At 43.9% G+C, this 144179-nt stretch overlaps 2 protein-coding genes across 2 annotated transcripts; one reads left to right on the top strand and one right to left on the bottom strand.

Moving 5' to 3' along the window:
• Positions 1–27934: 27934 nt before the first annotated feature.
• WNT3 (Wnt family member 3) lies at positions 27935–52758 on the top strand. Its single transcript, XM_040435936.1, has 4 exons — positions 27935–28011; positions 48310–48551; positions 50593–50858; positions 52279–52758. Exons 1-4 carry the CDS (start codon positions 27935–27937, stop codon positions 52756–52758), a joined length of 1065 nt encoding a protein of 354 aa, XP_040291870.1.
• Positions 52759–56238: 3480 nt separating this feature from the next.
• NSF (N-ethylmaleimide sensitive factor, vesicle fusing ATPase) lies at positions 56239–137350 on the bottom strand. Its single transcript, XM_040436142.1, has 21 exons — positions 137232–137350; positions 116533–116618; positions 113105–113204; positions 110804–110843; positions 91945–92111; positions 91158–91265; positions 89245–89320; positions 86316–86471; positions 67438–67637; positions 66372–66537; positions 66208–66282; positions 65918–66105; positions 63938–64033; positions 63502–63658; positions 63279–63412; positions 60940–61006; positions 60784–60863; positions 59704–59838; positions 59496–59609; positions 58614–58669; positions 56239–57345 (listed from the first exon to the last, which is right to left on the bottom strand). Exons 1-21 carry the CDS (start codon positions 137241–137243, stop codon positions 57318–57320), a joined length of 2241 nt encoding a protein of 746 aa, XP_040292076.1. The 5' UTR covers positions 137244–137350; the 3' UTR covers positions 56239–57317.
• Positions 137351–144179: the final 6829 nt, after the last annotated feature.

Raw genomic sequence — 144179 nt, 5'->3', positions numbered from 1 at the left:
GCATTTTCCAGGGGCCCTAATGTGTGGTAAGTAGGTAAATGACCTGTGAAATCCTAAAGGTGCTCTTTGGAATGTGGGCCCCTTTGCCCCCCTAGGCTGCAAAAAAGTGTCACACATGTGGTATCGCCGTATTCAGGAGAAGTTGGGCAATGTGTTTTGGGGTGTCTTTTTACATATACTCATGCTGGGTGAGAGAAATATCTCGGCAAAAGACAACTTTTCCCATTTTTTTATACAAAGTTGGCATTTGACCAAGATATTTATCTCACCCAGCATGGGTATATGTAAAATGACACCCCAAAACACATTGCCCAACTTCTCCTGAGTACGGCGATACCAGATGTGTGACACTTTTTTGCAGCCTAGATGCGCAAAGGGGCCCACATTCCTTTTATGAGGGCATTTTTAGACATTTGGATACCAGACTTCTTCTCACGCTTTAGGGCCCCTAAAATGCCAGGGCAGTATAAATACCCCACATGTGACCCCATTTTGGAAAGACGACACCCCAAGGTATTCAATGAGGGGCATGGCGAGTTCATAGAATTTTTTTTTTTTTGGCACAAGTTAGCGGAAATTGATTTTTTTTTTTTTTTTCTCACAAAGTCTCCCTTTCCGCTAACTTGGGACAAAAATTTCAATCTTTCATGGACTCAATATGCCCCTCACGGAATACCTGGGGGTGTCTTCTTTCCGAAATGGGGTCACATGTGGGGTATTTATACTGCCCTGGCATTCTAGGGGCCCTAAAGCGTGAGAAGAAGTCTGGAATATAAATGTCTAAAAATTTTTACGCATTTGGATTCCGTGAGGGGTATGGTGAGTTCATGTGAGATTTAATTTTTTGACACAAGTTAGTGGAATATGAGACTTTGTAAGAAAAAAATAATAATTTCCGCTAACTTGGGCCAAAAAAATGTCTGAATGGAGCCTTACAGGGGGGTGATCAATGACAGGGGGGTGATCAATGACAGGGGGGTGATCAGGGAGTCTATATGGGGTGATCACCCCCCTGTCATTGATCACCCCCCTATAAGGCTCCATTCAGATGTCCGTATGTGTTTTGCGGATCCGATCCATGTATCCGTGGATCCGTAAAAATCATACGGACATCTGAATGCAGCCTGACAGGGGGGGTGATCAATGACAGGGGGGGTAATCAATGACAGGGGGGTGATCAATGACAGGGGGGTGATCAGGGAGTCTATATGGGGTGATCACCACCCCCTGGAAGGCTCCAGGGAGACGCCTGTATGTGTTTTGCGGATCCGATCCATCTATCAGTGGATCCGTAAAAATCATGCGGACGTCTGAATGGAGCTTAACAGGGGGGTGATCAATGACAGAGGGGTAATCAATGACAGGGGGTGATCAGGGAGTCTATATGGGGTGATCACCACAGTCATTGATCACACCCCTGTAAGGCTCCATTCAGACGTCCGTATGCGTTTTGCGGATCCGATCCATCTATCAGTGGATCCGTAAAAATCATGCGGACGTCTGAATGGAGCTTTACAGGGGTGTGATCAATGACAGGGGGGTAATCAATGACAGGGGGGTGATCAGGGAGTCTATATGGGGTGATCACCACAGTCATTGATCACGCCCCTGTAAGGCTCCATTCAGACGTTCGTATGCGTTTTGCGGATCCGATCCATCTATCAGTGGATCCGTAAAAATCATGCGTACGTCTGAATGGAGCTTTACAGGGGGGTAATCAATGACAGGGGGTGATCACCACAGTCATTGATCACGCCCCTGTAAGGCTCCATTCAGACGTCCGTATGCGTTTTGCGGATCCGATCCATGTATCAGTGGATCCGTAAAAATCATGCGGACGTCTGAATGGAGCTTTATAGGGGGGTGATCAATGACAGGGGGGTAATCAATTACAGGGGGTGATCAGGGAGTCTACAGGGGGTGATCAGGGAGTCTATATGGGGTGATCAGGGGCTAATAAGGGGTTTATAAGTGACGGGGGGGGGTGTAGTGTAGTGTAGTGGTGTTTGGTGCTACTTTACTGAGCTACCTGTGTCCTCTGGTGGTCGATCCAAACAAAAGGGACCACCAGAGGACCAGGTAGCAGGTATATTAGACGCTGTTATCAAAACAGCGTCTAATATACCTGTTAGGGGTTAAAAAAATCACATCTCCAGCCTGCCAGCGAACGATCGCCGCTGGCAGGCTGGAGATCCACTCTCTTACCTTCCGTTCCTGTGAGCGCGCGCGCCTGTGTGCGCGCGTTCACAGGAAATCTCGGCTCACGCGAGATGACGCCAATCGGCGTTAGCATAGCCTGAGGGAGCCGCCGCGATGACGCCTTTCGGCGTTACAGTTGCGGCAAGAGGTTAAAAAAGCTTGAAGAGACATGCTATAGACACCAGAACTACTACATTTAGCTGTTGTGGTTCTGGTGACTATAATGTCCCTTAATATAGAGAAAAATATGAATCAGCACAAAAGTATCAAATAAAATGGCTGTATCATTATTCTAAAAATCAAAAAAGCACAACGTCTGAAACAAATATATAGTATTTTGCAGATTACTTTTTTTTTTTTTTTTTTACAATGTGCAGATAGTACTGTACTACTAACCCCTCCATCCACCTTCTCCATCCCTCCCCCCTTCTCCAACCACCCAGCACCCTTACTCACATAAAACAAGTAACATATATAATATAGCTTACAGTGAATTACTGTAAATACTTACAGTTCTAAAGACTCCAGCAGGCTCAAGATCAGTGCTCTGTGCAGCTGGGCTCAGGGCTGGAAGTGTGCACCGTTCTGCAGTTCAGGAAGAAGACTGGGGCTCGACTTACCCTAGCATTGCAGTGCATCCGCATGACGTCACGGCGCGCGGCGTACGCAAAGGGCAGGGGAGGTCGGGAGGAGGAGCAAGCAAGTCCTTCACTATGCGAGCAATGAATGATAGGATCGGAACGCAGAGCCGGTGGAGCAGAGGCAAGATATTTTACGACAATGTCATTGAATTTGGCATCGGCCAGCGGGGCTCAAGAGGCAGCTGCCTCTTTTGCCCTGCGTTAAAGACGGCCCTGATCATGGGTCCTAACATATCTGTAATTTTGACAGGAAAATTAGTGCTGCATGCATTTCATTGATGTGGATCTCATAACTATAATTTACTCACTGACATAAAAAATAATGAACCAAGAAGGAGTTGTTCGTATCAAATGAAACTTTCGTGCATGTAATGGTGATATATGTGATTACAATATTAGAGCAAAAGGATATGTTTATTGGGGAGAACTGTACAATTGAAAGGAGGCTTTAGGTCTCTGTTAGGCCTCCTCTAGCCTGGATACAGGATGAGATATGGTTGGGCATGGAGGCATACAGGTTCCTTATGGTATACTGTGGAACATTTGTTCACAGATGTTACAGCTGGGCCTGTGGATCCTGCACACTCGTAGGTTGCTGAAGCTGATGTCCCAGCTGGTCCCATAAATGCTCAATTGACGATAAATCTGGCAACTGGGCAGGTCAAGGAAGTGTTGTAATCTGGCTAATTCATTCCGGAAAAATGCTTGTTAGAAGCCCTGCCAGAGGGAACACAAAATGTGTCCGTTATCACCACTAGGGGTGACCAACTGTCATATGTGATGGCTTCACAGATAATCACACCAGCAGTCGGGGCAGTGTGGTGCTCCACAGCAAAGGCAGCATTGAAGAGCTTACCACCAGGCCTCCACACTCAAACTTGTTGTGGGATCTCAAACAGAACCTGGTTTGTCGCTAAAGACATTACAGTTCCAGTCCATAGCAGTCCAGGTTACTCAATCACGACACCACTGCAAATGAAGGAGACAGTGGCTGTCTGTCAATGGCAGGAGACATAATGAGTGCCATGACTTCAAATTTCCTACTCCTAAGCACCTGGAACTTGGTCCTGCCAGAGACAGGTATGTGTAAATGAAGGAACCACCTGTGTCTGAATGGTGGACAATGAAACTGTGGGAGCTGCTCTTGCTTGGTGACGGATCAAATAACCCTCTCTACTGGTGGTCTGTTCCGTGCTTGTTTAACATGTGTGCATGCCGTCAGATAACCACTGCTCCCAACACCTCCTAATAGCTAGGTGAGAACAGCCTAATGGCGGGCAATTCATCGAAACAACCATCCTGCTTCTCTCAGTCCAGTAATGTGCCCCCTGCTCAAAGCCTTCCAACTGGGAAAAATGTCTTTGAGTGCATTGTAGAGGCATGTCTAGAAGTCAACAATCTTACACCAAGAGGTACACTGCCTCTGAGAGCCTTTTTAAAGGGCATTGAGGGAAGCAATTTTACACACTCTTAAACCCGTTCTTCACCCAGGCAGCCCCTCTGAGTTGAGCTTTGAAGCATTTCATTTTGAAAATGTAACTAAAAGGCACACATAGAATGAAACCAGTAGAATTAGTGTGGGTCATGTATAAAGAATGTATGACCTATAAAATAATGAAAGGAAGCATGTAAAATGGCACAGAGATGGGCACCAGGTGAATACAGGACACTGTCCATTACTTGGACTTGTTCTGACACCATTTTAAAAGGGTTGTCTGACTAATTTCTAAAGCTTCCCAAAGCCCCTAAATGTGTTAAAATAATAAAAGAACATACTGTCACGGTCCCTCAGGTGACTGATGTCAGGAGATCAAGAAGACTGGCTTAGTGTGGAGGATTCTAACAGCCTCCTTGATTTCTCTTGATTCAGTATTGACAGGGTTAATGAGCACTTCCCTTTTCTCAGCTGTTGCTCAGTGGTCATCACTTCTACCCTTTATAATCTGACCCCTCCCTTCTGACTATGTGGTAGATAGCTTCATTTGGGTTTGGCTGAGCTGGTGTGAGGTCGTCTCTGGTGTTCCTGCTTGTCCCTCTCTTCAGAAGTTAAGTGTCGCGTTTGTTTGCATTTTGTATTATTCCCTGTTGTTTGTATCTGGGCCTGAGAAAAAGACTTCCATTCGTCCTTCTGGGGAGGAATGGGTTGTCTCTGGTCCTAACCTTATTCCAGGGCCTTATAGGGAAATTAGGGCCTAGGTATACTGCATATGAATATTCCTACCTTCAAGGTCTATTCATATTGATCAGGGTTGTTTAGGAGGTGTCCTGTTCCTCCCCTCCTGTGTTCAGTGTGGTCGTTTCTCCCCACACTGATTGTGATACATATGCACCATTTGGTATCCTGCTGTTTCCAGGGTTTGCAGGGCCACATCTGTCCTGTGCTGTGTATAGCTGAGGCCACAGATTGATTACAGTGGTTACATGCCATAAACAGCTAAGTAACCATTGCAGACTTGTAAACACAGAACACAGGTGAAGGATGGAGCAGCAGGGGAGTTAGTATATGTTCTTTTAATATTTTAACACATTTAGTGGCTTTGGAAAGCTTTTGAAATAAGTTAGACAACCCCTTTAACCCCTTAAGGACTTAGGACGTACAGGTACGGCATGGGTCCCGAATCCTTAAGGACCCATGACGAACCGGTACGTCATGGCTTTAATTCGCGATTCCGGCGCCGCGGGGGTTAATCGGAACGGGATGCCGGCTGAAATCATTCAGCCGGCATCCCGTAACAACGCGGGGGGGGGGGGGGGCATTTGACCCCCCCGTATCGACGATCGCAGAAAACCGAAGGGTTTCCGGTCCATTCGGGTGTCCTGTGACCCGATGAACCGGAAAAAGACTGCGATCGGTGGCGTGATTACACACCACCAATCGCAGTATGAAGATTTGGAGAGGCGGTGCTGGCCCTGGTGCTGAACACTGCTGTCCAGGGTGCTGATTGGTGCAGGGGAGAGAGGCACGAGATTCAAACTTCCTGCGCTCCTCTCTCCCCTCCTCTTCCTGTCCAGCACCCTCACCGTGCAGCACCGTTCAGCACCAGCTCCTGCGTCCCCCTAATCGTTATCCATCACCCTCCTGCACCCATCGCCACCCAGGTAGGTTAGGGTCAGTGAGGGAGAGGCACCGTTAGGAAGGGAAAGAAGGGAAAAGTTAGTTAGGAAAAAAAAACAAAAAACTTTTACACTAAACTTTCTTTGATCCATCTATCAGACCCCAGACCCCCCCCCTGCCACTCGCTTGTGGGACCATGCGGAAAAATCAACGCGGCCTCCCTGCCTACCCCCTCCAGGTACCTATCCCCAGGGGTGAGACCCGTGCACTTACCAGTGGAAACCTGTTGCTGGTCAGATATAAGGACAAGAGGGATGTCCTTATGCTGTCCACAATCCACGGTAACAGCACCACCCCTGTCCCTGTGCGAGGTACCGCGGCGAAGGTCCTCAAGCCCGATTGTATCGTCGACTACAATCGGTATATGGGAGGAGTTGATCTCTCTGATCAAGTCCTCAAGCCATATAATGCCATGCGCAAAACCCGGGCATGGTACAAAAAAGTTGCGGTCTACTTGGTACAGGTTGCCATGTACAACTCTTTTGTACTATCCCGAAGCGCTGGCAGCACAGGGACATTCCTCCAGTTCTATGAGGCAGTCCTCAAAGACCTGATCTTTTCGGACCGGGAAAGAGCAGGCCGGAGTACCTCGGGAACTGGAGGCGCCCGGATCGTCCCTGGCCAACACTTTCCAGGTGTGGTCCCCCATACTGGAAAGAAGGGACGAACCCAAAAAAGATGCAGAGTGTGTCACAAGAGGGGGATACGGAAGGACACCACCACTCAGTGTGACACGTGCCCCGATCATCCGGGCCTCTGCATTATCGATTGCTTCAGGGAGTATCACACTTCCATGGAGTACTAAATTTTTATAATCCCCAACAGTCCACTAGAGAACATAAAAAACTATGGCTCTCAGACTTTGGAGACACGGAAACAATTTTTTCCCCCCAAAAAATATTAGTTTTAGAGCAGGCATCCTCAAACTGCGGCCCTTCAGATGTTGTAAAACTATAACTCCCAGCATGCCCAGACAACCTACAGCCATCAGCAGGGCATGGTGGGAATTGTAGTTTTACAGCATCTGGAGGGCCGCAGTTTTTAGGATGCCTGCTTAGTATCTCCAAAGTCTGAGAGCCATACATATTGGGCATCGTCGTGTGCGTAAAAGTCGTCGCTATAAAAATAACTTTTGACCAAACGCCTCGGATGAACGGTGTTAAAAATATAAAATAAAAACGGTGCCAAAACACCCATTTTTGGGCAAAATTTCCATTTGAATCCTTTTTGCCGGTAATAAAGCAAGGGTTAACAGCCAAACAAAACTCAATATTTATGGCCCTGATTCTGTAGTTTGCAGAAACACCCCATATGTGGTCGTAAATGGCTATATAGCCGCACGGCAGGGCATAGAACGAAGGGAACTCCATATGGTTTCTGGAAGGCAGATTTTGATGGACAGTTTTTTTTTTGACACCATGTCCCATTAGAAGCCCCCCCTGATGTAGCCTAGACTAGAAACTCCAAAAAAGTGACCCCATCTAAGAAACTACACCCCTCAAGGTATTCAAAAGTTACTTTACAAACTATGTTAACCCTTTAGGTGTTCCACAAAACTAAATAGCGAATGTAGAAACAATTTTAGAATTTATTTTTTTGTTACATTGCCTCAAAAAAGAGTAATATAGAGCAACCAAAAATCATATTTACCCCTAAAATAGTCCCAAAACAACAACCACCTTATCCCGTAGTTTCCTAGATGGGGTCACTTTTATGGAGTTTCTACTCTAGGGGTGCATCAGGGGGCTTGAAAGGGTACATGGTGTAAATAAACCAGTCCAGCAAAATCTGCCTTCCAAAAACCATATGACGTTCCCCTTCTTCTATGTCCTGCCGTTTAGCCAAATAGTTTACGACCACATATGGGGTGTTTTTGCAAACTACAGAATCAGGGCAACCCATTTTGAGTTTTGTTTGGCAGTTAACCCTTGTTTTACTCCTGGAAAAAATTGATTATATTGGAAAATTTTCAAAAAAATAGAAATTTCGAAATTGTTTCTCCATCTGCCAATAACTCTTGTGGAACACCTAAAGGGTTAAAAAAGTTTGTAAACCCAGTTTTGAATACCTTGAGGGGTGTACTTTCTTAGATGGAGTCACTTTTTTGAAATTTCTATTCTAAGGATGCAACAGGGGGCTTCAAATGGGACATGGTATAAACAAAACCAGTCCTGCAAAATCTGCCTTCCAAAACCCATATGGTGTTCCCCTCCTTCTATGTGCTCCCGTTTGGCCAAACAGTAGTTTACGACCACATATGGGGTGTTTTTGCAAACTACAGAATCAGGGCAACCCATTTTGAGTTTTGTTTGGCAGTTAACCCTTGTTTTACTCCTGGAAAAAATTGATTATATTGGAAAATTTTCAAAAAAATAGAAATTTCGAAATTGTTTCTCCATCTGCCAATAACTCTTGTGGAACACCTAAAGGGTTAACAAAGTTTGTAAACCCAGTTTTGAATACCTTGAGGGGTGTACTTTCTTAGATGGAGTCACTTTTTTGAAATTTCTATTCTAGGGCTGCAACAGGGGGCTTCAAATGGGACATGGTATAAACAAAACCAGTCCTGCAAAATCTGCCTTCCAAAACCCATATGGTGTTCCCCTCCTTCTATGTGCTCCCGTTTGGCCGAACAGTAGTTTACTACCACATATGGGGTGTTTTTGCAAACTACAGAATCAGGGCAACCCATTTTGAGTTTTGTTTGGCAGTTAACCCTTGTTTTACTCCTGGAAAAAATTGATTATATTGGAAAGTTTTCCAAAAAATAGAAATTTCAAAATTGTTTCTCAATCTGCCATGAACTCTTGTGGAAGACCTAAAGGGTTAATAAAGTTTGAAAAAACTGTTTTGAATACCTTGAGGGGTGTAGTTTCTAGAATTTTTGGGAGGTTTCTATTATCTAAGCCTCACAATATGACTTCAAACCTGAACTGGTCCATAAAAAGTGGGATTTTGAAGATTTCTGAAAAATTTCAAAATTTGCTTCTAAACTTCTAAGCCTTGTAACATCCCCAAAAAATAAAATATCATTCCCAAAATGCTACAAACATGAAGTAGACATATGGGGAATGTAAAGTCATCACAATTTTTGGGGGTATTACTATGTATTACAGAAGTAGAGAAACTGAAACTTTGAAATTTGCTAATTTTTAAAAAAAATTAGTAAAAATTGTATTTTTTTATGCAAAAAATTTTACTTTTTTGACCCAATTTTAGCAGTGTCATGATATGTGACGAAAAAACAATCTCAGAACGGCCTGGGTAAGTCAAAGCGTTTTAAAGTTATTAGCACTTAAAGTGAAAAAAAAAAATGGCCAAGTCCTTAAGGTGAAATAGGGCTGAGTCCTTAAGGGGTTAAAGCATACCCGAATTAAAAAAAAAAAAGTTTGCGTAATGGCTGTGCCTCTTTGTACAATCATAACTGTGAAAGAATAGGTCTTTTTCAGCCATATTATTCCCTGTTTCAGCTACACAGCTAGATGCATTTCTCTCACAAGCGGGGAGTGTTTCCCTTCTGTGGAATATGCCAATACTATACCGCTGTGATGTCCTTTCCATTATTTCCAGTATGTTTGTTTTCAGCTCCAGAGCTCATAGAACAGATAAGGAGGGAGAAATCACACTTACAGATACACAGGACGCTCCTATAATCTTCAAAAGTTGTGTAGAAGTGTTTTATTTTATCAGGCTCAGGGTCTTAGCTAGTTCTGACACACACCCACTTCCTCTTTGCCATCTTCTGTGTCTCTGTTACTGGGGATAGATCTTTCATGACAACAGGCAGTGGACTGCAAATTAGCTGGAAGTGAGACCCCTAGTGGCCATAACTTTACAGCTTTTTTCAGGTGGATGCAGGCATTTTTTTTAAAGTGATGTAGAAATTTGTTAGTTACAGCATTCTCTATTAAATAAAACAAAATGGTGTCAAAGGGACTTTTAAAAAGGGGTTTCCGAGATTTTAATACTGATGACCTATTATCAGGCCGCGGCCTTCTCCGTGCTTACCATTGTACATTGTATAGCGGCTGTACTTGGTATTGCGCTCAGCCCCATTGAAGTGAATGGGTCTGAGCGTGATGCCAAGCACAGCTGCTGTACAATGTATTGCGCTGTGCTTGGTAAGCTGTGAGAAGGCCGCGGCACTCACAGGAGCGCCGGTGCCTTCTGAAACAGCTGGAGCAGAGTCACTAGAAGGTATGACGAGAAATGGTTGCTGCAGTGTCTTGTTTTATTCTTGAACATGGCTTCATTCAAACCTAATTTGTTAAAGGTGTTAGCCAGGATCCAGGATTAGAAAAGCTGTTGCACCATATTTTTCAACAGGCATTCACTGAACTAATTTTCTGTAGTGTGGAGGCAGTGATAATAGTAAACGTGCTTGTATATCATGCAGTGTCGGACTGGGGTGCCTAAGCCCCACCAGTAAAATTTATTTTGGGGGCCCACCATATGGATACATTCAAATATTACCTGCTCACACAACAGCAAGATGCTACCAGTTGATTGAATATGGGGGTCCCTGCAGCAACTTTGAGAAGGTAGGTCCTGGGGAACAGAGGATACGGGCTAGATTTCCTCTATACCTAGAAGTCATCTCAGCTCGTGTCTATAATAATAAACTGGAAAGTTTCTTAACCCCTTGGCGTCGAGGCCTATTTTCATTTTTGCATTTTGGATATCTTGTATTTGAAAATGGAAAAAAAATTCTTTGTGTGGCAAAATATATATATTTTTTTTAAAACAGAGAAGGTGGCGATACCAAATTGGTATATATATATATATATATATATTTTTTTTTTTTAAATTTTTTTACTTAAAAAAAAAAAAAACCTTTGAAATAAATCTACATTTTCTTTGCATTGCCAAATTCTGACAGCTCTAACTTTTTTTATATTTCAGTCTACAAAGCTGTATGAGGGCATTTTTTTTTGCGTAACAAACTGTATTTTTGTGGTATGTATGTCTTTTTGATCACTGTTAATAAAAAATTTTGGGGTGAATTACATGTTTTAATTTTTTTTTATATATTTAAAAAGTTCTGACATTTTTGGATGCAGCGATACCTAATGTTTTTTATTGTTTAAAATAAAACGTTGCGTTTAAAAATTTATTTTTTTTACTTTTTTCACTTAACAAAAATAAAATAAAAAAATAGTACATGGGATCTTTTGATCCCCTCTCCTATTCACCCTAATAGATCTCTATTAGGGTGAATAGAATTTTTTACACTCTCCATTCTGAGTTATGCCTCGTGCATAGCTCAGTATGGAGAGAGCCATAGCAGGCCTGGATTGATTCATCAGTGTTCAGGCTGCCATGGCAACCGATCGGTGCCCCGCAATTTCACTGCAGGAGCTCCGATCGGAAGGCAGAGGGAGCCACATCCCTGTGCCTTCACTCTCAGGTGCTGCGATCAGCGTTGATAGCGGCACCTGAGGGGTTAAATGACAGAGGGGCGGCGTGATCACAGCTCTTTGTCAGTGCAGGTGGGTGCCGGCTGTATGGAGCGGGCCCGCTCCATGCATCCCTTCACTCATTATGACTTACAGTTGCGTCATAATGCGTAAAGGAGTTAATAATCTATCATGTTTTTTATATGAACATATGGTTTAGGTGCTGTACATTGAATATATGTATGTAGTGCGGTAAGTCTACTGTGTTATGTGCAGGGTGTGGGAGACTAGGGGTCCACCTTGCTCAGCGGCCCACCTGTACCCCTGTGGGCCAGTCTGAGCCTGATAGCATGTCTTACAAATTCACTAGTTTGTACTGACTAAGGCCTTATGCTCAGAACTGTATTACAGATCGGTGTGGTACCGGTATGCGCCACCATACTGGTATTGTGTAAACAGCAGTGATGTGCATGAACAGACATATGTGTGCATAGCAGAGGGTCTACCAGCAGAGGGAGACAAAGTCCATTTAGCAGTTTCGTTGCAGTTGTAATGTGACCTGTCCACCACTAGGAGCATAGCCAGTGTCTCTTCAGTTTCAGAGGTATAGTTAATTACAGTTTGCTTTCTGATCTCATCAGCATCTCTTTGTATCAGGTACTAGTATAAGTTTAATTAAAAAAGGCTTAAATAACTGAAATCTGACAAGATACATCGCTGTACATTACAATAAACTAGACTAGATTTCTTTTGGGGGAATGCCAAGGATCTAATGGGGCACCAGGTATTCTTCAGCATCTATGATGTGTTTTTAATGACCTAGCCCAGTGATCACTGACCTATGGCTCTCCAGCTGTTCAGAGCTACAAATCCCAGCATACCCTGACAGCAACACGCTTGGAGTTGTAGTTTTGCAAAAGTAAAATAAATGTGTCATCAGAGATGTTTGTCTACCGCTATGCCGTAGAAGATTTTATCTACACTGTATTTATTTTCATATTAGTAACAGAAGAAAAGCTGGAGGCAATAACTGCTAGAGAATAATTTTAGCTGGTAATTAGACAGTATTTTGTTTTTGGAAGGGTCTGTTCTATCCAGATAACCCTTTGTCCTCACATTTGTGTGTAGACTTCGCCTCGAGTGAACATAAAGGTCAAGAGTGAACACAGACTTCAAAGGGTCCTTGTGCAAGAACACTATTTGGGCCCCTTGCCCTCCAATTGCTAACTAGTACAGTTCTGATCATTGCTGAGAACGAGGAGAATAAAATGGAGTAGTGGCGGTGCTGAAAGAGAAACCAGAGAACCTTGGTTTGAAGGTAACTTGACTTTATTGATGGATTAACAACGCATTTCATGGTCAGACCGACCCCTTACTCAGTTAAGTACATCCTGAGTGCCACGGCCTTCTCCATGCTTACCAAGCACAGCGCCGTACATTGTATAGTGGCTGTGCTTGGTATCGCACTTGTGAGAGACAGGATTTTATTTCACTCTTTCTGCTGTAGTACACATTTGTCTCCACTAGATGGCAAAAAATCAATTAAGAGCCTCGTGTACATTTTCTTTGTTCTAAGATCATTAGTGAAAGAAAGGAGGAGTTAAGTTGCTAGTTTCAAATGTGCCAATCAAACTCAGGAATAAAGTTAGTAAACTACTCCCTTTTTGTCACAGAGCCAATAAACTTTCATCTAGGACCACCCTTTTGTCTACCTCATATTGCCTATATAAGTGTATGTAACTGTAATAAAGTACTGCATATTTTCCATGATACCAGCCTGTATTGGTCTCATTGAGAAAGCTGTATGAGCTCATACTTATAATTCTAACTGATTTGGAGCCACACAAAAGAAGAAGTGTCGTAGAATTAGCGACAACACACTCAGCCCCATTGAAGTGAAAGGGGCTGAGCGTGATACCAAGCACAGCCACGATACATCTTTGATGTACTTACCTGAGGAATGGGGTCGGTCCGACCCCAAAACACGTTGTTAATCCATCAGTAAAGTCAAGTTGCCTTCAAACCAAACCAAATTCTCCTCATTCTCAGCAAGTAGACCGGGACTTCCAGAACCGGCAGGAGGGTGCGCAGAAGCAAGCACCGGTTCCACTACATGCCAGTGGGGTAGTTGTGCATCTCGCACAATACCATCAGATGAGAGGCCTTCCCAATCCTGGCACCCCACCACTCCATCCTGGTCCTACACACGCGACTCTCCTTGTCTTTTTACAGTTACAGTTCTGATCATTAACACACACTGTAAAAAGTTTTGCTAATCTGTGATGATTGAGTCCTACTATTTTCAGTGCCTAAATTTTCAAATGACAATCCCCCTTACTGCCACCAGATGGCAGTGTTGTATAATCATTCAGACAATGGACTGTTAGGGCACATCCCAATGGAATGGATACGCTGTAGTTGATTTTCTGCCATGGATGTGTGTGCAGAACACCCGCAGTGTATGACAGAAGCAGCTAAGTGGATGCGATTTTATGAAATCTCATCCACGCGCTGCAGAAAGAAATCCGCATGGAAATTGACCTGTCGTGTGGATTTTAAGTTCGGAGCATGTCAAATTATATTGTGGATTTTCACAGTGGATTTCACCCTTTGCAATGCAATGATATCTGTGACAAATGCTCAAGAATATCGGCAAAAATTATACAGAATTTTTATGCATATAGGAAAATAAAGTTGTAGGACATACATTAAAATATTATGACTAAATGGGCTGAATCACATATTAATTACCTGGGGGTAAATATTCCCAATGACCCTAGCATGTCTTATTAACTGAACTACCCCAAACTTCTGTCTGATATCCAAAAACAACTTAAGGACCTTAATATCCCCTACTTATCCTGGATAAGCAGGAAAAATTTAAAGGGTTTCTACCACCAGAAATACTGTTATGTAGCTGACTGATATAGCGATGCGCTAATGTCAGCACTACATAACAGTATGTTTCTAACATTAGTCCCTGCAGCTGTTTTTGTTAAAAAAAGCACTTTTATTATATGCTAATGAGCCTCTAGGTGCTATGTGGGCGTAAAATCAGCACCTAGAGGCTCCGTCCACTCACCCTTTATCCCGCCCAGGTCCAGTGTTGTGCCCGCCCCACTCCTCTTGATTGATGCCACTGTTCCCTGCATCGTTGGCGAAATCCCGCGCCTGCGCCGTTCACTTCTGTCTTCGGCGCAGTGAGTGAAGGCCGCTCTCCTGATGCTGGCTTCCTCACTGTGACGTAGTCGGCGCAGGCGCAGTGAGGAATCCGGCATCAGGAGAGCGGCCTTCACTCACTGCGCCTGCGCCGATGACAGAAGTGAACGACGCAGGGGTGGGATTTCGCCAACCCCATATGCAGTGGTGCATCTATACCGGGGGGGGGGCAGATCCTGCACTTGTGGTCCGCTGCTAATGGCAATCCCCAGCAAAAATGCATACAATGGAGGATGCCTGCAGCAGACCATAAGTACCACAATGAACATCCTACACAGGATAGCAAATGTGTGGATGTGATAAACAGTATATTTAATATAACAAAAACAAAGACAGGTGCACTCTGCGGTCTTACTAAGCCCTCAAACTGGTGTTAAAATTGAGAGATTAGCCAACATGTCCTACGTGAGGACATGTCTGAGCCCGAGCACCGCGCCAAGGTTTCTCAAGTAGCTCGGGACCTAACGCTAAACCTACCTGGGCCATATGGGCAATACCAGGAGCCAGTGGGCGAATTACAGGAGCTCAAGGTCCGACTGAAAGCAATCTCCCAGTAACCTCCAGCATGTGACCATGCATACAATGGGAGGAGGCAGAGAGCTCTGAGCCCCACCCAAGACTGGCTGATATAGCGCGGGCCTCACATGTGCACCAGAATGCTGCCTGTAGATGGAAATAAAGGCACATTCAGACTAGGAGTTTCTACACCTACAAATACAAACTACAAATTGGTGTGGTATTAAAACACTCCCTATACCCTTGCCGGAGTCTTATTACTCTACGGATGGCTAATAATTCTCCTCTTTTATATGGAAAAAGGCTAGGCCGCGACTGGCCTACTCCATGCTGGCTCTGCCGAAACACAAAGGTGGTTTTGGGATGCCAGACATTAAGGCTTACTACTTGTCCATCCAAATGAGACTTCACTCCGAACTCATTAGCCCTCATAATAATAAATTAGGCTTCCAAATAGCCCATAGGCTAATCTCCCCTTCAGTATTGGCGTCTTTGTGGAAGGTGCCAGCTCAGAGAGGACAAAGCTCCATGGTTCCTCCAGCACTTTTGGGAGTCCGCAACACTTGGGCTAAACTAGCCACTATTTTTAACCTTCACCGTGGCCCTTCGCCTTTTATGCCCATGAGACTGCTCCCCTTTTACCTACAACCGGAATATGTGGATACTATGGGAATTTGGTCCTCCTTTGGCAGGGATACGATCGGGGACGTGCTGAGGGGAGGGGTGGTTTCAGCTCTGTCAGACCTCCAGGCATCGCATCGAGCTTCTAATTGGTCATTCCTCCATTACTCTCATTTCTCCGCAATTAGTCATCAATACTTAAACTCTGCTCCTACAGACTATATTGTTTCTTGGTATGACGCTATCATAGAATCCCCTATTCCCAAGAAACGATTGATCTCATTCCTATATAATAAGTTAGTGGATATTAACACTTCTAATAACTAGGCCTAACTCTTTCGGATAGTGAGGTTTCTGTAGCTCTGAAACACTCACATGGCTTTTCGAGGTGCGTTAGGATCCAAGAAAACTCATTTAAGATACTCTCGAATTGGTATCGCACCCCGGATAAGTTACATAACATAGTCCCCTTGTTATCTCCAACATGCTGGCGATGTCACACGGAAAAGGGCACAGCCTACCACATTTGGTGGACTTGTAAGAAAATAATCCCTTATTGGGGCTCAGTGTCCAAAGCTATACAACAAATTTGCTCTATAAGTACCCCCATCACCCCTTCCTTGGTACTTATTAATCTTCCAAATAGCCACTATCCTCTACATAAACATTCTTTACTCTCCCATCTGATAGCAGCAGCAAAGCTATTGATCCCCTTAAACTGTCAGTCAGAGCGCACTCCCACATTGTTGGAGTGGATCCAAAAAATTCAAGACATTAGCAGATTAGAGGAATTGTCCAGTTGGGAGAGCCTATCCCATGATAAATACTTGGCTCTTTGGTCACCCTGGTTTAAGTGGTGTAGAGATCACCATTCTCATACTGTATCATAACAGTAATTCTTATCACTTTGATCTAACAGTGTGTCCACCCCACTCTAATTTTAATAATATTGGCTTCTAAGATCACTTCCGCATTACAATATTCGGTATCTAAATACTGTTACATTGCCTACCTAATATGAGCCTTAGTATACATGCTTATGCTCTCATGACCTGTGGGCTGGTTGCCCTTTTTCTATATTTTGAAAATATCTAAATAAAGATTTGATTAAAAAAAATATATTATGACCAGACAATCAGTATTAGTAATTCTGTGTAACATGTACTACAGGTCATATAGCTGCGTGTGAGGCTTCTTACGGATACTAGGTAATTTCACAGGGGGTACACCTCTACAGACCGATGTATGTAGATATATTACCAGTTTGGAACAAAAATGGCAGCTATATGTGTAACCAAGAGTTTGTGCCTTGAGCTAGGTGCTCGTGTGTTACATGCTATGAGCTATCAATCTGCACAGGGGTTAATCAGACACCTCCCCCTTCTAATTCTTGGGGCTGTATTGAGCCCCTGGCTGGTTGTCCCGCAGTTTGGGGTCTCCCTGGAGACGCTCCCAGCAGGGGGTTTTTCACTTGGGCTTAAGGGAATGCTTAAATTTCACAAATGTCCTGAATATGGCCCAAACCCATCTGCCTGAGCAGAGGTCACAATAAACTGAAGAGTGTGTGACACTTTGAGTAGCCCACAGCGAGACAGTGGTGTCTTGGATTTGGGGGAATAAGCTAGAAATCTCTCTGCAATGTTTACTGTGTGCATTGATGTTTATATATTACTACAGTAGGCACAGTCTACATTTGCATATTTTAATCTGCCTGTCACCCTAGGACAGACGTCTGTATCCCAGGCCAATTGAATTACAAACAATTACAGCATTGTACGGGGAAATGCTTTTTTTTTTTACAATGATTATAGTCAAACATGAATCTTTTACCTCCAGATATGTAACGATGTACCTTGAAGTAGCCATACCATTGCCCAGACGCGCTATATATATATATATATATATATATATATATTTATATATAAAAAATATTATTTTATAACAGAGTTCTGCTTTTCTGTTACAGCTCCAAATCTGTATAGACATAGGGTTGATAACATCCTGGCAGCCTACTGCCACCAATTGAGGGAGTGTACAGCAGAAGGATCTCAATGCTTAGTGTACTTTCACACTAGCGTTAAAGTTCCGGTATTGAGTTCCGTCATAAGGGCTCAATATCGGAAAAAAAACGCTTCAGTTTTGTCTCAACGCATTCTGAATGGAAAGCAATCCGTTCAGTATGCATCAGGATGTCTTCCGTTCAGTCTGCGGTATTTTCTCCGGCCAAAATTCCAGAACACTTGCCGGATCCGGCATTAATTTCCATTAAAATGTATTAATGCCGGATCCGGTTCCGGAAAAACACCAGAGAGACGGATACGGTATTACAATGCATTTGTCAGACGGATCCGCATCTGGAAACAAATGATATCCGTTTGCATACGGACTTCCGGATCCGGCAGGCAGTTCCGGTGTTCAGCCAAATCTCTATACCTTGCGAAAAGTCTATACCGGAAGTGACGCGGCAGCACAGGAATCAGTTGGCGAGGGTGTGCGCGGCACCGGAAGTGACGCGGCCGCACAGGAATCAGCTGGAGGAGGGTGTGCGCAAGCGCACATCCACCGGCTTAGCAAAGAATTATTGCAGCGCCGCAATAGAAGTACTTCGTACACCGTGCGTGCGCACTTAGGGGTATAGAGATTTTGCAGCGCAAAATGTTTCATCAGATCTCCCTACCCCTGAGTGCGCACGCGCCCACAAATCATCAGTTGCAGTTCATCCTTACCGCAGAGCTGAGTGCTGGATACCGAGCTCACCACATAGTAGAGCTGAACTGCAACTGATGATTTGTGGGCGCCTGCGCACACCCTCCTCCAGCTGATTCCTGTGCGGCCGCGTCACTTCCAGTGCGGCCACGTCACTTCCGGTATAGACTTTTCACAAGGTATACATTTGCCAGAACACCGGCAATGGAACTGCCTGCTGGATTCTTCTAACGCTAGTGTGAAAGTACCCTTACTCATAAGCTCCCTCTAGTGGTGACTAGAGTCATATAATATTGTTTTATATACATGAAATCTGTCAGCAGTCATGCAGCCCTGACAATGGGCAACATGAAATACCAACAGGCTCCTAATTATAAAGAAAGTCCAGATTCGAACCACCCAGTGGAAAATCCTCCATTTGTATGACTATTGTTTTAAACTGCAGCATCAAGGTCGTAAGGTAATGCAAATTGAAGAAGTAGCAGATGATAAAATTTTCAAGCGATAAGAGAGTCTGTGTGAGTTATCCTGCCCCAAGTATGGCCTGCCTCACGGTATCATCCAGGACATAGTATTTACACTTTTTATTTATCTATTTATTCTGCTTTGATCTATGATGTTATTCACAACAATTATCATCCTTTAACCGACCCCCTGATGAACCGTAGTGGGGAAACGCATCGGGGTTAAAATCAACATCAGTATATGTGTTAAATTCCCAAGGTACAGGGTTGTACAGGGCCAGACAGGGTAGGTACGGGGACAGGGTGATCCCACCATCAGGGATCATCCCTGGGCAAAGGGTTAACCTAGGGCGGGTACAGGGAGAGAACCATCCCCAGCACCCATAATAAGTGCCCTAACCTTTTTCCCCATATCCCACACCTCTCATAAATGTCATAAGTGCCCTTGGAATTTGCACCACTTACATCTTATTTATTATTTGCACCAATTCACGGTGGTAGCTGGGCGATATCCTGTCCTGATATATATGTTTTTCGGTCACCCAGTTATCATAGGGTGATATTTTTTGCTTTTTAATTGAACTAATAAAAGCTACATTTTAAAAGGGTCCAATCTCTAGGCTAATATTCACTTTCACGGACACTTATACTATTATCTCTCTAATTTTCCTCCGAGATTTTTCTAAAATTTTCAAGCACCTAGCTATAATCTGTGGAATATGGGATGGGCATAAAATCCAGACTGAAAGCAAAGGTTTTTAGCCACATAAAACAAGAGGTACAGAGACGAAGCTCTGCACAGATGGATCATCTGAATAAAAAAAACTGGTCATAGTGATCCATTCTGTATTGTAACTGGACACCCCATCCCGAGCCTAAAGTAGCAAAAAGTGTCTACACAAACCATCAGAAGGAATTTGCATGACACTGAGGTACCAGTCAGATGTTCAGCTACCGGTGTTCCATTGGCCCCACACCACTGCTCTCAAAGGCTATCATGGTGCACAGCAAAATGGCTATGAAGGCTAGAATAGAGGTCTTCAGTGATGAGTCCCACTTTTGTCTGGGACTTCATGGCAATGCCATGAAGAGGCCTTCACAACAGAATGTCACACTGGCCCTACTTCCAGGATTATGCTGTGGGCTGGCATAATGTACAGTAGCCAGGCCCCTCTAGTCTTCATTTCAGGTACACTAACAGCTCAGCATTCCATTGATTTGGTCATGGACCGGTGGTGCGGCCATTTCTCCAACAGGACAGTGCCAAGCCACATTGTTCATGCTACTGTGATCAGCCTGAGGGGCCTAAACGTGCTACCATTGCCTGGAGCATCTCCAGTCTTGTTTCCCATCTGGGACGTCATTGGTCTGCAATTATAAAGGGAGCTGCTAGAGGTGGATCTTGATCTGTGTGCCCAAGTGTGTTGAGTGTGGCAGAACACTCCTCAGGCAACCATTAATAACTTGATATCGTGCCAAGGTGTGTAAGTGCATGTATTTCTGCACATGGCACTCACTCGATACTGAATAAATCAAGATGTTTTCAATATTTCTTTTCCATTTTTTTTATCATTTGCATATCATTAAAGGGGTTTTGTGAGACTTTTATACTGATGATCTATTCTCTGGATAGGTCATCAATATCTGATTGGTGGGGGTCCGACATCTGAGACAGCCATCAATCAGCAGTTTGAAAAGGCACCGGTGTTCGCATTGTGCCATGGCTTTCTCGCAGCTTAGCGTAGGCCATGTGATATCACGTTCATCTGTCACATGACCTAGGCATAGCTCAGCCCCACTGATGTGATACCAATACCAAGCACAGCCGCTGTACAATGTACGGTGCTGTGCATGGTGAGCTAAGAGAAGGCCACAGTGCTACTGCAAGCGTCGGTGCATTCTCAAACAGCTAATCGTCGGGGTCCTGGGAGTCAGACTGCCACAGATCAGATACTGATGGTCTTGGAAAACTCCTTTAACATGTCTATCGATCCTGTGATTTCCATGATTCCATGACTTACTTTTTGGTGTTGCAATTTTAATTTTGAGGAGTGTACATGTTATCTGAAATGCTGCAGCTTTTGAAAGGAAAAAAATGTTCTCTGCAATGATGTTCTTGCTGCCTGTGGTTAGGGTCAGGATGAAACAGAGAGGTGCCCTTCAACTCTATGGCTTTGTGAAGGGAAGGGTGGGGGGCCAGACCTGTAAAGCAAAGATTACTTACCTGCTTCCCAGTGCTGGCTCCCTGCTCTTTCTCCTCATCTGCGATGCTTCGCTGGGCTCACTGGTTGAAAACATTCAGTTTGACGCCGCCTGCAGCCAATCACTGTCTGCGGTGACCGGCTCCCCTTACATCATGACAAATGGTCACATGACACAAGGGGATCTGGTCACCATCGCGGACTAGTCCTTAATCATGACATGACATACGCATCTCTAGAGTTGAAACCTTTTTATACATCACAGAGGCCGCTGCAGGTGTTTATCATTGACATTACAGAGAATTAACACTTTACCAGTGGTATAATACAGGAAATCATGATACTAATCCCAATTCACATTACATGCGTTTTCTATAATACTAGCACCAAGCAATTAACATTATTAACCGCTGTGTGCAGCACGGACAGCAGCTAGATGGGCTGGGAGTGATTCAGTAAGATCGTCACTGGTTTCTGGAGCCATGCTGACTGCAGTGCATCCCACAGCTGCAGGAGGGTGCATGGGGAGGATCCGTAGAGGGAACACCACGATCAAGGTGGTTCCACAGATGCTCAATTGGGTTAAAGTCTGGGGAATTAAGGGGCCAGAGTAGTAGAAGTCTTGCTCATGCTCTTCCAACCAATGTCGGACATTTCTAGCAGTGTGACATGTCACATTGTCTTGCTGAAAGATTCTATTCACCCCAGGGAAGACAATCAGCATATAGGGATGTACGTGATCTGCAAAGATGGATTCATACCCAAATTAGTTGTGCTTTCCACATGGATAAGTGGACCCAGAGAAAGCTACGAAAACATTCACCAGACCACAAGGCTACCACCACCAGCTTGTGTTTCTTGCCTGACACACCAACGTCCTTCTGTATAATGAAGCACAAAATGTGGCTCATCGAAGAAGGCAACCCTTTGCCAATCAGAGGTCCAATTCTGATACTGCTGCGAAAGTTTTACGGTGATCTTCTCCATTGTAGCGTGTTGGTCCACAGTTGAGCACATTCGTAGCTGACATTCGCCTCTCACATCAATGGCACGTGGTGCTCCACATTTTCCACGCTACTTATTCGCAATGGTGCCATTTGTCCACTCATCATACACTTTCACTGCAATAGCACATGAACAGTTCACAAACTGCCCAGTTTCATAAATATTGTCAACCTTGGCCCGAAAGCCAATAATCATCCCTTTTTGCAACTCTGATAAATTGCCCTTTTTATGCATGACCACAACAAGGTATATGTGTGCAGACAGCCTATCACGCACCTTATATACCCACCAAGCCAGCTTGCAGCTTGTGAACTGTTCATATGGTGCTGTGGTGAAAGTGTATTGTGAGTGGACAAATGGCACTACTGCGAATAAGTGACATAGAAACTGTGGCGTACCACGTGTCATTGATGTGAGAGGTGAGCATCAGCTAGGAAGGTGTATGAAGGTGGACTAACGCTACAGTGGTGCAGCTCACCGCTAAAATGAACCAGGGGGCTACCATACGTGTGTCCGCGAACTCTACTGCATATTGGGCTCCAAAGCAGATGGATGGCCACTGCGTCTCTCCTAACAAAGTTGCATGGTAGAAAAGGCTTCAATTTTCACGGCAGTATCAGACTTGGACCTCTGCTGATTGGCAAAGGGTCTCCAATGAGTCACGTTTTCAGTTTCATCGAACGGATGGACGTTGGCATATCAGGCGAGAAACATCAGAACAAACAACCTGCAAAACCACTGCTGGAAGAACACAAGCTGATGGTGGCAGTGTTATGGTCTGATGTGGAAGGCACTCTCAACCAATTTGGGTCTAAATCCATCTTTTCATATCACGTGCACCTATACATGCTGATTGTCTTCCCTGGGGTGAATGCGATCTTCCAGCAAGATTGCTGGAAGACATGTGACACAGCTAGGAATAACTGACATTGATTAGAAGAGCATGAGCAAGACTTCAAAGTACTACCATGGACCACTCATTCCCCAGATGTGGACCCAATTGAGCATCTGAGGAACCACCTCGATTGTCGTGTTCGCTCTATGGATCCTCCCCCACAAACCCTCTCGCTGCAGTGGGATGCACTGCAGTCAGTATGGATCCAGATACCTACCAGGACCTTACTGAGTCACTCCGAGCTGTCCATGCTGCACACAGAGGTTAGTCTGGTCATAATAATGTGACTCTGTGTAATTGTTTGGTGCTTTATAGAAATAGGAATAAGAATCATGATTTTCTGTCTTGTGCATTTTACGCTGGTAAAGGCTTCATTCTCTTTAATGTCAATGATAAACACCTGCAGCGGTCTCTGTAGGGTAGAAGAAGGTTTCAGCCACAGAGATATGTATGTCATGATTAAGAACAAAGTCAAATAAGAGATGTTTTTATCGTTGTCTTCAAAATTTTTTTAACTTGTTTTCAATAAAGACTGGATTTTAGGAGTGCTGATGAAAGTTTTTTAATTGTTGAAGATCATACTTTATTGCCTGGATCCGGTTGGGGTTTCTCCTCCCTGTACCCGGTGTTCAGCGAATGAGATGAAAAGACTGGTGGTGAGCTAACATCCACATCTGCATTCCTAATTCCGATATTCTGTTTAGGCATAGGAACAAAATACTGGAGTTGCCGTATCTAGCATATGACGGACACCACCAGCGCCCGACTGATCCCATTCACTATAATGGGGTCCGCCAGGTTTCTGGCATGAATAGTAGCACTCTGCTGGACAAAATACCGCTTCATGCATTTCATGAAACATTAAAATACCAAATTTGCAAGCAACTGCAGGTTGATAATCCTAAGAGTTTTTAATATTTTATTTTATTTATGGCTGCATATTTTTTTTTGCTCCCCCTTATCTATGTGTCCACACACTGGCCTCCAGACAGTGATAGACCCCCCTACTTGCAACGTCTTAAAGAAAGAAATGCAAGGCCAGCTACTCTTCACCCATGACGGGAGGGTCTACTCCTTAATACCCTTCTACTGGCACACATAACGCACTCTACTCCTATGCTGGCAGAGTCCACTACTCATAGTAACATAGTATATAAGGCCGAAAAAAGACATTTGTCCATCCAGTTCGGCCTGTTATCCTGCAAGTTGATCCAGAGGAAAGCAAAAAAAAAAACTATGAGGTAGAAGCCAATTTTACCCCACTTACGGGGGAAAAAATTCCTTCCCGACTCCAATCAGGCAATCAGAATAACTCCCTGAATAAACGACCCCTCTCTAGTAGCTATAGCCTGTAATATTATTACGCTCCAGAAATACATCCAGGCCCCTCTTGAACTCTTTTAGTGAACTCCCCATCACCACCTCCTCAGGCAGAGAGTTCCATAGTCTCACTGCTCTTACCGTAAAGAATCCTCTTCTATGTTTGTGTACAAACCTTCTTTCCTCCAGACGCAGAGGATGTCCCCTTGTCACAGTCACAGTCCTGGGGATAAATAGCTGATAGGATAGATCTCTGTACTGACCCCTGATATATTTATACATAGTAATTAGATCTCCCCTCAGTCGTCTTTTTTCTAACGTGAATAACCCTAATGTTGATAATCTTTCAGGGTACTGTAGTTGCCCCATTCCAGTTATTACTTTAGTTGCCCTCCTCTGAACCCTCTCCAGCTCTACTATGTCTGCCTTGTTCACAGGAGCCCAGAACTGTACACAGTACTCCATGTGTGGTCTGCCTAGTGATTTGTAAAGTGGTAGGAATATGTTCTCATCACGGGCATCTATGCCCCTTCTGATGCAACCCATTATCTTATTGGCCTTGGCAGCAGCTGCCTGACACTGGTTTTTACAGCTTAGTTTGCTGTTCACTAATATTCCTAGGTCCTTTTCCATGTCAGTGTTACCGAGTGTTTTACCATTTAATATGTACTGGTGACTTGCATTATTCCTTCCCATGTGCATAACTTTACATTTGTCAGTGTTAAACCTCATCTGCCACTTATCTGCCCAAGCCTCCAGTCTATCCAGATCCCTCTGTAGTAGTATACTGTCCTCTTCAGTGTTAATTACTTTACACAGTTTAGTGTCATCTGCGAAAATTGACACTTTACTATGCAAGCCTTCTACAAGATCATTAATAAATATATTGATGAGAATAGGGCCCAATACTGACCCCTGAGGTACCCCACTAGTGACAGTGACCCAATCTGAGTATGTACCGTTAATAACCACCCTCTGTTTTCTATCACTGGGCCAGTTACTTACCCACTTACAGACATTTTCTCCCAGTCCAATCATTCTCATTTTATATGCTAGCCTTTCATGTGGTACAGTGTCAAATGCTTTGGAGATGTCCAGATATACGACATCCATTGATTCGCCGCTGTCAAGTCTAGAACTTACCTCCTCATAGAAACTGATTAAATTAGTGTGACATGACCGATCCCTCATGAAGCAATGCTGATATGACGTTATTTGCTTATTGTCATTGAGGTACTCTAAGATAGCATCTCTTAGAAAACCTTCAAACAGTTTACCCACAACAGATGTTAAACTTACCGGCCTATAGTTTCCGGGCTCTGTTTTTGCACCCTTTTTGAATATTGGCACCATATTTGCTATGCGCCAATCCTTTTTCTCAATACGCCTCTTCCAGGAGTAGAGGGGTATTGCGTGGTGGACTCCTGTCTAAAAAAAAACAAAAAAACAAACAAAAAAAAAATGTCTTTTGGCAATAGCAACAAATCAAAGCTTGGCTTTCATTTCTCAAACTTCTCTAGTGAAGTGAAAGCTGTGCTGTGATTTGTTGCTATCGGCAACAACTTTTTCTTTTAGATAATTTTGATACATCTGCTCCCTCAAACAGTTTACATGTAAGACAGCACATTTATTAGAATAGTCCATGCAGGGAGATGAGAGATAGGCTGAGAAGCCATGCCTCAGAACTTACAATTAGCACTATGTATGTCTGTTTCCACCTACAGGTGATTAACTTAAGTGGTTACACCATATGAAAGCTGCAGCCAGTCAGATAAATGAGTGACTGGAAACATGGCTTGCCTTTTATATATTAGTATGATGTCTCATTATTAAATGCGTATACTAGTTTCAGCAAATAAGGCTTATTTAGCCTGGTCATGTGATTATCGCACAGATACATGGCTCATTAATATAGCCACAGCTCTGGTAACTGAACTGTAAGGCCTCTTTCACACGGGAGAGTTTTCCGCGCGGGTGCAATGCGTGAGGTGAACGCATTGCACCCGCACTGAATCCGGACCCATTTATTTCTATGGGGTTGTGCACACGAGCGGTGATTTTCACGCATCACTTGTGCGTTGCGTGAAAATCGCAGCATGTTCTATATTCTGCGTTTTTCACGTAACCAGGCCCCATAGAAGTAAATGGGGCTGCGTGAAAATCGCAAGCATCCGCAAGCAAGTGCGGATGCGTGCGATTTTCACGCACAGTTGCTAGGAGACGATCGGGATGGGGACCCGATCATTATTATTTTCCCTTATAACATGGTTGTAAGGGGAAATAATAGCATTCTCAATACAGAATGCATAGTACAATAGGGCTGGAGGGGTTAATTAAAAAAAAATAATAATAATATAACTCACCTTAATCCACTTGATCGCGCAGCCCGGCTTCTCTTCTGTCTTCTTCTTTGCTGTGCACAGGAAAAGGACCTTTGATGACGTCACTGCGGTCATCACATGGTCCATCACCATGATAAAAGATCATGTGATGGACCATGCGATGAGCGCAGAGACGCCATCAAAGGTCCTATTCCTCAAAGAAGAAGACAGAAGAGAAGCCGGGCTGCGCAATCAAGTGGATTAAGGTGAGTTAAATTTTTTTATATTTTTTTCAACCCCTCCAGCCCTATTGTACTAAGCATTCTGTATTAAGAATGCTATTATTTTCCCTTATAACAATGTTATAAGGAAAAATAATAAAATCTACACAACACCTAACCCAAACCCGAACTTCTGTGAAGAAGTCCGGGTTCGGGTTTGGGTACCAAACATGCCGATTTTTCTGATGCGCGTGCAAAACGCATTACAATGTTTTGCACCCGCGCAGAAAAAACGCAGACATGAAACTAACTTGTTTTAGTGTCAAAATCGCACCATTTTCCCTAAACGCATCCGGCCCCAATCCGCAACGCCCGTGTGAAAGAGGCCTAAAGAACCATACACCTTTGTCATCATCACATGACCAGGACAGAAACAATAGAGATTTCAATCTAATGACAGCAAGCTATCTTGAAAATAGTGAGTAATGTATACACAAAGTATATTATCATTTTACAAAGAAGAAACACTGATGTCGGCATAAACTACAAGCAAGCCTGGGGAATTCTATAAGTTCTATTTAAATTGGAGAGCCACAGAACAGAGACCACTGGAATAGATAGTCACAGGACTGGTACAACTGCAGTCTCAGGGCTGAATATGCAGCTGCCATCTAGGACAGGGTTGTTCAGAGCATATATGCATAAACTAGTGCACGGCATCACTAGTGCAAATCATCTGTCACCAGTAGGATGATACACACAGTGGTAATTCAAGGGAAGCAGACTACCAGATTATACAGAAACACAGGGGGAGATGATAAGTAGGAGGCTGCAGTGATGATTCTTGCTGGGGAGGGGGAAGCTCAATTTAGGGAGGATTCTCTTACCTTGTCTCATGGCTCTGGGATTGGTTGTCTGATGACATCCAGCTTTTCTCTCCTTGTCATGATCAAGGGGCAGAGTATAAAATGCCCAGCACCTCTTGTCCCCCCAAACAGGCACACAGCAAGAGGACAAATCCAGCTTCTCATGGGATGCGCCTCACTTTCCCACCAAGGTCTCCTGACTTCCCCATCACCTCCATCATTCCCCCCATGGACAGGCTCCATACTTTACACTTCCTCTGGCTCTTCTCAGCTGCCCCCGTCCTGGCAGGTTACCCCATTTGGTGGTAAGAGCTTATTTTCTACCTTAATTGACTTTATTTTAAATGTATCCAGTGGCTATGTTATTTGGTATGGTCTACTTAGCAAGGCTGAGTTTGGCATTTAGCGCGTGCTATCATGCATCATAATTACACTATGAAAAGGTTAACATGGCACTGCAGGAAAAACTCTTGCTTATCTAAATGTGTACGTTATCATGATTCTTCAATTCATGCATATTCAGCTCTGCTACATCAGCACTAAATAGAAAACTATTTAAAAAGTTAGTTGACAAATCAGCATCTGCTGCTGAATTCAGAAATTAAATCTTAATATTTCCTTTGCTTGCAGTAGGGTTCCAACTGTCCATACATTTCTAGAAAGCCCGTAAAAATACGGCACTTTTTTCCACTTTCCAGAAAAAAAATGTGATGCAATTTTTATTTTTTTATTTTTAGAGAATGGAGGGGCTTGTACGGGTTATTATTGTTGCAATTATTACTTTACAGATATGTGCTGTATGCTGATAATATTCATAGTATATTAGTATGTGAGCTATAAACATATATCTCTTTTATATTCATTATGGTTTTCCTGTGCGTCCATAGGACATGTTGATTTTCTGTGATTTTTGGATAAATTGTAAAAAAAAAAAAAAAAGAAAACTCAGGTTGGCAACCCTGGTTAGTTCTAATTCACCTACTAAGTTTTGATGTCGAAGGACTAATTAATTTATACATTTCATTACTAAAGTATACACGCTTTGAAAGACAGGGTATAGTAATAAGACATCTAGATGGATATAGAAATAGTGTCTGACAATATCGGAATATGGAGCCAGCATAGAACATGTAATGATATAAGGTTAATAGTCATAGGTTTTCATCTTCACACATTACTACATGTTAATATCACATTATGGCACAGTAGAATGTAAAGGTTCATAGTCCTGCCCACAAGCTGTAGTAAATACTGGGAGACTGCTGGGATCACATTGCGTTAATCCTTCTCATAGAAATCTATTAATCACATTTTTGTATTTTCTGGGATTGTAGAAAACATTTATGATAATGTTTATATCGTTTCAGATAAAAAATTTATGCAATTTTGTAACTTTCTAAGGCTCTGTTCACTGGGTTTGCTGCATGCCTGTACAGCTCCATACGCCAGGAACCCCAGCTTCCCGATGTATGCCTCCAATGGAGGGCTCAGAGTATGAACAAAGCCTAATAAACTTTGGGGCAGATTTATTAAAACTAAAGATGGTGTAAACCTAGGCGTCGTTCACATTTCCGTTTTTCATTAGGTGTGTGCTACTCTCATTTTCCACGGACAGTAAACATACCGATTGATTTTAACGTGTTTGGTCACACATCAGACAGTCAGTGGAAAAATCACAGAGACATGCACCACCTTGTTTCGTGACGTGGACCAAACATGCCCATTGAAGTCTATGGGTATGTGAAAAACCTCTGACAAAACATGGATGTCATCTGTGTTCTGTCAATGGATTTTCACATTGGTAGGAGATGCTCTGGAAATTAATTTCAAGCGGACCAATGTCTGTGGACTATGGATGACACACGGTGGGCATTAAAACAGACACATGGGCTCAACGCGGATTCTTCACAGGTACAGCACAAATGGATTTTTCACGGATGCCAAACAGACATAGAAATGTGAATGAGGCCGGCTGTCTAGACCTGCACCAGATTTATCACAGTAGATCAGGCTGGATGATAAATTTGGTGCAGGGACATAGACACATTTGCCTAACTCTATACCAACTATTGGTTGTTTTAGTTTGCGAATTGAGGCACAATTTTGACACTAAATGTAGCATATTAGGCCACGGCTTTTCTCGGTGAAACCACATCCCCTTTTCTTGTAAGTCACCCCCCCCTAAGCTAGGTGCAGAGGATTTCACAAGAACTAGATGCGCCAGACTGTGCTGAGTTTTGGCGCAGTTTACAAAAGTGTCTAGGTGCAGTGGCGTGCCTAGGGTGTTTGGCACCTGGGGCGGGTCCCTTCTCTGACACCCCCTCCCCCAATAGTTGACCACATACCTCTTAGGCCCCTTTCATACAAGCGAGTTTTCCACGTGGGTGCAATACATGAGGTGAACGCATTGCACCCGTACTGAATCCGGACCCATACATTTCTATGGGGCTGTGCACAGGAGTGGTGATTTTTACACATCACTTGTGCGTTGCGTGAAAATCGTAGCATGCTCTATATTGTGCGTTTTTCACGCAACGCAGGCCCCATAGAAGTGAATGGGGCTGTGTGAAAATCGCAAGCATCCGCAAGCAAGTGCGGATGCGGTGCGATTTTCACGCATGGTTTCTAGGTGACGATCGGTATGGGGACCCGATCATTATTATTTTCCCTTATAACATGGTTGTAAGGGGAAATAATAGCATTCTTAATACAGAATGCTAAGTAAATTAGGGGTGGAGGGGCTAAAAAATAAAAAATTAAACTCACCTCATCCACTTGTTCGGAGAGCCCGGCTTGTCTTCTTTCTTCTTCTTTGAGGAGCTGGGAGAAAAGGACCTTTGGTGACATCACTGCGCTCATCACATGGTCCATCACATGGTGCATCACCATGGTGATGGACCATGTAATGAGCGCAATGACGTCACCAAAGGTCCTTTTCTCCCAGCAGCTCAAAGAAGAAGAAAAAAGAAAAGCCAGGCTGCGCGAATAAGTGGATGAGGTGAGTTTAATTTATTATTATTTTTTAACCCCTCCATCCCTAATTTACTTAGCATTCTGTATTAAGAATGCTATTATTTTCCCTTATAACCATGTTATAAGGGAAAATAATAAAATTTACAGAATACCTAACCCAAACCTGAACTTCAGTGAAGAAGTCCGGGTTTGGGTCTGGGTACCACATTCAGTTTTTTCTCAAATGTATTGCACTCGTGCAGAAAAAAATGGAAGAACGCAACGCAATCGCATACAAACCTCACCCCACTCGCAGGCAAAATTGCACGATTTTCCCGCATCCTATCCAGTCCCTCACATGCGACGCCCGTGTGAAAGAGGTCTTACATCCAGGGACATTTCCTGTCATGTAGACCTTCTCTTTCCTCTTCTCCTCCGTTAGACCGCCATGACAAATTCTTTCAGCCGCATGTCGTCTCTACAGAGTTTGTAGCACAGACTTGTTAGATTTCCCAGTTTTTCCATCAACCTCCCCATTTTGGTGTCCTAACAGTGTCATCCTGCTGCCACCTCGAATACTGTGCCCATTGTTTCCCCCAATGCCCCAGGTACTATACTGCTGAAAAAATAGTCACCCCAGTAGACATAATTGGGGTCATTTATCAAACTGGTGTAAAGTAGAACTGGATTTCCAAAAGAGCTGTCAAATATGAAAGGTGGAATCTGATTGGCTACTATGAGCAACTAAGCCACTTCTAGTTTACACCAGTTTGATAAATTACCCCAAATGTCCCTATAGTGTCCACAGCAGCTATAATGTCCCCTAGAGTGCTCCCAGTAATAACACCCTATATTGTGCTCCAGGTAATAATCCCTGTATAGTGTCCCCAGAAATAATAGAATTGCCCCTACAGTGCCTCACTGCACCCACATAGTAATCCCCCCATAGTAATTTGCCCCACACACAGTAATTTCCCGCACACTGCCCCCCACAGTAATTTACCACACACAGTATTTTCCCCCACACTGCCCCCCACAGTAATTTATCACACACAGTAATTTCCCCCACACTGCCCCCCACAGTAATTTACCACACACAGTAATTTCCCCCACACTGCCCCATATAGTAATTTGCCCCACACAGTAATTCCCCCCACACTGCCCCATATAGTAATCCCCCCCACTGCCCCCATATAGTAATTTGCCCCACACAGTAATTCCCCCCACACTGCCCTACACCCACAGTAATTTCCCCAATACAGTAATTTCCCCCACACTGTCCCATACAGTAATTTCCCCCACACTGCCCCATATAGTAATTTGTCCCACACAGTGGTTTCCCCCACATTGCGCCATATAGTAATTTGCCCCCCACATAGTAATCCCTCCCATAATTATTGCCCCCACATAGTAATCCCTCCCATAATAATTTGCCCCCACACAGTATCTCATCATAATATTTTTCCCCCACATGTCCTCCTGTGTCCCCCCATGTCCCCCAAAGTTGGCACATAAAACAAAAAAAAAACTAAAAGCTAAATACTCACCTATGTCCAGGCGCTTTCTCGCATTGGATGGTGCACACCCTTCACTGTGCTGCTGTGTCCCGGCACAGGCGCGCGCGATGACGTCATCACTACCTACTAGGCCTGAAGCCTATGGCGGTGATCAGCAGTGGGGCAGGGAACTATGCGGTCCCGTGCCCCGCCGCAGTATGTGGGCGTCAGTGCTCCAGCAATGAGCGCTTCCATCTGTATTGATGGAAGTGTTCAATGCTTATGAGCGCTTCTATCTGTATTGATGTTAGCGCTCATTGCTTTTGGTACCCCCTTGAGGGCCGACACCCAGGGCGGACCGCCCCCCCAGGCACGCCACTGTCTAGGTCAGAGGTGGTGACATTTTTTGACTCGTGGGCCACAATGGGTTCATATATTGGACCCGGGGGCTGGACCAAGAGTAGATGGATGGGGCGGTTGTGTGAATTAATACAAATTAAATAAAAATTTCGTAACATTAAAGGTTTAGTTTAATTCAAGGTAGAAAAGCATAAAAAGAGTTAATGTACAAAACTTTTATGCAATGTATTTCTTTCATAACATAGTATGTATAACTTACCTTCAATTTTAGTGGGTACAGTGTTGTTGGTTTCCGTTTTTTGCTAAGGCATAAAAGTCTGGAGTTAGTTTTGTTGTTGCAATTCGCAGAATAGATACTGTGCCAGTATATAGGGCCCCCATAGTACCCCCCATAATGTGCCAGTATATAGGGCCCGCATAGTGCTTCCCCTCTTCTCCATAGTGCCCCTCCCATATTGTGCCAGTATATAGGGCCCCCATAGTGCTTCCCCTCTTCTCCATAGTGGCCCCCATAGTGCTTCCTCCTCTTCTCCATAGTGCCCCCCATATTTTGGCAGTATATAGGGCACCCATAGTGCTTCCCCTCTTCTCCATAGTGGCCCCCATAGTGCTTTTCCTTTTCTCCATAGTACCAATCCATAATGTGCCAGTATATAGGGCCCGCATAGTGCTTCCCCTCTTCTCCATAGTGCCCCTCCCATATTGTGCCAGTATATAGGGCCCCCATAGTGCTTCCCCTCTTCTCCATAGTGGCCCCCATAGTGCTTCCCCTCTTCTCCATAGTGCTCCTCCCATATTGTGCCAGTATATAGGGCCCCCATAGTGCTTCCCCTCTTCTCCATAGTGGCCCCCATAGTGCTTCCTCCTCTTCTCCATAGTGCCCCCCATATTTTGGCAGTATATAGGGCACCCATAGTGCTTCCCCTCTTCTCCATAGTGGCCCCCATTGTGCTTTCCCTCTTCTCCATAGTACCAATCCATATTGTGCCAGTATATAGGGCCCCCACCCCCCTTCTTGCCACAGTATACTATAAATAATAAAAACAATAAACATACACTGCGTGCAGAATTATTAGGCAAATGAGTATTTTTACCACATCATCCTCTTTATGCATGTTGTCTTACTCCAAGCTGTATAGGCTCGAAAGCCTACTACCAATTAAGCATATTAGGTGATGTGCATCTCTGTAATGAGAAGGGGTGTGGTCTAATGACATCAACACCCTATATTAGGTGTGCATAATTATTAGGCAACTTCCTTTCCTTTGGCAAAATGGGTCAAAATAAGGACTTGACAGGCTCAGAAAAGTCTAAAATAGTGAGATATCTTGCAGAGGGATGCAGCACTCTTAAAATTGCAAAGCTTCTGAAGCGTGATCATCGAACAATCAAGCGTTTCATTCAAAATAGTCAACAGGGTCGCAAGAAGCGTGTGGAAAAACCAAGGCGCAAAATAACTGCCCATGAACTGAGAAAAGTCAAGCGTGCAGCTGCCAAGATGCCACTTGCCACCAGTTTGGCCATATTTCAGAGCTGCAACATCACTGGAGTGCCCAAAAGCACAAGGTGTGCAATACTCAGAGACATGGCCAAGGTAAGAAAGGCTGAAAGACGACCACCACTGAACAAGACACACAAGCTGAAACGTCAAGACTGGGCCAAGAAATATCTCAAGACTGATTTTTCTAAGGTTTTATGGACTGATGAAATGAGAGTGAGTCTTGATGGGCCAGATGGATGGGCCCGTGGCTGGATTGGTAAAGGGCAGAGAGCTCCAGTCCGACTCAGACGCCAGCAAGGTGGAGGTGGAGTACTGGTTTGGGCTGGTATCATCAAAGATGAGCTTGTGGGGCCTTTTCGGGTTGAGGATGGAGTCAAGCTCAACTCCCAGTCCTACTGCCAGTTTCTGGAAGACACCTTCTTCAAGCAGTGGTACAGGAAGAAGTCTGCATCCTTCAAGAAAAACATGATTTTCATGCAGGACAATGCTCCATCACACGCGTCCAAGTACTCCACAGCGTGGCTGGCAAGAAAGGGTATAAAAGAAGAAAATCTAATGACATGGCCTCCTTGTTCACCTGATCTGAACCCCATTGAGAACCTGTGGTCCATCATCAAATGTGAGATTTACAAGGAGGGAAAACAGTACACCTCTCTGAACAGTGTCTGGGAGGCTGTGGTTGCTGCTGCACGCAATGTTGATGGTGAACAGATCAAAACACTGACAGAATCCATGGATGGCAGGCTTTTGAGTGTCCTTGCAAAGAAAGGTGGCTATATTGGTCACTGATTTGTTTTTGTTTTGTTTTTGAATGTCAGAAATGTATATTTGTGAATGTTGAGATGTTATATTGGTTTCACTGGTAAAAATAAATAATTGAAATGGGTATATATTTGTTTTTTGTTAAGTTGCCTAATAATTATGCACAGTAATAGTCACCTGCACACACAGATATCCCCCTAAAATAGCTAAAACTAAAAACAAACTAAAAACTACTTCCAAAAATATTCAGCTTTGATATTAATGAGTTTTTTGGGTTCATTGAGAACATGGTTGTTGTTCAATAATAAAATTAATCCTCAAAAATACAACTTGCCTAATAATTCTGCACTCCCTGTATACTTACCATATGCTGCTGTCAGTGATGCGATGCAGGCCTCTTCCAGCCTGTGTCCCGCTCAGGCGGCGCGATGACATCATCGCACCGCCTGCACCGGCCTCTGATAGGCACTAGGCCTGTATCGCTGTCCTGAGGACGGAGATACAGATGAACATGGAGATAAGCGCTTCCACAATGGAAGCGCTCATCTCCACTCCTGCTGCCTCCGGACAGCTCTGCGGGCCAGATAAAAAGGTCCACCGGGCCGTAGTTTGCCCATCACTGTCTAGGTGCACTGACATTAGACATAGGTCTTTGTGTTTCATTTCCTTACCATTTTCAATATCTGTTTCTATCAAGAGGCTGAAAACCTGTACAGATCTACTGCAATACTTCCAGTCAAGAGGTTAGCACTAGGGTTCTTTTAAAAACTACCTTAAGAAAATGGACTCCATCCTACTTTAAAATGTATGGCCTCCTCTGAGGTCTTTCTGAAGTTTCAGCAAATATCGCAAGACTTACTTCGTCTCGCCTGTATCACGTATCACTTCGCTTATTCGCATAAATTACTGCATAAAAATACGAACCTGAACTCTGCTTCGTTAATGAGGCACGAAGCAGAGTTTGGCTTTGTCTTTTGATGCAGTAATTTATGTGAATAAACGAAGTGACGTGATACAGGCGAGACGAAGTAAGTCTCAAAATATTTGCTGAAACTTCGGAAAGACCCACGCGGAGGCCATATGTTTTACAGTAGGATGGAGCCCATATTCTTAATGAAGTTTTCAAATGAATCGGGTTCGGATACAGCAATCTGAACCCGATTCACTTAGACTCCTTTCGTCTCCGCTCAAAAATCATATTCTGAGCGGACACCGAACGGATCCCATTATAGTCTATAGGGTCTTTAGGCTCCGTTACGCTCAGTTAGGTCTTCAGAATCCGTCCTTTCCGTTCTCCTGCTCCTTAACGGAGTCGGAGAACGGAAAGGAGAAACGGTGATGTGAAAGGAGCCTAAAGCCTAGTTAGCACACATGATGCTTTAGACTGGATATAATTGTAACAAACAGTTTGATACATTGTAACAGGACCAAAGGGAGACTTGTGCTGCTGGTGAGCTTACCTCCTAATGGAGCTGGACTGTCAGGATGGTTTTTGGCCTCTGAATATAAACTTTGAATTTTCTATAAACTTTGAATTCACTGAAAGCAAGCAAAAATATAAAAAAATGTGAAAAAATGAAACACAAAGGGGGACATTTACAAGAACTGGCTTTTCATAGGCTAGCAAACCTTAAAGGGTTTGTCCAGGATTAGAGAAACATGGCTGCTTTCTTCAAAAAACAGTGACGTGAATGGTGCTGAGCTGTAATACCACACACAACCTGTGGACAGGCGTGGAGCTGTATTTGATAGAAAGCAGCCAACTTTTTGTAGTCCTGAACAACCCCTTTAAAAGGTGTGGGCTACTCTGTGTGTATTGTTGCAGATGCTCTGGGAGCAGAATATTAAGCATCTAGTGATAGACTGTTATTAAATCATCGGGCTAATGTCCATTGGTGTAAAATACCTAATTCTCGTGTACTTATTGATTACATACCTGTAGCTCAGCACCCCGAATGGCTGCTGATGGAGGGCCATGTGATCAGACCTGTCCACCAGCAGCCTCAATGGACTGACACCGTGGATGGACAGGAGGACTAACTCATGAGCAGTCCATCCATGTGCAGTTTTAGACAGCAGAGGCTAGTGATGGACAGGACTGGCCACATTACCCTTCATCAGCAGCCATTTTGGGACCAGAAAGCAAGGCTGCAGGTAAGTAATCAATACAGTTCACACCGATTAGCCATATTACACCATTTGACATCGCCATTGATCACTACCTGCTTATGTGCTGTCCCCACATCTTCAGCAATACACATCTAGTGGTCAATCCCTCTAAACTGAAGTATGTTGACGTAATATACAGCAAACATATAAATTTGGTGTTTCTTGCTTTTCCATGCTCCAGAAATTGAAACTTCTGACTGCTGTGAGCGGATGTAGATTTGCATATTCAATTATGGCAACTTTTTTTAAGTTCTATAAAAAGGGGTTGTCTCACTTCAGTAAAAGGCATTTATCATACAGTCCTGATCAAAAGTTTAAGACCACTTGAAAAATGGCAAAAAATCATTTAGCATGGCTGGATCTTAACAAGGTTCCAAGTAGAGCTTCAACATGCAACAAGAAGAAATGGGAGTGAGACAAAACATTTTTTGAGCATTCAATTTAATGAAAACAACGAATAAACTGAAACAGGCTGTTTTTCAGCTGATCAAAAGTTTAGGACCACACCTCCAAAAAAAAAACTAAACCCCCCAAAACAGAAATCCAACTTCCAAACATGAACTCAGTAATGAGTATCTCCGCCGTTATTGTTTATCACTTCAAAAATTTGTTTCGGCATGCTTGATGCAAGCGTTTCCATGAGGTGAGTGGGAACATTTCTCCAAGTGGTGAAGACGGCCACACGAAGGCCATCTACTGTCTGGAACTGTTGTCCATTTTTGTAAACTTCCCTTGCCATCCATCCCCAAAGGTTCTCAATTGGATTTAGATCAGGGGAACACGCAGGATGGGCCAAAAGAGTGATGTTATTCTCCTAGAAGAAGTCCCTTGTCCTGCGGGCATTGTGTACTGTAGCGTTGTCCTGTTGAAAAACCCAGTCGTTACCACACAGACGAGGGCCCTCAGTCATGAGGAATGCTCTCTGCAACATCTGGACATAGCCAGCGGCCGTTTGACGCCCCTGCACTTCCTGAAGCTCCATTGTTCCACTGAAGGAAAAAGCACCCCTAGACCATTATGGCACCCCCTCCACTGTGGAGCGTAGAAAACATCTCAGGTGGGATCTGCTTGTCATGCCAGTAACGTTGGAAACCATCAGGACCGTCAAGGTTAAATTTTTCTCATCGGAGAATAAAACTATCTTCCACCTTTGAATGTCCCATGTTTGGTGCTCTCTTGCAAAGTCCAAACGAGCAGTTCTATGGCGTTCAAGGAGACGAGGTCTTTGAAGAAGTTTTTTGTTTTTGAAGCCCTTCAGTCTCAGATGCCGTCTGATGGTTATGGGGCTGCAGTCAGCACCAGTAAGGGCCTTAATTTGGGTCGAGGATCGTCCAGTGTCTTGACGGACAGCCAATTGGATCCTCCGGCTCAGTGCTGATGAAATTTATTTTGGGTCTTCCACTTTACTTTTTTGTTCCATAACCCTCAGGATCATTTAAGAAATTCCAAATGACTGTCTTACTGCGTCCCACCTCAGCAGTGATGGCGCGCTGTGAGAGACCCTGCTTATGCAGTTCAACAACCCGACCACGTTCAAAAAGGTTTTTTGCCTTTGCCATCACAACGTGTGACTACCTGACAGAAAATGACAATGAATCAACATCTTTGCACAGATTTAGCCTTTTAAAAAGGCATGTGGTCCTAAAATTTGGATCAGCTGAAAAAACAGCCTGTTTCAGTTTAATTGTTATTTTCAATTAATTGAATGCTCAAAAAATGTTTTGTCTCACTCTCATTTCTTCTTGTTGCATGTCGAAGCTCTACTTGGAACCTTGTTAAGATCCAACAATGTAAAATATGATTTTTTGCCATTTTTCAAGTGGTCTTAAACTTTTGATCAGGACTGTATAGAGAAGGTTAATACAAGGCACTTACTAATGTATTGTTATTATCCATATTGCTTCCTTTGCTGGCTGGATTCATTTTTCCATCACATTATACACTGCTCATTTCCATGGTTATGACCACCCTGCAATCCATCAGTGGTGGTCGTGCTTGCACACTATAGGAAAAAGCGTCAGCCTCTCTGGTGGCCGGGACCATGGGAGCGCACATAGGCTAGTGCTTTTTCCTATATTGTACAAGCATGACCACCACTGAGGTATTGCAGGGTGGTCTGTAACCATGGAAATTAGCAGTGTATAATGCGATGGAAAAATGAATCCAGCCAGCAAAGGAAGCAATATGGACAATCACAATACATTAGTAACTGCCTTGTATTAACCTTCTCTATATGATAAATGCCACTTACTGAGGTGAGACAACCCCTTTAAGTCTGTTGTACTTACAGTGGTCCCAACTTTTCCTGCCTTACATTGGCCATATCTCTTAACGTTTTTCAAAAGTAAAAAAAAACTTTTGTGCAGATTAGGCATGCTCCAAAATGTGTGACTTCTATATGCAAGAACACTAATGTAAATAGTTTAACCCCTTAGTGACCAGCCTGTTTTGGGCCTTACTGACCAAGCATTTTTCTTCCTTTATGAGGGCTTGTTTTTTGAGGGCCAAATTGTAGTTTTTAATGGCGCCATTTTGGGGTACACATAACTTTCTGATTAACTTTTATTAACTCTTTCTGGGAGGGAGATGGGGAAAACAGCAATACTGCCACATCGTTTTTACATTATAAATTTTACGACGTTCATTTTTAGGTATAAATAACATAATATGTTTATTCTCTGGGTCAGTACGATTACAGTGATACCAAATACATATAGGTTTTTTTTACGTTTTACTACTTTTTTCAATAAAACCCTTTTTTTTAAAGAAATGTTTTTGCATTGCCACTTCCCAAGACCCATAACTTTTTTATTTTTCTTTATATGGAGTTGTGTGAGAGCTTGATTTTTGGACGACATAAATGGTGCTTTTTGATTGCTTTTTATTAAGTTTTTTCGGTAGCAACTAAGAACTTTTTTTTTTACAGCGTTCACCGTAGGGGATAATTTACATTACATTTATGTAGTCCGGGTCGTTACGGACGTGGTAATACAAACATATGGGGAAGATTTTTTTTGCAATTTTTTTCATTGAAAAGAGTATTTTCAATGGAAAAAAAAGCTTAATTTTTTTTATGGGATTTTTTTATTTAATAAATGAGTTTCTTTTTTTTTACCACTTAATAGTCCCAGAAGGGGACTATAACAGACAGCTTTTTGACTGCTTTTAAAATGTAATGCACTATCCCTATAGTGCATTGCATTTTAATGGGAATGCTATTCTGACATTGACCAGCAGGCTGCGCCAGAGAGGCGCAGCCTGCTGGAAATTACTCAAGGCTGGTCTGAGGCCTACATTAGACCTCAGTTAGCCTTCACACACATCGGCACCCCGAAATCGCATTGGGGGGGTGCCGATGGGAGACAGAGGGAGTCCGCTCCCTGTCAGCACTTTACATGCAGTGGGAGCCATTGCCCGCGGCATGTTAAGTGCTAAACAGCCCGGATCGGCACTCCTGCCGGTCCGGGCTGTTAGAGCAGGGCCACGGGTCTCATGTGAGAGTCGGGTCCGCATGCATTGCTTAGACTGGGCCACCGTAAAAAAGCGGCGGCCCAGCCTAAGGCCCCTTAGTGACCGCTGTAAAAAGGCGTATAGGTGGTCACTAAGGGGTTAATAAATTCCCCTAGAAGCCTATTAGAAAGCAGTAGAACTTTTCTCTATCCGGGCTTGTTCAAACAGCAGTTTACGCCGCTGTAGTTTTGGCACAGACCAAAATTCCAGTGGCGGCTGCGTGGTTTCTGCCTCACATTGTTTGCGATGGGAACGGGGCATAGCTATAGTAGGGTGTGCAGTCGCTACTGGGCCCAAAGACCCTTGAGCCACATAAGAAGACACCAGTATTATAGAAAATGCATGCAGGTCAAGTGGCAACTCTGCGTTTCAATTTTTGCCTCAGGCAGCATGAAGCCTATGTGCTTCCCTGCCCCTGGCCACAAAGCACTGAGGGGAGGGGGGCCCAAACTGAACTCTTGCACCAGGGCCCATAGCTACGCCCCTGGATGGGAGACAGTACAGCAGTTCACACAGCCAGCGATTTAAAGCCTCGACCATGCCAAGAAGAGATATGTCCCTTCTTGGTGTGATGTTTGGACAGATGCTGCTTGAAGCCACGGTGGGTGACCACTCAGAGTTTACCTCAATGGGGCTAAGCCACGAGCAGGTCCACTGTGTGAGTGTACCCTACAAAAGGTTTTCATAAAGTATCCAAGGAACATGCAACTTAGGCAAATGAAGGGCATGTGTACATTTTCTATATGATTACAAGGTCTAATAAGATCCCCTCAGATAGGGATAATATCCAAATTATGTTCTAAGACTCCTCCTGCAATAAGTTGTAATTTGAAAACTATTATATTTAATTGGTTCAAGCATTCAATATCCTTAAAATACATACAAATGTAGCAGAGCTGGTTTTCTTAGTGCAGGAGAAGCAAGTTAGCACAATACTTCGCAAGATCACCATTTGTGACTTTCAACAGAACTCCTACATTGTATTACTTAATCACAGTGGACAGAAAAAAACTGTTCAATGACCAACTCAGGTCAGCTACATTTGCATTGTAAGGGCTCATTCAGATGACCGAGTCGTGTTTTGCAGTCCGTAAATTGCGGTTCTGCAAAACACGTATGCCGTCCATGTGCGTTGCGCAATTTGCGGAACGGAATGGGAGTCCCATTATAGTAATGCCTATTCTTGTCAGCAATCTTTTTTGCGGGGTCTTTTGCTGACCCATTCATACAGGTGTGTGAAGGAGCCCTAAGGAAGAAGAAAACACAAGTGTGTTGGCTACATTAAAGAAGAGAGGAGATTATGAAAAGAGTAAAAAAACATGAATAATATTTCTTTATAACCTGGTAGGATACATAGATAGTGGTGGTTTCAGTGCAGCAGGAAGATGAAGAACAGGCCACGAAGCAATGGAGACTGAGCCCAGTGGTTGGGACTAGGTAAGGCTACTTTCACACTTGCGTTCAGAGCGGATCCGTCTGGGGTCCGCCCAGACGGATCCGCTCATATATTGCAGACTTGGGATCTGTTCAGAACGGATCCGTCTGCATTATATTGTAGAAAAAATTCTAAGTGTGAAAGTAGCTTCAGACGGATCCGTCCAGACTTTACATTGAAAGTCAATGGGGGACGGATCCGTTTGAAAATTGAGCCATATAGTGTCAAATTCAAATGGATACGTCCCCATTGACTTACATTGTAAGTCTGGACGGATCCGTTTGCCTCCGCACGGCCAGACGGACACCCGAACGCTGCAAGCAGCGTTCAGGTGTCCACTTGCTGAGCGGAGCGGAGGCTGAACGCTGCCAGACTGATGCATTCTGAGCGGATCCGCGTCCACTCAGAATGCATTAGGGCAGTACGGATGCGTTCGGGGCCGCTTGTGAGCCCCTTCAAACGGAGCTCACGAACGGACACCCGAACGCAGGTGTGAAAGTAGCCTAAGTATGATCACCACCGTGGGTCGGCCACTCTGAGAAGTCTGTTATAGTCTTGGATAACCACTATAAGCTTAAAGGGTTTCTGTCACATGAAAAATGGGTATTAAGCTGGCTGACATTAGCGATGTGCTAATGTCAGCTGAACATAACTATATTAGTGCCATCTCACTGCCTGAAGCCTTTATTGAGAAAAACAAACTTTTATTATATGCTAATTAGCCTCTAGGAGCAGGGGGGCATTGCACCTGCTCCTAGAGGCTCCGTTTGCCCACCTCTTTTCACGCCCTTCTTCTCTTGATTGACAAGCGGTCGGGGCAGCACTGCTCTCCTCCCGCTGGCAGTGTCTACTGTGAAAATCTCGTGCCTGTGCCATCCCATTCAGTATTTGGCGCAGGCACAGTGAGGGAAGGACGTTCTCCAGCAGCCACCTTCCTCACTGTAACGTATTCAGCGCAGGCGCAGTAAGGAAGCCAGCAGCCGCCGAGCGTCTTTCCCTCACTGCGCCTGGACCGAATACTAAACGGGACGGCGCAGGCACATGATTTTCTTAGTAGACACGGCCGGCGGGAGGAGAGCAGCGCTGCCTGGCCCCGTCAATCAAGAGAAGAAGGGCGTGAAAAAAGGTGGGAGAATGGAGCCTCTAGAAGCAGGTTCATCGCCCCCCCGCTCCTAGATGCTAATTAGCATATTATTAAAGTTTGTTTTTCTCAATAAAGGCTTTAAGCAGTGAGATGGCACTAATATAGTTTTGTTCAGCTGACATTAGCACATCGCTAATGTTAGCCAGCTTAATACCCATTTTTCAGGTGACCGAAACCCATTTGTCTAAAGTTGATCAAGACGGGTGTTTTTTAACGAAAACAGTCATTTGAAATTTAACTATGAGCAATCGTTTTAGCCGACTGATTACAGACAATCTTCGTCGGAAAAGAAGTCGGTCATATTTAATATTTTCGTCCAATAGTTGGAAGAATGATCATTCGTTCAAAGAAAACTCATTTGTGGGCAAAAGATCTTTCTTTGAAAGAATGTTCCCAAAAAGATCTTTCGTCAATCACCGTGATTTCATTAAACATGTTAGGCCTAGTTATGGACTAAAATGTGTATGGCCGTGTCTGCGAACAGATAATTGTTTCTTCATCTTCAATCTCATGTGCATGGCCATTTTGTACCCACTAGCCCATTTCCATAACTCTGCTTAGGATAGGTCATCAATGTTTTTACTACTGGCAAGCCCCTTTAATGATTATCTCAACCACTCGAACCCTTTAAAGGCCCAAGACCTGTTTGGTACTTTCTCTAACCAGTGTCTATATGAAGTGTCCCAGTGAACAAGCAAAGGAACTGCACATGGCAGAAATATGAGGTGGCTGCTGCAATGATGTAGTAAGTCCCAGCAGACTGCCCTATCTCCATATATTATAATGGGCTGGAGTTGGACACATGTTTAAGCGTCCTCTTGGCATACGTTGGGTCAGTAAATTCTTTTCAACTGCATTAGAAAGCATAGTCGTCAACAACCCCCTATCCCCATACAGCATGTCGTGTATATAATCATTTTACAGGCTATGGCAGACATGCAACTGTATGGCTGAGCTATACATTAGGATTGCATACCAAATTGGCTGTGAAAAGAACATTAGTTTTATAGAACTGCAATTTTATACTATACATCTGGTTATAGTACTGCTTAATTTTTATTTTTTTTGTATTTAGCATTTTCCAATAATTTTACTAGGGTTCCAATACACAATACAGGATAAGACAATCTCATCAACAAAGGACCAAGTATTACAAAAGTAATAAATTCAACAGCAGTACACATGGTCATATACTCATTATCGGTCACAATCCTGCGTGCAGGAAAAACAAAAAAAAAAAAAAAAAAAACTAAAATTGCAAAACAAGAACAAAACCAAAATGTCTGAATCAAAGGAATAAACCATCAAACATTGTCACAGTGGCAAGGTACAAAGATACATGCACCTCCACTACAGTATTAGGGCTCATTCAGACAAACATAAGGGCTCCGTGCCCATGCATGCAAATAGCGGTCCGCAATGCACGGGCACAGACTCGAAAGCCCACGGAAACGCTACGTAGTGCTTCTGATCCTTGCCTCTGTTCTGCAAAAGATAAGATATGTCCTATCTTCGGCCATATCTTGCAGATCACGGACCCATTCAAGTCAATGTCCGCATCCACACCACAGAGTACACATGGTCGGTGATCATATATTGTGGATCCACCGTTTGCGGTCCGCAATATGCATATGGAGCCCTTATGGTCATGTGAATGGGGCCTTAAAGGGAACCTGTCACCTCTACTATGCTACCCTCACTGAGCGTTTCTAAAGGTTCATTGTGTTACCCTAAACATATAAATTACACTTTTAATTTCATTTGCAGACAAATTCAATAAGTATTATGCATTTTTTGTACTTCCCGCCTCTTATGCAAATTAACATAAAAGAGTCATATCTTACTTGTGTGACCAGAGAAGAGTCATATTTTCAAGCTCTGACTCATCTCAGGTTAATTTGCATATTTATCAAATCGTTTTTTTACACAATAAAAGCACACAGAGCTATGGGGACTGGGTATTGCGGATGTGCTAGCGGCCATCTAGCAACCCATGTCCTCAGCTCTATACCCAAAATCCAGGTGACAGGTTCCCTTTAAGATGCATAGTATATGCTTTTGCTCCATACATCCCAGTGCTTCCAAGACTGTGGGTAAGAGTAGCTATAAAAGTGGCATTAATTAGGTTAATCATCTCATTAAGGGCTCATTCAGATGGCCGTATCCTGTCCGCAAAAATGCAGATCCGTTTTTTTTGGCGGACAGTTCTGCATGTCCGCAAAAAAATGGATAGCATTCAGTATTTTTGCGGACCCTTTAGACTTCAATGGGGCCATGTCCTGATTTTCACTGACAAGTATAGGACGTTTCATTTGTTTTGCGGAGCCGTGGAATGGAAAAGGGCCCCATAGAATTGAATGGGTCAGCATCTAATCCGCCAAAAAACATATCCACATTTTTGCAGACAGCATACGGCCGTCTGAATGAGCCCTAATATGCGGCTGGGAGGGAGATTTCCAATGCTGCGTCACTATCAATTTAGTAGCCATGAGCAGAAAAGCCACAGCCTTCCTGACCTGAGGGGGAAGATCTTTAATTCCAGCTGAGGGGAAGGTGCAATAGATTGGTAATGGAGGATATAATGTGAAAAGTCGCTGTCCACATTTCTGCCTAATTTTGTACGGTGTCGTAATACCGCTGCCATAGAGGTACATGAGGCCTCTCCTGTGTTTCCGATTACTGTGTCTCCATATAAAACCAACAGAAAAAAATAGGACATGCTGCATCTCCACATGTATCTCTGTATACACAGCCTGTGCAGGTCAGTACTAAGGGAGCCACACAGACTCTGCCTGTGTACTGCCATACAAGCTCCGTGCATCTGAGGGTACACTGTATAAAGCTGTAGCTATGTGAAAATAGAATATGGCCTATACAGATTTCACCTCTGAAAATCAGAGTGATTACATACATTGGCCGCAAGCAGACAGTTTGATTATGGTTGAGTAATTAAAACTAGCATAACTTGCCTATTTACAGACTGGTCTCCCCCTTTAAATACCATACATTAAACTAAATGTTAAGCCTGTATTAGACCTGCAGATTTTACAGGCGTTGCTTCCCGGCAATCGCCTGCTCGTAAGTGGAGGAGATCGCTGCTATTACATGCAGCGATCTCCTCCACAGTAAGGGGAGGAGAGATGGCCAATGCCATCGCTCCTCCCCATACTGACTAGCTGTTTGCCAGCATTAGATCGTGATTAGACAGCATGATCTGCTTGCCTGTTCACCGGGTAATCGCTGGCAGAATTACACTGCAAGATGAATGCTAACAAGCATTACTAGGAACGCTCGTTGGCGATAATCTGACCGACTATCTGCCAGTCTAATACAGCCTTTAGACTACAACTGTGTGGGCACAAATATGCCAGAAATATGGATTTTAGAACTATTATTATTCATTATTAAAGCGCCATTCATTCCATAGCGCTGTACATATGAGAAGAGGTATACATACATAATACAGACAGCTGCACTAAGCATAAACAAGACGAGTTACAGACTGGTACAGAAGGAGAGAGGGCCCTGCCCGTGAGGGCTTACAATCTACAACTATGAATGAGCCTTGAAAACAAGCAGAACCACGTGGTAACATGCTTTCCCTTTTTCCACTTACATTGTCACAGTTGGCACTAGTCTTATGACATGTAGCTTGTACAATACATATTATTATCACTAAGGCAAAAACACTGGCTAAATCACTTTAAGACTCATCCATATCACCGCCACCACCTATTATAGGAGCAGAAGAATGGAAATAACAGAAGTGACGGATGGCACGTATCTGACACAAAGGAACCCTAACAGATCCCACTGACTAGAATGGCATTCTTTCGGTTTCTGTTGTGGAGAATATTCTTTTAGCAGAGAAAATAAGTCTTGCATGCAGGACTTTTCTATCTGATATTTTTAAGGCACTCTGTGATGGATCCTCCAATGCAGATGTGAACATACCCTTAGGGTCCATGCACACGTCCGCAAAATGGGTCGGCATCCGTTCCGCAATTCATTTTCAATGGGGCCGGAATGTGCTTCCGTTCCACAAAAAAATAGAGCATGTCCTATTCTTGTCTGCAATTGCGGCTAAGAAAAGGCATGCTCTATGAGAGTGTCGGAGATGTGCGGTCCGCAAAATGCGGAACGCACATTGCCGGTGTCTGTGTTTTGCGGATCCGCAAAACGCATACGGACGCGTGAATGGACCCCAACACTTCACATATCCAGCAGCTACATGTTTACTAATGGTGTCTTATTGATCTCCTGGAGGCATCTCAGTTTGCCGGCAGAACTGATACATTTGCCGTCGGTGAATGTTTTTCGTGTGGATTATGTAGCCATGGAGGCCATGTTACAATAAAGTTGCAATGAATCTTTTCACCAGTATCTCAAACATTTAGGCAATTTATGAGGCATGACTACAAGCGCCATGCTGGATAGATGTTATCAACTCAAGAAGGATTACCCCAGCTGCATGAAGTAGGATGGGTTACCAATAGGTAATATCCGGGGCATCCTAATCCTTTTTATTGTTCAGGGATTAGGCTGTAGGATGATAAGTATTGTCTAGCAAGGCTCTGTCTGGTGGGATGCATTGAGGATATGGGGGTCTTAAGCCCTTTGTAATGAAGTCTCCCCGAGGAACAGTGGAGGAGGATCGCTTATGCATGTAGTATGTCCGGCTATTAGTATCTAAGAAAGGGTTGGGGGGTACATAAATCCTCAAAATCTCCAAGTTACATTGTTATCGGGAGGCTAGAAATGGTTCTTTTTGTGATTTGATTATAAAATATCTCTCAGAGAAGAGTCTAAGAACAATTGTATTGGATACAAGGCTTATTAGGAGTAGCTGAACCAGGGAGAATTAGGTTTGGACACGAGTATTAGCATAATGAGATAAGAATACCAAATTGGAGGAGTTTGCTCATTCCATACCTTTACCACCATCAAGATGGATTCCAAAAGGAACAGAACTTTGTAGCTTGAATAAAACTTGTATACAATAAAGCCTTGTAGAAAATGGATGCGAGGTGGTAAGAACAATATGGTCACTTGACTGATTGAGACTCCATATTCTAGCAATGTCTCACAAGAAGAATGATTTTGAGAGGTTTGTCCGTAGATTTATCAAAATTAGGGAAATGAAAAACTGGAACTTTGCCCATAACAAGCAGCTTTGATGGTTCCAAGGTTATACAAAAAATGAGATCTTCAACCTGATTGACCTGACCTTTCTGCACACCTAAGTGATTTTTTGTATTGCTTTTTCAACCATAGGTCTCTAGCCCTGGGGCAGCAGTACAGCTCTCTGGCATCACAGCCCCTTCTCTGTGGATCTATACCAGGTCTGGTACCTAAGCAAATGCGATTCTGCCGAAATTACATTGAAATCATGCCTAGTGTGGCAGAAGGAGTGAAATTGGGTATCCAAGAATGCCAGCATCAATTCAGGGGCAGGAGATGGAACTGTACCACTATTCATGACAGCCTCGCCATCTTTGGACCAGTGCTCGATAAAGGTACTGCCTGATACACTACAACCAGCATACCATAAAATCAATGGCACAAAAAGTCTTCTACATTTTATCAGCAACCTTTACTAAAGAAATGGGACTGTGGAATATTAATGTCAAACTGATCTATAGAAATGGTGATAGAGCATCATTTAGTATCAAGACAACAACACCTAGAACCACATAAAGTATCTTAATGAGAATCTAGAACAACTGAACAGATATCTACAGGTGAAACTCGAAAAATTAGAATATTGTGCAGAAGTCCGTTTATTTCAGTAATGCAAATTAAAAGGAATTGCATTAATGCAGCTTAAAATTAGAATTTTGTGAAAAGGCTCAATATTCTAGGCTCAAAGTGTCACACTCTAGTCAGCTAATTAATCCATATCCCCTGAGCAAAGGGTACCTGAGATTGTGACTTTGGGGTTTCATAAGCTGTAATCATCCAAATTATACCAAATAAAGGCTTGAAATATCTCTCTTTGCATGTAATGAGTCTATCTCATATGTTAGTTTCACCTTTTAAGCTGCATTACTGAAATAAAAGGAACTTTGCACGATATTCTAATTTTTCGAGTTTCACCTGTATAGTAGAACAATTATAAGGTATACATCTACATTATCTATGGGGCACCTAACTACTGAGCTCCAGATGACGCATGCAAATACCTAGATCCCTTGTAGAGTAGGCATCATAGTTATATCCACAGCAGAGTTGGGATTCTAAAAGAATATTATACAACAGTAACCAGGGCCAGATTTGAGTTGCAACACTTTGGTGGGGATGCCCTTACAGATCCAGGAGGGAAATTTAGAGTTCTGCTGCTCAAATAACAGTTCCCTGTAGTGCCCAAATACCACTATGTAACAGTACCATACAGTGCCCATATAATACACCCATACAGTGCTAGGCTAATGCCATACAGAGTCATAATATAACAGTGACTAACAATGCTGAAATAATAGTACAATATAGCATAAAGTATACTGCCATACTCTGTCATGTGAAAAGTTTGCAAGATGTCGCTAAGGATAATATCTAGAGCAGACCCCAGAGCTATTGCCCGTGCTGTAAATCATTAAATTGCCAGTTCTAAGACTATGTATTTAAGGAAGTATTTTAGGGGTTCACGTGCATTTTTGTATTTTAGTTTTGCTCCCATTCATTTGACTTGACTTCCATTTTCTGACCACAGAGAATCGTAAGAAAATATACAGGGAGCCATCCCAGTGGCAGGGAGATGAGCAAGTTCCCAGAGATTACAAGAGCCCGTGCAGGTTCAGCTCTCACACAGGCTCCCGGCTCAGTAACACTAAGTGAATGAGTGAAATGAGCTTAGTGCAGGATGAAAGGGGTTTAAACCTCCTCCCCACTGTGAGGCTGAGAGGGGCTCTGAGCCCAGCAGGACTCCAGGACTATTCACACGCCCTTTCACTGCTCCCCTCCCAGACAGAAAGGGGTCTCCACAAGCAGGGGACAGTGCACAGTCTGCACACAGTTGCCTGTTGCTACGAAGTGGCAGGGAAATGGCAGTCTGGTCACACGCAGGTCCCAGAGACGTCCATCATTATATCTCTAATACACTGTGACACCAGCACACAAAGGGGAATTGAGTATCCCAGCAGGTAACTGGCTGCACTGGGAAGAGGAGGGAGAAGTTTTTAATAAGAGGCTTAATCCCTCCTCTCCATCATGCAGAGATCTCTACCCTGTGCTCTCCTGTATTCTTCTTGATGCATGTCTCTCTTGTATCCGTACATACTGCAATTTTAAAACAGTGGTTCTTTTTTTTGTGCATCTAATCTTAGGCTCTTCCTTGTACTTGCCCATTTCCTTCAGTAGAGGGTGATGCAATGAAAAGTAAAACACATACACATAGATTTAAGAATATGTACTTTAGTCACTAAGTGGACCTTTACAACTGTGTTGTAGAAACTTCTACCAGTTGGTAACCAACTCCATCCATAATTGATTGATGACACAGAATGGTCTCCTATAAAGATGCTGTATGTGTGTTCCATTCCTATTCTTTGTCTTCTCCAGCCACTCGGGAGTCCGCCTTTGTTCATGCCATCGCTTCTGCCGGTGTGGCCTTTGCTGTGACCCGCTCCTGTGCAGAAGGCAGCTCAACCATCTGCGGTTGTGATTCCCACCATAAAGGCTCATCAGGAGAGGGCTGGAAGTGGGGAGGTTGCAGTGAAGACGCAGACTTTGGTGTCCTGGTGTCTCGGGAGTTTGCAGATGCCAGAGAGAATCGGCCAGATGCCAGATCAGCCATGAATAGGCATAACAACGAGGCAGGACGAGCGGTGAGCTTACAACACTAAATGAGACTAAAAAACAAAAAACTAAACCACAAAACTTTTATCTCTGCCCATGAAATATCACAACAAACCTCTCTGTTATTGGATGCTATGGAGAACAATTTCAAATCCTGTTATAGACAAGGCCATATTGTCTCTGACACCGTTTTGATACACAAGGACCAATAGACAGATTTGGTTCTTGAACCAGTGATGGGAGAGGATTCCCTAAAGGGGTTTTCCCCACAAACAGCATTTATCACCTGTGCAAAAGGAAAGGTGAAAAATGTATGATCACTGGAGGTCTGACCATTGGGACCCACACTAGTTATAAAAGCCTGGTCTCAAAGTCTTCTGTGTGAATGTAGCAGTTGTGCACATGTGTGACCATCTCTCCATTTACACAGGGGACTGACGTCCTCACGATTGCCAGGGGTGTCCCTGCGGTCAGACACTCGGCAACCATACCTTAGTCATCTATCCCGTGGATACGGGTTATGTGGAGACCCCTTTAAAATATGTCCACCTATGCAACCAATTTTCTCCAGGAAATGTAAAATAAAACAACTTTCCAAATAGTATTAGAGACAGAAAATATTTTTTGTCTGCCCCCCATGTGTTATTGTACTGGCATACATAACCATTTATTTAACCAGTTCAAGACAGGACCATTTATCCCCCCTCCTGACCAGGCACATTTCCCATTTTTTTTCAGTACATGCGTTAATTGTGGACAGGAAGTCAGTTTCTCTATTCATCCATTTGAGAGCGTGGATGTAAGTCTCATAGGAATAAATAGAAAAATGGACTTCCTGTAAACATGGCAGACACTGTGGGATCCAGTCTCATCGGGGGGTCACATCATCCAACTGCCAAAAGTAACGGAGGCAGTAAATTGATATTTTGGTAACCTCTCGCGGACGGCACGTTGACTATAAACGTCCTGGTGGTCCACAATTGCAGAGTTAGCTGGGGTAGAAATGGGGAGGGAGACTCTTTTTTCTGTGTGCAAATACATTGGTTTGTGTCTACATCTCCTATACAGATCTATGTATTTTTGTATAATCTGATCCTGCGGTGAGTCTATCTACTGCTTCCTGAAAACCTACAAACTTTACTTTCGCAAGAATCAGGGAACAGATTGAAGGGAGTATGACTGCAAGATCAGACTACACAGAGTTTCTTTGTAGCGTGTTAATCGGAACGACACATGGATCTGCATAGAACATTGCAGACACAACACGGTAGATTTTTTATTTTTGGGGGGGGAGTTGCTTTATTCATTTCGATACCGTGGAGCAAAACAAAATATGATGTTTTTTAAAAGTGTATATTGTATGTCCTTTAAACTGATTCATTTATGTATATTTTTTTCACAACTTTCGCTTCACTAAGTTTAGTATTCAATTTTTTTTTTCCTCCTTAGACCATCTTGGATCACATGCACCTCAAATGTAAATGTCATGGTCTTTCTGGGAGCTGTGAGGTGAAGACTTGTTGGTGGTCCCAGCCTGATTTCCGAGCTATTGGTGATCATTTAAAAGATAAATATGACAGCGCCTCTGAGATGTCAGTGGAGAAACACAGAGAATCCCGTGGATGGGTAGAGACCCTCAGGGCCAAATATTCACTATTTAAACCCCCCACTGAGAGGGACCTGGTGTACTATGAAACATCCCCTAATTTCTGTGAGCCCAACCCAGAGACTGGCTCATTTGGAACTCGGGGACGTTCCTGCAATGTGACTTCCCACGGGATAGACGGCTGCGACTTGTTGTGCTGTGGAAGAGGCCACAACACCCGAACAGAAAAACGCAAGGAGAAGTGCCATTGCATTTTTCACTGGTGCTGCTATGTGAGCTGCCAGGAGTGTGTGAGGATCTATGATGTCCACACCTGCAAATGACACAGGTACTGGTCTCCATTACTGAAACGCCATACAAAATCACTGTCAGGAAGGGCTTGTTCAAATTTGCATTGGCTCTGTCCAATAATATGTCAGACTCCCTGACTGAAACCCTGCAGACCCTATTATAGTCCGTTTCACTCAAGTGCTGGATATGGCATTTCCATTACTTTCGTTGTTCTGCACCTAATTCAGCATAACACACCAAAGCTCCAATTTCAGACACTTAAAAAGTTATATGGGATTGCAAAAACACAGCAGCCTTTTTCCCAAAAATAATGCCATTCTTGTCTATGGCTGTGTCAGGCACTGCGCTTCAACCCATGCAAGAGAATGAATGGCATTATGTGATGTAGTCAATGGAAGACACAGGCACCATCTATGGAAAAAGCTGCCATTTTCTCCTAATACCATACAATCCTTTTAACCCCTAAAAACACTGGCTGTTCTATAGTAAAAAGGCATAGTTCAAGGCTAAGCAGTAGCTTAATGTAATATCCACCTAAAGCCTCGTGCACACCTCAGTTTTGTACAGAGATGCTATAGATGTGCATGAGGCCTCCAATATCCCTCAAATTTCACAGAGGATTTTTTTGTGACACAGAAAGAAATGTTGGCATGTTCTATCAGATTCCATATGTACAGACATATTCTCCCCCGAAGCATTGCTTCTAGGGAAAATATATTTCCACATACGTAGCCCTGCACGTCACCACTCACTTACCTTGAAGTGATCCTAGAAAATATCTTTATCATTCACATCCAAAATCGCTTTCAAAATTCTGCAGCCAGCTGGCATCTGTCAACACCGCATAAGCACAGTTATATACTTTGACAACCTGAGCCTTGGTTTTTCTGATACAGAGCTCCAAATCCACTTATAAGCCACCAGTAGAGAAGTTTATGCATACTAATATACATATATATATTATAATAATAATGATAATTAAAGGGAATTGGTCACTAGGAAATTAATTGTCAATATGAGAATAAAGAATCTTGGACAAGCCCTTGTACGATCATGAATGAAAAAAAACCACTATACTTATCTCTTTCTCCATGCCGTTGGTCTGGTCCTATCTTGAGGATAGGTCATCAGTATAAAACCCCTTCACAACCCCTTTAAGTATAGCGTCTTTTTTAATTATAAATTATTTGGGAGCTTGTAAAAGATTTATTATTTTGGACAACACCCCTTCAAGCCAGACATAATGCCTTGTAGGAATAGTTCAGCTCAAGGTAATGATACCTTTCACTTGGGGATCCACTTCATTCTGGAGAAAAAGTACTTGTAATCCAGATGCAGATGAGCAGTTAAAGGAGAATTCCAGTTGTTTGAAGTTATCTACTATCTACAGGATAGGGGATAGCTATTAGATCGGTGGGGGTCCTACCACTGGGACCCTCACCGATGATGAGAACAGGGGCCCCATAGTTCCTGCAGCCCTCCTTAAATGAAAGGAGTGGCCGGTCCATTCATTTCTATGGGAATTCCAGAGATAGCCAAGGGCTGTGCTCGGCTATCTCCGGAACTCCCATAGAAATGAATGGAGCGGCCGTGCAAGTCTGATCGTTCATTTCAGGAGGGCTGCAAGGGATATGGGGCCCCTGTACTTGTGATCAGTGGGGGTCCCAGCAGTAGGACCCCCACCGATTTAATAGTTTTCCCCTTTCCTGTGGATAGAGGATAACTTCAAACAACTGGAATACCCCTTTAAGAGCATCAGCCTAAGCCGATCCTATTTCCAGTGCCAGATCCTCCCACCCCTACTTGATTGATAGGGACTGGTATAACTTTGCAACAACCTGGCCCTATCAATCAAGGAAAGAGAGGAGCTGGTAGAGAAAAGAGGAGGAGGAAAGGTGCACAGAGTGCCTTGGGCCCGTCCTTGGTGAACTTAGCTGCTCATTTGCATATGGATTAAAACTAATAATAATAATGATACAGTATGAAGTTATACCTCCTCTAGTAGTGGTTGCAGGCAGCCAGAATGTTTTTTTGTTGTTTTAAGGTAATGTCTACGCCTGGAAATTTAAAGCTCTGTATCATAAAAACAGAGCTCCTGCTTCTATAAAGATGCATCAAGAAATGAATCAGCACCTAATTGATCCTGAAAATGGCTCCCATACCTGTGTATAAAATAAGCCATTGTTCTCTTCTGTCCACAGACACCCGAAAACATGAGTCACTATGGTCACGACAGTCTGTTACCAGAATCGTCAGGTTTATTGGACATCTCTGTTGGAATCCTGGATTGATGAGAGAAGCAATCTTACCTACCTGGAGCTGTCTATACCCTCACCTGAAGAAGACTGGCTGGTGTCTTATGTCATTACATGCCTTTCCTGTTCTGCACTCTACACTGGGCGGCTGAACTGGCCTTGCGGGTTATACCTAACAAGTGATAATATATGGCGGACAATCAAATGATTCAAGACAGATTGGCAGCTCATATATCCAAAACTAAGATTAGTTACATAAAAATGCATCAGATTACAAGAGCAATGATAGCGGAGAGGACTTACAATGTTGAGCACTGGCTTTTATAGCATGGGTAGGTAACGTACCTCCATATACCGGAAGCCATGTGTCAGCATCTCTCTGTGACAGGAAAATGGCAGACTTCCAGCCGTCCATCCAAAGCTTTCCATCTGCTTCATAGAATTTTATATTCAGAATCATTTTATAAATCTTATTTATTATATGGCGTGTATATATCCTATATGTCATAACTGAGAGTATATATAATATATTATAAATATATATTTGGAAGAAAAAAAAATTGTGTGCGCATTGCAAGTGTTTTTGGACCACCTTACAAATGATCCTATGAAAGGGATTGTCCAGGACTAGAACAAAGGGTTCACCTTTTTCCAGAAACAGCACCACATCTTTCCATAGGCCATGTCTGGTATTGCAGGTCAGCCCAATTCCCTTAAATACCTCAAACCGCTACGAGGCTACAATGTGGTTAAAGCATTTAATGGTATGTACCTCGGATACCTAGGTAAAAAATAAAAAAATAACCCTCCTGACTACCCATACCTCGCAATGTACTGTACCTATGGCCACCTGTCAACTGCATAACAGCTTTCTATCAAGAAAATGCTTGTTATAAAACATAAAAATAATGCAATACGCACCGGCCAGGGAAAAAAAAAAAAAGTTAAATGAAAGCCTTTTACACATGGTATTGAACTTACTGGGGCCGATTTTTCAAACTATTGTACCCTATCAAATCCTAGAAACCCTTGGGAAAGAAAAGCAGCAAATTGATTGGTTACACTAGGCAACAACTCCACATTTTCCTAGTATTAGTTTTGCTAAATTCATTGTGACCAGCCATGAATAAAGCACCTGCTTCCGCAGTACTCCGAGCAGGAGATTCTGGCACAATCCGAAGCACCTATAAGCAGCTACCTCTATGCTTTTGATTGATAGGAATAGCATTACCAATTAAAAAATGAAGGAAACCTAAATCCGATAAATAATTTATTTATTGCAATAGTTGTCCAGATGCAATAACCAACAGATCATTTATTACAACATAAAATCCACAATAAAAATATACACATACTGTGGGACGGAGGTTATGACGTGTCTAGAGATTGGGGGTTTAACTAGGAGATAAAGCAGCCACAGAACCAAAGCACATGTCACTTACAAGGAAGGACGCTGAAGGGGGGGGGGGGGGGGGGGGTAGGGCCGAGAGTGGGATAAAAGAAACCTACACAGCATGGTCGCATCCATTGTGAGCATATCCAGGCATGAGAAATGAGTATATCCACGACCAGTCTTCCCAACAAAGAGTACTACTAAACGTAACCCTGAACACTACTTGCCTATCCTGCAGACAGCCATCTTGTGATATAAACCACCACCCTACAATGAACTAGTGAACCAGTACACTGTTGAGCAGGCATCCTCAAACTGCGGCCTTCAGCTGTTGTAAAACTACAACTCCCACAATGCCCTGCTGTGGGCTGAGAGCTGTAGGTTGCAGTTTTGCAACAGCTGGAGGGCCGCAGTTTGAGGATGCCTGCTGTAGAGGGAAGACATTCAAAATGGCTGTCTGCACTCCACAAGCTGTATGCTTTTTAGATCAATGATCAAGATAAAACAGTATGGCTACTGGAATATGGCTAAATCACCACAGCTTGATTTGTGCATTTATATCAACCAGACGTTGCATTTATGTAGCGCTGAAGTGACAGCTCTGTGATGTTCGATGCCTGCCTGTTGTGTGCAGTCACTCCACCAGAAAATCAATGACGAGGCTATTACAGCGTTGTTACATTTTGGTTACATCATGGTTGCACTGTGCCACACTGTCCTGTGCATTCATACTAATCAGAAGCTGGGTGAACTGAGAATAGATCTGAATGGCTTAGACAAAGCATAGTTTAGAATTACATGCACATCCCAGGTGATACAGAAATAGGGGAGTCAGTGATGTGCTACTAGAATCCAACCTTCCCAGAAACAGCCAGTGGTGGGTGGAATGTAACTCGTTTGGATGATGATGACACTTTCCCCCAAGTTCTCCTGTTACCGCCAGTTAATCGTAGTCACGGCGCACTGGATTTCTGAAATAAAAAAATAAAAAATAAAAAAAGTGATTGCAGGATGTTAGACAATAAATGTTATCAATTAGCAAGGTCTAGCACTCTGAGAGGGAGGACCGAGGGTCTTGTTCTAAGGGTCCTCTCAATATCCATATCACAGCACAAGGTAGGATGTGATAGGACCAGCTCACAATCTATAAATCTATAAAAGGTTATATACTACTAAAAGGAGTCTGTCTGCAGTATGCTAAACTGTTGACAGCACTAGGTGGGGGCTGGGAAGGGCAGTACAAACATATCTTTTGTGAGACTTTTCTCATCACGGGTAGTGTGTATATTAAGTTTTATTCAGCAAAATTCTGCTCTTGTAAGTGGCCAGAGTGGGGGCTTCCCTATGAAATGCTGTCTACTCTCTGCATGAAGCCGCTTCACAGCTCGTCCCCTCTGCTCTGAGCGGTAGCTGTAGTGGTCCTACAGATATCTCTCAGAGTGGAGAGGAGGGGAAGGGCTGTATGGCTGCTCAATGCACATAGCAAATGGCAGCGAAGCTCCACCCCGGGCACTTTCAAGAGCAGAATCATGCTTCACATTCACACTGCTCCTGATTAGAAAAGGTATGTTTGTACTGCTCTTCCCAGCCCCTACCTAGTGCTGTCAGTGGTCTCACTTTAAACATCCTTAGTCCTGGTAACAATTATTTAAAGACCACTACTACCATTATTATTAAGACCACCTAAATAATTCTAAAGGAGTAAGAACAGAATCAAAGGCTGGGATACAGCCGAAACGTTGCAGCTTGATTTTATGGCACACATTCTGTAAAGTCCGTCCAATAATGGATTCACTGGAGATGCTGCCGCTATCTCTCTTCATTTGCTATACAGTCGACTGCTGAGGATCTGCGGTCGTGGCTCGGTTGTTGCATTACCGGTGTGGCCATTTATGTCCGTGGGTGCTGCTCTAAAAACACTTTTGTCTAACCTCTGGGTAGGTCATCAGTATCTTATCTGTGGGGGTCCGACACCCAGGACCCCACTGATCAGCTCTTTGAGAAGGCATCAGTTTTCGCAGTAGCGCCGCTGCCTTCTCAAACAGTTGATCAATGGAGGTTACGGTTGTCGGACCTCTCCGATCAGATACTGAATAAACTATCCAGAGGATAGGTCATCAGTAAAAACTCTCAGAAAACCCCTTTGATGCGTAATATAGTTTTACAAATTACCACATTTCCTGGACAAACCAGTTTGGCCACATATTATTCATATTCAACTCTTATGATATAAACTTACGGAGCTTCATCTTTCAGCAAGGCCAAGAACTTACTGACACGATACTCTGGATCCATCTTAAATATAAGAACAAAAATCACCATTAAAAATGAGGCATAAATCACAGCCCATTAACGCTAAAGAAAGCTTTTGGAGCTCAATGGGCAGCAAGGGTCATTTGTTATCACTAGTGAGAGAGAGGACAATTGGCTGTGTCTAGTCTGGGGAATGCTGAAATTTCTAAGTTTCTTAGTAGATCAGAGCATTTTTAATACAAATGCAGAGTATTCTCAAGAACCAGAAGAGGGTGCCAACAAACTGAATCTTGATCGACAGTGCCATGCAACAGAAAAATTAAGAATATGCAACACTTCAAAAGATCCAAGGATCAAAATGTGTAATATATTCACTTGTGTTCAGCACAATGCTTCTGCCACATACGAGGGCTTTTTGCAAGCATTTTTGAGCATATCTAATAGGCATAGTTGCTACACAGGCAAAGGCAGAATTGGCACAAAGAAAAATGTCCATACACCAAAGTAAAGTTATGTGCAGTCTAAAAATACAGTTAATTAAATCATTTTCCGTACTAGGAACGTCTAATCAGTGGTGGTTCCTGGTACCCTACTCCCGGTAGGGAAATAAAGAAATTAGCATGCGCTTTCACAAGGCAGTTTCCATATTGCCCATTCATTATAACAGACAGTGACGGCACATGCAACGGAAGCTGAAGCAGGCAATCCTCATTGTTGGTATAAGTGGGCGTCTTAGCCATCAGACATGAACCAAGCAGACATTTATAGGACATCTTGACAAAATGCCCAAAATTTCTCTAGGAAAAATAGTTTGCTTTTGCCCTAACACTTAAAACAAAAAGATCCCATTTTGGATGTGTGTCCTCACCTGCATGGACATCTCGATTAACATGAGAAGCTTCTTGATGCCTATGTAAACCTTCTTGCCCTTCACTTGTTGGGCAATAATAGAGCGTTCATTGTCCTTAAAACTACCCAAAAGCTGAAAAAAACCATAAATAATAAATATATATAATTGTCCGTGAAAGACAATCTAAGAAAACAATACATAATAAATGTCAATGTAATAAGCTCACCTCCAGCGCCTCCATCAGCTGCACTCCTGTGCAGATGTTTGGAACGTGTATTGTAGTACTGAAGGCATCCAGCATCTCCATCTCCTGGAGGACGTCCTTACGGCTGGTGGTGCCAATGATCAGAAGTTTACGACTCTGGGAAAAAAATCGTAAAAACAAATGTGTTCAGTCCAACCTGGAAGCAACAGCCTTTGGCCTCATGCACACGACAGTATTTTTTCACGGTCCGCAAAACGGGGTTCCGTTGTTCCGTGATCCGTTTTTGTTTCCGTGTGTCTTCCTTGATTTTTGGAGGATCACCAGACATGAAAAGTGAAAAAAGTCAAGTTTGCCTTGAAAATGATAGGAAAAAAACGGACACGGATCACGGACGCGGATGACAATCTTGTGTGCCTCAGTGTTTTTTCATGGACCCATTGACTTGAATGGGTCCGCAAACCGTTGTCTAAGAAAAAAATAGGATAGGTGATATTTTTTTGACGGACTGGAAACACGGATCACGGACACGGATGACAAACGGTGCATTTTCAGAGTTTTCAACGGACCCATTAAAAGTCAATGGGTCCGCAGAAAATCACGGAAAACGGAACAACGGACACGGAACACAACAACGGTCGTGTGCATGAGACCTTTAGCTGCCTTTGAAAGTCAAATCTTATATAATAGATTGCCAACCTCGAGTCTCTTAAGATGCATTTACACGTGCCGATGAAGCAGGCAATTATCAGGAAGGGACCATTCTTTCTCGATAACTGCCTGCTCGGCAGTGAAGGAAAGAGCTGCATTTACATGAAGCAATCTCCTCCACTGTATAGGGACAAGAGATGGCTACTGCTACTGCTCGCCCTCATACAAATTCATTGTTTTTGGGCAGTAAATCGCTGTTCAAATAGCACAATCTGCCGCCCGGAAACAACGTTTTAATGTGCTGCATAAATAATGATTTGGCCTGATGAATGAGTGTTTTGCTCGTTCATCGGCAGCACATTTATAAAGGCAGATTATCGGTAACAAGCATTCGTAGTAACATTCGTTCCCAAAAATCTGCCTGACAATTGTCCGGTGGGAATCTGCCTTTACCTGTGGTGGAGCTTTCTTGAAAAGCACAAGCAAAGCCTGGAGCACCAGATTAGAGAAACGAGGGCCAATAGGAACATAATCTGCAAAGAAAACCCAGTAGATTATAATCTCATAAGGTCTATGTGTTTCATCATTTTTGTGGATTTGTGGCCTCACCTAGCAGTCTTTCTATATCGTCCACCACAACACAACTCAGCTGGGACTTGTAGGCATCCTCAAAAATCTGGAAAAGAACAGTCGGAACAATGAATGAGTCGGGAGGTAAAGTGATTTAGTAGGCAGGGTAAAGTAAAACTGAATATTAAAGGAAGTCTGTCATCAGTTTTGACCATACTAAACTGCTGACAGCACAAGGTGGGGCAATAGAGACCAGGACAAACATATCTTTTGTGGAACTTCATTATCAGGAGTGGGAACACAAGTCAAATACAGTAGGTCCATAAAGGTCCCACAAAAAGTATTACTGTACAATGAATAGGGCATATGATTGCAATATACAGTACAGACCAAAAGTTTGGACACAACTTCTCATTCAAAGAGTTTTCTTTATTTTCATGACTATGAAAATTGTAGATTCACACTGAAGGCATCAAAACTATGAATTAACACATGTGGAATTATATACATAACAAACAAGTGTGAAACAACTGAAAATATGTCATATTCTAGGTTCTTCAAAGTAGCCACCTTTTGCTTTGATTACTGCTTTGCACACTCTTGGCATTCTCTTGATGAGCTTCAAGAGGTAGTCCCCTGAAATGGTTTTCACTTCACAGGTGTGCCCTGTCAGGTTTAATAAGTGGGATTTCTTGCCTTATAAATGGGGTTGGGACCATCAGTTGCATTGAGGAGAAGTCAGGTGGATACACAGCTGATAGTCCTACTGAATAGACTGTTAGAATTTGTATTATGGCAAGAAAAAAGCAGCTAAGTAAAGAAAAACGAGTGGCCATCATTACTTTAAGAAATGAAGGTCAGTCAGTCAGCCGAAAAATTGGGAAAACTTTGAAAGTAAGGGCTATTTGACCATGAAGGAGAGTGATGGGGTGATGCGCCAGATGACCTGGCCTCCACAGTCACCGGACCTGAACCCAATCGAGATGGTTTGGGGTGAGCTGGATCGCAGAGTGAAGGCAAAAGGGCCAACAAGTGCTAAGCATCTCTGGGAACTCCTTCAAGACTGTTGGAAGACCATTTCAGGGGACTACCTCTTGAAGCTCAACAAGAGAATGCCAAGAGTTGCCAAGAGTGTGCAAAGCAGTAATCAAAGCAAAAGGTGGCTACTTTGAAGAACCTAGAATATGACATATTTTCAGTTGTTTGACACTTGTTTGTTATGTATATAATTCCACATGTGTTAATTCATAGTTTTGATGCCTTCATAGTCATGAAAATAAAGAAAACTCTTTGAATGAGAAGGTGTCCAAACGTTTGGTCTGTACTGTACAAGCAATACAAATACATTGCTCACAATGCTGGCATAGTGATTCTCGTGAACCAGCCTAGACACCTTTCATTTGTTCCTCCCTCCTTCTTAATTCATAGAAATATATAGCCATTTCTCACAAAAGATATAGAGACGAAAAATTGCATTGCATGCCACAGAGCTGTTTATTACTGGAATATCTAGTACTATGTTTAAGGGATTATTTTCTATGCAAGGGATGAAGGAGTTAGCAGGAACTCATTGCAATGCACTCCTGGGGTTGCAGTTGCTTGATGGTCACATGTGATGAGCTTCTGCCCACCCACAAAGGAAAGAGAGAAGTCCTACAGAAAATGTAAGTAAAGGTTTGGCTACACAGCAATTTGGGGCGAAGTGTAGCAGTTGCACATTTGACATGACCCCAGAATCACAAAAAAAAAATCCAATAATGCTGGATTTTTTAGATTTTGGGGTCGTGGCAAACGTGTCCAATCATTTCTATAGCTGCCTAGCTACACCTGAGATATTTGGGCACACAACGTGTCGTGCCCAGAATCGCTGTGCAGATGAACTCTAAACCCCTTCATTGCTTACCTGCTCACCGTTGACATTGCAGCAGCAAAGCAGTGTAATTACAACTGCTCCATCCCATTCAAGTGAGTGTCGTAGTCTGTTCAAACAGCTGAGTGGCAGTGGTGCTGGGAGATGGACCCCTGCTGATCTGACATTGAGGACCTATCCTGTGGATAGGTCCTCAATAAGAGAAAACTACACAAACCCTTTAAGATAACTAAATTAATTTCCCGATTTTAATGCCATGTCATTCTTAAGTTCCACAATTGATTATTTTTTAATACAACTTCATAGGGGTTAAACCTTCATTTTATGATACAGAGCTTCTAGATAAAAATGGGTGGACACTCATTTTAAGCTCGTTTTAAGATGAAACCCGATTTTGGTTGGACTTGATGTCTATAGAGGGTGAATTTCTTCAACTACATGGTGACCTATGACCTGCCCACATGTAGTGAAGTCCAGATACTAGTGGAAACAATGCTGCAGGTCATACCTTTTTGATGGCCTGGCATTTGGCAGTCTCAGAGAACCCAATCATCTTTTCTGGTGAGCAGATCTTTATAAAGGGGAAATTAGATTCCTCAGAGATCTTAGCAGCTAGGGCTGTCTTGCCACTATGTGGTGGACCTGCCAAAAAAAAAATCATTTAACAGCCTGATTCTAAAGAAATTAGATTTCATAGATGAGCCCCCTTATAAGACAATATAAGAGCCTACCTTCCAGTAAGACGCTGACCAGGGGTGTTCGATCACTATTTTTGGTTTGTTGGACAAGTAATTCCCCATCTTCCATTACACGGGTAACAGGGTCACCCCATTTAATGATACCATTCATAATATAACTTGCATAATCCTCCTGGTTGGTTCCAAATGCCTAAAAACAGGACAAGTCAAGAATCAAAGCTGGAATTTACCTCAAGAAGCAAATGGGAAGAGGACCCAGTCATTGAAATATGGAGTCCAGCCAAATCTGCTTGTTATATGCAAAAGTTGCCTACAGACATAGAGTGACACACAGAGTGCCAAACCTCATTAGTAGGGATCCACAAGGACTCCATGTGCCTTTGTGTATCCTTCTGCGTATAGCTCTCCATTTCAGAGAAGAAGTTAGAATATTAGAAGTGGCCACGTTGATCACAGGACAACAACTTACAGGCTTTATGTCGTTTTCCAGTGAAGTCAGAAAGTCTCCTCTTGTCACCTGGAGTTGTTCGGCTTTCTCCATATCAACCTCTACTTTGGTGGTGGCCTGAGAAGAGAAAACAAACACCAACCACATGGTTATGACCAAATCGTTGAATTTCAGAAATTCTTTATCTGTCCTCACCATCGCTGAGCTTCCCAATCATGCAGAGGACTATAGATCTCCGAGATTTCCAAGCAGACCAAATTGACAGCAGGGTCCTGATAGTTTGGGTGGACACTTCCAGCACATGATGCTAGTACTTTCAGTTCCATGTTCAGGTAAATGCTGGATCAGTGGAATTTTAGTTTTTAGATTGTAATAGGTTAGCGGCACAAGGCTGGGAAAACCGCGAACTAATGTAAGCACAGGGAACCTGTCACTCCTCAGCTAATAAAGTAAGCTAGAAGGGTGACATGACCAAGATATTGTAAGGTGCTGAAAGACATAAGCGATTAAGGCTACTTTCACACTAGCGTTCGGAGCGGATCCGTCTGATGTTTCATCAGACGGATCCGCTCCGATAATGCAGACGTTCGCATCCGTTCAGAACGGATGCGTCTGCATTAAAACTTAGAAAATTTTCTAAGTGTGAAAGTTGTCTGAGCGGATCCGTTTGAAGATTGAGCCATATGGTGTCATCTTCAAGCGGATCCGCCCCCATTGACTTACATTGTAAGTCTGGACGGATCCGCTCGCCTCCGCACGGCCAGGCGGACACCCGAACGCTGCAAGCAGCGTTCAGGTGTCCGCTCACTGAGCGGAGCGGAGGCTGAGCGCTGGCAGGCGGATGCATTCTCAGCGGATCCGCCTCCACTGAGAATGCATTGGGGCCAGACGGATGCGTTCGGGGCCGCTCGTGAGCCCCTTCAAACGGTGCGCACAAGCGGACACCCGAACGCTAGTGTGAAAGTAGCCTAAGTCAATGGGGGCGGATCCGCTTGAAGATGACACCATATGGCTCAATCTTCAAGCGGATCCGTTCCCCATTGACTTACAATGTAAAGTCTGAACGGATCCGCTCAGACAACTTTCACACTTAGAAAATTTTCTAAGTTTTAATGCAGACGCATCCGTTCTGAACGGATGCGAACGTCTGCATTATCGGAGCGGATCCGTCTGATGAAACATCAGACGGATCCGCTCCGAACGCTAGTGTGAAAGTAGCCTAAGACACTAGTGCAGACCACCTGAAATTCTAGGCCTGTCCACAAAATGGAACAGTAAAGAAAACTTTCACTTACAGGATTCCATTTACCAAATCCTCCACTGAATTACTTTGCCTGACAGATGCAGCAGGGCTGAATGCTAACTATGGAGAGGTGCACTGCTAAACCAAAGTAGGTTGAACCTACAGTCCTGGGGAAAATCAGAGAACCAGATCTACACGTATGTCTCTACATAAAAAAAATATGGCAAATGCTATCTCAGCAACACAATGCCAAAATAGAAGCAAGACACAGCTCAGACAGCTAACACATGGTAAAATGTCAGCCTTTGAGTGTCAGGGTGCTATGGAGGATGCAGGTGCCATAGACAGATCATCTGAAACTAATGTGTCTCTCTGTGCAATGTCTAATCCTCCCTCCCCAATCCCATGATCCATCTCACCTTCCTCCTCTCTTCTTGTAGAAGTGGTCAAGTTCTCCTGCTCATCATCAACACACCTCAGCTGCTGCATAATCTCATACTGCATATATCAAATACTGCAGATAATTTTTTTGAAAAAGGATGAGAGACCCAATATCTTGCTTACTATTCAAAGAGATTCTGCAGCAGATGAGGTGTATTATAAGTAATGATGCACCCACTAATATAAGCAGTCACTTTGGAGTTGTGTGAATTGTGTACGTGTACGCAGCCTGCTACCTTGTGCATTTATATTGTCACTGGACTCCTTAGTGATATTTAGTTTAGTAAAGTTCACATTTTGTTGCGTTATCAGCTTACCTTGATGTGGCGGTTCATGGCGGTGGACTGAGCTGCCCTCACAAGCCCTTCCAGCTCCGCTCCACTGAAGTTTTTGGTCTCCTGAGCCAATTCAGGTATTTCTACATCCTGGGCCAGCAGACTATGCTCCTTCATCCGGGCAGTGTGGATATGGAGAATCTGGAGACGGCCTTTCTCATCAGGCAAACCTGAAGTAATAATGGTAATTCAGGAAGTGAATATAATGCATCATAGGAGTAAGGCAAGCAAATCATAGGTTGGTATATGCACATGTCATATGTCCCACTCACCTATCTCCATCTTAACTTCTAGCCTCCCAGGTCTCAGAAGAGCTTCATCTATCAGATCTGGCCTGTTGGTCATACCTAGACAGATGGAGGAGATACAAAGTTGTCAAAACCAACCTACACTCACATCAGGTGGGTTTATGGCATCTTCTTGCACTCTATGTCACCTATGACCAGGATATTATTCAGCTGCTCCACACCATCTATCTTGGAAAGCAGTTGGTTCACCACAGTGTCATGAACGCCGGTGCTTCCTGCCATGCTTCCTCTCTGCTTACAAATGGCATCTATTTCATCAAAGATGATAATGTGGAGCCCACTATTAGCACCAAGCTGCAGATACAAGGAGATGATGGAGATAATTATAAGCAGATAGTGACCACCTACACAACCAATTACATTTATTACTCAAATGCACCTACAATAAAAAATTAAACATCTTTGCAAATAGTCTTAACATCTATTATTTTATGTCTGCAGCTCCTATGCAGACACGTGTTTCCAATGGTAACAGACTACAAACCATGTGTAGTCCGATTCTGAAGTCTTGCTTGTAGTTCCCAAGGAGACGCATAGAAGGTGTGGACACAAAATAGTAGGATATTCTGAAGACCATTTAAAAATCTGCTTATGTTTTTAGATCCATTGTAATAAAAACCAAAATGAACTGCATAGGAGGAAACACCCTTTAAAGGGAACCTGTCAGCGGCAAAAGCCATCCCAAACCGCCAGCAGTACCTTCAAGTAGCCAGCAGTGAGTTTCTAATGATTTTCTTGATGCATTCAGATGAGGCAGAAGTATGAAAAACGATCTTTTATCCTCCGTCCGCGCTATTTTCCAGTCAGGCTTGAAGTCAAGGGGGCAGCGGCCTCCTTGCTTCAAGTCAAGGTAACCGCGCCCCCTTCCCTGCCCCTTCGCTGACAGCGCTTATGCAGAGAGTTCAGCTGGCTTTGCCGAACACCCGGCTGTCAGTCACAGGCGAAGGGGCAGGGGAGGGACCGCTGCCCCCTTGACTTCAAGCCTGACTGGAAAATAGCACGGATGGAGGATAAAAGAACGTTTTTCGTACTTCTGCCTTATCTGAATGCAGTAGGAAAATCATCATTCAAAACTTACTGCCGGCTACTTGAAGGTACTGCTGGCGGTTTAGGATGGCTTTTGCCGCTGACAGGTTCCCTTTAAACATTTTAATTCTTTATTAAAGAAACTTTGAGCAGGGCTCATGGACTCACCCTTCTTTGTTCTTCTTCTGCATCTGCAAACAACTTTCGGATGTTGGCCTCAGACTCTCCAACATACTTGTTTAGGATCTCAGGTCCATTAACCACTTTGGGTTCCCGGGCATTCAGCATTTTGCCGATTTGCCTGGCCATGAGAGTCTTACCACATCCGGGAGGGCCGAAAAGAAGGATACCTTTCACATGCTTGCACCCTGCAGGTTGAAGTAAAACAGGAGATTACTGTAAAGCCCATAAGCATGCACAGTGGATATAAAAAGTCTACACACCCCTGTTAAATGTCAGGTTTCTGTGATGTAAAAAAGTGAGACAAAAATAAATGATTTCAGAACTTTTTCCACCTTTAATGTGACCTATAAACTGTACAACTCAATTGAAAAACTAACTGAAATCTTTCAGTTCGAGGGAAGAAAAAATATAAAAATAAAATAATATGGTTGCATAAGTGTGCACACCCTTAAACTAATACTTTGTTGAAGCACCTTTTGATTTTATTACAACACTCAGTCTTTTTGGGTATGAGTCTATCAGCATGGCACATTTTGACTTCTTGGCAAAAACACTCTAAATCTGTCAGATTGCGAGGGCATCTCCTGTGCACAGCCCTCTTCAGATCACCCCACAGATTTTCAATCGGATTCAGGTCTGGGCTCTGGCTGGGCCATTCCAAATCTTTAATCTTCTTCTGGTGAAGCCATTCCTTTGTTGATTTGGATGTATGCTGTGGGTCGTTGTCATGCTGAAAGATGAAGTTCCTCTTCATGTTCAGCTTTCTAGCAGAAGCCTGAAGGTTTTGTGCCAATATTAACTGGTATTTGGAACTGTTCATAATTCGCTCTAGCTTAACTAAGGCCCCAGTTCCAGCTGAAGAAAAACAGCCCCTTGGCATGATGCTGCCACCTCCATGCTTCACTGTGGGTATGGTGTTCTTTTGGTGATGTGCAGTGTTTTTGCGCCAAACATAACTTTTGGAATTATGGTCAAAAAGTTCAACCTTGGTTTTATCAGACCATAACACCTTTTCCCACATGCTTTTGGGAGACTTCAGATGTGTTTTTGCAAAATGTAGCCTGGCTTGGATGTTTTTCTTCGTAAGAAAAGGCTTTCGTCTTGCCACTCTACCCCATAGCCCAGACATATGAAGAATACGGGAGATTGTTGTCACATGTACCACACAGCCAGTACTTGCCAGATATTCTTGCAGCTACTTTAATGTTGCCGTAGGCCTCTTGGTAGCCCCCCAGACCAGTTTTCTTCTCGTCTTTTCATCAATTTTGGAGGGACGTCCAGTTCTCGGTAATGTCACTATTGTGCCATATTTTCTCCACTTGATGATGACTGTCTTCACTGTGTTCCATGGTATATCTAATGCCTTGGAAGTTCTTTTGTACCCTTCTCCTGACTGATACCTTTTAACAATGAGATCCCTCTGATGCTTTGGAAGCTCTCTGTGGACCTTTTGCTGTGGGATGCGACTAAGAAAATTTCAGGAAAGACCAACTACAGCAGCTGAACTTTATTTGGGGTTAATCAGAGGCACTTTAAATGATGGTAGGTGTATGCTGACTCCTATTTAACATGATTTTGAATGTGATTACTTAATTCTTTTGCAATAAATCTTTTTATTTAAAGTTTTGTCAGGATGAACAGAGGGTACATCTTCAAACATTCAATTCCTTAGAAAGTCAGATTTTACAATAAGGTAGAGACAGATAGCTCAACATATACAATCATTTTAACAGACTGCATTTCGCACACGGATGTAAGAGTCCAATCTTGGGGACTGCAATAAAAGACTGAATAAAGGTCCATTTCTTGCCCATATTCATTGGAGGACACAGGAACCATGGATACAGCCATGTCCTCTAGGAGGCGTTGACACTAGTAAAAGCTGTTAGCTCCTCCCCTGGCAGCTATACCCCCTCCAGCCTGGAGAGAGAGCTTCAGTTTTTTCTAGTGTCAATAGGAGGAAAGACCTCCCTGCTCTGCAGAGAAGCTCCTGAAGATTTTTTATTTTATTTTTTTCTCTTCTTTTAGGTGGGAGACAGTGGTCGCCTCGCCTCCCTGTTCTACCGGGGGGAGCACACCAGCGTTGGTTCGCCACGCTGCCTCCTCCCCCCACAAGAAGACAAGGTGGACCAGGGCAGCCTCGCTCCCCTGCTCCCGCCAGCCAAGGGGTCACCTAGGTCCGCCAAAGAGAAGACCCTCCAGCCATACCAGACTCCTGCCACTCCGGTGCCAGCTGCTGAGGAGGTGACCCTGCTGGAGAAGGTGACCTTATAGGCCCACTTAGGGAGGGTGAAGAGAAGAGGATAAAGATGAGGTGAGTACACGGGACTAGGTAAGTATGAAGCCCTCTTCCCCCTTCCTCCCTCTTTGAAGACCCCTAACGACATATCAAGAGTTCACACGGCCAGGGGACCTTACTTACTAGAAACAAGACCCCTAGGGAAAAGAAGGGGTTAATCCGGCGGGCGCCATGAGCCACGCGCCCCCCCCCCCCTCCCCATCCAGGCCGACGGCATTTTGGCTCATAGGGGGTTAATGTAACTTCTCCCACGGACCTCCAGCGTAGTGTGGAGCACAGGCGACTCCCGCTCCCCTCAGTGTCCACCATATTCCGCCCCTTTCGGGAGCGGGCGCCGCTCAGAAAGGGTTAATGCCGCAGTGCATTTTCTAACATGGGGGACTCCGGCTGCGGACTGGGTAAGTGACCTTACCTAAGCGGATGGCTAGATCGCTTGCCCGACTCGGGCTCCAGCCCCACAGTGTGCGTTTTTTTTCTTTCGGGGGCGGGCACCTCCGGCCGGTGGGGGCGATGGCGCTCCGCTACCAGGCCTCTGTTTTCCCCGGCCGTCCGGCAGTGTTCCGGTCGGCCGTGTATGTAGCATGGACCCCGGCTCTGTGGCATAGCGGCGATTCTGGAGCTAGGCCGCAACTTCATCGAGGGAGGGGGCGGCGAGCTGCCGCTAATTCCTCCCGCCTAGCTGTTCCCCTCCCCCAGTAGTCAGCTGAGCATCGCCCCTGGTCTTCTAGACACTTAACCCTTCCTGGCCAGCAGTGGCAGGGCAGTTGCAGATGCTGAGATAAGGCCTTTGTGGGCTGGGCCTCTCAGCGTCAGTGCTGAGTAAGACCAGGGGAACCTTTTTTGACACTGCGTGCTTTACGGCATGTATAAGTCTCTACCCTTAACAAACCCAGTCTGTTCAGGGTGAACCAGGCCAGGGATTAGAGGGCTAAGTCTACTAGCTAATACTTTTGCCCAGATCTTAACGTCCACGTTTATCAAGGATATAGGACGGTATGAGGCACATAAGCTGGGGTCTTTCCCGTCTTTTGGTAAGATGGTAATCGTAGCATTGAGAGCCTGTTTAGGGAGCGTATCGCCTAAGAGGAGTGCGCTACACCAGGCTGTCAATCTGGGGATCATGATTGGGTAGAATTTTTTGTAGTACCCTATAGGGAGGCCATCCGGGCCTTGGGCCCTCCCCAGAGGCATAGACTTTAGGGTTCCCGAAATTTCTTCCTCCAAGATTGGTGACACTAATTGAGCTCTAGCTTCCTCGGAGAGAATAGGTAGCTTGAGTTTGGACAGAAATCTGTCTATTGTGGCCGACTTAGGCGAGTCTCCCTCAGCTACTGTATTATCGGGTAAGTTATATAGTTGGCTGTAAAAGGACACAAACTCACGTGCAATTTCTTTAGTTTCCGCAGTCTTTTGGCCCGAGCTGGTTGTAATCTCTCTGTTTTTTAATAAGGTGAGACAACATTTTGTTGCCCCTATTCCCATAAGCGTAAAACTTGTATTTGGCGTATTGGTATTGTTTGGCATATTGGACATTCAAATGATCTTTCAGTTGTTGGTGCAGGGACATCAGATCTGCATGTGCCTGTTTATACTGGGACCTTTTTTGGATCTTTTCAATATTGGAAATTTTCACTAAGAGTGAGTCTAGTATTTTTTGGCGATCCCTTTTGAGTCTAGCTCCAAGGCTAATAAGTTCACCTTGTATGAAGGCCTTATGGGCCTCCCAAGTGTTTGAGACCAATGTATCCCCTGGGGGGTTCTCTATGAAGTAATTGGTTAATTTTTGGGAAATAGCTGAAACATCTGACGGTCTATCTAGCAATGTTTAATTTAGTCTCTAGACCCACTCCCGTTCAGGTAACTCTTTGAAGAAGATTGTAGCAGAAATCGGTGCATGATCCGACACTGTTATAGCACCTATATCTACACTCTTAAGTGCACATGCTAGGTTGGTCAGAATTAGTATGTAGTCTAATCTCTGAAACGAGGAGTGGGCTAGAGACTGGAATGAGTAGTCCTTTGAGGATGGATTGTGGAGTCTCCAAGAGTCTATCAAGCGCATGTCACCAAAAGACTTATGAATGTTGCTCAGGGATTTCTGAGAATGAACTGAACTACCCGTGGATGAATCCAAGAGAGGATTGAGGGCAATGTTTAGGTCGCCTCTCACTAGGATGACACCTTCTGCTAGTTGTTTAAGCATGTTAAAGGGTTTTCGTAATCCACTTAGCTTGACCTTTATTAGGGGCATAGAGGCAGGCTAGGGTGAGTTTAAGGTTTCCCAGCCTACCCTTAACAAATAGGTATCTCCCTTCCGCATCAGGTATAGCAATTGTAGGTGTGAATGGGATGTTTTTGCCTATACCAATACTTACTCCCCTGGAGGAGGATATATAAGTGCTATGGAACCATTGTTTATATTGCCGTTGGGGAAATTTAGGGATTCTATCGCCCCGCAAGTGTGTTTCCTGCAGGAAGCATATGTCCGCTCTTGCCTTCTTTAGGCTACTTTCACACTTGCGTTGTTCTTTTCCGGCATAGAGTTCCGTCACAGGGGCTCTATACCGGAAAAGAACTGATCAGGTATGTCCCCATGCATTCTGAATGGAGAGTAATCCGTTCAGTTTGCATCAGGATGTCTTCAGTTCAGTCGTTTTGACTGATCAGGCAAAAGAGAAAACCGTAGCATGCTACGGTTTTATCTCCGGCTAAAAAAACTGAAGACTTGCCTGAATGCCGGATCAGGCATTTTTTCCCATAGCAATGTATTAGTGCTGGATCCGGCATTCAGAATACCGGAATGCCGGATCCGTCGCTCCGGTATGCGCATGCGCAGACTGAAAAAAAGGTGAAAAAATAAATGCCGGATCCGTTTTTGCCGGATGACACCGGAAAGACGGATCCGGCATTTCAATGCATTTTTTCGACTGATCAGGCATTTTTAAGACTGATCAGGATCCTGATCAGTCTTACTAATGCCATCAGTTAGCATACATTTTGCCTGATCCGGCAGGCAGTTCCGGCGACGGAACTGCTTTCCGGATCTCTCTGCCGCAAGTGTGAAAGTAGCCTTAGCATCATGAGGATTTGTGCTCTTTTCTGGGGGGTGTTCATTCCCTTCACATTGAATGAGGTGAACGTGATGTCAGCCATAGACAAACTGTGTATCTAGTCTCATTGCGTCTAAAGACCTTTGATATCTGACTGTATCTGTATGAAGTGACCCAAACCAATGAATACACACAATAAACATGTGAAATACAGATGTAAACTTGAACACTAATAAAAGCTCCCCGGCTCTCCTTGTCAGGGGGAGAGAAAGTGGGAGCAGGAGGACTTGAACAAGTCATTCCTAACCTGGAACCACAGACCAGCCCCCAGACAGAACAGGTTATAGATAGAAAACCCATTTATACTAACAAACCCCAGATAGACCACAGGACTATATCATGGCGTCGCTGGGGCAGATGATGAAACTGATACTTATCTGGATGCTGCTAATGACCATCACAATGACCCAAACATAGAGAACAACACATTTTAACTTAAGGGCATTGCGGTTGTTTGTGAGGCCCAGGCGACCAAGTTAGAAAGTTGTTGATCAAAATTCCAGTGAGATGGATGCAAGTAATTCCACCAGGTAAGGTCTGGAGATCAACCTAATGGTTTCTTCTGTCCATGTTACTTGAATCTTCTGACCTCTGACCAAGCGGTCGTTTTAGGCAGAGGAGGCGGTTGAGATAGTTGAAGGGCTTGAGGTAGCCATGATGGAATGTACAATGGATCCATGTTGAGCATTGGCCAAATTCTGTTGAGACCCGCTGGGGATTTGATGATACGTCTTTTGCCTGCTATGGTCGCTTGTAGGCCAAAAGGAAACAGCCAGCGGTATGTGATTTTCAGCGACCTGAGGTGATCACATAAGGGCTTGAGAATCCGCCTTTTCTGTAGTGTGGACGGCGCGATGTCTTGGAAAAAGGAGACTGGCTGGCCTTCATGGGACAAGTCAGGGAGGTCCCTGGCTCCCTTCAGGATGACCGCGGTATCCAGATAGCTCAGAAGTCCGGACACCACGTCCCTTGGCGGTTCTCCATCTTTGGGTGGTGGCCTCAGGGATCTGTGAACCCTCTCGATGGTAATGGATTGGGCCCTCTCCTCTCCCAGTATGCTGCTGAACAGATTCAACATGGCCGCTGGCAGGTCATCGTGAGGGACCGCCTCAGGTAAGCCTTTCACCCTCACATTCTTACTGCGGCTTCTATTTTCCTGGTCCTCTATTAGACCGAAAGCAGTGTCCGAAGCAGCGTTATGGACCGCAATGTTTTCCTCCAAAGCTGTGCTGTGAGCCACATGTAGGAGCTGGTTTTCTTCCAGCAGTTCAACTCTTTGGCCAATATGTCGCATATCAGCTTTTATGTCTGCCAGTTCATGACAGGGGCGAGAGTCTTTTTAAGGTACCTCTTCGAGAAAGTAGCTGTGTCTGTTGGTGTTCCTTCTTCATCTGTTTCAGCAGCGCTATCCGATTCAAATGCCTCTGCTGCCGTCCCTGCTGCCCGCTTAGGACTCGGCACCATCTTGGCTTCAGGCGCTGCAGGAATCAGCGGCTTCTTTTTAAGGAACTGCGCCATCTCTATTTGGGTATTCTTAACCCCACTGGGATCCGGGAGGTTTCTGGGTCGGTCTCTGCCGATCTTCACCATTTTGATGGGTTTTGAGGCTTAATAACTAGCTGGGAGCCGCTCTGTGTGACGGGAGCTACAGCTCAGGCGTTCGTCTTGGCGCTCAGTCAGGCTCCACCCCTGATTGCTTAATTCTGAACAAAGCTACATCCCCAGTTATAAGAGGGTGTGCACACTTATGCAACCACATTATTTTAGTTTTTTTGGTTTTCTTCCCTCCACCTAAAAGATTTCAGTTTGTTTTTCAATTGAGTGGTACAGTTTATAGGTCACATTAAAGGTGGAAAAAGTTCTGAAATGATTTATCTTTGTCTCATTTTTTTTTACAGCACAGAAACATGACATTTTAACAGGGGTGTGGAGACTTTTTATTTCCACTGTATGTATACAGTGTATTGTATACACTTTGCAATACAATACTGTAACGTTCTGTGCGGCACTGCATTCTGCGCAAGTTGTGCTGGTCATACACATTAGATAAATGTCAGCCAACCATGTAATGTGTATGGGGCCCCCTGAAAGCAGATGACGGATAAGATAAGTATTGGGCAGATTAATTTCAAATGCCCGATCCTTTCGTTCTCAGGGAGATATGCTGCCGCCGGATACTTCCCACCTATCCCTGCTCAGGACACATGCATGTGTATGAAGAGGATGGCTTGTCCAGAACGGCTGATGATGACAGATGTTGTCGAGAGGGACAAGGATCGGGCAAAAAGAATATTTTAGCCTGATCCTTCTGTACTCCAGGGAGGTACGTCTGGCGGCAGCTTTCTCCGCTCTCACCATAGCATACACAGACACGTTCAGCCCAGTCAATTATATATGTGTATGGGAAGCCAGGAGGGAGACAGGAGAGATAGCTGTCGGCTGAATGATCATTTGCCCGATTGGATGTGTATAGGCGGCTTTAGTGCTTTCTATATCAGACCAGAGTGATGTAAGGATTACGTTTCCCAGGCGTTCTGTGCAGACAGTAAATCAGCAAGGGTTGTTGGAAGATGTGAGCTCAGTAGATAAAGGAATTCTGAATGCTGCTACAGGTGAAAGAGAAATAGTAACCTTTCTGCTGCATTGCATGCTGTTTAAGGAAAAGGTGCATTTCCATGCGCGGAGCAGCAGCAGATTGTCGGAAAGGAAGCGTTTGTTTAGTGGAGGAGACCGTTGCATTTACATGCAGCGATCTCCTCCACAGTATGAGAACAAGGGATTATTATTGCCATCGCTCGTCCTCATACAGCTGCTTTGTTTCTGGGCAGCAGATCGCTGTTTAGACAGGACAATCTGCTGCCCAGAATGACAGTTGCACAAACGACAGTTTCACCTGATGAATGAGCGTTTTGCCCGTTCATCAGGTGATCTGCAGCACTTTTACAAGAGCAGATTGTCGAGAATGAGCATTCGCCGGAACGTTTGTTCCCGATAATCTGCCCGAATATTGCCCCGTGTAAAAATACACCTTTAAGCTGGTCATACATGAGATAAATGTTGGCCAAACCTGCCGACCATCTAATGTGTATGAGGTCCTCTTGACTCTCCCTAAAGGGCAGGTGCAGGAAAAGATAAAGATTGGGCAGTTGGACTGCAACTCCTCTATATTTTTGTTCTTGGGAAGATAAGCAGCTTCTGCATGTGAGAGGTGAACAGTAATGCAGAGATGCAGAACGATAGATATATTTTTTTTTTCTATATTTCCCCTAGAGGGTACAATTATATTTCAGATCAGCTAATGGCTTTCTGACATGTCCACTTGGTCTATTGTGCTTTGTGTTATAGATCAGTACTACAGGCATGTAGTAGGACAGTAGTACGATACAAGTCTGAAGTCCCTGCATGTGGCTGCAATAATAATAAACACTGGCTCCTTCATGTTCTCTACTCATTGGATGAAATATCAGTAACATCTGATTTGTGAATTTTGAGAAGTGGTCTATTGATCAATCCTGATCTCCACAGTGTCAGCAGATTCCAGCTGCTGCCTCCCAGTCTATTACTTGCCAGTGATGACAGCCATGTTTGGGTAGAAGAGGGCACCTGTCATCCCGGCCTAATCCTGTAACAATATGACCTTTTCCTGGGATGCAGGTGAGAATGTGCAAGAAACACACGGTTATACCGAGATAAGGTCTACAAGACAAGGCTCATCGAGGTGACAGAAGAGCGGGAGATGGCAGGAGCTGCTTTTACTGAAAAAGACCTGACATTTACAACTTTATAAACTTCTCAGAGTTCAGCATTAAAAAGAACAGGTGCAGTGGACTCCTGTCCGAGTGCAAAATAGACATAATTAACCAAGTGTGCGCTACAGGGCACAACACCTGACTACGGGCAAACCTGGCATAACTATGTATACTGCTTGTGCTCCTTAGTCAGTAGCTTATAGACTGCTCCTGGATCATGGTCATCATGGAGAACCCAGTCCTATCATTAAAGGGGTTGTCCGAGTTATATTTATTGATGACCTATCCTCAGGTCGTTAATGTCAGATAGGCGGGGGTCTAACACCCGGCACCCCCGCTGATCATATGTTTGAAGAGAATCCATGCCAGCGCTGCCTGCTCTTCATTGTTTACCTGCTCGCCGTTGCATCCACATTTCAATGGGACGGCTCGTTCCTATACACTTCTATAGGAGAACTGTAGCATTGAAATGAATGGGGCGGCTTAAGTGTAATTATACCTGCTCACCGCTGCGGATGCGAAGGCGAGCAGGTAAACAATGAAGAGCAGGCAGCGCTGGCACGGCGCGCGCCTTCTCTTCAAACAACTGATCGGGGAGGTCATCAATAAATATAACTTGGACAACCCCTTACCTACAACTCTGCATTGTGCATTTTATGGTTTGGAAGTCGTGTTTCTACATAACTGAAATGTTCCTTTTTTGTGTTTTTTGAAAATACTGATAATAAAATTTACCAAGAACTCTGAAGTGTGCAGTGCCTCTGTTATTTCTCCTGGCAACATACAAATACATTGACAAATGGATCATACCATTCATCCTGTCAACAGGGTGTGTTCATATGCAGTCTGACACTGTCAGCACTGATTGGACAGCGTTTCAGTGTGTGTGGGGACACACCGCACTGACACGGCCAATGGTAACACCCAGTTATCAATGTAGTCATACATTACTAGGAGGAACAACAGAGGAACAGCACAATGCAGAGTTTAAAAACACTGTTCCAGCTCATGAGACAGGTCATCTTTAACCACCTCAGCCCCCCTAGCTTAAACACCCTTAATGACCAGGCCACTTTTTACACTTCTGACCTACCCTACTTTCACCGTTTATTGCTCGGTCATGCAACTTACCACCCAAATGAATTTTACCTCCTTTTCTTCTCACTAATAGAGCTTTCATTTGGTGGTATTTCATTGCTGCTGACATTTTTACTTTTTTTGTTATTAATCGAAATTTAACGATTTTTTTTGCAAAAAAATGACATTTTTCACTTTCAGTTGTAAAATTTTGCAAAAAAAACGACATCCATATATAAATTTTTCTCTAAATTTATTGTTCTACATGTCTTTGCTAAAAAAAAAATGTTTGGGTACAAAAAAAATTGTTTGGGTAAAAGTTATAGCGTTTACAAACTATGGTACAAAAATGTGAATTTCCGCTTTTTGAAGCAGCTCTGACTTTCTGAGCACCTGTCATGTTTCCTGAGGTTCTACAATGGCCAGACAGTACAAACACCCCACAAATGACCCCATTTTGGAAAGTAGACACCCTAAGGTATTCGCTGATGGGCATAGTGAGTTCATAGAACTTTTTATTTTTTGTCACAAGTCAGCGGAAAATGATGATTTTTTTTAAATTTTTTCTTACAAAGTCTCATATTCCACTAACTTGTGACAAAAAATAAAAACTTTTATGAACTCACTATGCCCATCAGCGAATACCTTGGGGTGTCTTCTTTCCAAAATGGGGTCACTTGTGGGGTAGTTATACTGCCCTGGCATTCTAGGGGCCCAAATGTGTGGTAAGTACAGTCATGTGAAAAAATTAGGACACCCTTTGAAAGCATGTGGTTTTTTGTAACATTTTTAATAAATGGTTATTTCATCTCCGTTTCAACAATACAGAGAGATTAAAGTAATCCAACTAAACAAAGAAAACTGAAGAAAAGTCTTTTCAAGATCTTCTGTAAATGTCATTCTACAAAAATGCCTATTCTAACTGAGGAAAAAGATAGGACACCCTCACATGTATTCCCTCTTAAATTGGCTCAGATCTCACACCAGGTGCACATAATTAGTAGATCGTTACTCTGCATGTTGAATGAGGCTTGCCCTATTTAAACCTCAGACATTTAGTTTGGTGTGCTCCTGACTGTTGAAGTGAGAGTGAGCACCATGGTGAGAGCAAAAGAGCTGTCAGAGGACTTCAGAAAAAAGATTGTAGCAGCCTATGAGTCTGGGAAGGGATTTAAAAAGATCTCAAAAGATTTTGAAATCAGCCATTCCACTGTCCGGAAGATAGTCTACAAGTGGAGGGCTTTCAAAACAACTGCCAACATGCCCAGGACTGGTCGCCCCAGCAAGTTCACCCCAAGAGCAGACCGCAAGATGCTAAAAGAGGTCTCCAAAAACCCTAAAGTGTCATCTCGAGAACTACAGCAGGCTCTGGCTACTGTTGATGTAGAAGTACATGCCTCTACAATCAGAAAGAGACTGTACAAGTTTAACTTGCATGGGAGGTGTGCAAGGAGGAAACCTTTGCTTTCCAAGAGAAACATCGAGGCCAGACTGACATTTGCCAGAGATAAAGTTGACAAAGACCAGGACTTCTGGAATAATGTTCTTTGGACAGATGAGTCCAAAATTGAATTATTTGGACACAACAGCAGAGGACATGTTTGGCGTAAACCAAACACAGCATTCCAAGAAAAGAACCTCATACCAACTGTGAAGCATGGAGGTGGAAGTGTCATGGTTTGGGGCTGCTTTGCTGCAGCAGGACCTGGTCAGCTCACCATCATAGAATCCACGATGAATTCTACTGTGTATCAGAAGGTGCTTGAAGAACATGTGAGACCATCAGTTAGAAAATTAAAGCTGAAGCGGAACTGGACCATGCAACATGACAATGACCCAAAACATACTAGTAAATCAACCAAAGATTGGCTGAAAAAGAAGAAATGGAGAGTCCTGGAATGGCCAAGTCAAAGTCCAGATTTGAATCCCATTGAGATGCTGTGGGGTGACTTGAAAAGGGCTGTACGTGCAAGAAACCCCTCAAACATCTCACAGCTGAAAAAGTTCTGCATTGAGGAGTGGGGTAAAATTTCCTCAGACCGATGTCGAAGACTGGTAGATGGCTACAAGAACCGTCTCACTGCAGTTATTTCAGCCAAAGGAGGTAACACTCGCTATTAGGGGCAAGGGTGTCCTATCTTTTTCCTCAGTTAGAATAGGCATTTTTGTAGAATGACATTTACAGAAGATCTTGAAAAGACTTTTCTTCAGTTTTCTTTGTTTAGTTGGATTACTTTAATCTCTCTGTATTGTTGAAACGGAGATGAAATAACCATTTATTAAAAATGTTACAAAAAACCACATGCTTTCAAAGGGTGTCCTAATTTTTTCACATGACTGTAGTTTGAAATCAAAATCTGTAAAAAATGGCCGGTGAAATCCTAAAGGTGCTCTTTGGAATGTGGGCCCCTTTGCCCACCTAGGCTGCAAAAAAGTGTCACACATGTGGTATCTCCGTACTCAGGAGAAGTTGGGCAATGTGTTTTGGGGTGTCATTTTACATATACCCATGCAGGGTGAGATAAATATCTTGGTCAAATGCCAACTTTGTATAAAAAAAAAATGGGAAAAGTTGTCTTTTGCCAAGATATTTCTCTCACCCAGCATGGGTATATGTAAAATGACACCCCAAAACACATTGCCCAACTTCTCCTGAGTACGGAGATACCACATGTGTGACACTTTTTTGCAGCCTAGGTGGGCAAAGGGGCCCACATTCCAAAGAGCACCTTTCGAATTTCACCGGCCATTTTTTACAGATTTTGATTTCAAACCACTTCTCACGCATTCGGCCCCTAAAATGCCAGGGCAGTATAACTACCCCACAAGTGACCCCATTTTGGAAAGAAGACACCCCAAGGTATTTCGTGATGGGCATAGTGAGTTCATGGAAGTTTTTATTTTTTGTCACAAGTTAGTGAAATATGAGACTTTGTAAGGAAGAAAAAAAAATAAAATCATCAACTTGTGACAAAAAATATAAAATTCTAGGAACTCGCCATGCCCCTCACGGAATACCTTGGGGTGTCTTCTTTCCAAAATGGGGTCACTTGTGGGGTAGTTATACTGCCCTGGCATTTTCCAGGGGCCCTAATGTGTGGTAAGTAGGTAAATGACCTGTGAAATCCTAAAGGTGCTCTTTGGAATGTGGGCCCCTTTGCCCACCTAGGCTGCAAAAAAGTGTCACACATGTGGTATCGCCGTATTCAGGAGAAGTTGGGCAATGTGTTTTGGGGTGTCTTTTTACATATACTCATGCTGGGTGAGAGAAATATCTCGGCAAAAGACAACTTTTCCCATTTTTTATACAAAGTTGGCATTTGACCAAGATATTTATCTCACCCAGCATGGGTATATGTAAAATCACACCCCAAAACACATTGCCCAACTTCTCCTGAGTACGGCGATACCAGATGTGTGACACTTTTTTGCAGCCTAGATGCGCAAAGGGGCCCACATTCATTTTATGAGAGCATTTTTAGACATTTGGATCCCAGACTTCTTCTCACACTTTAGGGCCCCTAGAATGCCAGGGCAGTATAAATACCCCACATGTGAACCCATTTTGGAAAGAAGACACCCCAAGGTATTCAATGAGGGGCATGGAGAGTTCATAGAATTTTTTTTTTTTTTGGCACAAGTTAGCGGAAATTGATATTTTTATTTTTTTTCTCACAAAGTCTCCCTTTCCGCTAACTTGGGACAAAAATTTCAATCTTTCATGGACTCAATATGCCCCTCACGGAATACCTTGGGGTGTCTTCTTTCCGAAATGGGGTCACATGTGGGGTATTTATACTGCCCTGGCATTCTAGGGGCCCTAAAGCGTGAGAAGAAGTCTGGAATATAAATGTCAAAAAAATTTTACGCATTTGGATTCCGTGAGGGGTATGGTGAGTTCATGTGAGATTTTATTTTTTGACACAAGTTAGTGGAATATGAGACTTTGTAAGAAAAAAATATATAATTTCCGCTAACTTGGGCCAAAAAAATGTCTGAATGGAGCCTTACAGGGGGGTGATCAATGACAGGGGGGTGATCAATGACAGGGGGGTGATCAGGGAGTCTATATGGGGTGATCACCCCCCTATAAGGCTCCATTCAGATGTCCGTATGTGTTTTGCGGATCCGATCCATGTATCAGTGGATCTGTAAAAATCATACGGACATCTGAATGCAGCCTTACAGGGGGGTGATCAATGACAGGGGGGTGATCAGGGAGTCTATATGGGGTGATCACCCCCCTGTCATTGATCACCCCCCTATAAGGCTCCATTCAGATGTCCGTATGTGTTTTGCGGATCCGATCCATGTATCAGTGGATCCGTAAAAATCATACGGACATCTGAATGCAGCCTTACAGGGGAATGATCAATGACAGGGGGGTGATCAGGGAGTCTATATGGGGTGATCACCCCCGTCATTGATCACCCCCCTGTAAGGCTCCATTCACATGTCCGTATGTGTTTTGCGGATCCGATCCATGTATTAGTGGATCCGTAAAAATCATACGGACATCTGAATAGAGCCTTACAGGGGGGTGATCAATGACAGGGGGGTGATCAGGGAGTCTATATGGGGTGATCAGGGGTGATCAGGGGTTCATAAGGGGTTAATAAGTGACAGGGGGGGGTGTAGTGTAGTGGTGTTTGGTGCTACTTTACTGAGCTACCGGTGTCCTCTGGTGGTCGATTCAAACAAAAGGGACCACCAGAGGACCAGGTAGCAGGTATATTAGACGCTGTTATCAAAACAGCGTCTAATATACCTGTTAGGGGTTTAAAAAAATCACATCTCCAGCCTGCCAGCGAACGATCGCCGCTGGCAGGCTAGAGATCCACTCGCTTACCTTCCGATCCTGTGAACGCGCGCGCCTGTGTGCGCGCGTTCACAGGAAATCTCGCGTCTCGCGAGATGACGCCTTATATGCGTGACTCTGCGCAGCGCTGCCACCTCCGGAACGCGATCCTGCGTTAGGCGGTCCGGAGGTGGTTAAAGGGGTTGGCCACCCTAAGTATCAAAAATCCAAAGTGCCCCAGACAATAGCCAAAACCATGAAGTGTTTCTATCATGTGACATATACTGGCTATATGTCATTTTTCTAACCTGTTCACCATGACATGCCTCCCTGGAGGAGCTCCTCAGACAGGCTGTGTGGGAGGAGCAGCGGCAAAGTGAAAGTAAATATCCCAGCATGCATTGCAGCAAGCATGTTCAGAGGAGCAGTCACATGACATCCCCGCCCACCTCAGAAGAGCCCCAGTCCCAGCAGCACACAGGAATATGATGCTAATGTATCATGGGGAGGGGCCCTGTACATAAACTTGCTGTAGGGCCTAGTCATTTCTAGTTGCACCATTGGATGTAAGCCATGAACAGAATGAATAGAGGGGGAGATTTATCATTTGCCTGGTTTCTGAAAAGTGGCGTTAAAAAGTTGCAAACTATGTGTTTGTGACTTTTTAACTGTGCCTTTAAAAAAAAAAAAGGGGGGGGGGGCATGGCAGTGGTAGGGAGGGGGCGTGACCAGTCGCCCCAACAAATTTATGTTAATTTTCGCCAGTTTTCTGACACAAATGAAGTCAGGAATCCACGGCAGCTCTGAGCTGTCATAGATTTCTGTTTAGGTAATTAAATCACCTGTGGTCCCAATGTAAACGGTACACTCCCGCAACTTACACAATGACACTACTAAGAAAAGGAGTGCATGACACACCGATATAAGAAAATGCAAATCTATTTTATTATTATATCCATAAAAGACATACATGATGCATAATGTGTATAGGTAAATAAGCAGGGACTACCACAATCCTACATCACACTGCTGCCTGCCCCACCTGATGGATGAAAAAGCTTAAATCTCTATATATGCCGGAGGAGGGGGGCTGCTGAGCTTTGCACAAGAGCTGTGATGAATACATTTGCTCACATAGAGAGGAGCCTCCTGTCTATCATCACACGACTAAGGTTACTTTCACACTAGCGTTAGCCGTTTTCCTGCCGGATCTGTGCTAATGCTAGCCCACGAGTGCCACCGGAAGTCTGCTCCGGCCCCATTCACATATGCCCAGCACGCTGCGTTTTTTGCCGATATCGCTGACCTCAGCCATACTGACAGCTCACAAGGGGTTAAAGCTCCTGAACTGTTGGTCTGGCTGTGATATCATGTCTGTGGGCCATAAATAGGACAGACACTGGGATTGCTCACAGTTTGTGGTCCACAGCACTTCCCTGGATCTGCTACATCCTCACATGTTGGCAGGATCCTCTCAGTACAGGGGAAACAGAGGGGGCAGAGCCTGCAGTCAGATCAGCCATCACAGCTTCCCCTCAGCCTCCCTTCCTCCTACAAAAGTTTCTTTATTTCAGCCTTTAACAAGTGTCCCCGCTAAGCCCCTGCCAGCCCTGCACGGCCAGGAGTGCCAGTCACAGAAGGAAAGTACCTCTGGTACAAGGGTGCTTTAGGACCCAGGGAGCAGCACACTCCTTCAGGCATGGACGAGGTTGCTCCTCCATGGCATGCAGGGATGGACAAGACAGGCAGCTGTGAGAGCAGGACAGGAAGGGGGCTTGGCGAGAGCAGGACAGGAAGGGGGCTTGGCGAGAGCAGGACAGGAAGGGGGCGTGGCGAGAGCAGGACAGGAAGGGGGCGTGGCGAGAGCAGGACAGGAAGGGGGCGTGGCAAGAGCAGGAAAGGAAGGGGGCGTGGCGAGAGCAGGACAGGAAGGGGGCGTGGCGAGAGCAGGACAGGAAGGGGGCGTGGCGAGAGCAGGACAGGAAGGGGGCGTGGCGAGAGCAGGACAGGAAGGGGGCTTGGCGAGAGCAGGACAGGAAGGGGGCGTGGCGAGAGCAGGACAGGAAGGGGGCGTGGCGAGAGCAGGACAGGAAGGGGGCGTGGCGAGAGCAGGACAGGAAGGGGGCGTGGCGAGAGCAGGACAGGAAGGGGGCGTGACGAGAGCAGGACAGGAAGGGGGCGTGGCGAGAGCAGGACAGGAAGGGGGCGTGGCGAGAGCAGGACAGGAAGGGGGCGTGGCGAGAGCAGGACAGGAAGGGGGCGTGGCGAGAGCAGGACAGGAAGGGGGCGTGGCGAGAGCCGGACAGGAAGGGGGGCGTGGCGAGAGCAGGACAGGAAGGGGGCGTGGCGAGAGCAGGACAGGAAGGGGGCGTGGCGAGAGCAGGACAGGAAGGGGGCGTGGCGAGAGCAGGACAGGAAGGGGGCGTGGCGAGAGCAGGACAGGAAGGGGGCGTGGCAAGAGCAGGACAGGAAGGGGCGTGGCGAGAGCAGGACAGGAAGGGGGCGTGGCAAGAGCAGGACAGGAAGGGGGCGTGGCAAGAGCAGGACAGGAAGGGGGCGTGGCAAGAGCAGGACAGGAAGGGGGCGTGGCAAGAGCAGGACAGGAAGGGGGCGTGGCAAGAGCAGGACAGGAAGGGGACGTGGCGAGAGCAGGACAGGAAGGGGACGTGGCGAGAGCAGGACAGGAAGGGGACGTGGCGAGAGCAGGACAGGAAGGGGACGTGGCGAGAGCAGGACAGGAAGGGGACGTGGCGAGAGCAGGACAGGAAGGGGACGTGGCGAGAGCAGGACAGGAAGGGGACGTGGCGAGAGCAGGACAGGAAGGGGACGTGGCGAGAGCAGGACAGGAGGGGGACGTGGCGAGAGCAGGACAGGAGGGGGACGTGGCGAGAGCAGGACAGGAGGGGGACGTGGCGAGAGCAGGACAGGAGGGGGACGTGGCGAGAGCAGGACAGGAGGGGGACGTGGCGAGAGCAGGACAGGAGGGGGACGTGGCGAGAGCAGGACAGGAGGGGGCGTGGCGAGAGCAGGACAGGAGGGGGCGTGGCTGCCAATAGCAGGAAAACCAGACAGATCTGCTTGCAAAGATATATTAGTAAGTGTAATATCTCCCTACTTTCTTTATAGTTTTAATAAGTGCTAACAGAGTGGCCAACCCTTTGAGTGATGCTCATAACACTATCCATGGAGAGTCCACATTTTGTGGATGAACCTCTTAGATACTTACTAGAGAAAACTCTTAACCGTTTATATACAGTGTTTCAGACGACAGAAGCGGAATTAAACATATGTTAAAGGGGTTGTCCCACGAAAAATATTCTACATTTTTCAAACCAGCACCTGGATCTGAATACTTTTGTAGTTGAATGTAATTAAAAATGTATTATAGCCACGGAGTTATTCACTGAAATCTACCTGTATAGCGCCACCTGCTGTTTGCTCTTTTTCTAATTTCTCTGTCCAGCTCACTGAGGTGGACACACATGCTCAGTTCCATCCTTCAACTGCTGCCAGCTGCAGCAGAAATGACACGTCCCCTGAGAAAGTGCACGCCCCCTGAGCTGCCAGCTTGAAATAAAATCTAGCCGAGCAATTAATGTGGAGATCTCTGGATGCATGTGAGGTACAGGACTGGTTCTAGCTTTGTTAGACAGAGATTATCATGTACTATTTGATATATAATTTTAATTTTTTACATTACTCATGGGATAATCGTTTTAACTGTTAAAAGTAACCAATCTATGTTTCTCTTCATCGTGTCATAAAAAATAAGTCTGATACATCTTGCAGATTCCTTTATGACAAACTCATAACTGTATTAGAAAACTCACCCATCTGCTCCACAATCTCTGGTGGGAAGACCCTTGAAGCGAAGGCTCGTCTAAAGATGTCAGAGAACTCCTTGTCCAGACCACCAATGCCCATCTTCTCAAAGTTCCAGTCTGGGTTGATGATGGACTGGCGGCCCTGCTTGGTCTTTGATTTTCCTTTGTGTGTAAAATTCGGGACATAAATCAATAAGAACATCCACACAGCGATGGAGAGGGAACAAAAACCAAGACCTTCTAGAAAACATTGGCTTACACATGACTGAATCCTCTAGGACAGGCATGCTCAACCTGTGGCCCTCCAGTTGTTGTAAAACTACAACTCCCACAATGCCCTGCTGTAGTCTGATAGCTGTAGGTTGTTCAGGCATGCTGGGAGTTGTAGTTTTGCAACAGCTGGAGGGCCGCAGGTTGAGTATGCCTGCTCTAGGAGATATCAACAGAGTCAATGCAGCTCAGTTCAACTTAGAATATGCAAAAAATGTTGAAAATACTAAACTTTCCCTCTTCTGCATTCCATGGAGCATTTCCTGTGCTGCAGTTAGTGATGAGCGAAGTTATCAAAACTTCGAATCGGTTGCTTCGCCAAATTTCACGAAGAAATTCGGTTTCCTTCGTCATGAAACGCATTTCTTCGTATTTAGCGGGTGCAATGATGGGGAATGGCAATTGGGCTGCGCAGTCATTGAACCTCTCAGATGCCGCATTCATCGCTGATCGTGGCATCTGAGATGAACATTGAAGGCTTTCAGGTTTAATCCGGTGGAAAAAATAAATACTCACCTTATCCACTTGATCGCGTAGAGGCCGCTGCGGCCATCTTGACTGCAGACACCGCTCAATATTTTGCGCAGGATCTTTAATCAAGATGGCCGCAGCGGCCTCTTCACATGTAAATGGATGAGGTTAGTATGATTTTTTTTGTTTCCCCCCCATTTCAGGGAAATTGATTCGTTACCACGAAGCACAAGGAAATTCTGTTTCGCAGCAAATGGAATTTTCCCTGAAATTCGGATCAAAGTCCACTTTGGATATTTCGATTTGCTTAACCCTAGCTCCAGTGAACAGATTCCTTGCTTCCTGCAATGGAGTCAATGGGTTTAGTTCATTGTTGAAGCTAACATGATGCAATTAAATTAAAAAATTTTAATTCAGAATCACGCAATCTAGAAGTTCGGCTATCTGGTCTCCATGTTAGGGCTGCAGGAAAGCAGCTAGTGTTCCAGTATTTATCTGGCTTGAACTCTAGCAAAAAGGCAAAGTCTCTACATAACAAGGTCGCTCTGTATAGCATTGCATGGTCTATGGCGAGGGTCAACAAACTCAGCATGCAGGCTTGCTTGGCTGTTCTCGGAACTCCCACAGAAGTGAACAGAGCATGCTGGTAGTAGTAGTTTCACAGCGGCTGACCGCTGGCCTATAGAGTGGAACCTCAAAGGGGTACTGTGACCAGTAACATTTGTGGAAATATCTGAATGGCAAAGCTGCCTAGTTATACAGGGATATAACCCACAGTCTCACATGGCTGTAGAAAAGGAACCTATGCCATTCAGGGCTCTAAGAAAGGTTATCATCTTTGCAGGAACTGTACTGGTGGTCATTTAGATTTCTTTTTCTTTTTTGTGGACCAAAAAAATGACTGAAAACGTATTGATAGCTGAAGATTAAAATCCCATTATTTGCAGGTCGTGCCTGACACTCTGCCATCTTCTGTCAGTTGTGTGCAGCACCATATCTGATGATTATGTGCCAACACTGCCACCTACTGATACACTGAGGCAAAACAGACAAAGGTAAGGCTTCGTTCACATCACCGTTCAGCCTTTCCGTTCGCCTGCTCCATTTAGGATTTGGCACATAACTGAGCTGAACGGAACCTAAGGACCCCATAGACTATAATGGGGTCTGTTAGGTTTCCGCTCAGAAGAAGATTTTTGAAGCGGAGACAAAAGTCCTGTATGCACTACTTTTGTCTCCGCTCCAAAATCTGCTTTTGAGTGGAAACCTAACGGACCCCATTATAGTCTATGGGGTCCTTAGGTTCCGTTCAGCTCAGTTATGTGCCAAATCCGTCCTTGCCGTTCTCCTGCTCCTAAACGGAGCAGGAGAATGGAAAGGCTGAACGGTGATGTGAACGAAGCCTAAGCCTACCGTACCTTCAACTTAAAGGGGTATCTTGGATGTGTGACGTTATCCTCTATACACAAGATAGGGGATAACTATTAGATCAGTGTGGGTCCTACGGCTGGGAAATCCACTGATCACGTGAATAGGGACCACAGCGAGCCGCCGAAATGAACAGAGTGCCTGTTTGAGCATGTGTCCTACTGTTTAAGTCATTTCTATGGAAATTCTTGAAATAGTCGATCACAGCGGTAATAGAAATAAATAGAGCAGCAGGACACATGCCTGACCCGCTGCTCTGTTTATTTTGGGGGAATTCCAGGAGTTACAGGGTCCCTGTTCTCATGATCGGTGAGGTTCCCAGCGGTAGGACCCCCATGGATATAACAGTTATGCCCTATCCAGTGCATGGGAGATAACTTCACACTACTGGAATACCCCTTTAACATTCACAGTCAATCTGAAGAATTTCGGACTGGTTGAGAATGCTCAATGATGGTCACCAACCATTTTCCTTCCTTGACCAATTCTGGTCCTTTATGTTTACTGAGTGGACTTTTCCAGCCCCCAGAGGATCGACTTTGTTAGTCCATGAAAACAAAATCTATTATGTTGCACTTACCCCTTCAGTAATAGTAGCTTTCCAGATCATGCCCTAGTAATATGACTACAAGTGACTGTAGAGCTTTCCCTACAAAGCTAGAATATGTTGCCTCAATAACATAGGTCCATCCTCCAGACATGGTGAGAAGTCCTTTGCTAGTTTCAGGAACACAATCTAAGAAGTGACAATACAAGTATAACTCACCGGTGAGGTTCAGCGTGGAGTTGTCAGTCTTCTCAAACACCACCTGACTGTTCCCTACGACCAGACCTGCCTCGATCTGCAGAAAGGAGAAGAACATGAACAGAAGCCACAGAAGCTTATCACTAAGGAAGAAGGCCATAGACAATTTGCAGCAGCCGCCCTGACTCTACTCCGCAAACTGAACGAGAGTGGTATCAAAAAAGGTGATGGAGATAAGCGGCTACCAGATGACACTGGCACAGCTTATTTATGGAGAAACGAGATAAAAAAGGGTTACAAGGTTGTAACAGGTTTGCTTTTACCAAGGGATAGGCAACCAGCACTGACATTACATTGCTGGGGGACCAAGCACTATCAACAGGACCCCCAGAAAACATGAAGATTTAGCATTATAAGAGCCAGTTACCACCTATGGCATAAGTAATATACAGGTAGGGCACATAACTAGTATAGGGCTGTGATAGGAGGGTGAATATAACCCATTAATAACTAGACCTATCGTGAAAGCACACTCAAGAAATTCAAATAAACCTACAAACAATGGTGAAAATGCCCACAGCAAAAACAGCCGCAAAATATAAAAATATTTCCTTTATTAGATGCATTTATTAGATGAATCATTCCCCTGACGAAGCTATTGGCGAAACGCATTGGGTAAGCGAGGGCTTCTCATGCAGACCATTTTATGTAGTTATATTCTCTTTACTCAGCCATTCTTATGTGGCCCGTATTGTTGCGATATGGTTGGATATAATTATTGGTGAACGCTTCTGCGACACATTAATTAGCGGGGCACTGGATTTGTACTTTATTCCGTTGCAGTCCGCTTTGGATGCCATTTTACTTGATTCCCTAAATTTAGCCTAGAATTGCCCAGCATTTACACCTTATATTATGCTTTTACTTGTCTGTATTGGGTTTGTCCCTCACAGGAAATTTATTCCCTACTGTAGTGTGGATTTCTCTGATTTTTAAACTTTCATATATGTATTTTTAATTGCATCTAATAAAGGATTTTCTATATATTTTGTAACTGTTTTTGCTATGGGCATTTTCACCATTGTTCTTTATAGGTTTATGTGATAGGAGGGTGCACAGCACTGAACTACATCCCCTGCAGCCACCACAAGGTGGTGCTCATACAGATTAACGGGGTATTCTGGTTGTTAGAAGTTATTCCCTATCCACAGGATATGGGATAACTATTAGGACGGTGGGGGTCCTACCGCTGGGACCCCCACTGATCACAAGAATGGGGGCTCTGTACCCCCTGCCTCACAGCTTCCTCTGATGCTATATGATCCATTTTTACCTATCCAAATTATAGGGAAGTTCATATACTTTTCTGTCCACTAATAATTCAGAAGATGTGAAAAGCATAAATGATTTCTAAAACATACTGGTTGCTTATAGGGGTTATCTGACTATTTCTAACTGATGACCTAACCCCTGGATAGATCATCAGCATTGGATTGTGGGGGTTCGGCAACCAGGACCCTTGCCGATCAGACTCAGCGTTACTAAGGCCCAGTGTTCCTGTGAGCACTGCAGCCTTCTTGCTGCTTACCCTAGGCTGGTGAAGTCACGACCATCGGTGACTCTGCCAAGTGATTGGGGCTGAGCTGCGATAACAAACACAGCCACCATCCAATATACTGTGCCTTGCTTGGTAAGCAGAGAAAGGGCCGCAGTTCTCACTGGAGTTCCGCCGATCAGATACTGATGACCTATCCAGACCTCTTTAATGATTGGTGAGTGTGTGAGATAGAGAAAATACACTGATTCTGTGGGGACAAGTACCGGTGTGACTAGCACGATACACACAACATGACATGTATAGCTTATGAGGTTAGAGATCCCAGAGCCATGTCATATATAATATACAGAAGTTATTACAGACACATCAGTCGTACCTTCTGCCTCTTTCCACTGGACTGCTCCACCTTCAGGATGCTGGGATCCATTGCCTCAACGTCTTTCACAACCAGTCCAAAAAGCTTGTCAACGAAGCTGAACACCAACTGCAGAAGAGACATTCAATGCAGGAAATGGAGGAATACCAATCAGTAAAAGGTATACAGGATTACAAAACTAAAAGCAGCTTTTTTCCAGAAACAGCACCACCCCTGCCCACAGGTTTTGGGTGGTACTGCGGTTCTCTGGGACGGCTCTGTCTGTTCAAGTTAATACTACAGAGCCGTCCCATACAAGTGAATGGGGACACCATACTTGTAATTACACCTATCATCAGGATAGGTCATCAATATATGATCGCCGGGGGTCCAACACCCGGCAGCCTAGCCGATCAATCTGTTTGAAGAGGGGGGCTCCATGTGAGCACTGCTCCCACTTAATTACATTGCACTTCGGCTAGAAAGTGCAGTCTAATACAAGTACTCGCTCCATTCAAGTGAATGGAGCGAGTACTTCTAATTAAACTGCGTCACCACTCCACAGGAGCATGGAGCGCCACCTCCTCTTCAAACAGCTGATAGGCGAGGGTGCCGGGTGTCGGACCCCCAGCGATCAGATATTGATGTCCTATTCTGACAACAGGTCATCAATATTAACCGCTGAACAACCCCTTTAATGAGATGCATTTTTGGGATTGGTTACTAGATCATCTGCCATCTCTTTTAAACTTGGGAGAGGCAGCCGCAATAGTAACTGGAGGTCAGCTCTTAAAGAGACAGAATTTACCTGCTGCCCCACAGAGAAGGCCTGGTTATTGAACTGCTGGATAAACTCTGCCGCCATCCTGTCTGTGTCATAAGGGTTGGAGTCGATATTCTTCTTCTGCAGGAAGTCTATCTCGATGGTCATGACTCCAATACACTGCTTGGCCTTGTCGAAGTTGTATACGGCAACTTAATATAATAATAAAAAAATAAAAAAAAAGCTTATTAGGCATATGTGGATAATTCCATACATATGTTATGACCATGCTACACCTCACTTGGCAAAGATGAAAGAAATATAGCAATGGGTTACAACCTGGTCACTTTTGCCTTTTGGAAATAATGGGGTAAATTTATCAAAACTGGTGTAAAGGAGAACATTGCCCAAAGCAGTCAGATTCCACCTTTCATTTTTCAGAGCTCCTTTGGAAAATGAAAGGTGGAATCTGATTGCTATAGGCAACTAAGCAAGTTTTCCTTTACACCAGTTTGTTAAACTTCCCCAATGACATCATATAAAAAAAAAAATAAACTTAGAGAACAGCGCCACCTAGTGGCATAATATCCATTTGCAGCTAAAAATGTACAAGATGCCCTAAGATGGCTAGAGTCATTAGTAAATGGCATATACTATGCACAGGTAATAAATAAACCCCTGCTCCTAAATAAAGGGGGTAGGGGAGCTCCAGCGCTCAAGAGAATGGGGCTGAGCTGCAGTACCACATGGATAATCTGCTGTGCGAGCAATGAACGGTTAACAATGTTCCAAACCTCTCATTTTGCGGATAGATGGGTGAACGGGGTCAGACCCCAAAGATCAAGCCTCAGAATTGTGGATTGTGATGACATTGTAAAGAAATTGTAAGAATGTTGCATGACTGGGCCATCAAGGTTTTACTCTCTGAAAACCCCTTTGATTTAGTAGTGCCCCTTGTACAGGTTAGAGGACATTATAGAGCTGCCCCAAATTCTGCTGTATAAAGACCACTCTTATGGCCCACTAGATTAACCATTTGGGTGCCCATTAATCTATAAGCAGTAAGCCTTCATCATATTTTATTGACTGTGAATTTACATTTTATACCTGGTTTTACAATTTAATAGCATTTAAAGGAGTTTTCACACGAAAAATATTCTACAGTTTCAAAACTATCACCTGAATCTGAATTCTTGTGTAATTGCATGTAATTAAAAATTTTGCATAGCCGCTGAGTTATTCAATAAAATGTATCTGTATAGCGCCACCTGCTGTTTGTTTGTTTTCTTATTTCTTTGTCCGGCTCACTGAGAAGGCTGCACATGCTCAGTTTCATCGTTTAACTGCCTCCTGAGCTGTGATAGGGAGAACATGGACACGCCCCCTTAACTGCAGCAGAAGACACTCCCCTTGAGCTGCCAGATTGATAGAAATCTAGCAGAGCAATGAATGAGGAGATCTCTGGATCTATGTGAGGTACAGAGCTGGTTCTAGCTTTGTTAGAGAGAGGTTGTCATGTACTATATGATGTAACACCAAATCGTAAACTCGGATGCCTATAAATATATAGCTGGAGCGACTACTGCTTACTAAACTACAACCTACTAAAATAATTATTAGCCTCCATTCAGAATAAATGTCAAAATCTTTATTAAATATACAATTAATACATATTAAAACACATGGAAACAATTGGCAGCAAGTGAAACCCCCCAAATGAGGACCACGAGGGTGCCGCAGAGCCAGCCAGCCACAACAAATGAAACAACTTGACAAGAAAACAGTACAACTCGCACATGACCCTTATTTACGTTAGCATGACCTCGAGAGAACTGAGGAGACGTGTTCGTGAACATGTCCTAGGGATAGAGGGGGCGAAAGAGGAAAATGATGTAACTAAATTGAAATCTATACCCAGGTATTATGGCGAGATTACGGCACTCTGGCTGTCTGACGTCGGGGAGCAAGGAGGAGATTCTGAGGATGCGGGGCGGTGCTGGGCTCCTTCACGCTGGACTCCTCTCACGTACAGGACACATCTCAGGGTAATTTGCATATGGATCAAAATGTTTTTGTTTTTTTTAAACAATAAAAGCACACAGAGCTATGGGGACTGGGTATTGCAGATGTGCTAGCGGCCATCTAGCAACCCATGTCCTCAGCTCTATACATCAAATCCCGTGGACAGGTTTACTTTAAGAGCATTGAGAGGGGGCAACTGGAGAAAACTGCTGGCTCAAAAAGAGGTAAGATGGATTTACGAACTTGACTGTGTGGCACCTGAAGGGTTGAATGAAGATATATCTTTTTCACCGTACTTATGATTACTTGTGGTGCTATATTCATTAGTATATATATTTTGTTGTATTTTGGTGTTTCTTTTGTCTGCTGGTCCTCTTTGTTTTTAATTGTTTTTAACTCCTTGCTTTTACTATAGTTGCTTTTAGGCCATTTAGATACCTGTAACCTGTCGGTGGAGTGATGTAATACAAAAAAGATGGAGACATACTTACCAATTATGGTGAATCCATTTGGATGATGTGCGGGATAGGAGCATCTTGTGGATAGGTCTTGAACACTGGATGAATGGATTCCTCATTGGATGACATTCGAATATTGGATGAATTGATGACTTATTTTATGCTTTTAAAAAGCTTACGCATACACTATATAGTTGATCATGTTGGCATTATCATATTTGCTATATACATTTACTCTTGGATTAATTATGTGTGTGTTTTTGATAACACATTGGTTTTATTATGCACTGCACAATGCACTGGGCACTTTATCACACTGGTAGCACTGCATGTTTGCACTTCTTGGTCACCCAGATTCTTTATTGATTTATGACATCTAGCACTAAATTTTGTTTATAGTGTTAATTAAGGTCATGTACACTGGCACTGTGGTCGAGTGTGTACTAATGTATGATATATTGATCATGTATGTGTTCACTTTAATATCACTTTTCAGTATTTTTAACTATTTATTTTTCCATCAATTATTGGGGTCTATTATACTATTTATTTATTAGGATTGGTTTATTATAATGCAATTTATATATGCACTTAACACTTACTTTTCTATTTTGTAATGTCTATTTTGCAACAATCATGGGTTAAACTTTCTTATATTATGCCTCTGATCATAGAGTAATTGTGCTTATGATGCGTTTTGTGTGGGTTCAGCAATTGGTTTCTGTATTGCGGGAGTGTTCAGGGCTTGCCCGCCCCACGCTGGAGCGCACTTTAGTTCGGCTCTGCACTCCACCGTGGAACGGGCAGCCAAGTTTCCTTCCGGGATGCAAGTCATGTGATGTGCACGCCCGTGAGTCACGTGGCGGCGCGGCGCTTGTGCTCCTTTCCGGCTCAGTCCTGTCTCCATCCACAAACAAACCACCGACACGCAGTGCAATTTCACAATGGGTAACAGCCTTGCATGTGTTTTTAACTGGTTAACGTGCTACACATGGTTTTACCATTTTCTGATATTCCACTTTGCCCTTTTTCTATTCAGTATTTACTGTTTGGGGCTTTTACCCCAGCGATATTTAAGGTGCATAAGGGTCATGTGCGAGTTGTACTGTTTTCTTGTCAAGTTGTTTCATTTGTTGTGGCTGGCTGGCTCTGCAGCTCCCACTTGGTCCTCATTTGGGGGGTTTCACTTGCTGCCAATTATTTGCATGTGTTTTAATATGTATTAATAGTGTATTTAATAAAGATTTATTCTGAACGGAGGCTAATAATTCTTTTTGTAGGTTGTATTTACTATATGATGTCCGATTTACATTTTTCACAGTCATGGGATAAACCCTTTAAGGTATCTAGGCTTCACATTAAATGCCCAGTAATTGCATTATGAGCTAATGAAAAAAACAATAATAATAATAATAAATAATAATAATAATCATAATCATAATGTTTTGGGAAATCCCTTGTAGACAGAAGGGGTCTTCCTGTAAGTTGATAATGTGCCTGGCTGCAGAGATCCCCAATGATGAGCTGTATTCTATAGGGGAACCTGGCGGCATATGTGCAATTCCCAGGCAGCACCGCCACAGGGGAATTAAAAAAATGACACAGCCTTCACTTTAAAGGGAACCTGTCACCGGGATTTTGGGTATAGAGCTGAGGACATGGGTTGCTAGATGGTCACTAGCACATCCGCAATATCCAGTCCCCATAGCTCTGTGTGCTTTTATTGTGTAAAAAAAACGATTTGATACATATGCAAATTAACATAGAGTCATATCTTACTTGTGTGACTAGAGAAGAGTCATATTTTCAAGCTCTGACTCATCTCAGGTTAATTTGCATATGTATCAAATCGGTTTTTATACACAATAAAAGCACACAGAGCTATGGGAACTGGGTATTGCGGATGTGCTAGCGTCCATCTAGCAACCCATGTCCTCAGCTCTATACCCCAAATCCCGGTGACAGGTTCCCTTTAAATAATAGGCTGTCCATGTGTTTTATGAACATTCTGGGTTCTCCAGAGTGGGGTGGGGGGGGGGGGGGGGGGGGAAATCCCTTTATTGTCACTCAGTGGGGAAACAGCAGCAATCACATTCATAACAGGAGAAAAAATAAGAGTAATTAGAAACTAAAGAGTAAAATACAAGAAAAACATAACACAGAATTTACTTAAAAACTTCACTACTGGGTTTCTGGGAACAGTTGTGGTTATAAATCCTAACAGCTGCTGGGAGGAAGGACCTCCGATAACGTTCCTTTTTTGCACCTAGGATGCACCAGTCTGTCACTGAAGGAGCTCTCCAGCTCCACAAAAGCTTCGTGCATGGGGTGGGAGACATTGTCTAACAGTGATGTTAATTTAAGAGTTCTTCTGTCACCCACCTCCTGCACTGGATCAAGGGGACAACCTAGGACAGAGCTGGCCTTCGTAATGAGCTTATCTAATCTCTGTCTCTCAGCCACAGATAAGCTGCTCCCCCAACAAACCACACCATAGAATATAGCTGATGCCACCATTGAGTCAAAGAAGATCTTTGGGAGCGTCCCCTGCACGCCAAAGGACCTCAGTCTCCTCAACAGATGGAGTCTGCTGTGACCCTTTTTGAAAAGAGCATCAGTGTTATGGCTCCAGTCCAGTTTGTTGTTCAGGTGAACACCCAGGTACTTATAAAAGTCCACCACCTCAATGTCTGTTCCCTGTATGTCCACCGGAACCAAAGCAGAGGGCCTGTGTCTGCGGAAATCCCCACCACCAGTTCCTTGGTTTTGCCCGCGTTGATCTGGAGATGGTTCCGCTGACTCCAGTCCACAAAATCCTGTGTCCCCTGTCTGTACTCTGAATCGTCCTCACCTGTGATAAGGACGACTATGGCAGAGTCATCAGAGAACTTCTGTAGGTGGCAGCCTGGGGAGTTGATGGAGAAGTCTGCGGTGTAGAGGGTGAAGAGGAACGGTGCCAGCACAGTTCCTTGTGGTGCCCCCGTACTGCAGATCAGCTTGTCAGAGACACAACCCTGAGATTTTACAAACTGTGGGCGTTCTGTGAGGTAGTCAAGTATCCAATGTGACATGTGGTGGTCCACTCCTGCCATCTCCAGCTTGTCCCTCAGAAGTCCAGGTTGGATGGTGTTAAAGGCACTAGAGAAATCAAAAAACCATGATCCTCACAGTGCTTCCAGGCCTCTCCAGGTGAGTTAGAGCTCGGTGTAGGAGGTAGATGATGGCATTAGCCACCCCGATGCCAGGCTGGTAGGCAAACTGCAGTGGATCCAATGAAGACCTCACCAGGGGGGCGAAAATTGTTGAGAACCAGCCTCTCAAGGGTATTCATCAAGTGTGAGGTCAGTGCTATCGGCCTGTGGCTGCTGAGGTCTTTCGGGTGTGAGGTCTTTGGCACTGGTACCACACAGGAGGTCTTCCACAGCTGTGGAACCTTCCCCAGCCTCAGGGTCATGTTGAACATGTGACCCATGATGCCACACAGTTGGTCTGAGCAGCACTTCAGGAGCCTGGAGCAGATGCCGTCTAAGTAAGATATCCTGGGTCCTGAGTAAGATATCCTCCACCGGACATCTCATTAAAGAATCAAAGATGTTGAGATGATGGACACTCTTGCTGAAGCCTCCTTATTGATGTACTATAAAAGCTCTTAATCTATGCAGAAGATCGTTAACACAATTAGCATAATGGCTTTACAATGCAATGATTTCTCACAAGGGCTTTACCCTCAGGAAGTGCACATTATTTTTCTTCTCTGTGCCTGGTGCTGAATCCATTTCTTATGTGACCTGAATACAATGACATAGTAAACATGCAACCCCCTCCTAAAAGGTTAAAGGGGTTTTCCAGGCTCCAGATTTTGAGGACCTATCTTTAGCCCCACCGATCAGCTGTTCCCTGCAGCCTCCGACTCTGGAACTAGTACTTTGAATGGAGTAGAAGCACAGCTCCATTTAACGTTCAGTGGTTGTGCTGGGTTACTGCAGCTCTGCTTCGAATGAAGTGAATGGGAACTAAACTGTAGTAACCCAGTATGGCCACAACACTTTGAACGGCGCTGCGCTACCCATTCCAGCTGCAGAGAACGAGTGGGGTGTTTGACCCTCACAGTTCAGGTAAAGTGAACCTATCCTGGGCATAAGTCATCAGTATCTGGTGCCTGGAAAACCCCTTTATCACTGCACAATCTGCTCCACAAGGTTGTAAGACCAGAGGGGCTTAAATGGGCAGTCGTATGATTAAATATTACATTTCTTTCTAATGCATAACATAGGAACATTTTTGAAATGGTTCCAACTGGAAAAATGGTTTTGTTTTGTCTGGTCTAACAGAAAAATGTTGTGTGATCATCCCTTTAAGGCCTCTTGCACACGACCGCATGTGTTTTGCGGTCCGCAAAAAAACGGATCCGCAAATACAACGAATGACATCCGTGTGCATTCCGTATTTTGCGGAATGGAACAGCTGGCCCTTCATAGAACAGTACTATCCTTGTCTGTAATGCAGACAATAATAGGACATGTTCTATTTTTTTGTGGAACAGAAATATGGACATACGGAAACGGAATGCACACGGAGTAACTTCCGTTTTTTTTTTTGCGGACCCATTGAAGCAAATGGGTCCGCAAAGAAAAATGGAACGGACACTGAAAGAAAATACGTTCGTGTGCAAGAGGCCTAAGAAAGCGGCATAGTACTATGGACTGTATACAATCTAGTGCTCAGGTTCCAGTGTTTCTAGTACGACCAACAGCAGGACAGGATTCAATAAAGTGCTTGATGCAACATTTAGTTAAAGGGGTTATCCAGGAAAATACATTTCTGACTTCCCCTCAGATCTAATAGTGATGACCTACCCTGAGGATGTGTGACACCCGGGACCCCCGCCGATCAGCTGTTAGAAGAGGCCTTGAGCGCTGCAGCCTCTTCACTGTAGATTAGTCACGAGGCCTAGTTGCAGCTCAGCCCAACTGAAGTGAATTGAACTGAGCTGCAATACCAAGCACGGCCACTATACGATGTATCGCGCGGTCCTAGGAAAGCTGCCGGGAGCCCGCATAGGTCACAGGAGCTTTGGTGAGCATAGCGGCTCCCTGAAAAAAAAACTGATCGGTGGGTGTCCCGGGACTTGGACTCCGCTGATGCGATAACTGTGACCTATCACCGTTATCTTTTACAGGATAACCCCTTTAAGCAATGGCGGACATGTCTTTACCGTTTACAGGTTACATCCACATTACAAAAGACCTTGTAATGTTGTATGACTTATCTCGTGTTGATCCTAAATTACAATCTGCATTCTACTGCAGAGCTGAAATCTCCCAGCATTCCTTGCTCTTTCAGGGTCAGCACTGAGCCTCTGCTGATTTGCATTATGGGATGAGGCACTGTATTATATAACCTGATGTAGTAAAAACTAACTGCCCCACTACATTATAGGCATTCAGCTACGCTGATTGGGGTCATCAAGCATGTTGACTGTTTCCATTAGCAACTGGCACAACTGTTAATGCAACTGTGGAGTATAACAGGCTGGGTGACTTTTCATAATTTTTTTGAATATATTGCATCCATAAGAAAATAATCAGGGGGCAGAAATTCTGGTTCGGTGAAAGTAGAACATAAATCTTCGTACTCTGCCATCTTATAATGTACAAAGTCTAATGGTCCTGCACTTGTCTAGAAGAGAACGCCAAGATAATCTGGGATCTTACAGAACCAGAAGCTGAAAGCCAAGATCTGCCCTGATGGCGGTTTGTGCTGTTCTCTATGCTTACAAGTATATTTTCAAAGGATGTCTGATAATCCAGAACATCTGATAATCCAGACAGAAGGAAATACAATGGAACAGATGTCATATGCCTAGAACAGTGACCCGGAGGTACGTGTAGGACGATGCCGTCAATCTAGCGCACTGGCAGTTGAGTGGGTGATGCTTCCATAGTTATATTATCACCATGGTAACTGGAATCTTCTCATCTCCCCGACACAAGAAACCATCTACAAAGCAGCGACTCCCCCGGGTTATTGCCGACAGCGAGCAAAAATCAAATACTGGTATAGGCAATAACCTAAAGTAACAAAGAAATGCAGCTGTTTCTATGGCAACAGCTTGGTTGCACTAATCTCTGTGCACGTACAGAATATACGGTACATATATAGAGAACAGATTTATCTACCTGCACACTGCTACTCTCACCATAGGTTACGTTTTAGCACATATATTAACTCCTCTGCCTCCAGGATGGCTGAATGTGTTCAGGTACCATTCCCCTTTAACTACCAGCATCTAGAATTGACATGGCCATGACAGGGAGCTGGGACGTGATGGAGGAGGACATGGTGCTGCATTGCACAGCGAAGGAAGAAATCTGCACATATCAGAGGTTTGGGCTGGAATAAGACGCTTGAAGGGGAGGGAGAAAACAAAAGCAATGTGGGCAAGAGACAGGCATGCATAGGGTTAATGAGAAGATACAAGGGCAAGTGTCCTTGGAGAAAAGTCTACTGCAGCCAAGAGAGGGTCAAGCAAACTGCAGCATCTTGCTGGTGCTGGGGAGGGGATGATCTGCACGGAGAGAACATGATTCGCAGGGGATGAGGAATGTCCCTGGCGCCAGAATAGAGTGGCATATGGCTGCGCCAGGCTTCATGCAAGTATCTCCCCGCATCTCTCTCACATTTATTTCCTGATGCAGAAGACGCCTTGAAGCAGTCAATAATGCGCGATTATTTAATAGGTCTTTATATCGCCATCCAACAGTATTTGTTCTCCGCATAACAGTGGATGGTAAGATGCAGGCTGCCTGCATTAATACATCAGCACTCAATACCGTAAAAAATAAAATAAAAATAAAAAGATCCGTCACCCATTGACTTCTATTGGTTTGTTCAGTTTCGATTTATTACAGCTGCCGGCGAACGGAACGGATGCATCCTGATCAATTATACTGAACGGTAGCATTTTGCTCCGGCAGAGGATCTCTAAACCAGAATGCAAAGCGCAGATGTGAAAGTAGCCTTACACAAGCTTTCCCTCCCAGCAATCACATGCAGCAATCTCCTCCGCAGCATGGGGAGAAGCGATCGCTATGCCATCACTTGTCCCCATGCTGTCTAGTGGTTTGCTGGCAGCAGATCGTAATTAGACACCACACTCTGTCGCCGGCAAACGATGATTTTTAAGCGTGCTTAAAAATCATAACTGTCCGATGTACAAGCTCGTAGTATTACGGGTGCATTCACATGACCGTATAAATGGATCCGCAACCGTTCCACAATTTTTTTGCGGAACGGGTGTCGACCCATTCATATCAATGGGGCAGCAAAAGATGTGGACAGCACACAATGTGCTGTCCGAATCAGTTATTCCGTTCCGCGGGCCCGAAAAAAAAATTCAGCATGTCCTATTCTTCTCCGCAATTGCGGACAAGAATAGGCATTTACTATATCACGCCAGCCATGTGTGGTCTGCAAAATACGGAACACACACGGCCGGTATCAGTGTTTTGCGGATCCGCAATTTGCGGACCACAAAACACTTAAGGTCGTGTGAATGTACCCTTAGGCTGCATTACACCTGCTGATTTTACGGCAGATGGTCGCTAACAAGTGTTTGTATGAACGCTCATTTGCAATAATCTGGCAGTGTAATACTACCGCCGATTGCCCGATGAACGAGCAAACGCTTGTTCATCAGACTATTGTGATTTGTAAGCGCACTTAAAAAATCATTGTTTGCCGTAGGCAGATCATGCTGTCTTATTACGATCTACCCCTGGAAAACCGATGGAATAATGATCGCTCCCCCTATACTGTGGAGGAGATCGCTGCATGTAATAGCAGCAGTCTCCTCTGCTAGCTAGCAAGCGATTGCCGGGAGGGAGCGCTTTCCTCCCAACAATCGCTTGCTCAATTGGCCTGTGTAATACAGACTTTACACGGCAAGATGATCTCTAATGAGCTAAAATCCACTGTATGTTTATGTGCCGTTTAGTGGAATGGGACCTATTGTCCCCTGTTATCAGCCACATCAGGGTGGGGAGATGCAAAATGCAGTTGACGGGCCAGAAGTCTATTAAAATCCTTGACTACAAGATACAGTATCTATTTTCTTCCTTCTGTCTGACGCTCGACAGCTTGGTAGTGCCCTGTCTGTGGCAGGGAAAATATAGCAGTATGAACAGAGTCCATACAAGGCAGCCCCAGTCAGGAGAAGGGGGTCCTAAGAGACGTCCATATGGACAAGGGTCGTCATGATAGGACACCCCCTCTAACATTTGTGACCATATCAGCTCAGTCTGAACGGATGGACTACACACTGACAGCGCAGTCCTGATCTCCAGATTCAGGACCATGGACAGCTCAGGAGACATTACTGCATCACGCTGCGGCTCGATTCCTGCTGCCCTAAGCACTTTTCTTTTTCGAGAACGTCTGTGACATTGCGATAGACTATCAGACCCTGGTCATGGCTCACAAGTACACCCTTCTTAAATCAATCTGAGCACTGACTAGAAGCACTGAAGATCAGAGGAAGCAATGGGCCATGTGCACGGTCCTCCAACGTGCATGAGGCATCAGACATTTTCCTGGAAGGACAGGCAGCTTATTCACAACAGCCGCTCTCTTAAAGAGGACTCGGACGTGAAATAAAACTTCTGAAGCAGCTTTTCTTAGAACTGTATAGTGACACCATGTTATTCCTGCTGGAAATGTAGAAATAAAGTGACAACAGGGCGTTACCATTCCCCTTATCCACTGCTTGTGACTGCACATTCTGACACTATGTAATAAACGCCGACAGGGTGAAGGGAGGAGAGGAATAGTAACGTCCAGCTATCAATTCATTCATATTTCCAGGAGGAATAACTGAGGATTAGCTAAGATGCTCCAGAATTGTTAAGTCATTGGAAATACAACTATACAGTCAACTTCCGTGCTTCTGTTAATAAAGACGAGTTATAGGATTATCTGGAAAGTGATGAGCACAGATTTCCTTACAATAAAAAAATGGAATGATCTCTGACGGAACGGTCACCGTTTTGATCACATGAACACATATGGCAGCACCTAACAGATGGAAAGCAAAACATATTTGCTTAAAAGCATGATCTTATCTACTGATCCAGGAACGTGAACTGTAGATGAGATCCCCTAGTCCAGTCGTTCTGGAATTTGACAGGGGTTTTTGCTGAGCCATCTGCTGCCCGCAAACCGCTCAACGCAAGCTCCACATGGGCACTGCCATATGTCTGGGACTGAAGGCATTAATAAGCATTTCTTCACAATGTAGATCGGCTGCAATGCTAGACCGCTGACTGCAGTTCTTCATATTACAGGTTATTATCTCCAGTTCTTCTCATGTAAACTGCTGGGGGGTTGGGGAGGGTCCATCAGATAATATTTGGAACAAATATTCCCAGGAATAACATTTTGGAATCCCCATAAGCGAGAGATAATAAACATTTTAACATTAGGCTGGGTTCACGCCACATATTTTCCATCCGTTTATCGTATATGTTAAACAGATGCCTCTGACTGATGCCATACAGTGGAATCCATTCACCATAGAGTTCCATTGAAAAAAAATAAAAAATGTATACTTTTTTTACTGGACTCTGCAGGATACAAGAACGTGGCGCGCTGCGTTTTTGCGTCCTCTTTTTTGTAACGTATACGGCATAAAAAGCGATGTGAACACAGACTTAATTTCCAGTATTAGATAAAGAATTCATAATCAATGTATAAATGTTATGTTCTAAAACTTTCCAACAAGCTTACGGTTGTGAATTCTCGCCATTTTCAAGATCGCTGTTTGCTGTCAGTGAATGAAAACACTTGTTTGCATTCAGAAGAAGGATCTCTATGCATTTCTAGTCCTGCCGTCAGCTGAGAAGCAGATACAAATGCTCTGCGAGCTAAATACATATCTCTGGTAGTTTTCTACAATGTGTCAGTCTACAGTGCAGGCAGCTTTCACATCAGGGCTATTGGTTTCTGTAGTTCTACTGAATTTGTTAAAGGGTCACTTTTCAAAACATTTTTGACATGTTGTAGAGACATATCAAAAGTTTACATCAGAGGGGGTCTGAGAACCAGTTGAAATACCAGGTGGCGGGGCAGAATCCTTGGAGCAATTCTTTTCCAACACCCCTGTGGTCTGCACACTCCCCCCTCCCCTTGATTGGCAGGGCTAGACATCAGCATGCTGAGGGCAGAGCTGTGTCCTAGCACACACATATCATATACACTACTGACTATAGACTTACAATATTGAGATGAGTGGATTATAAAACTAATATAGATATTACTGGTTTAATCACAGGCACAATATTTGATAATAAAAAAAACAGTAATATGTATTAGCTTTCTAAGTATAGAAAAAAACTATTCTTAATGTGATAAGGTTATAGCTTGGAGGTAAGTGGTCAGCCTATAGCCTTATGTTGAGACTAGTGGCTTTTTATGCTTAGAATGGTAATACATATTACTGGTTTGTTTCTTTACAAGCATATATTGTGCCTGTGGATAAACTAGTAATATGTACTAGCTTTCTAAACAGAAATCCACTCTTATCAAAATGGTGAGGCTATAGTAAGTAGTGTATATGATCTGTACATGCTATGACAACTCTAGCTGTGTCAATCAAGGGGAGGATGGAGTGTGCAGACCACAGGGGTGTTACAAAAGCAGTGCTCCAAGGATTCAGCCTTGCCCCCTGGTGCTCCAACGTGCTCATTTGCAATTAAATAAAAACGCAGCCATCTCTGCAGCTCTTTAACATACAGACAAAGGAAAGGTATTGTTTTAATCAGCATGATCAACCCTACTAGGCAGTAGTTTAATAGTGTTGATCATGTTGAGACTCTAAGAACAAGCCCACAGAAAGTTCATTTCTATTTAAAATAGTTAAAATGCTGGCATTGACCCCGGGCGAAGCTGCTAAATTGTCCCAGCTGTTTTTGATCCATAGAGTGTACAAGACCCCACTATTCCTGCTTAAAATTGGATGTAGAGGAGACTCCTGTTGTCCAAAATGTAGCGAGTCAGAGGCTTATCTGTTACATATGCTATGGAGCTGCTGTGCAATAAGAGACCATTGGAGTGAGGTAATACAGCAAATCAATAAAGTGTATAGTGCAGATTTCCCTCTCAATCCTAAAATGTGCCTAATATGCATTTTTTAATCTGATCAACTAGACGCCTATTATTATAGGAATAAATAGGATGTTGTACCAGGCACACTGGCAGCCAAGTGGATACAAGCACTGCCTCCTGTTATAGCAGAGTGTATAGCACGACTAAATGTTATTAGATTGGAAAGAGGGGGGTCTATCTCAAGCGAAACTGCTTCTTGAAATTTGAGACTATATGGGGTCCCTGGATTGATAGATCCGGAGTCTGCAGACCGTGGTTGGCACTTACTAGGGGACTTATACATCCATAATTGAAGTAGGGTACAATACTAGGGAACCTGAAGTTATGACATTGTAGTGTCTACCTAAATTCAATTAAGGGTACGTGCTGATGACTGGGCCTTGCTGCTACCCCGGCGGAGCCTCTTCATTCTCCTTCTCTTCAGGGAGTCAACCCTGAATTTTTATTTCTCCTCTTCTTCCTTAATTTTTGGCAGCCAACTGTTAGGGCTCATGCACAGGAACGTTTTTTGCGTTCCGTACACGGACCGTATTTTGATTCCGTATACGGAACCATTCATTTCAATGGGTCCGCAAAAGATGTGGACAGCACTCTGTGTGCTGTCCGCATCCGTTGCTCCGTTCCGTGACCCCGCAAAAATTAGATGTCGTCCCATTCTTGTCCGTTTTGCGGACAAGAATAGGCATCTCTATAATGGGCCTCCTGTTCCGTTCCGCAAATTGCGGAAGGCACACAGGCGGCATTAGTTTTTTGCGTATACGCAATTTGCGGACCGCAAAAAACTAAACGGTTGTGTGCATGAGCCCTTACTGTGATTGTCTCGTGGTGGGAGTTGGTTGTGGACTTGCACTTGATTAATACTTATGAGTCAATTATGATTGTCATGGCAATACTCTATCCTACTATGTCTGGACTGTTTTGGACACTGTAAACATGATGTGCATTTTATTTGTTTTTGGATAAAACTTAATAAAGAGATATCTGAATAAAAAAAATAAAAAAACTGTTAAATGGATTTTCTGGGAGTAAAATATTGCTGACCCATTCTCAGGATAGGTCATCACCATTTAATCATGGGGCACCGCGGAATCTTCCTAGGGTAATGACGTCACATGGCCTAAGTGCAGCTCAGTCCCTTTCAAGAGAATGGGATGCAATACCAAGCACAGCCACTATACTCTGAGGAAACAAATGCACCGTAGCCTCTTCATACGTAGCCCCCACCTATCATATATTGATAACCTATTCCGTGAATAGGTCATCAATACTGTACTCCTGGAAACCCCCTTTAAACCTGTAAATAGTCATCATATAGAAGCAGGAAGGGTGTAAACATATGAACTGCAGACAGCTATACTATACAGTCACCAGAATTCCAACATAATTCAAAAATACGCAAAACTCTGCCCTCCCCAAGTCTACAATCTGAGAAAGAGCATCTCTCTCAAGAGAATATCGGACGGTAATGCCAGAGTGTCTATCCAGGGCCCCCACATGTTATCAAACCTGTTTAAAGTGGACAACTCCTTTAAAGGGCGTGTCCAGGATTTTGACATTGATGGCCTATTCTGCATTATATTCCATTTTTATAGATACCCTTTTCCAACCAAGTTTCTCTCTGAATTCCTCCACTGCGGATAAATTCTGCTTTATCCAGGGATCGGCTGTAAGAATCCTAGCTTGGCAAGACACCCCCAACCATTGCTCTCATATTACTGCCTAAGGGTCCATTCACACGTCCGTATGCATTTTGCGGATCCGCAAAACACAGACACCGGCAATGTGCGTTGCGCATTTTTCGGACCGCACATCGCCGGCACTCACATAGAAAATGCCTATTCTTGTCTACAATTGCGGACAAGAATAGGACATGTTCTATTTTTTTGCGGATCCGGAAGTGCGGATGCAGACAGCACATTCCGGCCCCATTGAAAATGAATGGGTCCGCACCTGTTCCGCAAAATTGCGGAACGGATGCGGACCCATTTTGCGGACGTGTGAATGGACCCTAACTAGACTGAGCTGCCACTGAGCCCCAGAAGACAGCTGGGTGTGCCATGTGCTAAGAGAATTGGCATCATCAATGTTAGTTATTGCCGACTGTGAAAATAGTTTTTTTTTTCAAATATGAAATAGTCTTAAACTCGCACATTCATTCTGAAAAGAAAACTGCATCCTGTACACAAAGCCTAGGAATGGGTTAATGTGCCGCCATACTGTTAAACACAAAGCAGAGCACCTAGCTGCTGTTCAATACCCCAGAGAGGATCTATTCCATTCATAAGTGACGCTTAAGCCACTGGCTAACAGGCTAATAAAATATCAGCATTAAGCCAAGGGAGCAGTGGCATCAGAGAGATTATTTATAGCATGCGGAGATTTCGTTAATTCCCCAGCGCCTCCATTATTCAGTGCACGGCCGGAAACTGCCTTCTGGTTCAGTAAGGCGAAGAACGCGGGAGTGATGCAACCGAGTTATCAAATGATTGACATCATTCTCTGCACATCAGATATTAAAGCCATAGGAAAGATACATCACATGTAAATAACCGTAAGTCATTTACTTATAGGATATGTACAAACCATAAAGACACAGGCCTCATTTAAAGGGGTTTTCCGAGACTTAAAGGGGTGTCTGCTTTTTACTATTATTGACCTATCCTATCAGATCGGTGGGGGGCCAACACCCCTCAACCCTGCTGATCAGCTGTTTACCTGCTCGCCACAGAAGTTGCAGCGGTGAGCAGTGTAATTACAAGTATGGCGTCCCCATTCACTTCTATGGGACGGATCAGTCTATGGGGATGCCATACTTGTAATTACACTACTTGTTGCTGCTGCAAGCAGTTAAACACAGCAGAGAAGGCAGCGCTCATATGAACGCTGCCTTCTCTTCAAATAGGGGGTGCTGGGTGTCCTGAGGATAGATCATCAATAGTAAAAAGTGAACAACCCCTTTAAATACTGATGACCTATCCTCTGGATAAATAAAAAGTGGTAGAGCAGCACAACCGGACCTTTAGACCAAAACCAGAATGCAACAGCCGCGATGGGACCGCAGATCCACAGCAGTCCAGGAACAGCAATGAAAGATGGTAGTCACAGCAGCATATCCAGTGCGTCATTTATTGGAAGCCTTGAGTGCACACACAAACAAAGTACGACGTTTCGGCTACGCAGTAGCCTTTGTCAAGTATATATACTTAAAGGCTACTGCGTAGCCGAAACGTCGTACTTTGTTTGTGTGTGCACTCAAGGCTTCCAATAAATGATGCACTGGATATGCTGCTGTGACTACCATCTTTCATTGCTATCCTCTGGATAAGTCATCCCTATCTGATTGGTGCTGCAAAGATGATCTGTGCTCCATGCTATCCTAGTTGACTACCATGCATTTAAAGAACACAGGAGCGTTATTTTCTTCACATGGTAGTCAACTAGGATAGCCCAGCGTTTTATCATGGAGCAAAGCCCGACTCCGCAGCAAACTGACATGACAGACAGCTCAGCTCTGGGCATTATAAGTAATGTAGCAGACAAGATGGTAAAGTGAGGGCACTATATGGGGAGCATTATATCTACAGAGAAAACTACATGGGGGCATTATATCTAAAGAGGGCACTACATGGGGGTAAATAAAATAAAAATAAAAAATATATTTATATTTATATATATATATAGCACTACATGGGGGCATGATATCTACTGAAGGCCCTACAGGAGGGCATAATATAAACTGGGGGCAGTACAGAGGTGCCTTATAATGCCCCTGCAGTGCCTCCAGTAGTTATATCTACAGAGAGCACTACATGGGGGCATTATATTGATGGGGGGGCAGTACATGGGGCATAATATCTATAGAGAGCACTACATTAGCTGTCCCAAAAGGATGTTCCATCTAACAGCGTGTGTAAGGGGTTTTGTAAAGGAACACATAAGGGAGGAGGAGGAGAGAACATGTCACCAGTGCCAAGGGAAAGCCCACAGAGCCTGAACAGTGAATTGAGAAGGGCTTAAAAACCAGGTAGGAGCATTGCTGAGCGCATAAAACGTTACATTGAATCCAAAAAACATATCTGCAATTTTTTTTCAGCTGTATTTTAGTCAGAAATGGGTTTATAAGTTTTTCATGCACAAAGATTTCCATAGCCTTTAAGAAACAAAAGCTTAGCTCTGATAACTCTATGGGCAACAAAGACCGTTTTCCTTTTAGACAAATTCCATAATAATCAGTTAATTAGACCAAATATTTAAAGTGCCGAGCTGATTTACGTGGGTTTCCCCATCTTAGAGATTTAGGTCTCGTCTCTGTGACTCCAACTAAGGCTACTTTCACACTTGCGGTAGAGTGATCCGGTAAGCAGTTCCGTCGCCAGAACTGCCTGCCGGATCCGGCAAAACGTATGCAAACTGATGGCATTTGTAAGACTGATCAGGATCCTGATCAGTCTTAAAAAATGCCTGATCAGTCAAAAAAATGCATTGAAATGCCGGATCCGTCTTACCGTTGTCATCCGGCAAAAGTTTCAAAACTGATCTGGCATTTTTTTTTTTTAACCCTTTTTTCGGTCTGCGCATGGCCGGATCCAGCATTCCAGTATTATGAATGCCGGATCCGGCACTAATACATTCCTATGGGAAAAAAATGCCGGATTCGGCATTCCGGCAAGTCTTCAGTTTTTTTCGCCAGAGATAAAACCGTAGAATGCTACGGTTTTCTCTTTTGCCTGATTAGTCAAAAAGACTGAACTGAAGACATCCTGATGCATCCTGAACGGATTGCTCTCCATTCAGAATGCATGGGGATATACCTGATCAGTTCTTTTCCGGCATTGAGCCTTTTTGACGGAACTTAGTGCCGGAAAAGAAAAACGCTAATGTGAAAGTACCCTAAGGCACAGAGTAAATTCAACAAAAGTCTGCCAGCAGTTTTGGGGCAGGGTACAAGAGACAATATATACCTCTGTCACTGCCTTTAATCCAAGGAGTGAAGTTAAAATTAAATGTAATTGCTGTGGACAGGATTAAAAACAGATTTACGTATTACCTCCTGTCCTCCATCCTTAGGTCTGTCAGCAGTTTTGCATTGACAAAACTGCTCACAGACTCCCTTGAAAATGGTGGTACTTTTAAGTCTGTAATAGTTACAAAAGCAGCCAACAAAGCTTCCAGTAACTCCTAACTACTTTACCATACATGTACAATAATATCTAGGTTTCCTACTCATCCACGCAAAGAATCCGCAGGTTCTGGTTTTTTCTTACCTTCCACCTCTTGCCCAATGGAGAGACCAGCCCATTTCCTCTATAGAAGTAGAAAGCAGAAGGCAAAAAAGAAAAAAAAGGTAACCATCTATATTATGAAACAGTAGATACAGAAACTGCTACAGTAACAAACGGTGGTGAACTTAATATTTTATTACTTTGTCGATTCCATGTTTCTTATTCTTCTTGCAATTCTTTAAAGAAGCACTTGCCACAAATAGTTTTATCTAGACTTGTTATAGAAGTACATATAAACTGCAGTGAAGGTACAGTAAATGTCTTACCAGTGACTGCTGTGTCATATGACAGACACTGACTCTCAAAATAACACAGCATCTTATGCGTGGACAGGAACCAGTTTCTCTATGTATTCCTCATTTAGACGACCGTATTTATCTGAACGAGCCCCCATAGGAATGAATAGAGAAACTGACTTCCTGTCCTGTGTCGGTTGGAGAGGCTGAGAACTGGTCACATGATACAGCTGAGGATCAGAAGGGAGGTTATAACTCTCAAATACAGTCACTGGTAAGAAGATTACCGTCACTACCGTTTACATCATGTACAGAATAAAGATTTTTGTAGGAGTGCTTCTGTAAAGGTGTTGTCCCATGTGGTCTCATATAATGCATCATTTCCAAATAACGCACTTACTTATTATATAAATACTTTTTATATCAGCTTTGTTTACTGCTCGTTGCCAGGGGTTACAGCCACACCAGTGACACAGCTGTAAACTCCACATGTCCAATACAGCCAATCACTAGTCTTAAAACACGATGATGCAGTCAGTTCGGGTCAGGGGAGCCGCGGTCAGTCTAGGACAGGCATGCCCAACCTGCGGCCCTCCAGATTTTGAAAAACTACAACTGCCAGCATGCCTGGACAGCCTACTGCCATCAGTCTACAGCAGGGCATTGTGGGAGTTGTAGTTTTACAACAACTGGAGGACCGCAGGTTAGGCATTCCTGGTCTAGGAGATGCGGCCACCACGCGGGCCGAGTTTCCCGGATTGAGCACTGTTGTGTGAGCCAGGGCTTAGGAAGAGCTCAAGACTGCTGAGGTCATTGATTGGCCCGTGACCAGTGCAACCATACACCTGCATGTCACCACTGTAGTCTGCAAACAAGAAGTGGCAGGAGGACTGGACAAGTGGCACAGAGAATAGCGCTGCAGTAAGACATAAGTACACCATCATTTTTTACTTTATAGCTTTTGGGGACATGTCCAATTTTTTTTAATTATCTGAGAAATCTCCTTTAAGATTTCCTATATATTAAAGGGGCTGCCCGCTTTCCTATATTGATGACCTTTTTTCATTATAGGTCATCAATATTGGGTCGGCGGGCGTCCATCTGCTGGCAGCCCCGCCAATCAGCTGTTTGAAGATAACTGAGTGCTGCAGTCTCATCTTCGTTTACCTGCTCGCTGTCGACTTTGCAGTGATGAGCAGTGTAATTACAGTCACTTGGATGGGAAGCAGCAGCTGTAGTTACACTCTGTCCCATTCAAGTGAATAGGACAGAGGAGCTGTAATTACACTGCTCGCTGCTGCAATGCAGGTAAACAGTGAAGAGATCTCTGCACTTGCAGGAGAGCTGCATTCTCTTCAAACAGCTGATCAGCGAGGGTGATGGGAGTCAGACCCCCACCAATTTGATATTAATGACCTATCCTGAGGATAATGTTTAAAGAATTATTTTATTTCTAAATTACAGAAATCAGGGTCCAGTATAGATAAAGTGATATCCAATCTCGCTCATATATCAATGAATGTTTCAGTCTATACTGGACCCTCATTTCTGTAACTTCTTTAAACCTTATTGCACCGAGTGCCGTGGATCTACGTTGGAATTACTTTTCCACTGGCACCACCCACAACGGAGCGCAGGTGCCATCTTCCTTTTTTGTCCTGAGGAGAAGTCATCAATATAAGAAACCAGACAACCCCTTTAGGGTCCATTCACACGTCCGTAGTGTATTGCGGATCCACAATACACTCGGCCGGCACCCGCCATAGAACTGCCTATTCTTGTCCAGACAAGAATAGGACATGTTCTATTTTTTGGCGGGGCCGCGCTCCGCACATAGTGTGCTTTCCGTATCTCTTCCGGCCCTATAGAGAATGAATGGGTCCGCACATATGGGAACGGATGCGGACCCATTTGCGGACAGACTGCAGATTCAACAGTAGTAAAGAACACAGATGCAAGGCTCACATAAGAAGAGCTGAAGAGCTTCCCAGTGGATTCTGTGTCACATATCTGAAGGAGCAGGAAATGTAAAACATCTTTGTCTTACCTGAGGAAGGCTGAAAGCAATATTCCCTGGCAGGACAGTGTGGTGGGTCTTCACGGTGAAGATATACCGATGGTTCGGGGACGTCCTTATAACGACATGCCTAGAAATAGATGGTGGGTATGTGAATATCAAGAGGCAGCATTTTTACTAGATAATAAGCCAGTCTTATGATAAGGTATATGGATATAAGGGAAGGAATAAAGTATGTGCAATCAACCAGGCTACAAATGTGGCCACTGGTTCCATTAGAAACTGATAGTCACAACCAGTCAAACAGAAGAACAAACCACAGTTGCCTGGTAAGACAGCCACAACCTTCTGCTCTACTCTGCCTTGTCTTCCAATAGGGCCAATGACACAAGGTGGACACATGGGCACCGACCGGGTTGAGTATCACTAGAACAGTGGTGTCCCCAAAGTCCCGGCAACAAAGCTTTTAGAAGGGTTGTGTATAAAACACAAAAAGTAAAGCACTGGAGATTCTGTTCTTGAGGATTCCAACAGTTCCTCTCAGAAGAATTATCACCTCAGCAGATAAATGTCCCACATCGTGAGGATGGAGGCTGGTTTTCCATTTGCATGAAGAAGTGTGGCTTTGTTTTCCTAAGTGCTCTCCTCAATATGAGAACTTGTAATTGCAGTTTAGCTGCTAATGAGCAGAGGCTGGGTTTTCCACATTTAGGAATCCTCCATAATTATCCTGAATCGTTAACACTTTTCACAGCGGAACAGAATATTCTGATCCAACCAAATTTCCGATGAAGCCTGCTGAAAGCAGCATACCCTGTGACGGATTCTAATTGAATAGCGGGGTCTCCTCCCGTTCATTAGCGAGAGCGGAAAGAGGCTACAAAAACCATCTTGCACTCTGTGGAGGACCTGTCCTTCCATCACAAATGATATCAATGGAAACTGTAATGCTTCATATACCCAGTGGTGGCGCTGCAGAGAAATTTAACCCTTAGTTTTTCCCCACATAATTGAAACAGATTGCTGGGGATCCTATCAGCGTGACACCCCATGATCAGAATATTGTCAGTCTGTCTTGCAAATATAAAGTTCAATCAAATTGCAGGTCTCTATGACTTCCTGGGTCATGACCTTAAAAAAGCTCTATGACAGGTCTTCTGCAGCCATATGTTGCTCCTCAAAATGGGTCCTACTGTCAGCTCCTTGTCTCTGATGCTTATTTATCTGGACTTGTAGACGATATCAAGTGAGATCTCTGGATCTGCCTGCTCCTGTGAAACCAGCTGTTGTAGCTAAGCTCATACGTAAGTAGCCCAAACCCTCCTCATCTCAACAAAGGGGTTGTCCCTGTAAGCAATCACTTTCTATATACCCTAAATCAGTGAGCCAGAGTAAACAGAAGTTCTTGCAGTGACAGACCTAGACAATCCATTACATGGATGGCCTTAAAGGGGTTTTCCGAGATTTCAATATTGATGACTTATCCTCAGGATAGGTCATCAATATCAGATCGGTGGGGGTCAGACACCCGATCAGCTGGTAGAGGAGAAGGCCGCGCTCCGTGCGAGCCCCTTGTTTGTATAACTGTTTGCTGGCGACATTACAGCGGTGAGCAGGTGTAATTACACGTAAGCCGTCCCATTCACTTCTCTAGTACGGCTCCCTTCTATTCAAGTGGATAGGAACGAGCTGTCCCATAGAAGTAAATGGGACGGCTTGTAATTACACCTGCTCACCTCTGCGATCTTGACGGTGAGCAGGTAAACAAACAAGGGGCTCGCACTGAGTGCGGCCTTCCCTTCATCCAGCTGATCGGCGGGGGTGCCGGGTGTCGGACCCCCACTGATCTGATAGTGATGACACATTATTGTTAAAATCCCGGAAAACCACTTTAAGACCTGGCTTCCTCCAGAGATCAGTGAGGCCACCTTCTCTTCATGAGCCAACCACTTGGGTTGAGCAGAGTTGATGATAGCAAGCTAATAATACGACGTGGGGGAGAATAATATAAGTAACTTCCTTTTTTTTCATTTTTGCCGACCCATTGAAATGAATGGTTCTGCATACGGTCTGCAAATAAAACTGAACGGACGTGGACCCTTAGGCCCCTTTCACACGGGCGAGATTTCCGCGCGGATGCATGCGTGAGTTAAACGCATTGCACCCGCGCTGAATCCTGACCCATTCATTTCTATGGGGCTGTGCACACGAGCGGTGATTTTCACGCATCACTTGTGCGTTGCGTGAGAATCGCAGCATGCTCCTCTTTGTGCGTTTTTCACGTAACGCAGGCCCCATAGAAATGAATGGGGTTGCGTGAAAATCGCAAGCATCCGCAAGCAAGTGCGAATGCGTGCGATTTTCACGCACGGTTGCTAGGTGACGATCGGGATGGAGACCCAATCATTATTATTTTCCCTTATAACATGGTTATAAGGGAAAATAATAGCATTCTGAATACAGAATGCATAGTACAATAGCGCTGGAGGGGTTAAAAAAATAAAAAAATAAATTTAACTCACCTTAATCCACTTGATCGCGCAGCCCAGCTTCTCTTCTGTCTTCTTTGCCGTGTGCAGGAAAAGGACCTGTGGTGATGTCACTCCGGTCATCACATGGTCCGTCACATGATCTTTTACCATGGTGATGGACCATGTGATGACCGGAGTGACGTCACCACAGGTCCTTTTCCTGCACACAGCAAAGAAGACAGAAGAGAAGCTGGGCTGCGCGATCAAGTGGATTAAGGTGATTTTTTTTAACCCCTCCAGCACTATTGTACTATGCATTCTGTATTCAGAATGCTATTATTTTCCCTTATAACCATGTTATAAGGGAAAATAATACAATCTACAGAACACCGATCCCAAGCCCGAACTTCTGTGAAGAAGTTCAGGTACCAAACATGCAGATTTTTCTCACGCGCGTGCAAAACGCATTACAATGTTTTGCCCTTGCGCGGAAAAATCACGCATGTTCCCGCAACGCACCCGCACCTTTTCCCGCAACGCCCGTGTGAAAGAGGTCTTAGGGCTCATGCACATGAACGTATTTTCTTTCCATGTCCGTTCAGTTAATTTTTTTTGTAGACCGTACGTGGAACCATTCATTTTAATAGGTCTGCAAAATAAAAATGGAAGTTACTCTGTGTGCATTACGTTTCCGTATGTTCGTTCCGCAAAAAGAAAGAACATGTCCTATTATTGTCCGAATTACGGCTGTTCCGTTCCGCAAAATACGGAATGTGCACGGACATCATCCATATTTTTTGCAGATCCATTTTTTGCAGACAGCAAAATACATACGGTCGTATGCATGAGCCCTGTTTACAGAGACAAAGAATTAGATTATAATACTGCACAAAATGTAAAATACCAATTCCACCAAGACAATAAAAAAAATAAAAAAATATAAACTTCCCTTCCAAAGGAAATAAAAACCAGTAACTCTATACTTACTGCCCAGACTGGAAATCCTTCTCATTCACCACAGCGCAGTTTGTGAGGGAAAGCTCATCAGTAGGACATCGCGCTGCTTGCATAGTCTGCAGAAAAACAAAAATGTATTTAATTATAACCCAACGACAAGATGATGATAATAATTATCTATGAGCGTCAAGGGGCAGACAAATTAAAGCTGACAATGCAGAATGAAGGGAACATTGTGTTGATTCGAGGTCCACCTTCACAACCCTTTTTACTTTACTTTTTAATGCACATTAATCTCCTATAGTTCTGTGTATAGAGCTCTCATGGAGACCTATAGGTCTCCATAGTAACAGACTCCAAACTCTTTGTAGCCTGATCCTGGAATCCTGGAGACATATTGCAATCTTTTAGTCCCTGCAAGTGGTGGAACCAGTCCTGTTCACATTGTAGGACAGGTTGTTGGCGGTCATTTTAACCCCCTCCTGACACAGCGATTTGACGTTTTTGCAATTTCATTTTTCGCTCCCTACCTTTCTGGAGCCATAACTTTCAATATCCAATTTTTGCTTTTACGGCACTATGCAGTAAAAATGACTTGTGCGCTTCATTCTCCGTCTCACTACGATTACGGTGATACCACATGTATAGTTATTCTTGCGTTTTAATACTGAAAAAAATAAAAACTTTTGAAAAATAAATAAAAAATTTCTTATTGCCATATTCTGACCCCCGAAATTTTTTCTATAGTTATGTCAATGGAGATGTTTGAGGGCTCGTTTTATGCAGGTTGATCTGTAGTTTTTGATAATACCATTTTGGAGTGGGTATGACTTTTTGATCACTTTTCGGGGTGGATAAAAATCTAATGATTTAAAATAAAAAATAAAAAAAAACTGATTTTTTTAGCTTAAGTCGGATTTTTTTGCTTTAAGTCGGATTTTTTAAATGTAAAATGCTTTTTGAGGAAAATATATTACCATCCAAAGGTTATTCCATCACGAAATAAAGATTAGTTTTTTAATTATGTAGAATAAGGCTGTATGGCCCCTTTCACACGGGCGAGTATTCCGCGCGGGTGCAATGCGTGAGTTGAACGCATTGCACCCGCACTGAATCCTGACCCATTCATTTCTATGGGGCTGTGCACATGAGCGGTGATTTTCACGCATCACTTGTGCGTTGCGTGAAAATCGCAGCAAGCTCTATATTCAGCGTTTTTCACGCAATGCAGGCCCCATAGAAGTGAATGGGGCCGCGTGAAAATCGCAAGCATCCGCAAGCAAGTGCAGATGCGGTGCGATTTTCACGCATGGTTGCTAGGTGACGATCGGGCTGGGGACCCGATCTGTATTATTTTCCCTTATAACATGGTTATAAAGGGAAAATAATAGCATTCTGAATACAGAATGCAAAGTAAAATAGTGATGGAGGGGTTAAAAAGAAAAAAAAATTATCTCACCGAGTCCACTTGATCGCGTAGTTGCGGATCTCTGTTTTCTTCTGTAATGTTGAGCTGCCGGCTAAGGACCTGTGGTGACGTCACATCACATGATCCAATCACATGGTCCCTCACCATGGTGATGAACCATGTGATTGGACCATGTGATGAGCACAGTGACGTCATCAAAGGTCCTATTCCTGTGCACAGCAAAGAAGAAGACAGAAGTGGATTAAGGCAAGTTAAATTATTTTAATTTTTTTTTTCCTCCAGCCCTATTTTACTAAGCATTCTGTATTAAGAATGTATTATTTTCCCTTATAACATGGTTATAAGGGAAAATAATAGCAATCTACAGAACACCTAACCCAAACCCGAACTTCTGTTCGGATTTCGGTACCAAACATGCCGATTTTTCTCACGCGTGTGCAAAACGCATTACAATGTTTTGCACTCGCGCGGAAAAATGGCGCATTTTCCCGCAACGCACCCACATCTTATCCGGGCAAAAAACATGACGCCCGTGTGAAAGAGGCCTATATGTTTAATTTTTTGGGTAAATAAATTCCATTAATCCATTCACAATGTCATGCTCTTCCATAGGTTTTTGTAAGATTATTGGGCAGTTTCTCTGCCTACAAGATATTATCACAGATGCTTGGTTTACTTTTGCAGTTCTCAAAACTGAATTTGACTCAGCAGAGATCACATGCCTCTTCTTCACAGCAAAAATGTTATAACATGAACAGAGTTGAGAAAAAGACCTTAATCCTAACTTCTACAAACCTATGAATGCAGAATCAACCTAATCAAACTAATATGAAAAGTTGTTATTCTAAAAATCTTCATCTACTTGCATATTATAAGTTACACCAGCAAAAATTAGTCTTTATATAGAAAACTATTATTCAAATCAAGCCTTACTGACTAGTGATTTAAATCAAATTCACCCTGTCACTTTTTATTAAATTTTTTGGGGCGAGATAAAGTGATGAAAAAACTGCAAATTGAAAAAAAAAAAATTCTGTTACTCCATTCACCGTATGGGATGCGTTTTTTATATTTTAACAGTACGGGCGTCTTTACGTGCTGCGATGCCCACGATGTTGATTTTTTTTATTGTTTCATTATTTTTGTTTTGGCAAAAGAGGGGTGATTTGAATTTTTATAAAACTTTTTTTTTCTTCTTTTTATTATGTCCCCAAGTGGACCACAACATGCAGTCATCAGATTGCAATTTGTATAGGGTAAAGGCATTTTCTTCATTATCCTATACAGAAATAGCTACATTACAATTCACCTGCTAGCCTGAATTGTAAATATACAATTAATAAGCCTGAAAGCCTAATACAGGCTCATCACTTTCAAGGAACGCCCTCCCCGATCTCTGGCGTTGTATGAAACAGCAGGCACTCACTAGCCAAGGCACTCGATCCACTCCAAAGCAGCCGCCATCTTTTAAAGACCCAACATCCGTCGTACATGTACTGCGGATGTCGTGAAGGCATTAAATCATTCATGGAGAACTCCTTTTAAGAAGTATTCCCATCTGGCACATTGGTGGGACAGGCACCTATCTGACTGTGATGGCATATGCCATCAATGTCCAAACTGGGACAACCCCTTTAAAATGTGCACCAACAATACTAGATGGTCCTGTCCTATAATCCTAATAAAAATTATAATGTTCAAAAAGGATGAATGCACCAAAACTGGACAACTGCGGATAGACTTCAGTTCCAGGCTGCTCTCCTAACATTCCTGACATTTTATCATACTATTGATTCAGTAGAAAAAAAAAACTGCTGAAACCAGCACTTCCGATGATTATTCATTATTTATAGCAGTGCTATAGATCAGGCTCCAGTAAGTGAGATACAAAAGCATCAATGAACAAGAATATTTAGAGCTGTTACTATGACAGGTCTGAAGTTTTATAAAATGACTAGCAGAAGGACCCGGCTTCGCACGGGTATATTTCATGTTTCTGTGTGTCATTAAAAGATATCGACAGTATCCACTATAATACCTCTTTCACACGGCGTCATGTTTTTGGCCCGGAAAAGATGCGGATGCGGGAGGTCAAAATTAGTATTTCAATAGTCTGCGACTATAAATTCCTGTTTCTGGTCTTATCATTTAAAATATAACTTTTATTCTTTCTTTATTAAACAATAATTTGCCACGAAAACATAAAGTGAAAGTGTTAAAAATACATATGGAGGGCTACTGTATTGGGGGGTGAGGGTATAATATCTCTACTTTATTGGTAGATCAGAAGGATATTACTACATATCCCTCTGAAAATGGAGTGTAGTCTATATCTTTGTAATTTATGTCTGCAATGTCAGCCAACACCAGGCATTCTGTCGGATTACCCTATAAGAAGTGCTCTTTGGATTGTATCTGACCCCTTTCTAGGAGTCTCTCAGTAGCTGTGCTATTGGCACTTTTAATCTATTTATGCTGCCCCTGTCATGTAATAAAGTGTGCTCGGCGTCTGCAGGCCGCCGTGTTCCTATTCAGTTGTTTGCCCTGCCATAATTTTTAAAAAGGTATTAAAGATGCAGCTCCCCCGACATGTTTCACCGTTAGATGCGGCGTCTTCAGGGGAAATGGAGCTACTATCAAGGGCCTGCGAGCTTCTATTGGCTGAAAAGGGTCATGTGACCAGGCTTCTAATGCATTTTTTGGGAATATCTTACGCAGGGATATCCTTTTGAACAGCTCACTGTCAGACAGCAGCACTGTCCTGTCTGAGCATGAGCTGCAGGGAGAAAGTCACCGTCCCTCCTACCTCTGAAGCTGACAGAAGTTGATTTTTACCTTCATTTTTTCAATCCCTGTCGGCTGCGGACTGGGAGGGGCGTGACCTAATCGGTGGGGTTTTTAAGTTCGTCTTTTGAGGTAGGCCTGAATGGCCACCCTACCTGCCCCCTGAACTGTGACCTCCACAGCACTCCGCTCCTTTAACAGTGTCATCCACAGCACCATGCCCCTTTAACCACCTCCCGTCTCGCTAACGCCGAAAGGTTTCCTGTGAACGCGCGCTCACAGGATCGCGCAGTTCACAAGTTCATCTGCAGCCAGCCGGCCGCAATCATTGGCTGGCAGGCTGTGGATTTTTGAAATGACCAATGAAATGGCTATGTCAGACGCTATTTTGAAAATAGCGTCTGATATACCTGCTACCTGGTCCTCTGGTGGTCCCTTTTGCTTGGATCGACCACCAGAGGACACAGGCAGCTCTGTAAGTAGCACCAAATCACCACACATACACATTACACATTACCCTGTCACTTATTAAACCCTTTTTTAGCACCTGATCACCCCCCTGTCCACCCCCTTGTCATTGATCACCCCCCTGTAAGGGTCCCTCATTACCGCCAGGTAGTTAGCTACTTGTTAGGTAGTTAGCGCCCAGCCCACCGCACTCGCTGATTAGCGTCATCAGCTAATCAGCACTAGTACTATATAGTATCTGTAAGTGATCAAGACTGATCGCAATCAGATCTATATCAGTAGATTAGGGTCACCTTAGGCTCTACAAAAAACGCAGTGTTCGCCCGATCAGGCCTGATCTTGTGCGCACACTTGCGTTCAGTCCGCCCCACCGCAGTGACAATTTTTTTTTTATGATCACTGCAAAAACATCATAAAATTGCTGTGCCGCTATAAAGATCACTTTTGAGCTTTTTGGATCTTTATTAGTGATCGCAGCTTTACTTCGCAAGCACTCCTTTTTACTAGGGAGGTTTGCTCTTTTTCCTGGGTAGTCTCAGAGGAATACCCCCTAAATTTAGTGAGCCCAAAATGTCAAACAAGGGGTATTCCGTTGAAGAGGCCTACAGGATTCTGGCCGTGATGGATGAAAGCGATGGGGACGCCTCACCCGCTGAATCCAGTGGTTCAGAATATGAACCTGTAGACAGCAGTGGCACTCTAACCGCTAGCGAAGATGACGAGGTTGAGGTCCCTGCTACGGTCAGGCGTACCCGATCCCATGTCAGGGTTCTGCATACCCCGCATGATGAGCCTAATTTGCAGCAGAGTGGGGCTGTCGCTGCCGGATCACGTGGTGAGGCATACACCAGCAGCGCAGCACATCCTGGACCTTCTACCAGCACTGCCGTATTCCCTGGTGAAGTGGCGAGCACCAGAAGGGCAGTTCAAGCTGGTACGGTGGCACGTGCAGTAACTCCCCCGTCGCAGCCACTGCGTTCACAGGCCCGTAGAACCCTTAGTCTCCCAGAGGTGCTGGCAAATCCTAATTGGCACTCCCCTGCTTCCGCCGCACCCATATTGCCCTCTTTCACCGCCCAGTCTGGAGTTCGCGTGGAGACAGCTCATTTAGGATCAGCCCTCGAGTTTTTTTGAGCTGTTCTTCACCACGGATCTCTATGACCTAGTTGTGGCAGAAACCAACCGCTACGCCACACAGTTTATTACCGCCAATCCGGAAAGCTTCTATGCCCAGCCTTACCGGTGGAAACCAGTCACAGTTTCCGAGTTTAAAATTCTTTTGGGCCTTATCCTTTGGGTCTAACTAAAAAAAAAAATGTATTGCGGTCATATTGGTCTAAAGACCCAATACATTACATGCCCATGCTCTCTGCTGCTATGTCCAGGGCACGTTTTGAGGTCATCATGTGCTTTATGCATTTCGCTGACAATAAAATCTGTCATCCAAGAGGCCACCCTGCTTATGACCGGCTCCACAAAATTCGGCCCCTCATAGACCATTTGTCATCCAAATTTGCAGATGCGTATACCCCTAATCAAAACATCTGCATAGACGAGTCCCTAGTACATTTTACCGGGCGCCTTGGCATCAAACAGTACATGCCCAGCAAGCGCGCCCGGTATGGGGTCAAACTGTATAAGCTCTGTGAAAGGGCCACAGGCTATACATATCGTTTTAGGGTCTATGAGGGAAAAGACTCAAAACTGGAGCCGGTCGGATGTCCTGACTACCTGGGGAGCAGTGGCAAGATTGTCTGGGACTTGGTGTCACCCTTACTCCACAAGGGGTACCACTTATACGTGGACAATTTTTACTCAAGCGTGGCCCTCTTTCGGCACTTACATCTAGTCGGAATTCAATGCTGTGGCACCGCGCGACCTAGTCGCCGGGGCTTCCCCCAACGGCTCGTTAGTACCCGACTTGCACGGGGGGAGAGGGCTGCCTTGTGTGACCAAGAACTGCTCGCGGTGAAGTGGAGGGACAAGAGGGACGTTTACCTTTTGTCCACCATTCACGCAGACACGACTGTCCAAATTGAAAGGGCAACTGGAGTCATTGTGAAACCCCTCTCTGTCCACAACTATAACCTTCACATGGGAGGGGTGGGTTTCAATGACCAAATGTTGGCTCCCTATTTAGTGTCCCGCCGCACCAGACGCTGGTATAAGAAGGTGTCTGTATATTTAATTCAATTGGCTGTATATAATAGTTTTGTTCTCTACAGTAAGGCTGGGAGAACAGAATCCTTCCTAAAATTCCAGGAAGAGATCATTTCGGAAATCCTGTATCCAGGAGGGCCCGTGCCCCAAGTCCCTGATGTAGTGAGCCGGCTACATGGCAGACACTTCCCCAGTGTCTATCCTGGTACCCCAACTCAACGTTCCCCAAGAAAAAGATGTCGTGTCTGTAGCAGGGGTGGAATAAGGCGTGACACCACCTTTTTTTGTCCTGACTGTCCTGACCAGCCTGCCCTATGCATAGGGAAGTGTTTCCGCAAGTTCCACACACAGGTACACTTAGTATAGGGATTGCGTGACACAGGACAGGCACACAGGGGTCTTAGGGCCCTTTCACACAGAGCTGCCACAAACCTCTCCTTTCACCTGGGACAAAGTGCATAATGTACTTCGCCACATCTCTGGGCGATTTGCGCTTTGCACATTGTCCCATGTGGAAGGAGAGGTTTGTCCTCTAAAGGTAAAAAAAAAAAAAAAAAAAAATCACAGGTAAGCAAAAAAGTTAATGTTCTGTTTCAAAAGTTCAATAAAGTTTATAAAAGTTAATGTTCTGTTCAAATGTTATATAAAGTTAATGTTAATAAATTTATTGCGTTGCGGCCTGTTTTTTTTTTACCTTCTAGGTGGACCAACCGATGAACCAGCTGCAGCACTGATGTGCATTCTGACAGAAGCATTGCGCTGCTGTCAGATTACACAAAAGTCAGTGTATGCGGCGCTGCAAGACGAGATTTCTCCTCTGCAGTAAAAAAGATACGTTTGCCGAGGCTTATGAGCTGAGGGGCGGTGTTCATATGCTTTGGCAAACACTTTGTATAAAAATAAAAAAAATAAAAAATTCCGGCAATGATTTATTCATCCACATCGATTGATGTGAATGGAGAAATCGGGTTTGCCAGGGCATACGAGCTGAGTGGGTTTGGATGTTGGGCGGAGCTCCTATGTCCTGGCAGACGCCTTTCCCCTCTTTTTTTTTGCACATTTTTTGGCAGAGATTTTTTCATCCACATTGATCGATGCGAATGAAGAAATCTGTGCTGTTCATTTTTTCTTTCAGCCCAGAGGCTGAACGAAAAAAAAAAAATCTCATTACTCGTATGCTCAATATAAGGAGAATAGCAGAAACTCCTAATGCTGGCCATACATGCAATGACTGCGGAGACCCTCAAATGCCAGGGCAGTACAAACACCCCACAAATGAGCCCATTTTGGAAAGAAGACACCCCAAGGTATTCGCTGAGGGGCATATTGAGTCCATGAAAGATTGAACTTTTTTTCCCAAGTTAGCGGAAAGGGAGACTTTGTGAGAAAAAAAAAATAACTATTTCTGCTAACTTGTGCCCAAAAAAAAAATCTTCTATGAACTCGCCATGCCCCTCACGGAATACCTTGGGGTGTCTTCTGTTTTTGTAAATATCTACCCAGAGTAAAAAAATTCAGAAACCCCATAGATGGACGTGAGTATACAATAAGAGAAGTTTTCAACTGCCGGAGCAGTGGTATTATTTATATTGCTTCTTGCAATTGTCCTAAGTTGTATGTGGGTAAAACCACACAGGAGCTGAGGCGTAGAATATCTGGACACATCAGTGCCATAAATACAGGCAAAGACACGTCACTCTATAGGCACATTACATATGCCCATGGGGGCAATCTTGAAGTCCTAAAATTCTGGGGACTGACGAAGAAAACTCTGGGACCTAGAAGTGGCAATTTAGATGTGAAACTTCTGCAGGAAGAGGCCAGATGGATACATAAATTGCAGACCCTGAGTCCAGGAGGCCTTAATGAAGGTTTTTCTTACACAGCCTTTATTTAATTAGACTATAGAATAATAAGAGAGCGTAGAAAGAGAAAAAATAATATGACAGCAAAATAATAAAAAGGAGGAAAAATAAGTGAACAGACCCCAGTACATATCCAAGGCAGATTAACCCACTAAATACAAGGCAGTTAGTCTAGTTTAAACAGTAAATGGATCTGGCCAGTCACAGCACAACCTCCATAGAATAAAATAATGTGTCATGTACAGTCTGTGAATGGTGATCTTAATCAAAATAGTAACTCCATTTGTATTACATCTCGGTAATTTTGGAAGTTGTAATGGATGTATAGTTGAATCCACAGGTGTAACGGACCAAGAATAGTTCGACCATCCTATCTTGCAGGTGTGGAGTGGGATTTCTCATATATCATTTTACATGTCTATTGACTGCAACACGTAGTGTTCCAGTGAAATGATTAAATTGGAACAGTAGGTACAGACATACGGCAGTCACATTAGAATAAACTGGAGCATAATTATAAATGCACCCCTATGTCCACCTGCAGGTGAGGGATGTGTATCAGCTATATATATATATATTTTTTTTGATTGATATTAAGTGATGGAGTAAGACTATTGATATAAGGTTTTTATTGTAACCCCCCTACAGCATACGCTAGTTATCCCATTCGACCGGTATGAACGGGTTAAGGGGTATCCCATTGAGAAGGGGTGGACATTGTGTGTGATCACACTCACTATGAACGGTTTAATGATTGGCCGTCATGGAAGGGATACGTCATTGAGAAGGGGCGGACACTGAGTGTGATCGCATTTACCATTGACAGACCGACATGACCACTACATAAGCAAAATCGGTAATTGATTACCTGTCAGCACTTGCGACGAGGCGGAACAAGGGAACGCACAGGATATACGTCAGCAGACGCTTCCTGTTTGCTATCGCATGTACTGACCGGAGTGAATGGCTGGTGATTGGCCGTAAGGGATAGGAGGGCGGAACCTTGGAAAGCATAAAGGGAGGTCTCAACGAGCGCGCGCATACACATACCCCACATCCCCTGACGAAGCCACAGTTCGTGGTGAAACATGTCGGGAGGGGTGGTATAGTGCGGCTAATTTTTAGACAGTTCCAGCGCAAATGAGAAAAGTTGAGTGGTTGCCCTATGAGCAGCATAGGTAGTTAGAGTAGAACAGAGTGAGGGACAAGGTATAGAGTAGTGCCATACTGACCTCTATCAACAGAAATAGAGGAAACAGCATAGCCATATTAAGGAAACAAGTATAGTGAGCAGAGTGTTAACCTGTAGATTGTTACAAATAGTGGCAACCTTTAAGGGGTAGCAACACTGTCAATAAAATTGCAACCCTCTGTACAGGAGTTAGACAGTGGAGGCTCTCTGCAGGTCTGACGTAATCACTATTGGTGGCAGAGCCCTTTATTAGGGAACGCCAGAGTGTACAACATCAGAGTGAATACCAACCATAGGAACAAGTTGGATGGAATAAACCAACTTGGGACCCTCACAGAATAAATGTGAACAGACTACTACGACTCTAATTGGAATAAATGTTCCCTATGCACTCCACAGACATTTAGGTGCGATAATTGGTTGTGGTCAGCAACCAGTAGCAATAGAAAAATGATCTCCTATTTCACTGTTACTGACAATTTTAATTGTTTTCCCCCTTTTTCGTGTGTCTTTTTGATTTTTTTAAATGAATTAATAAAGATATGATTTTAAATATCAGTTAGGGACCCCTAAAGGGATTTATGGTCCCACAGACCATTGCAGTATAAATAAATAATATCCCGAGGGTCTCTAAAAGGGACTTTGTATATAACTTTGTTTGGTACCCAAACCCGAACTTCTTCACAGAAGTTCGGGCTTGGGATCGGTGTTCTGTAGATTGTATTATTTTCCCTTATAACATGGTTATAAGGGGAAAATAATAGCATTCTGAATCCAGAATGCATAGTAAAATAGCGCTGAAGGGGTTAAAAAAAATTTTTTTAGCTCACCTTAGTCCAGTTGATCGCGCAGTCCGGCTTCTCGTCTGTCTCCTTTGTTGAACAGGACCTGTGGTGAGCATTCATTACAGGAACAGGACCTGTGGTGACGTCACTCCCGTCATCACATGAGCCATCACCATGGTAAAAGATCATGTGACGTACCATGTGATGACCGGAGTGACGTCACCACAGGTCCTTTACCTGTAATGAATGCTCACCACAGGTCCTGTTCAGCAAAGGAGACAGAAGGAGATGCCGGCATCGCGATCAAGTGCATTAAGGTGAGTTAAATTATTATTATTATTTTTTTAACCCCTCCAGCGCTATTTTACTTCGCATTCTGTATTCAAGAATGCTATTATTTTCCCTTATAACCATGTTATAAGGGAAAATAATAATGATCGGGTCTCCATCCCAATCGTCTCCTAGCAACCGTGCGTGAAAATCGCCCCGCATCCGCACTTGCTTGCGATTTTCACGCAACCCCATTCACTTCTATGGGGCCTGCGTTGCGTAAAAAACGCAGCATATAGAGCATGCTGCGATTTTCACGCAACGCATAAGTGATGCGTGAAAATCACCGCTCATGTGAACAGCCTCATAGAAATTAATGGTTCGGGATTCTGTGCGGGTGCAATACGTTCACCTACCGCATTGCACCCGCGCGGAAATCTCGCCCGTGTGAACGCAGCCTTACTTGTTTGGAGAGTTCCTTGGTCTTCATGGCAGTGTATGGTTAGTGATGCCTCTTGCTTAGGTGTTGCAGCCTCTGAGGTCTTTCAAAAAAGGTGTGTATATGTAATGACAGATCATGTGACACTTAGATTGCACCCAGGTGGACATCATTTCACTAATTATGTGACTTCTGAAGGTAATTGGTTGCACCAGAGCTTTTTATGGGCTTCCTAACAAAGGGGGTGAATACATACGCACATGCCAATTTTCTGTTTCTATTCAATAGTTTTATTTATATATTTTTCTCATTTCACTTCACCAACTTAGACTATTGTGTTCTGATCCATCACATAAAATTCAGATTAACAAAACATTGAACTTAAGGCTGTAATGTAACAAAACACAAAAAAAGTCAAGGGGGGTGAATACTTTTGCAAGGCACTGTATGGCTTCTTTAGTGAATATTACATTGGCAGTCACTCAGCTTTAAAAAAAAAAAACTGATAAACGTATTCTGAAAATATTCCCTGTGCCTATAAACTGTGCTCCAGGCATAGTCTCTGGCATGGAGACACAGAAGCACGCTGGTTGCCCCATGCCCAGTGTGTATTGTTCATGGCCCCTAATAATCACAATACTCTGCGCCCGTCGTCATACAGTCATTTTGGCTGCTCTAATGCTCAACGTTCAGTGGTGTCTCCATGCACAATGTCCAGAGTAGGAGAGTATACTTGGAGGGGCACGTAAAGAACAGAAGAGGACGACTCATGGGCAAAGGACTAATGATAATAGCAAGGTAGGAGAAGGCAAATGTTTTCTTGTAAGAAGGTGCTATCAGAGCTTAAAGGGTTAATTTAGGGCCACATAAGGTACCACCGGTCACATCATCTTCCTGCCCACACCAAGGAGAAAATCCCTAAGGCTTTAGATACATCTCTGTAATCGGCTGACCGATTAACACCATAAGCTTGTCAAACTGGGCACCATCTATCTTTCCTCCTCCTACTCGGTCTGAGCAGTTGTTCTCGACAGGTCAACTTCCATTCAATACTAATGTGTTAATTCCTGAGATTATAGAATCCATCATAGGTAACACTCCTCTGGAATTCTGGGGAAAATGTATGCAAATGAGCTCCTAAAAAGCTCTGCCTCTAATGCCACCAGATGTAAGGTTGCCATCCTATAAGTCAATGTCCAACCTTTTAAAAGAGGCCTTGAGACATGACTTGGATAAAGCCTGCATTAGACAGGCAGATCAGCAAGCGATTGTCGGGAGGCGTTCCCTCCCGGCAATCGGCTGCTCACCAGCGGAGGAGACCACTGCTATTACATGCAGTGATCTCCTCCGAAACATGGAGAGGAGCGATCGCTATGCCATCCCCATGCTGCATAGTGGTTTGCCGGTGGCAGATCGCTATTAGACAGTGCGATTTGCTGCCGGCAAGCGCAGATTTTTTAGCATGCTTAAAAATCTGTGGAAGTATTACACTGGGAGATGATCACTAACAAGCGTTCATGTGAAAACTCGTTAGCGATTATCGTCCGAAATATCGGCAACTGTAATACAGCTTTAGGCCTCTTGCACACGACAGTATGTCTTTCAGTATTTTCTGGTCCGCAAAAAATACAGATGACGTCCGTGTGCATTCCGTTTTTTGCGGAACGGAACATCTGGCCTCTAATAGAACAGTACAATCCTTGTCCGTTATGCGGACAATAATAGGACATGTTCTATCCTTGAACGGAAATACGGAAACAGAAGGCATACGGAGTACATTCCGTTTTTTTTTCAGATCCATTGAAATGAATGGTTCCGTGAACGGAAAAAAAAAACGTTTGTGTGAAAGAGGCCTTAAAGAGGACCCTTCATCACTCCTGACATGCCCAATTTAATAGCTACATGCATTCCCCATGTAATACCAATTCTGGAGCATCTATTCTTATGGCTCTATGTTGTGCCATCCCTTTATTATTCCTACTAGAAGTTATAAATGAAAGGCTAGCAGTCTGCAGTAATGGTACAGAGGGGAGGTAACCTGTTGGGGGTGAGTACCTGCACAGTCTGAAAATGGCAGCACTGAGTGGATAAAGTGAGTCTGTGCAGGTACACACCCCTTCAATTAAAAAAATTTGAAAAACAAAACCTCATCAAGAACAATGTTACAATATCTCCAAACACTGTGGTATAGAGGTAGCGCTATGACTAGGTTTGACAGCACAAGCAATATCATGTGGGGTCTCCATCTTGAGATTTTATCGGTAAGGCAGGAGATAAATAATGCAAACTGCTTCTAAACCCAGAATGTTCCTTGTGGCTGAAGCAGAAAGGATTCAGAGACTATCAGGAAAAACCCAACCTCCCTCCCTCCTAGATCCCTGCAGCAGCACAGAATCCAGGTCACCCAGGGTTTCTCCGTCATATCAGGAGATTTTAATGGGTATCTGAGGAATCGGTGCCTTGTGCTAAATCTGGCCGCAGCCTGCGGGGATGACTGCGCATTCGCACCCTCCCTGGGAAGGACACATCAGCACCAGTACTCCATAATGATTCCTAGTGTCACAAGTGCTATCTTCTTACATGCAAATGATGACTATTTATCCCAATCAGTATGCAGATGCCATGTGAGCAGCTTAATACAGACTTCACACGATGGGGAGGGGGGGGGGGGGGTGCGAAGATGCTGTGATAAGAACAGGGATGTAATCAGTTACCTTCTACTCCTAGTTAGACCACAAGAGGACATAATCAATGATCCAATATATCAGGGATGGCCAACCTGCGGCTCTCCAGCTGTTGTAAAACCACAATTCCCACCATGCTATGCTGTAGGCTGATAGTTGCGAACAGTGTGGGCATGCTGGGAGTTGTAGTTTTGCAACAGCTGGAGAGCCACAGGTTGGCCATCCCTGCAATATATCCACCCCGGGTGCTGTTAAAGTGGCTCCAAGATGGCACCCCACTTCTGTGTTACAAAAAAATACAATACAGGAAACCACTAACAAACATCTGCTCCTGGTCAGGCGGACATTTGGATGACCACATGTAATACTAACCTGTTGTATGTGCTCTTGGCAGCTGTGTCGGTTCCATGTTCATATCTGCCCACATTGCTGAGAAAAATGATGTTTTAATATATGCAAATGAGCCTCTAGGAGCAACGGGGGCGTTGCCTTTACACCTAAAGGCTTCACTTTCTCTGCACTTTGACAGGGCCAGCAGCTTCGCCAGGCTCTTTGGATGTAAACTTCCTGTTCGGTGACGATGCAGCCAATCACTGGCTGCAGTAGCATCAAACAGGAAGTTTACATCCAGAGGGCGCAGAGGAGCAACCAAGGCTGTGGGGCGAAGGAGCAAGGAGCCTACAACTGGGAAGCAGATAAGTATGCTTCTCTTTGCAGGTCTCCTAAGAAGGAGGGTTTGGCAAAACACCCCCTTAAGGTGCACAACCCCTTTAAACACCTAGGCAACCGCTTTAAAACCTGTCCTGGCCTCCCATTTACCCAGCTAATAGCTTTGTTACAATAGCATCCTAGGTTAGGTTTGTCCACTCCAGTCCTAAAGGTAGGACCACTTGGCAGAGTACCATGCAGCCGTACTAGTCAAACTAATTAGGAGCGCACTGTTCATTCGGTCTGCATTGTTAATGGCCATTAAATAAGCCTATAGATGGAGTAAACCTACAACAGCTTTATCACAGTGGCTCAGGTCCGTTATAGAGCAGGAGGAGCTGAGCAGGTTAATATGTAGTTTTATGGGGAAAGATTCAGCATAACTTATTTTACTCATCTAAGTTCCTGCTCATTCTGGTCTATGAAGTCCAGGAGGCGGTCCTATCAGTGATTGACAGCCTTCCCTCTATGACTGTGTATACAGAGATAGCTGTCAGTCACTGATAGTGTAACAGTGGCTGCTGTGTGCCACTGTTCCCCTGCTTACCGCCGCGGTCCCGGGCGCCGTGTTCAGCAGTGATCTGCTGCCAGTGTTTCCTTTAAGCCCTGGCCACAGCATGCTTGCTGCTCATTTCCTTAAGGGCCGGCGCGCGTCACTTCCTGTGTTTTATGGGTTGGATTATGTGACCTTGCCAACCAATCCTAGCCCTCATGCACATATAGAAGTGGCTCAACCCCCTTTCCAGATGCCTCAGTGTCAAGGTCTTTGTGTCATGCTAAGGTTCCTGATTATTAGTGTTGAACTTGTGTTTTAAGTTCAGCGTCTAAAGTTCGGGTTATCGAAGAATCGCGTTATGGATTCCGCTACCACGGACCATAACAGAATTTAGAATCCATAACGCGATTCTTCAATAACCCGAACTTTAGACGCCGAACTTAAAACACAAGTTCGCGCAACACTATTCCTGATATCTGCTTGTGTTCCTGACTCGTGCTTATGTTTCTGAACTCTGCTACCGTTTTGATCCCTGCCTGCTTGCCTTGACTCTCCTGTTGCCGATCCAGATTGCCTGACCTGTACCTGTGCCGCCTGCCCTGACCTGCTGCCTGTCTGACTTCGCCTCTGCCTCATCCTTTGGTCCTGCACTGTTGCTCCTGGTAATGACTCTGACAACACCTGTACCTCCGGTACCTTTCTCAGGTACCACCTGGTCCGCATGGACCAGCTGCCTCGTGTGCCTATTCTCCTCAAGATGTAGCGACCTGGTGTTACCCTCAGGAAAGTCTATCCCCACCAACAGTGGTACTGTGAAGATCGAGGGGTTCACTTAGACAACGCCCTTAGAGGAGGTAGGACATGTGGCACAGTGGGTTCACACCCACTGGTTCGTGACACATAGGACCGCCTCCTTGACATCAAAGACCAGAATGAGCAGGAATTTAAATGAAAGAAATACAGGTTAAGGAGAGTTCATATCACTGTTATTTTTCCGCTCCTCTGGTCTGTTAGAACAGAAAAATAAAGAAAAAAAACGGATCCTGTGCATCAGTTACGCACATTTGAACTCCGTTATTTTAGTACTGCATGCAGGACTTTTTTTCCGTCTAAAATCTGGATTTCATCTTCAGTCACGAGGAGAGAGAGTGTGTGTGATATGTGCACTCTTCTCTCCCCTAGCTCTAATGATCAGTGGGGGTCTCAGTACTCAAAACGTGGGTCTCTATGACATACCAAATGTTTTTATTTTTTTATTTTTTTAAAGTTAGTGATGCTCTGGGCTAACATCTGGAGCCATCGTTGTTAGTGCAAAAAAAATGCATTTAAAAACACCTCTAAAACTGTAAAATGCAGAAAAACACCAGCAAAAATCTATGTACAAAAGTACCCTCAGGGCCAGCTCACATGGCAGAATTTTGTCGCGGATACCGGCGGTGGCTGCATGGTGTCTGCCTCCCATTAATTCAATAGGACTGTCAAAGTGGAGAGGGTGCAGTAGATGCAATGCCACCTTCTATGCGGGCACATATGAACATGGGACCAACACAGATGCCCATGTAACAGGTCAGTCAGTTTCATAGGTACAGGTTCTCTGTAGTGCAACACATAGCAGGGATGTCATTAACGGCTGCAGCTGGCACCTATAGACATTTATACCGCCACCGATACCACTCAGCAAAGCGGTCAGCAATGACTAACTGAAGTCATTCTCAACATCTGCAGTGCCAGCACAACAATGACAACGGCTAGTGGTGGTGACACAACCCACAGCAGTGCAGTCTCCAGCCTGTGTTTCCATCACTCCACCAGGGGAAGGGAAAATAAAGGAACTGAATGAGACGCCTACTATTCCCACAGGGAAACCAGTGACACACGGCAACAAATTATAGAATAGTAATAGAATGTAAATCATGACAGCAGCAGGCACAGTCTGTGCCCTGACGAGCTGCCCTGCAAGTCACAGCCGCCCATTGCATGGCTGGAGACAGATACCCAGACTAACGGGCTGGTACAGTATAACAGTATACATCTATAGACAGCTGCTAGCCGTATACAGCACAACCTCTCCCCCATACATCTCCACTGCTCAAACAGGACCGGGATGACAATCTACACACGTCCCAACATATACTGAAATTATATGAAAATCTATACTGAGCAGCAGAGGATTATGTGCACACAAACCACCCACAATGTGAAATGCCATACTATATCTATAACCAAGGCATCTGCATGGATTCCATATGTTCTCCCCGTTTCATCCGGGTAGTACCCACAATCCAAAAACATACTGATAAGTTAATTGGCTTACATATGGAGCATGACTTCTAGTCCACACTACAACATGCTGTATGAAGCCGGTAGTCAGAACTAGGGTCATGGCCGAAAAAGGCGCTTACATTTCTACAATCTAAGCTCATTCATTGTACTACAGTTTCTATAATATGGTGTACATGAAAAACTTAAGGAAATTAGATTGTGGGTCACAATATGGACTATGTTGGCACTATATAAGAAACAAAAATAAATACTACATATGTGTATATGCTATGTATAGAATATACGGGTTATGTATATGCTGTATACTGTGTTCACAATATCTGGCTATGTATGCGATACATAGGTTATGTGTATGCTATGTATATAGTATCTTGCTCTGTATATGAAATATGAGTTATGTATATACTGTATACTATAAATATAATATCTGGCTATGTATAGGGTATATAGGTTATGAAGCCACGCTGTTGTGATAGATACAGTATGTAGTTGTTTTGTCTTGCTGAACTATTCAAGGCCTTCCCTGAATGAGACATTGTCCGGACGGGCTCATATGTTGTTCTAAAGCCTCTATATACTGTTCAGTGTTGATAGTGCCTTTCCAGAAGTGTCAGCTGCCCACCCCATAGGCACTAATGCCACCCAATACCATCAGAGATGCAGAGATTTGAACTGTGCGCTGATAAGATGGATGGTCCCTCTCCTCTTGAGACCTCAGACCATGGTGACTGTGGTCTCCAAACACAATTTTACATTACGATTCATCTGACCACGGAACAGTTTTCCATTTTGCCTCAGTCCATTTTAAATGAGCTTTGGCCCAGAGAAGACGCTGGTGTGTCTGGATCGTGTAGAGTCACGATCCAGACACACCACCGTCTTCTCTGGGCCAAAGCTCATTTAAAATGGACTGAGGCAAAATGGAAAACTGTTCTGTGGTCAGATGAATCATAATGTAAAATTGGTTGAGCATGCCTGGTGTAGACATATGGCTTCTTCTTTGCATGATGCACAGACAGTGATTTCCAGTACAGAATCCTGCCTGTCTTTAATGCAGCGCCGCGTGAGGGCCGTAGTCCCGAGCATCTAATATTGACCGCTTCGTAGTCCCTTGCGCACAGATTCTCTGATGTTTTTGATATTCCCATATACTGTAGACGGTGGGATATACAAAGTCTTCGCAATTTTACGTTGAGGAACATTTTTCTGAAGTTGTTCCACACTTTTTAGACGCAGTTTCTCGCAGATTGGTGAACCTCCCCCAGATTCTGCCTCTAACATGATCTTTTTGTGCCCGGTCATGTGACCTAGCTGCTGTTAGTACCACAGAGGGCACTGCCACATATTTAGGCTTTTATGCAGTTTTAGAATCTAAAACCTGGAGTGGATTAAAAAAAAAAAAAAGAGAGGAGACCCTGCTGTCCTTTTATGATCCACTCCCGATTTTGGGATCAAAAACCAGATTAAACAAAACTGAACGTGTGGCAAATTCAAAATGATTAAAATGGTAAAATCTCTCACTTTCCAATACATGTTCTATCTACGGTATTGTGAATAAAATATGGGTTTTGTAAATCATGACTGCTTTTATTTACAGGTTACACAGTGTCCTAACCTTTCTAGAATTGGGGTTGAATAGGATATATGGGTTATGTATATGCTGTATACTATGTATATACCAGTAATATCTGGTTATGTATATGATATATGGGTTATGTATATGCTGTATACTATGTATATACCGGTAATATCTGGTTATGTATATGATATATGGGTTATGTATATGCTGTATACTATGTATATGATATATGGGTTATGTATACGTTGTATACTGTGTGTATATAATATCTGGTTATGTATATGCTGTATACTATGTATATACCGGTAATATCTGGTTATGTATATGATATATGGGTTATGTATATGCTGTATATGTATACTATGCATATAATATATGACTATGTATATGATATATGGGTTATGTATATGCTGTATACTATGTATATAATATCTGACTATGTATATGATATATAGGTTATGTATACATTTTATACTATGTATATAATATCTGGTTATGTATATGCTGTATACTAGGTATATACCGGTAATATCTGGTTATGTATATGATATATGAGTTATGTATATTCTGTATACTGTGTATATAATATCTGGTTATGTATGATATATGAGTTATGTATATGCTGTATATATAATATCTGGTTATGTATATGCTGTAAACTAGGTATATACCGGTAATATCTGGTTATGTATATGAAATATCAGTTATGTATATGCTGTATACTGTGTATATACCAGTAGTATCTGGTTATGTATATGCTGTATACTGTGTATATAATATCTGCCTATGTATATGCTGTATACTGTGTATATAATATCTGGCTATGTATATGATATGGGTTATGTATATGCTGTATAATACGTATATAATATCTGGTTATGTATATGATATATGGGTTATGTATATGCTGCATACTATGTATATAACAGCTGGCTATGTATATGATTAGGTTTGTGCATATGCTGTACACTATCCGGCTACATATATGAAATATGGGTTATGTATATGCTGTATGCGATGTATATAACAGCTGACTATGTATATGATATATGGGTTATGTATATGCTGTATATAGTATCTGGTTATGTATATGATTAGGTTTGTGTATACGCTGTATACTATGTATATAATATTTGGCTACATATATGAAATATGGGTTATGTATATACTATATACTATGCAGCTGACTATGTATATCATATATGGCTGTGTATATGCAGTGCACTATTTTATGTCTAATACTGTGTATTATTATATCCTACTCATATACTGTACCTTACGTCCACCAGTGGTATATGTGCTCTATGTGTATACTTCCAGTAGGTCTGCGTACACTGTATGCTATAGATGTGCGCACACTGTGTGTGGAGGCTGTATATATCAGGTATACAGCAATTCTAACGCATCTTCCAGGCGCTGCGTTCGCTGCGGCCAGGGATGCCACCAGTAATGACAGGAACTGCTTGCGGCGTCCATTCAATTACACAGGTACACGTACAACCACTGACTCCCCGTGGAAGCGGCGCAGCCCCTGCTCCTAGATGCTGTGTGAACTATGTCACCAGGATGCCGGCGACTGTCACTTACCCGGCCCGCCATTGCTGCTGCTGTCCCCTCACACCGAAAGCCACCGGCTACACAGGCAACTGAACCAGCTCAGCACTAAAGCAAAGAGCCGCTCCGGGGGAGGGGCCGACCAGGTCACATGACTGCTGTCAGGAGCGTAAGACGTAAAAGCCCGATCCCGGAAGACGGCGTGGCTTCATGGTGGCGACGTAAAGGAGCGGGAAGACATGTTTCTGGTGGTTGTGGGCAAAAAAACAACTAGAGATTAGCAACAATGTAATAATGGCCGCTGGTTTTCAGTGGGTAAAAGGCAAAATAGGGTCGTGGTTTTGCTACAAAAACAGGGTACATCTTTCTGTGACAATGTTATTGGCTGTTGTGGTGGCTGGTTGATGTTGTTTGTGGACGGGCTTATATCCTGGGGTGCAGAGGAGGCCCAAATGCCCCTCTGCCTGTTGGAAGGCAGCATTATTGGAAGATGGGGACCCTAGAAGAGATTTGGGGTTATTACATGCTTGCCGGCTTTTAAACTGCAGCCTCCAGGAGAGGGGATGTTGAGTCGCCCATGATGGTGGGATTTTTTTCTGACAGTACCCCAACCCTTGTAACAGGCCCCCCTTCCCCTTTCATGTGCTTTGTCCTTTTTGCTATGATTCCCTGCCCGTTTCTTACTGCATCATGATTCATGCCCCATGTATACACGCTTGTGCACTGGGGCTGTGTAAGGGTACTTTCACACTAGCGTTATCCTTTTCCGGTATTGAGTTCCGTCCTAGGGGCTCAATACCGGAAAATAACTGATCAGTTTTATCCTAATGCATTCTGAATGGAGAGCAATCCGTTCAGGATGCATCAGTTCAGTCCCTCTTAGGCTACTTTCACACTCGCGTTTGGTGCGGATAAGTTATGGATCTGCACAGACAGATCCGTTCAGATAATACAACCGTCCGCCTCCGTTCAGAACGGATCCGTTTGTATTATCTTTAACATAGCCAAGACAGCTCCGTCTTGAATACCAATGAAAGTCAATGGAGGACGGATTCGTTTTCTATTGTGGCAGTGAAAACGGATCCGTCCCCATTGACTTACATTGTGTGTCAGGACGGATTCGTTTGGCTCAGTTTCATCAGACGGACACCAAAACGCTGCAAGCAACGTTTTGGTGTGCGTCTCCAGAGCGGAATGGAGACTGAACTGATGCATTCTGAGCGGATCCTTTTCCATTTAGAATGCAAACTGATCCGTTTTGGACTGCTTGTGAGAGCCCTGAACGGATCTCACAAACGGAAAGCAAAAACCCCAGTGTGAAAGTAGCCTTACGTTTTTTGACCGGAGAAAATACCGCAGCATGCTGCATGTCTCTCTCCGGCCAAAAATCCTAAACACTTGCCGGAATGCCGGATCCGGCATTAATTTCCATTGAAATGTATTAGTGCCGGATCCGGCATTAACCACTTCACATTCGGGCCATTTACCCACTTCCTGACCAGGCTTAATTTTGCAAATCTGACATGTGTCAATTTATGTGGTAATAACTTTGGAACGCTTTTACTTATCCAAGCCATTCTGAGACTGTTTTCTCGTGACAAATTGTACTTCATGACAGTGGTAAATTTGAGTCGATATATTTTAACCTTTTATTTATAAAATAATCCAAAATTTACAAAAAATTTTTAAAAATGAGCAATTTTCAAAATTTCAATTTCCCTGCTTTGAAAACAGAAAACGATACCTCATAAAATATTTATTACTTAACATTCCCCATATGTCTACTTTATGTTGGCATCATTTTGTAAATGTAATTTTATTTTTTAGGACGTTAGAAGTTTAGAAGCAAATCTTAAAATTTTTAAGAACATTTCCAAAACCCACTTTTTAACCAGCTCGGGACCGCCATACGCAGGATTGCGCCCTGGCGGCGGCCCTGTTATTCCTCCTGGACACACCGGCGCGTCCTCTCGCGAGAGGCAAGATTTCCTGTGAACGGAACCGGAGGTAAACGAGTACATCTACAGCCTGCCAGCGGCGATCATTAGACGGCGTCTAATGATGGGGTGATAACGGCGTCTAATATACCTGCTACCTGGTCCTCTGGTGGTCCCTTTTGCTTGGATTGATCACCAGAGGACACAGGCAGCTCTGTAAAGTAGCACCAAACACCACTACACTACACCCCCCCCTGTCACTTATTAACCCCCTGATCACCCCATATAGACTCCCTGATCACCCCCCTGTAAGGCTCCATTCAGACGTCCGTATGTGTTTTGCGGATCCGCAAAACACATACGGATGTCTGACTGGAGCCTTACAGGGGAAAGATCCCCCTATATAGACTCCCTGATCACCCCCCTGTCATTGATCACCCACATGTAAGGCTCCATTCAGACGTCCATATGTGTTTTGCGGATCCACGGATCCGCAAAACACGGACACCGGCAATGTGCTTTCCGCATTTTGCAGATCCGCACATTGCCAGAACTAAATAGAAAATGCCTTTTCTTGTCCGCAATTGCGGACAAGAATAGGACATGTTCTATAGGCTCTACAAAAAACGCAGTGTTCGCCCGATCAGGCCTGATCTTGTGCGCACACTTGCACTTGTCCGCCCCACCGCAGTGACAGAATTTTTTTTTTTCTGATCACTGCAAAAACACCGTAAAATCGCTGCGGCGCTATAAAAAGATCACTTTTGAGGGGCATGGCGAGTTCATAGAAGATTTTTTTTTTTGTCACAAGTTAGCGGAAATTGATTTTTTTTTTTAATTTTTTTCTTACAAAGTCTCATATTCCACTAACTTGTGACAAAAAATAAAATCTCACATGAACTCACCATACCCCTCACGGAATCCAAATGCGCAAAATTCTTTAGACATTTATATTCCAGACTTCTTCTCACGCTTTAGGGCCCCTAAAATGCCAGGGCAGTATAAATACCCCACATGTGACCCCATTTTGGAAAGAAGACACCCCAAGTTATTTCGTGAGGGGCATGGCGAGTTCATGTAAAATGTTATTTTTTGTCACAAGTTAGTGGAATATGAGACTTTGTAAGAGAAAAAAAATAAATAATCATTTTCCGCTAACTTGTGCCAAAAAAAAAAAAAATTCTAGGAACTCGCCATGCCCCTCACGGAATACCTTGGGGTGTCTTCTTTCCAAAATGGGGTCACTTGTGGGGTATTTATACTGCCCTGGCATTTTAGGGGACCTAAAGCGTGAGAAGTAATTTGAAATCCAAATGCGTAATAAATGCCCTGTGAAATCGTAAAGATTCTCTTTGGAATTTAGGCCCCTTTGCGCACCTAGGCTGCAAAAAAGTGTCACACATGTGGTGTCGCCGTACTCAGGAGAAGTAGGGCAATATGTTTTGGGGTGTATTTTTACATATACCCATACTGTGTGTGAGAAATATCTCTGTAAATGACAACTTTTAAAAAATTTTAATACAAAGTTGTCAATTTACAGAGATATTCCTCTCACCCAGCATGGGTGTAGGTAAAAATACACCCCAAAACACATTGCCCTACTTCTTCTGAGTACGGCGATACCACATGTGTGACACTTTTTTGCAGCCTAGATGCATCTGGTATCTCCGTACTCAGGAGAAGGTGGGGAATGTGTTTTGGGGTGTCATTTTACATATACCCATGCTGGGTGAGAGAAATATCTTGGCAAAAGACAACTTTTCCCATTTTTTTTATACAAAGTTGGCATTTGACCAAGATATTTATCTCACCCAGCATGGGTATATGTAAAATGACACCCCAAAACATATTCCCCAACTTCTGCTGAATACGGAGATACCACATGTGTGACACTTTTTTGCAGCCTAGGTGCCCAAAGGGGCCCAAATTCTAAAGAGCACCTTTAGGATTTCACAGGGCATTTTTTAGGCATTTGGATTCCAGACTTCTTCTCACGCTTTAGGTCCCCTAAAATGCCAGGGCAGTATAAATACCCCAGAAGTGACCCCATTTTGGAAAGAAGACACCCCAAGGTATTTCGTGATGGGCATAGTGAGTTCATGGAAGTTTTTATTTTTTGTCACAAGTTAGTGGAATATGAGACTTTGTAAGAAAAAAGAAAAAATAAAAATTTCCGCTAACTTGTGACAAAAAATAAAAACTTCTATGAACTCACTATGCCCATCAGCGAATACCTTAGGGTGTCTACTTTCTGAAATGGGGTCATTTGTGGGGTGTTTTTACTGTCTGGGCATTGTAGAACCTCAGGAAACATGACAGGTGCTCAGAAAGTCAGAGCTGCTTCAAAATGCGGAAATTCACATTTTTGTACCATAGTTTGTAAACGCTATAACTTTTGCGCAAACCAATAAATATACACTTATTGCATTTTTTTTTATCAAAGACATGTAGAACAATAAATTTAGAGAAAAATGTATATAGAAATGTAGTTTTATTTGAAAAATTTTACAACTGAAATTCAATTTCGATTAATAACAAAAAAAGTTAAAATGTCAGCAGCAATAAAATACCACCAAATGAAAGCTCTATTAGTGAGAAGAAAAGGAGTTAAAATTCATTTGGGTGGTAAGTTGTATGACCGAGCAATAAACCGTGAAAGTGGTGTAGTGCAGAATTGTAAAAAGTGGTCTGGTCATTAAGGGTGTTTAACCACCTCCGGACCGCTGTACGCAGATTCGCGTTCCGGAGGTGGCAGCGCTGCGCACAGTCACGCATATACGTGTCATCTCGCGAGACGCGAGATTTCGCTCCAAGCCGGCCCGCGCATGCGCATCGCGGGCCGGCAAAATTCAAAGAACAAGTTCGTCACCAGCCTGCCAGCAACGATCATTGGCTGGCAGGCTGGCGATTTTCAAAAAATCCAATCAAAAGTCATATAACAGATCATATTAGTAAATATGATCTGTTATATGGCTTGTCTGCTCCTGTGCTGGTCCTTTTCGTCGGTTGGATCCAGCAGAGGAGCAGACTGAACTGTGAGTACACCAACACTACACCTTAGCCCCAGATCACCCCCCTGCACCCCAATTAACCCTTTGATCACCCCTTTGATCGCCCCTGTCAATCACTAGTGAAAGGAAAAAAAGTGATCAGTGTAAACTGTCACTTTTTTTTTCCACTGGTATTGACTGTTAGGTTTTAGGGATAGTTTAGGCCCCTTGGTTAGGTAGTTAGCGTCAGTTAGCGCCCACCCCACCGCACCCACTTTTATTCGCTGATTAGCGTATCGCTAATCAGCATTTGTACTTTTATAGTATCTGTAAGTGATCAAAACTGATCACGGTCAGATCTATAATAGTATTAGTGTCACTTTAGTTCGCCCTCCACCCAAAACGCAGTGTTTGCCCGATCAGGCCTGATCGGTCGCCCACACGTGCGTTCACCCACGCCCGCCCCACCGCAGTGACAAAAAATATATATTTTTTGATCACTGCACATTCATTTTACACGCACTGCGGCGATAAAAAAATCAGTTTTGATATTTCTTATCAACCGCAGCGGCCTCTGGTACTTCGCTAGCCTCCCCTTTGTAAGACAGGTTTGCTTTTTTTCTTGGGTAGTCTCAGGGAATACCCCTAAATTTAGTAGTCCAAAATGTCAAACAGGGGGTATTCTTCTGAAGAGGCCTACAGGATTCTGACCCAGTCGGATGAGGAGTGGGAACCCTCATCTGACGAATCTAGCGGGTCAGAATATGAACCTGTAGAAAGCAGTGGCTCTCTGACCCAAAGTTCGGACGAGGAGGTTGAGGTCCCTGGCAGCACCAGGCATACCCGGCCCCATGTCGCTAGACCACAGGTTATGCAGGATCCGCTTCAAGAGCAGCAGAGTGGGGCTGTCGCTGCCGGATCACGTGGTGAGGCATACACCAGCAGCGCAGCCCTCCCTGGACCTAGTACCAGCACTGCCGTACAACATGGTGACGTGGCGAGCACCAGAAGGGCAGTTGAAGCTGGTACGGTGGCACGTGCACTAGTTACCCCGTCGCAGCCACCGCGCAGACAGGCTCGTAGAGCCCCTAGAATCCCTGAGGTGCTGGCAAACCCTGATTGGCAGTCACCAACTTCAGCCACACCTGTAGTTCCCCCTTTCACCGCCCAGTCTGGAGTTCGTGTTGAGACGGCTCAAATCGGTTCGGCCCTGGGATTTTTTGAGCTGTTCTTGACTGCGGAGCTCTTGGACTTAGTCGTGGCAGAGACAAACCGGTATGCCACACAATTTATATCCGCCAACCCGGGAAGCTTTTATGCCCAGCCTTTCCGGTGGAAACCAGTCCAAGTTTCCGAACTTAAATTTTTTTTGGGCCTTCTCCTCAACATGGGCCTGACAAAAAAGCATGAATTGCGGTCATATTGGTCCACGCACCCGATTCATCACATGCCCATGTTCTCTGCTGCTATATCCAGGGCACGATTTGAGGCCATCCTCCGTTTCCTGCATTTTAGCGACAACACCACCTCCCGTCCCAGAGGCCACCCAGCTTTTGACCGGCTCCACAAAATTCGGCCCCTCATAGACCATTTCAACCAGAAATTTGCAGATTTGTATACCCCCGAGCAAAACATCTGCGTAGACGAGTCCCTAATACATTTTACCGGGCGCCTTGGCTTCAAACAATACATCCCAAGCAAGCGCGCCCGGTATGGGGTCAAATTGTTTAAGCTCTGTGAAAGGGCCACAGGCTATACCCACAAATTTCGGATCTATGAGGGAAAAGATCAGACCCTGGAGCCGGTCGGTTGCCCTGACTACCTGGGGAGCAGTGGGAAGACAGTCTGGGACTTGGTGTCACCCTTATTCGGCAAGGGGTACCATCTTTATGTGGACAATTTCTACACAAGTGTGGCCCTCTTTAGGCATTTGTTTCTAGAACGGATTTGCGCCTGTGGCACCGCGCGAACTAGTCGCGTGGGCTTCCCCCAACGGCTTGTAACCACCCGTCTTGCAAGGGGGGAGAGGGCTGCCTTGTGTAACGAAGAACTGC

The sequence above is a fragment of the Bufo bufo genome, chromosome 6, assembly GCF_905171765.1.
Source record: "Bufo bufo chromosome 6, aBufBuf1.1, whole genome shotgun sequence".
NCBI lineage: Eukaryota > Metazoa > Chordata > Amphibia > Anura > Bufonidae > Bufo > Bufo bufo.
The sequence above is the reverse complement of the archived record's forward strand: the minus strand, read 5'-3'. Positions and strand labels throughout refer to the sequence as shown.

Excerpts from the sequence above, each read along its gene's own strand:
- NSF (XM_040436142.1), bottom strand. Across the intron at positions 92,112-110,803 it reads CATTGGGCAAGAGGTGGAAG|TTGCCGTATACAACTTCGAC; the intron begins GTAAGAAAAAAC and ends TATTATATTAAG. Across the intron at positions 63,659-63,937 it reads TGGAAAACGACATAAAGCCT|GCATTTGGAACCAACCAGGA; the intron begins GTAAGTTGTTGT and ends TCCTGTTTTTAG.
- WNT3 (XM_040435936.1), top strand. The coding sequence starts at position 27,935 with ATGGACAGGCTCCATACTTTACACTTCCTCTGGCTCTTCTCAGCTGCC. Across the intron at positions 28,012-48,309 it reads GCAGGTTACCCCATTTGGTG|GTCTCTAGCCCTGGGGCAGC; the intron begins GTAAGAGCTTAT and ends TTTCAACCATAG. Across the intron at positions 50,859-52,278 it reads ACAACGAGGCAGGACGAGCG|ACCATCTTGGATCACATGCA; the intron begins GTGAGCTTACAA and ends TTTCCTCCTTAG.